At 32.4% G+C, this 144,179-nt stretch overlaps 4 protein-coding genes across 4 annotated transcripts; 2 read left to right on the top strand and 2 right to left on the bottom strand.

The window, feature by feature from the left end:
• Positions 1 to 40,095: 40,095 nt before the first annotated feature.
• Positions 40,096 to 79,096, bottom strand: LOC125063883 (rho GTPase-activating protein 100F). Its single transcript, XM_047670563.1, has 21 exons — positions 78,924 to 79,096; positions 51,537 to 51,656; positions 51,075 to 51,158; positions 50,737 to 50,835; positions 49,489 to 49,765; positions 49,203 to 49,332; positions 48,740 to 48,904; positions 48,487 to 48,624; positions 48,255 to 48,382; positions 47,707 to 48,172; positions 47,547 to 47,632; positions 47,084 to 47,235; positions 46,162 to 46,405; positions 45,814 to 46,073; positions 45,494 to 45,679; positions 45,148 to 45,370; positions 44,781 to 44,981; positions 44,314 to 44,595; positions 43,754 to 43,834; positions 43,331 to 43,443; positions 40,096 to 43,260 (listed from the first exon to the last, which is right to left on the bottom strand). The coding sequence occupies exons 1-21, from the start codon at positions 79,008 to 79,010 to the stop codon at positions 42,682 to 42,684; spliced, it is 4,101 nt and encodes a 1,366-aa protein (XP_047526519.1). The 5' UTR covers positions 79,011 to 79,096; the 3' UTR covers positions 40,096 to 42,681.
• Positions 79,097 to 84,851: 5,755 nt separating this feature from the next.
• LOC125063879 (dedicator of cytokinesis protein 3) lies at positions 84,852 to 135,941 on the top strand. Its single transcript, XM_047670554.1, has 35 exons — positions 84,852 to 85,017; positions 86,040 to 86,123; positions 88,892 to 89,085; positions 90,617 to 90,765; positions 114,502 to 114,616; positions 117,264 to 117,548; positions 118,850 to 119,056; positions 119,258 to 119,357; positions 119,435 to 119,670; positions 120,063 to 120,222; positions 121,183 to 121,306; positions 121,870 to 122,024; positions 122,176 to 122,344; positions 122,424 to 122,558; positions 123,031 to 123,277; positions 123,515 to 123,701; positions 123,910 to 124,157; positions 124,412 to 124,573; positions 125,408 to 125,536; positions 125,666 to 125,807; positions 125,971 to 126,199; positions 126,710 to 126,866; positions 127,214 to 127,327; positions 127,419 to 127,547; positions 127,900 to 128,094; positions 128,205 to 128,346; positions 129,098 to 129,258; positions 129,632 to 129,739; positions 129,841 to 130,154; positions 130,907 to 130,996; positions 131,072 to 131,171; positions 131,643 to 131,830; positions 132,002 to 132,096; positions 132,873 to 133,016; positions 134,097 to 135,941. Exons 1-35 carry the CDS (start codon positions 84,981 to 84,983, stop codon positions 134,261 to 134,263), a joined length of 5,598 nt encoding a protein of 1,865 aa, XP_047526510.1. The 5' UTR covers positions 84,852 to 84,980; the 3' UTR covers positions 134,264 to 135,941.
• LOC125063902 (innexin inx3) lies at positions 93,140 to 107,149 on the bottom strand. The gene is made up of 9 exons (XM_047670591.1): positions 106,907 to 107,149; positions 101,679 to 101,861; positions 97,100 to 97,296; positions 96,584 to 96,706; positions 96,045 to 96,140; positions 95,853 to 95,963; positions 95,377 to 95,513; positions 94,979 to 95,126; positions 93,140 to 94,868 (listed from the first exon to the last, which is right to left on the bottom strand). The coding sequence occupies exons 2-9, from the start codon at positions 101,839 to 101,841 to the stop codon at positions 94,683 to 94,685; spliced, it is 1,161 nt and encodes a 386-aa protein (XP_047526547.1). The 5' UTR covers positions 101,842 to 101,861; positions 106,907 to 107,149; the 3' UTR covers positions 93,140 to 94,682.
• A 4,726-nt stretch (positions 135,942 to 140,667) lies between the features above and the next one.
• LOC125063910 (ubiquitin carboxyl-terminal hydrolase-like) lies at positions 140,668 to 141,386 on the top strand. The gene has a single exon (XM_047670605.1). It carries the CDS (start codon positions 140,706 to 140,708, stop codon positions 141,384 to 141,386), a length of 681 nt encoding a protein of 226 aa, XP_047526561.1. The 5' UTR covers positions 140,668 to 140,705.
• The last annotated feature ends 2,793 nt before the right edge of the window (positions 141,387 to 144,179 follow it).

Below are 144,179 nucleotides of genomic sequence, written 5' to 3'. Positions count from 1 at the left end.
ACGGTGGTATTCGAGTAATTTACTTGCAACAGGGATTGTGCAGGTTCGTCTATATCTAGTTATATACTCAAGGGTTCGTACCCTAGGAAGAAATGGAGATTACCGCTGGTTTTTAGTGGGTATTCTGAATTTGCCGAGATCACGCTTTACAAGGGCGAAACGCGTGAATGCCTTTTTCCAGCGAGATCAAAAAAATAAAATATAAAAGGTCCGTCGGGATGAGCATCACCCAGTTTACCGCCGAGTACGATATGAATTATAAGCTCGCATTAAAACTCAGTGGTGCTTGACCGGGTATGACCTCGCAAACTTCGGTCTAAATTAGGCTTGTAAATTTAATTTAAATAAATTAAAAAAAAAAAAAAAAACTAGTGAATAAATATGCAAGGCCTGTTCGACGACGTATTAGCACAGCACGGATGAATAGATCAGTTAACGGATGTCCATATCTCATTAGAAAAAAAGCGTTGCTTAGGTATAGATATATTTATTAATATAAAGGAAGATGAAAGATAAAAATCGTTCGCCATTTGCGGTGTTTGCATATATACATAAGATATACGATTTCATTCGCCTCAATGCACTACAATCTCGCTGAAGAGATTATATGAAATTAATTTGAATGGTTTATTCAATACAAAAATACTTTGATCATAGTAGTTCGCTCTATTGATTTCGATATTATTGAGTAAAAAAAGCTGTTTAAAATTGAGACATCGATATAAATATACGAGTATGTATCACGATTGTAAGATGAAACTAAACACGAAAACTTTGTATAAATTGTAGACATTCTAAATCTTCACAGAAATGTCCACCTGAAGAACGACAAACTTAAAAGACAATATACTACTGTAGTAACATTTATAATGATAAAAAGATGTATTTAATTTATCCAATACAAATAAAAGATCATGTTAGACGGTCTTATAATATTTTTGATTTGGACGAACAGTTTTGACAGTTACTGGTATTTGAATAAATCCATGGAAAAATCACATAAGTTGTCCGATTGGATATTTAAGTAACTATGTATAAACATAGTAGGGGCGTTGACTAGAGACGAATTGTATTGTTACATGTGTGTAATATTTAGATAATGATAGTATTAAAGGTCGAATAAATAACATTTTGTGTCCTTTAAAGTAAAGCATAAAAACTTATTATTTCCTTATAAAATCAAAACATTCTTCATTCAAATAGCCTTTTATTAGCACTTTCGAATTGTCAATATAAATTATTAAATGGAACGTAAAGCTATAACCGCATAAGAATGTAGATTTTATGAAGAAGAACCGGTAGAATATTCAATAGTTACTATATTTCTTAAATGAAATACTTAGTACTGTTATAGACTTAATATAGACAATTAAATGTATATTAATTTATTGGATCAGAAGTCTCATCTTTTAACGATTTCCAATGAAATATTTTATGAATAAGTAAGTTTGTTGGTTGGTATAATGTACATCTAGTTGATTCAACGTACTACACTATAACAGTACAGATGTATACAGATACATCTGATTTCTTGAAGGCGTAGGTTAATAAGCTCACCGGCCTACTTTCCGTACATTCATGATTTCTTTACAACTCACAAAGAGGACGGTGGGTCGGTTACGAAATATTACTCTTTGGTAAATAATATATTTTCTAACGACGCTGAAACTGCACGATGTGATGAAAAAGGTTACATTTATAAGAGCTTTTATGATTTTTAAATTGAAGTCGATTCTTATCGTCACACGAATATAGTGTATTCTTTTAACAGATCAATCAATATCGTTATTTATATTTGAATAATATTTTATAGATATAAGGATAAATTAAGTTATTTTAATAGATCAATTTCAATAAGAACTGAAATCATAATAAAGTAGGGCTTTGAGCAAGTCCGTCTGGGTAGGTAGCACGCACTTATCATAATAATATTAATATATATATATATTTATATTCTAGCAATATTTAGTGTGGTTGTGTTCCGATTCGGAGGGTGAGTGATTCACTGATACTGCAGGCACAAGGGATTACCCTTAATACCCCTAAAATAGGAAGATGGATGAATAGGCCGCTTGATGTTATTTGGTCACCATTGTCCATAGACATTGGCGCTGTACGAAATTTTAAGCATTTCTTACATGGTCAATGTATCACCAACCTTCAGAACTAATATATTAATAGTAGAAATGCTTAAAATTTCGTATATATATATATATGTATATATATCATATCTGTTTTCCTAATTATTATATCTATTAGAAAGTTTCCCATACGTAGATACATACGTACGTATACCCATACGTTTACATTTAGGTTTATTTATATACATTAACTCATCATAGAAATCAAAACTTCTTACAAAATAAACAATTTAAATATACGGGGGAAACTAAGAATCTTCTTTGAAGTGGATTGAAAAATTTTATAATAAAAGTATTAAGAAAGATTTAGCCTGTTTTCTTCGCATTCGACTTCAGACAGACCATTATTCTTGATTGCATCCGTTCTTCATCTCTGACACTTTTTCTCTTGATTTATGATTAAACTCGAATATAAGTACTATATTTGTAATTTCGATCATAAAATATTATATCATATGATTATAATATAATACCCGGTTTCATATTAATAATAAAAATTTAAGTTAGTTTGTTTTTTTTCCAAATTCAATAAAATAAAAAAGTAATATTCCACTGACGTTCTATTTATCCGATACAATTATAAGTTTATAAACTAATTGTCACCCTCAGTTTCGCTAGTATTTTAGGAGTCGGTTGTTAGATGTTAAGCTTGGGGTATAAGCTCATTTCATACAAAATTTCATCAAATTCCATTCAGTGGTATATCAATATATATGTATGATACGCATAATTTCAGTAAAAATAGTAAGGCCGTAAATCCCGTAAAAACCTAAGGATTCTTTTCATTTTAAAGAAAATGTTTGGATCTCGTATTATCACTACCAAAGCGGCAATGCAAGTTGCTGGACAAAATTTCTTCCCACAGAATTTCTCACCATCGACCACGAGATGAATTATATACATAAATTAAGCACTGTTTAGGTTCACGTGCTCTATTCACGTGTCATCTTGAATCTGATATACATACCATACTCACGATAAATGTTTTATACAGAAAAAAGCGTTTTTCATCTGAAATTTATTAATAAATGTAAACACATAAATTCGCGACAACATATTTCTATGTAGATCTGAATGCACGGTCGCTTTATTTATAACACGCCATTATTTCTTATTCCGCTGTTACCGGATTACGAGTATGAACGCGGATCTGCTCTTGTATAACAGTGGTTGCAGGGAATATTTAGCAGCTATTCGGTATTCCTTTGTTTTGATATTTGAATATCAAATACTAAAATACTATTCGCATAATTAAATATTAGTAGTCAAAATTTATTTTCTTATAAAAAATATCTTTAAAAACATCGATTTGAATTGTTGACTGAAAACGACTTTAGTAACAGGATACGCCCAATATAAGTATGTTTAGATTTGTCATAGATAACCTAATTAGATCTATGAAAAATAAATTAAACTTTCTTTTTTTTTATTCCCAATTTATCCCTTTTACATATGGCACTGACAGTTAGTCTAGTGGCTGGATATAACTAGACTGCAGATTCCGAGGTTCTAGGTTAAAGACCCAGGTCGGGCTGATAAAAGGTTGTTTTTCAGTCGAAAAGTTCTCAGAGGCATCCTGGAGTCTGAAAGTTGAAACTGTGTGCGAACTCACACAAACACGTAAAGTACACACGTAAAGCAGTTGGACCTGTGCCTGAACTCATTCCGGCCGTATTGGATTTGCTGTTCCATATTTGTTTAGTATTATTAATTTCACCCAAGCGAAGCCGGGTTTTTATCTAGTACAATCATAATATATGATAAATGTCATTTCGAATTCACAAATTCCATAAGCTAGCTATATTTTTTTCAAATATTTATAGATTTGCCAATGGACCACCACATTATTGCATATTGCCATTTTCGCTTTAAGAAATATTAATCATTCCCTACAAGTCCAATGCGCCAACAACTTTTAGTTTACGTTTTTACACTGGCTCACTCACCTTGCAAACCGGAACAAATTAAACAAAATAAAGGAGGTCAGTTGAGTTGGAGTAATTTATACATTAAACATTAAAATTGACGAATACGGTTAATATTTAACACATACTTTCTTAACAAATGTATATATTCTACCGGATAGTATCCTTTATGTTCGTTATAAATCTGGCTAAGATTATAAGCTGCCTAAAAACTAATTCGTTTTAACACTGCCGGGCCAATTTTAGCCGAAATTATATAACCTAACCTAACCTAAAAGATTATAAGCTAACGGTGTTTAGACCTTACAATCTTACGGTAACTTATATAAACATGTCTTGAATAATATTTACCTTTTATTGTATTTATATTGTAATATATAATTTATTCGCATTTTATAATATAAGAAATCTATCTGTATCTTTTCATTGCAATAAAATAGAATTCCTAATTACTATAGCCAACGGGCTAAGTCTGCACATAATTAGTGATGATTAAACAGTATAGCTTTTAGAACAGGCAGCGATTAACCTCTCAGGTAGAGAATAATTTATTTCTTTAGTTATTTAGCAGCAGATAGCAGTTTCTCTCTGATACAAATTCATTTACTTCACTACTTATTCTAATAAAATTTAAAGAGTTATTATTACAAAAAATATATTATAGATACTTAGACGTCTGTATAAATGTATGTATGACGTAGGTATATACACAAAAAATTAATTCGATTTAAAACAAATTAAAAAAATAATATAACGGCTATAAGCTAACAGAGGTTCTGTTAGCTTATAGCCTCAGTTTGAAAAAAGGTTAGAGAGCTGATCAAAACCTTTTGCCTCAATGTGAATTCTTCACGAGTAATAGATTTTTATTCAACATTTACAGTTTTCCTTACAAAATTACCCTTCACAGCCGAGCAAGAGATATAACTTTTTATATATAACTAGTCGTACCTCATTGCTTTATTCAAGTTATACATGCATTTAACTTACCTATTCTATATATGTACTTGATGAGTATATATAGGTAGGTATTGGCTAGATTGACGCGTATGGTTTCTGCTCTGCTCGTTAAATTCGTAGCGCGAAGTTATATAGCCCCATAAACTTTTCAATAAACGGGCTATAACGGAAATTAATTTATCAAATCAAACTGTTGGTTCCTGAAATCAAAGAGACATTATAAAAAGTCTCCCGTTTTATCTTGTTAAGTGTGGATATACATTTTTAACAAACATATAATATAATTAACTTAGAATAGTAATTAATTCTTAAAATATTTGAAAGAACTTGGTGGTAGAGTTTTATGCTCAGAGTGGGTACCACCTATTCATCAGCTATTCTACCACCAAACAGCATACTTAATATTGTTATATTCCATTTTGGAGGGTTAGTGAGCCAGTATAACTATAGGCACAACTAACTAACCTAACCTAACATCTCAGCTCCCGAGGTCGATCGTACATTGACGATGTAAGGAATGGTAAATGGCATCTTATACGGCATCAAAGTCGTATACAGCAGTATAGTCGGTCGTAACTACTTATTATCAGATGCCCATTTGTCCGTCCGCCTAATGATACATTAATATATAGCTATGTCAAAGAAAGTTAATGTTAAGTATATATTATGTAATATGTGTGAAAAATATAATGTTGATTACATTTTAAATGCCATTTTTACAAAGAACAAGTTATTATTGTTTTGTTATATTAGTGTTTTGTTATAAATAAAACAACTGTTTATATATATTTTTAGTAGTATTATTATTGTTAGTAAATTGCTATATTTTATTGTAACTGCAAATCGTTGCGAATTTACTTCGTATCATACTTTAGATACGAAGTTCGTTCTTTTTAAAAAAAAATTCCTGGAGAACTATATTCATATTTCCAGAGTAAGTAAAAATTTTAATTTCAGTTGTTTTAATATCCTACAACATCCTAAATATTATCATATTTATAATACTAAAGCACGTCATTCATATTTTTAATCTTAAATCTTCCAAACTATATCAGATTATTACTAAACATGTATTAAAAATAAAAACAGTTCCTTCAATTTTAATAATAACAGCGTCACATTCCTTTTGTCCATATCCATTTAAAAAATTACGACATTGCAGTCCAAGAAAATTTCATTTTAAACTTAAGTAATAAGCTACAACTGGTAGAACGCCGCTAGATTTGTAGTTTTCAAAAGCTGCCAGTTCTAAGGAATTATTACACTTTATATTTCATTTTGTTCAAATAACTGCTGGCAGATTCTTAATACTTGCGTTTGACTTACCATGGAAATTTATTATACACACTTTCTTTGCTTTAAGCAGAACCATCTCGTTGTCAAAGAGCGAAAAAAAACTGTCATTTACAGTCTTAAGTTATAATTTTATCATTGAGAAATGTACACGAGTGTACAATAATTATGTTGTTATTTATTCTTAAAATAAACATATAATTATTTAAAATTATTTTGAATTGATGAAAGATGTAAATAATTCAATTCAATCAATTTACAATATAAAATTTAATGTCATTTACATCGCCAACACGCGACCTACCTTATGAACTAAGATGTTATGCCCCTTGTGCCTGTAGTTATTCAGGCACAAGTTATACTGAGTACTACTGTTTGGTCAGAATATCTGATGAGTAGGAAGTACCTACCCAGACGTGCTTGCACAACCCTACCACCGAATAAACCGACCTTTAACAATAATGATAATGATATGATGATGAAAATGATCGACTAGACTAACAAGGCAATAAATAAATTTACCCCTTTAATTTACATAGATCTATCAATCATATACAATTGATATAACCTGCATGAAAATCAAGGAATACCAACTCCATGCCTTTTATAACCTATAAATCTTGTACAATACTATGATTTTTATATTAATGTTTTTTTTTATTTTCCATAATCTTAAAATATATTATTTGGCAAATTTAGAAGTATTTTGGGATTTATTCTAGAATCGGAGTCAGAAATTTTATTTTATAATACATATATAGTTTAATTTTTTTTTTTGTGGTTTAAGAATAATAGTCGCTATTCTTACTTACTTTTATAATATCAAGGTAGTAGGGCTCTGTGAGGGCTCAAGAACGTCTAGGTAAGTACAACCTGCTCTTATGTAAAATAAGTGGACATCTATTTTATATATTATCGAAAGTAAGTATACACAATGTTCTGACGAAACTGTGAATATTATTTCCTTATCGAAAAACACGCCGAAGAAAGTCTTAAGTTCCAAGATTATATATGTTACCGTAAGATTACAAACATCGTTAGATAAATAAAATAAATATGATTGCAATTTAACGCATTATTTTTCACGGTTCACAATATTTCGACAGTTTACAATCTGACGAGATAGATTGTAATTTATCGATGTTTGTAATCTTACGGTGACATATACATATACATATAAAGAGCTCGAAAAACTGTTTTTTTAGACAATTAAAACAGCTTCAGTGTGTCAATAGTGTTTATCTAGACTTATAAACCATAAAACATTCTATGGAAATAATAAAATTATACTTATTGGGATATATATCAATCTCAATAAGATACTTAGCTCTTACCTTAACAAGTGATAACGGTACTTAAGGAAACAAATTAATTATCCCTAATAAGCGCAATTCAATTCAAAGGAAAACAATACAAAACTCTATTAAACGTGACTTTTCCTCAAATTAATTAAAAGAATATTGTTGAATTAATATTAGACGACGTACCTTTCAAGGTAAAATTGTAAATTATTAAAATCTGCGAAGTAAAACGCGAACATGAATTTTAAACACGCTATATTAAATTTTTAAAAATAGTAACTTATCCAGCTGGATTTAATAATACCATTATATAGCTCCCCTGTAAAAACTTTATTTCATTTACTTGGATATGCTGACCTTTGGTTTTGATCTTCGCGTGGCGATATGACGAAGCGGTCTCCGTAAGCCAGTATAGCATTTTACTAATAATAATCGCAATGCCTCAGAGGTTCGCCAGGAGATAGTATAGTCGCAGTCTAGTCTATCTGCCTATATATATGTGTGTATAAAAAAAAACAAATGAAATACATTGTCCTTCTGACAATAGAGCAAGTTAAAAGTCTTTCTTTGTTAAAGTTTAGATAAACACACATCTGCCCGCAACGCACATAAATATCACATTATTTTACTTATCTAAAACCTTTTACATTGTTACATAAAAATACCCTTTTTATGATTGTATTACATTACTTGTTGGGCTTTGTACAAGCCCATCTGGTTAGGTACTGTTTTGTTCCGATTTGAACCGTGAGTTAGCCAGTGTAGTTACAAGCATATCAAGATGTCCTATATTAATCCCCAAGATGCATTGGTGATATTAATACTGATTAATATTTCTTACACTATCAATGTTTCTGGTCAGTGGTGACCACTTACCATCAGGTGGCTCGTTTGCCAGTTCGACTGTCTGAGGTTAAAAATATATACAAAATTAAGTGTAAATAAAAAAATAAATTTTAAAATAAAAAAATGATAAGGATTTCTCTAACGATATTATATAATAAATAAAATAGAATTAAATAAATAACAACTTTACTAAAAACATAATTGAATAAGACGAATCTTTGAATACTGATAATTTAGGCCGGTAAGTATATAAGTTGAAGAAAACATCGCAATCAAGAGAAATGACCTGTCTGGGAATAGAAGCGGAAAAAAGACGACGATTTGTCACCGAGCTCTCTGTGTTTCCTTTTATTTTTATATCACTCTACGAAATCGCATTTTCTTTTGTTATTCGTCACAATTATGTCAGCTCGTTGATTTTTTAACCCATGATTGATCTAGTGACCGCTCTGTCTGGTTAACGGTCTTAAATTAAACTTTGCTTTTAATTTACCTCATGGTTTTTTAAGGAGACGAAATAGCCCATTGGTTAGAAAGCGTACATCTTAATCAATGATTGCAGGTTTATAAACAGACAAGCACCACTGAATTATCATGTGCTTAATTTGTGTTTATAATTAATCACGTGTTCGGCGGTGAAGGAAAACGTCGTAAGGAAACTTACAAGTGTTTAACTTCAACGAAATTCCGTCACATGTGAATCCACCAACACGCATTGGAGTAGCGTGGTGGAACATGCTCCTAACCTTCTCCTTGGAGGGAGAGGAGTCCTTAGCCTAGTAATGGGAAATTTACAGGCTTCGTTACAGGCATCGTTATTGAAATAGGTTTTATATATATATGAAATATTTTGAGATTATATTAATTTCTGTTATATAAATATTTTTTAGAAAAAAACAACGAACCGGTGAACTATTTATATTGAGAGCTATGCTATGAGTATCAGAGTTAGTGTACTATTCATATAATATACTATGAGTAGTACACTACTCGTAACCTCCTTATAAATTATAGGATTTTAGCAAACTTGTAAAGTGAAAATATTTATACAAGTGCAGAATTGTTTATGATTATAAGCGTACTAAAACATTTTAACTTACATGGATTATTTCATCACTCCAACGTTATTTCGTTGCCAACAATTAACTCATAAGCTTAGGCAGCTTCAACTCTCCCTATTCCTATCACCTAACGCAGTATCTTGTGATGATTACGAAATAAGGTATGATTTTTTAATTTAAAATAACTGCTACAAAAGTACACTGGCTTAAGTTTACCAGTTTTTACGCGTTACACTGTTTCTTTATATATACTTCCGTTGGAGTTACTTATAATTAACTAAATATATGCTTCAAGCAACTAACGCCCACAGTCAGTCAGTCTGGTGGGAAAACGTTCGGACACTTTTCAGCACGAATCCGAAAGTTAAAGTTGGAAGGTCAGTATGAATCTAGATAAACGATATATATGTACAAAACAATTTCAACAAATAATACTCATAAAAATACAACTTTTATTCTACATTAACAAATGAGAATTTATTTGTTTATATATTTTTGCACGAAAACATGACATCGTAAAGAAAGTCTTTTCGATATTTCTCAAGATATAAGAATTTACTTGTAATATTTTGGATGCAAGATAGTGAAATATAAAATAATTTCATTATCATTCTTTCGGAAGGCACTCGGTGGAAATTACACATCTTTATTGTGGGGGATGTCATCGTGATTTTCTCCTTCGTTTATCAACTGCGCAAATAAATGCTCCAACGACGTTCGCAAACAAAACTAACTTTTTGTTTCGCAAATAAAATGAACGATGCTATCTTTTGGATTTATTCATTGTCATTTTATCCAAAAATATACGAAAAATGGATTGAAATTTTTGATCACCTTTCCTGTCAAAAATTGTGATTTACAGTACTTTTCTAATCCGTATTGGACTACGTTTTCCATTTCTAAAAATAAGAATTATTTTTACTTACAGCATAACTTCTTTGTATTAACAGCATCAGCATTTAGTTGTTGGTGCAATTGAAGGTTATAAATAACAGAATTACTATTATTTTGGAAATAATTGTATATCTTATATTTATACAGTAAATATAAGATATACAATTATATCATATTAAAATAATATGACAACTTTATGTTATACGTGATAACGTAAAGTAACAGCCTGTGTCTTGCTGCTGGGCTAAGGATACATGATTGGAGTTTAATACCCAGTTTCGGTTCAATCACAGTTATTTCTGTCAATCTCTATCAATTTTTAACACAAATTAAATTAAAAGCCAATCTTGGATTTGTGCAAACAATCCACGGATAAGACTAAAGTGTTCTAACCATTTAACCATCTCCATCCATAAGTCATTATATAATTAAGTTATTCGTTATAGTTAAGGTGGTTGATTTTAATTTGAAGATTAATAAGTAGTTTAAGTAATAGTAAGTATAATGTCAAAGTCAAAGTCAAAGTCAAAAATCTTTATTCAATATAGAAGTGTTTGCACTTGCTTATTGATTGTCAAAAATCTACCACCGGTTCGGAATTTAGCACCTCGGACCTGAGAAGAACCGGCGAAAGAAACTCAGCGGGATATATTTTTTTATTTTTTTTAACCTTCTATAAATGGCTTCTATAAAATCAAAAATTCACAATTTAAATTCTTTATCCAAGCAGGCTCCTGAAAACACCTTTGAATGTCATGTTACAGTGTCGAATTTAATGTAAAGCCACCGGTTCGGAAAGCAGATTCTTTTGAAAAGAACCGGCAGTAAACTCAGTAGTTAGTCTTTTTCACCATTTTAAATACGGAGTATATCCGTAAAGAAAAATTAAACTTTTATATATCCTGTCTAGAATTAATCTAATTTATAGAATTAATTTAATATAATCTTGTATTGAGTAATACCTATGCCTTATTTATCAAGGCTTTCTTTTAAAATAAGCTCTAAATTTTTTTTTATGGCAAGTTATAAATAACTGGGATATCTTATTATAGAAACGAATACTCTGCCCCAGCAAGAATTTATTAACGTTTGCTAAATTGGTTTCTAGATGTTATTATTTTACCTTTCCTCCTGTCCTGTATATACAATGATATATACACATACATATCACAGGGCTGGTTCGTTTTTTGCCCAGAGGTTCGGAATTGCAATTCAACGAGGAAATTCTGCTAGCATTTTTGCCACCTTTCCACGTGGTCAATATTTATACAGTAATTATTTCTAATTCATATTTATTTATAAAAATATTAACATATTTAAGGACATAATGTTAATATTTTTTATGTAAATAAAATATAGGGTTTCGAATTAATTAGATTTTAATCAGTTTGAAGTACATTAATACGTATTGTTTGTTTATAGTAAATTCGACAAAACTCTTACAAGTTATTATGAACGGAGCATTTTTATTTACAATACATATAATAACTCAAATGACGTATACGTGTCAGGATATATATTTTAGATTATTCTCGTCAAGATTTGAATTTCCATTAATTTCTTCCGCAAAATAATAATCTCCTGAGAATTATTTTGCACAAAGAGAACATTTTTTCTCTCCTTGAGATTACGGAGATATAAATTTCGTGAAGCATATTAATAATATCGCCTTTCTGTCACAATTCAAATATTAAAAATGTATACAGATTTTGATATTTAATGCTAAATTATTATAGCTGTAAATAGTGCAAATACATTTTATCTGACAGATACTATAAGCGGAATTAACGTCTATTTAATTTAATAGCTTTATGAATTTGGATAAATTTAGATGATGATATTTAAATAATACATGTGCCTTGTGGGGTATGGGGGCAACCAAGTGCCGAAATATACCGAATCAATATAGGAGTTTATCACCATCCACTGTAGTGGGGGGGGCCTTGACCGTTGAATATGAGGGCCTCTGTTTTTGTGACAGAGACCAACCACTGTGAGCGACACTCTAACTTCCCCGGCTGTAAAGCCCCGGCCATTTGCCGTGATGAGGGTGTCATCCATGTAACACGTAACGTATTAAATAAATACTATTACAATGAATTTGTCCACCAAACTGTGACGACTATCGGTTACTGATTAGTACCTCTTAGTCCTAAGTTATTAACAAGGAGCCATCGTTTACGTTGCGATCTGCGGTCTGCGTCTAGCGTCATCTGGCGCGGAGTAGTTATGGTAGTACTGACATGAAGTCGGCAAGTAATACTTAGAGTCGAGAACTCACTAAGTTAGAACAAATAGTGCGTTTTCGTTCGTTACATATTAAATCTAGTTATCCATTACAAAAATAAAACAGTATAATTTGCCTAAGCACTCGAGGGAGGAATAAGATAGATGGAGCGCAATTAACAATACCGTGAAGACAAACGAAGCTGGTATTGTGTGCGTTCATATTTACAAGTTCGTCTAAGTCTGTGTGGAGAATGAAAAATACTCCCGACAAAAGTCTTGCGGAATAATATTTGTTGAACTGTTCAATAGATGTTGACGTGATTAATAAATATGAAAATATGAATCTTCATTATAAGATATTTTATAAGTAGAGTTAGGAGAATTTAATTGTAAAACATTTTGCTTTTTAGTGTTAGTGTGAACATTTTATTCTATCTTTTTTTCGGCGAAACTGTCGCTTGATCCCTGCTCTTCCAATGCTTTTATTATTGATTTTAATTCGTGGCATAAACTGTGTTATTGAACTTAAACAATTTCTATTTATCTTTTTTCAAACATGTCACAAAAAATATTTAAGTTTTCGAAAACATTCATACTACCTCGTAATCGTCTCTGACTATATTTCCACGATCGAAAGCACGTTTTTCCTCATAGCTCGAAATGCATGTACGCTCTAAATACATTATTCATAACTATTTATATGCAATATACTGAAGTACTTACAATTATAATATGTATATCGTGCACTCAGCGACCGACATTCCCTGTTTGTCCTACCAATTATTATGCTTTTAAGTCTTTCCTATAGATTTACAGACAGAGATGGATCAGTGGTTAGAATATGTGTTTTTTATTAATGTTCAAACTCAAACACGCACCGCCCAAATCAAATGTACCTCATTTGTGTTTATAATTAATTTTATACTTGCCGGGGATGGAAAACGGCGTGATACCAACATTTGAGTATCTACCAATCCGCATTGAGGCAGCGTGGCGGAATTAACTCCAAACCTTCCTTTCAATTCTTAATCTGAATTTAGTTAACGATATTTACCATTATTATATATGACATAATTATTTTCAGCTTCATTCAAATAGAGCAACCCCTAATTTTAATTATGAAAAAAAACCTTACAAATATTTTCATTACTTCAGCTTTTCATTTCTCAAATGTCTAATAATTTCACAGTTTACAGTCAATGACCTTACGAGTTATTAGGGTTGCCAGCACACAAAAGTAATAACGTAATAATTCACTTAAAATAACAGGCACGTATTATGTAATGCAAAGAAATATTGATCTTTTTAATTACTATTTTAGTCAATTTAAACGCTACACCATCATATTTGAAGAAATGCTTATTACAAAAATCCCTTCAACGTCCACGAAACACGGAGCCGTCTAGTCTTTCCCAGAACCATGGGGACATTGGATTGGTAAGTAATCTCTAAAGGTAAAAATAAATAAATAAAAAATGACAACCCTAAAATACAAGGTTAATAGAATGGCTTCGCTCATGGTAACCAAAATTACAAGCGATCGTAAGACTGGTCATCATCAAATATTCGTGAGCACATCCCTCGTATCTGGGTTAACTAATACAATTTTACGTTACAGTCAAGTTTACTTGTGTGTAAAAATGTTTTGCGCTACAATTGGTTCGTTCCATTTACAAAAAAATGGAATATATTTATTGAGTTTCAATTTTTTATTCAATAAATCTTTTTTCAAATTGTGTTACATGCCACGCGTTACTGAACATACGCAAAACAGATGCGGTATTTTTCTATGAGTAAAATTAAATATCTCATAATTATTATTAAGATTTTTTTTAGTTATTATTTATGTTTATTATATATTTATGTTACGATAGATAAGAGAGTTTGATATACTTAAAATGATTAATAAATATAGTCTAAGTAATGAGCATGTTTTTTATGGCATTGGTAGGCGGATGGAAAAATAGGCCACCTATTTCACCAATGTTCATAGACATTCGCGGAATAAAAAAATATACCATTCTATATAGTTTACTCGTACATCGCTAATACGTCACCAACTTTGGGATTGGCGATATTAGGCCCCTTCCGCCTGTATTTACACTGACTCATTCGCCCTTCCTATTAGAACACAATAATACTATGTATTTACTACTTGGCGGTTAAATCTATGATGTGTGGGTAATTATATTAAATAAAATTATTATGTTATCTATTGTTTTAGCAAAGAGTCTTTACGCGTTTTGCTTAAACATTTTTTAATAACAGTTTTAAGTACTTTGTGATGCATTCTCCAAATTATATGGCAAATTTTATAAGAATATATCAAAAGCTACCCGAGCGTGATTGAATAGCAAAAGAATTCAAGTCGAAAAGAAAACTCTACTTTTAAATACCTTTGGTTTGGGTGTATGGTCGTAGCGAAAGCTGCTTAATCTATTGTGAAAAGATCGCTTGTCGCAATACTGACGAAAGTATCACTGATTCAAGCCTTGATTCTGCAAGATATAAATTAGGCCGGTAATATATAGGTATGTAACAAAAAAAAATGACGTGAGTTATAAAACATTTTTCATAAAATTTATTTAAATATGGATTTAGTCTGCTTCATTTTAGTACAAGACGGACCAATGAAAGTTGCTGAGTTTTCCTGTCAAGAAATTAGTTTCAGTCCGGAGTTCAATCAACCCGGAGTTTGGAAGTTAGTAGTTTTGACAACTTGCAACGTGCCTCGATAAATAAGTAAAGCGTGGTCCTTCGCCTGAAATCGGAGAAAATCATCAAGACTTCAATACAAAACAATAATTTTATGCATATATTTCATTTTCATATCAGATATAATTATTTACTTTGAACCGAGAATCTCTACTAATACTCTGGTTAGACTCCTTGGTGCATAAAATTATAGATAACTGGTTGTGCCCTGCGGTTGTTACATATAGTTAGCCTTATTGGTTGAAATTTATGCTTTCTCAACATACAATAACAAAGAGTTTAAATTATTTTATTAAACCTTCTACTTTCTTCTCACATAAAACTATGACGGCGGCAGCGATGGCTGAGCGTTAAGATTGCCCTTTTCTGTGTTCGATGGTACGGAGTCCATTAGCAGCTTGTAAATTTCCCATTGCTGGACTAAGGCATCACCTCCCTTTCAGTAGAAGGTTTGGAGCATATTCCAGCATATGCGGGTTGGTGGAATACACATGTGGCAGAATTTCGTTGAAATTAGACACATGTAGGTTTCCTCACGATGTTTTCCTTCAACGCCGAGCACGAGATGAATTATAAACACAAATTAAGCACATGAAAATTCAGTGGTGCCTGCCTGGGCTTGAACCCGAAATCATCGGTTAAAATGCACGTGTTCTAACCACTGGGCCATCTTGGCTCACGGCAATTAGCGAGGATTTATTACTACGGATTACAAATTAGTTATAAATAGGTAAACAGACAGTTTCGCCTTGGAGGTGTGGGCTGAGCGGTTTCTTAAACGCAAGTGTCCGTTATACCGTCCCCTTACTCTCCAACACGACTCCGTCCACGTGACTTCAACAACAAATGACGTCACCGCGTTTACCCGTTACTACTAAAATCATGTCAGTGACTTTTAATTAAAATTATTGGTTTTCCACGACAACTATAAATACTATAATAATATAATTTGATATTCCTTAATTAAATGATGTTATGTATCCTTTATATGATGATGAATGTTAAATATACTTTGTAATGTATTTATTTAAACTATTTTACCTTCAAATAGACTTACATACATAATATGTATGACATATTATAATTTTTTAAACAATGTTATTAAAATTTAATAAAGCGGTTGATGAAATATTTACCGTTAAATTAAGCTCCCGAAGCCTTTGTAATTTATGGTTTGTTTCCAACGCGAGGAAGGATCGGCTTTTCGTTTTTGTTACCCCCGGAATTATGATAAATTTTATCGCACCAAGCTTGATAAATTAGGTACCTGCTGAGCAAAATAAAATTGTCATGCATTTTTTATATTACCTGTTTTTAATTAGAAACGCGTTTACATTGTTCGATAATTTTAATATAATATAGTTTGGTTTCCCTACAGTTCGGCATCGCGTAGATTGACAATGGTACTCAAATAAATATTAAAACACCTGCCTACCCTCTCACAAAGGGCGGGCGGAAACTAGCAATTATATTAGCATTTACGATTAAAGGCTGCGTGATTAGTAAGTAGTTTGTAGCTGGGCAAGTACAAAGTACCTACTCTCTTTTTGAGGAAGTTTTAGAGATTTTTCCATCACTGTGTTTCCTCGTGATTTATTCCTTCACCGTCAAGTCTGATATAAATTATAAACATTAATTTACCATTTAAGAAATCAGTCATACCTGGCTTACCTGTGTTTGAACCCAAAATCATCAGTTCAATAGACGATTTACCGATACAGAACTTTTGTAGTAAATAATTATTATTAAATATTCATTATAATGTTTTTAATTCATTCTATTATGAATAACTGATTGGAATAGGTTAAGAGCTGTTATAACTGCTTTCCAAAGATTATTTTATACACGCTTATAATTTGAAAAACATTACTCGCGTTTATTCCTTAATAAATTTCCTCACCAAACTCTAGAGTCTCCAAAATGTTGGAATTTATTACGTAAATATGATTACATACCTAATTATCATTCTCAACTTGAGAGGTTGAGAATTCTATACATTTTCAGCAAAACATTCATACCCCTTTTTAATCAACTGTGAATATATATTGTACAGTTATAACAGAGAAATGCGTGAGACTATTCACTGTTCGCTGTTATAGATATAATGCCTAAGGGTATTCTCTTCCAGTCAACCCTAAAAGAAACAGCAAACGATCCAAATAGAACCACAAAAATATAAATAGTAAAATAATAACCATGAGCAAATACACACACTAAACATACTTCAATGTAAATGTAACATAGGTCAAAATCTAAATCTGAATATTCTTTACTAGCCACCCGCCCCGGCGTCGCACGGGTGCAATGCTGATATACAAAGTTCATAGCTTTTTGTTATTAGACAATACAAACCGCTACTATGTCCCTGCGTTTTAAAACTGTAATGTCTTCGAGATATTATAGATATATTCATTTAAATTACACGCTGTATAGGGCCATATCGGTCTATATTAAATGCACAATGTATTTAATGTATTTAATGTACTTAATTGAATAAGGATTTATTCTGTAATGCTTCAAATCGCTTCGAAAATTATTTATCGTAAATAGTAAAAGATAAAAAATGGTTATTGTGGGTTATCCCTAAGAGACAGACATAAACTATTGCGGACTTTTTTGAAGACCTTTATAAGATGTACAATACTGTAGTACATTATTTTCTCGTAGGGTTCAGCCAGCGTTTGCAATGTAAGCGTAAAAAATGTATTTATTTACATCACTTTAGAAACTTTTAAAATTATCTTGAATCAATCTATCTGTTGTGGCGGTGACCGCTTACCATCAGATGACCCATATGCTCATCTGCCTACATATGCCATAAAAAAAAAGTATCAAAGCATCTTACAAGCATGTATAACATGTTTTATAATTTTTAATGATAGAATATAAGTGTTTATTTATGTAAAGAAATAATATATTTTGATTAGTTTTAGAATAAATAACTACTGCATGAAAACTGCTTCTCGACAAAGAGGTTTTCTGTTAAAGAGACAGCTGCACTTTTATCTTATCCTTAAACCATTTGATCAAACCAATTACGTAAAAGTGCTAAGATTCAGTAGATAAAACACGTAGATCTGTTCCCGGTATCAAATCAAGCAAATATCAAGCCATTTTTATTTAATCGTTATCTCATGTGAAAATGGAAGAAAATTGAACGTGCCCGATAGGGGCCTGCCAACCCGCAGTTAAACATCGTGAATGAATAAGCTCGAAATCCTTCTCATATTATCTTAAATATAAATTCAAACAGCTAATATACTGCTTAATTCATATATATATATATATATATAGATAAGCGTTGTTATTGTATTACTTAACCGAGTTTCATTGTTGTTCAAAGTTTGATGTATGGTTAAAGTTATTCTCAGCGCCAACCGAGGGTTGACAGCAAGTTTAATGAATTGAATATTAACTGAAATACCTACTAATTCCTTTATCCAAATAATCTATACTAATATTATAAATGCGAAAGTAACTTTGTCTGTCTGTTTGTTGCTCTTTCACGGTCAAACAATGGAACGGAATTTAATTTGTTATGAAGCAAGCTTGAACCCCCAATAAAGGACATAGGCGATTAGGGATAAATATAAGTTACTAAAAAGTCGAGATACAACACGCCAATCTTAACCGATAATTGCGGGTTCAAATCTGAGTAAGCACCGATTTATCACGTGTTCTATTTGGAGGATATGAATCCGAATAATCTCCGAAACGTTTCCACAAATGGAGAGGATTCCTCGGCCCAGCAGTGCAGCAGTAAAATTGCTTTTTAATAAAAGTTAGTTCAATATTAATTGTAAGCTCATTTTTAATTTAGACGAGTTAAATATTGTTATCAAAACAGAATTTCAATTTATTATTTTTTGGCATTCTCTCTTAACAAATATTTATATAATAAACATCATCATAATCTTGTCACATTCGTATTATAGACATTAATAATTTGTATACAAAGCATTTGTGCAAAAGTGTGTTTATAGTTTCTGTTTTTCTATATGTTCTTCAATGAGTTTCACCTATAATTTATAAGATACAGTTGTAATCGCATGTCGTATTTAAGCCTGCTTTTGGTAATAGGGTATATTTCTTTGGTGATTTAAATAAAAACAAACAAATTTGTATTTAAGCAGTTGTCGCTGAATTCGGATTCTGATCATCCTTTATAAAACAGTTGATATATGACATATAAAACAGTTGCAGCCGAAAATAGATTACGTTAGAAACATCAGCTTTATAAAAGAAATTTGGATCTACAATTTGAAAGATTAATTAAACGCAATTCCGCTCGTTCTAAATTTAGATCATTCCGAAAAGAACGGAAAATAAAACTTAGTAATTACTAATTTATACAGAATCTCACAGTTACTCGTACAATGTCGCTTATATATCTTGTTGGTATTTTGATAACTTTATACTAATCTTGGCTAGGATGCTTATAAAAACAAAATTGTCATAATATGTTTTACGTATTAAAGTAAATTAGGATAATTTTATTAGAACCCCACTGCTAGACACTATAAATTAATAGATACTACCACATTATATTTTTGTTGTTATTCATTTTAAAATTAATATATTTTATAATATTATGAATATTGTATTTGTACTTTTTGGTTTGTTATTCACAATTTATAAAAACGTTTAAAAAAGTAAATATATTTCAATTTAAAAATCGCATAATTAAGACGAGCATTTTTTTTGTTGATTTGGATTAACCTATTAGTGCTCTCTGCGATTCGAGCCGAAGATCTCCATCGCAATGGTTTAAAATGCTTACTGTTTGCCTTACCTAATGATAAAATGAAATGAAAGCAAAATTTCTAGTTATCTTTTAAGATTCAAAATTTCAGTGGAATCCTCATATATCGTCCCTGACAGGGACTGAGACCCACAACATACGCGGTTAGAAAAGTTAGACAACTAACTGATATTGTTACTGCTAGATTAGTGCACTTTGGTTAGTTTCATAGCGTTATGTCTTACGACATTTTGCTTTAGGGTAACGCGGCGGATATTGACACTATTTCCATACTGTAAAAAGGCCTGTCAGGTATATTTATAATCTTGGAGCTCAAGACTCCCTTCGGGATGTTTTTAATAGACTAAGTATACTTACATTTGCTTCACAATATGTTTACAACTGTGAATTCACAATAATATAGACCTTTGCGAAAGAAACGGTGACAATCATTGTGTAGACACGAGGAGGAAAGGTAAACTAATAACATCTAGTTTCCGACTTCGCAAAGTTAATACATCCTTCCTGAGGTACAGTATTATTTTCAATAATAAGACTCAACAGCTATTTATACCTTCGCCTTTTAAAAATTTTAAGCTAAAAAAAACTGATAAATAAGGTTTTATAACTGAATACAAGATTATATTATAGATAAAAAAGCGTGGACATAGTAAGACAGGATATATAAAAAAATATTCCTTACTGACATACTGTGTAATTAAAATAGTTTATAACACTGAGTGTCCTAGTTTGCCTACTGTTTGTATGCTGTTTTTATCTGAAATCTACTTTACAAACCGATTGTACCTTTACATTTAATTCATTCCCTGTAACATATTGATTCAATAGTGCTTATATGAGCCTACTAAAATAAAGAATATTTATACGAAAAAAGTCTACAACTTTATTTATAAATTCTAAGCTTTATTATCACAGAATGTGTTTAATGTGTACCGCTGCTTTAAAAATAAAATAACATAAACTTTTAAGCCATTAAGTGTCGTCTGTTATCACTTTATTGCAAACTTTTATTCATCGAGTATTAATAATATGCAAAAATTAAATCATGCAACTGCAACTCAAGACAGTCGCACTAAGTAAGTTGCTTGTTATTAAACAATAATTTTTCCGTTACGTATAACACGGATCAAATACAAATGACATATATTTAATATAAATACATTGAAAACGAACTACCATTTCTTTTTACATCCTTCATAACTTTTTATACTTCCAAACCGAGAATAAATTTAAAACCTTCCTACAAACGATCTAAGTCTTTTGTCATAAGTTTTATGTAAGTATATTGGTTTAGTAATCCTTTTAGTCAGGAATTACACATAAGTTTTATTTATATATTAGTATAGACGTCATCGTGTTATTTATTTATATATCAATTGTCTCGGATCTAGATGAGATTCAACAATATTTGTTTAGCAAACAGAGTAACTTAAAACCAAATCTCTTTATCTTCAAGGAATTTACTTTGAATTGTAGATGAGGCTTCGCACTTGCGTTTATCTTGAACATAGATAGAATTAACTTTATCGAATATTTTATCATGCAAAATTCAGTTAACAGAATTACAGTAATCCTGACTTCCCGAATTGACATATTAAAAAACAGTTAAAAATAATCTCATTATTCAAGATATTGATAAATTTATTGTGAACCTAATTTTTACAAATATTAGGAGGACAGTCCTTGCGGAACGCCTAAATAGCGTATACTATTTTCAAAATATCTTATAACTGGAGCATTGATTATGGATAAAAAAATACATTCAGTACCTAAATAGATATATCTCAAGTTTCACCGCATGATATTTATATAATATGTATCAATAACCTAGTAAATTCATCGTCAACTTCAATCCAAACATTGAAATCGACCTTTTCTATTAACATTTTTTAAGCTATTTGGCTGTTAGTTTACATATGTATTTTTGGTTAAATGGGGACACAAAAGTGTAAATAATAAATTCACCATATTCTATTTCTAAGTGCCTATGTGTGTGTTCAAAAATAAATTCTCACGCTTACAAACTACGCTCTTAATAATATATAGATCTCTTACATTCGAATTGGATAAGCCATGCGTCAGTGGTCAATTTATGACATAAGTAACTTTTTAATTCAAGATCTCATATGAATAATTAACTTTCAGAAATCACGTTCCTTTGCAGAACACGATGCGAATTGAAAACATTCGTTTTGTTTGACTGGTCTTAAACCTGCGACTCTCATTAAAACTATACTCACTAAGTCATTTTGACTCAAATTTTGTGACGTAACTTACGCCAAATGTAACTAAAAATAATATGATAAAATTGTAAATTTGTAGTTGAAGGTTGGGTTACCACGTAGTGGTGCAGCTTGTCAGATGATATTATGTAAAATGTAAAAATAATTAGTTATCAATTGTAATCAGATGCCAGACAATCTGTTCTACGTACAAAATGAAAAATATTTAATTAAAAATGTATTTTTTGTTATTTTAACCTAATCAATTTCGCATGATGAGTGAGGCTCTGAATAAATACAGTATATTATATAGATAAATAGTAGGTAGAGATTGTTTGGCTCTCGTTTAGAGAGACGACAGCCGTCAGGGGACTCTCGGTAAACAGCCGGCCGTCCATTTCCTGTCCGATTTAATTAACAAGATTAAATTTCGCCTCGACGTAAGAATTGTTAAAATGTAAAATAAACATATACTCGTACACATATATAAATGCGTAAATTAAATTAATTCTAGACTAAAAGTACCTGAATAATAAACTAATATTATTATTCAAATAAAATCTTTTTAGTAAGGAAACTTTTTAAATTTTAAAAGTTTAATTATTAGCAGAATTAGGATACTTCTTACTTCGACTTAGGATTAATTATTTCGAAATGTTTATTTTGTTTATACTAAAACATAAAAATAAAATTGAATGAACAATTTTAATTAAAAAAAAGTAAAGTGACAGTATTTAACTGTCTCTATGTTGGGATTAGGTCACGTTTCTCAGTTTGGTGGTTAAAATATGGCAGATGTTTATCCAACACATGTACGAAATAAATAATAAACAGAATTGTGCTTAAGCACATGAAAATTCAAAAGTTTGAATAATTAATTTCGACTTATATATTTTATTATTATGTAATATATCCTATATTATGAAAGAAATATTCAAAAATATATATACATAAAAGCGAAATACCACTATTCACGAAATATCAGAAACTATAACATTTAACTATAAAATTAGAAATTTGGCAGGTAGCTTATAGGTAAACGGGGGTTGAAAATTTGTGTTTTATAAATTTCGCACAGGTAACGCCGCAGGTTCATGTAGTATATAAAATCTAGTCCCATGATAGCAATATCGAACACTTGTAGAATTGTGAATACTGACATATCGGCTGTCAAACAATATTGAGCACGAAGGCGATACGAGTAGTTTTCGATAATTCAAGAACCAATGCTCTTGTTATAAATTTGAATTTCTATCTGAATAAAATCACTCTATTCATAAAAAAAAATAAGTGATATTCTTTATATGACTTACGTATGCATTTATGACTCTTCATAATACGTATTTTACTATTTTGTTTTGTCAACTGAAATTTTATTAAAATTCTATTGTTATAAATTAATAGGCACTCACGTCCTCCGTACAAACGTGCGTGCGTACGTCCTTGCGTTTGTTTCCGAGCTAATTATTTATTTAGATCAGTAGTATTCCTGAAAACGCGCGTCTACGGATAATTATCGACTTATTTATTTATGTCTATATTCTTACATTAGTATCACACGCACACACACATCGATCAGTGTAATATAAACTAAAATAATATGCAAGAATCATATCAATCGGATTATATTGTTTTCTCTTTATAATATTCGTATGATAAACAAAAACGGCAACATTCGATTTACAAATAGTTTTAATCAACCGATAATATAATAATTATTGACGGAACCATGTCTACCATACAAAAAAAAGTGCAAATGTCGTCAAAGATCGTCAAATATATTTATATTTTACTTGGTGCCAGGGCTTTGTGCAAGCCCGTCTGGGTAGGTACCACCCACTCATCAGATATTCTACCGCCAAATAACAGTACTCTGTATTGTTGTGTTCCGGTTAGAAGGGTGTGTGAGCCAGTGTAATCACAGGCACAAGGGACATAACATCTTGGTTCCCAAGGTTGGTGACGCATAGGTGATGTAAGGAATAGTAATTATTTCTTACAGCGCATTTGTCTATGGGCGGTGGTGACCACTTACCATGAGGTGGCCCTTGTGCTCGTCCGCCAACCGATGCCATAAAAAATATATATATATAAAATTTAAATAGGCAGAAATATATCAGACTACAATATATTACGTGACCCAATACCTTATACTCATATTAGTTTTACTTCAAGTCAAAATGTAAGACAGAATTTTTTTTTTTTTTTTTTATATTGGACAACATCACATACATTACTCTGATCCCAATGTAAGTAGCTAAAGCACTTGTGTTATGGAAAATCAGAAGTAACGACGGTACCACAAATACCCAGACCCAAGACAACATAGAAAATTAATGGACTTTTTCTACATCGACTCGGCCGGGAATCGAACCCGGGACCTCAGAGTAGCGTACCCATGAAAACCGGTGTACACACTACTCGACCACGGAGGTCGTCAAAATAAGACAAGAATATATTATATGAAACACTTGAAAACGGTAAGTACAAAATAACAAAGCGGTAAAGTGCTCTGATGTTTTCTCTAAACAGCATAACTTATGTTGCGTCAGTGTGAGCTAAAATAAATAACAGTGTTTTCTAGACACACCTTACCAGTGAAAATAATTTATCTTGAATAAAACTTCTAAGTGTTTTCTCGCTTCTTTTCGGAATCTGCATTCAAACCGACACGGTGGTGACTTGTGACTTAATTCTTTATATCACGGTTATTGAATAACCTTTTAAGATATTGATTTGAAGTAAAGAAAGTGTACTTTGATCATATCTAAAATTTTATATTAACTTTATTTGGCTGAAGTTTTTACAGCTTTCGTTTGACTGTCATTTAAAAAAAATAGAATATTAATTTTAAGAATTTAACTTTTATGTAGACTCTTGATCATAAAAGATCTCGTTTGAGATGAATTAAACGGATCACAAATCGTGTTTCATCTTCGTTAAGAACGAGATTAAGATAATGCGGGCTAAATCAGTTGTCCGATACGATATACCTGCTGCTGTATATTATATCTACCTACTTAAAACGTATATATAGTACTTGTGTCAGTATTATAGCTTATAAGGCATCTGACAATTTGGCGTTTCTTTCAAGAATTATTTGACATAACCCATACAATTAGAGTCAGCGACTAAGTTTTAATTTTAATTGAAGTAGATAGTTGCCAGATCTATGTCTGTTAGGCCATCAGATTATGACAATATAGGTAAAGAGATTATGTCTTGTGTTGTTGTGATTGTAATTTGTCGCTGAAAGTCGTCCCGATAGTTACATCAATAGGTAATTAATTGTTTAATTAATCTTTCTACATACATGTGAGCTTACTATCTTTCCGATTACATTTTACATGACTTAACGGAACTGAATGGATTTTTATGGTGATATGGATTTAGTTTGAACCCTGGGAAAGATAATGGCTACATTCCTCATAGCAAAGAAGGGGAAAGTAATCGAGAGATTATTTCTTCAATATTACCTAAGTATGGCATTAGAAATAAAACTAAGATTTCCTTTTTTATCTGTCAAAGCAATTTCAGCTTTAATTGTGTTCGTAATGCATAAAAATTTTCAAATACTCAAAGTATTGTTCAAATTCGACGGTTTACTACAAGCAGAAAAATATGCTTTTAGAAGATCAATTTATAATAATCAATCATGTGAACGTCTTATTTTATATAATTAATTTAATCCTTTATTACATATCATCTCATTTCTTAAAACAGCCACAATTTTAAAAGTTAGATTTGATATTGATTCTGACGGGAAAAATACTTTTAAAGTGCTAATTAATATTTTCTAAAATTCTCACAACCAAATGATAATTATATCGTCATACTTCACAATACAATATTCTCTTTTAATTTTAATAAGTAATTTATTCTCCCACATGGATTTCACTAAATTTAAGATTTTATCAGAAGTATACAAAAAAATTCTTAAACGCTACTACATTGTTACGGTAATATGCCCAAAGCATATGTATAAAATAAAAAAAGTCTCCTATCACATTTTTGATAAATTTGACTTTGTTTATCAAACCTTTTATTCTAATAATCATGCGTTTCGCTAATCTTGATATGTATGTTTAGTTTTGAGAGGAGGGAACACAGCTTCTGTTCTGTGGTATAAAAGTTATCTCATTAAGAACCCATCTAGCTCCGGTACTCGTCGTCTGTAAATGCTTTTAAAATTATATAATGCGATCTACTCGTTACTATTATTACTCATGTCGTCAGTTGCAGTGATTCATGAACTTTTAAAATTAATATGGCCCTGTGATTAGAATACGTATTTCTTAATTGATTGTAGAATAAACATTGTGGGTTAAAAACTAGGCAATGATCTTTAAATTTTTATATAATTAATTTGTAGTTATAGACCCTGAGGTGGGTGAAAATTCTGATGTTGTGAACGATCTCCTTAAAGGAAAAAATAAAAAGATAAAAGGAAAAATATAAAAAGAGAAAAAAAAAGATAAAAGGCTTTTAAGCCCATCAGTAGCACGTCTACAGGGTGATACTTAATTAATTCATAGTATTTAATTACAGTTAATGCCTTTAAAATAGGGAATGTTTGTAAAAGATAATTTATGAAGAGTAATTGTTTTAAAATTATTTAAATTTGACTAATAAATCGAGAAAAAACCTCTTCGGATCGCACAAGTGTTTTGTATGTATTTTCACAAATGTAATTTAATTAGCAGTGTCAGTACAAACAATAGTCGATAGAGAAATAAATAGTTACAGAAACGATAAATGACTTAAAAAAATCATGTATCAATGTCTGTATTTAGTAGAATAATTATACATACCTACATATATGTATAGTGAATTCATTAAGCATTTTTTGTGGGAAAGGATGGCTGTCACTAAACTAAGTCATTAATAAGAATTTAAAAATTAATAATTGAGATTTTGTGTTAAACAAAAAAACTTTCTATCTTTTTAAAATAAATAACACTTCACTCGGCTTCGAAATCAAGTGTCTACTGAAAGTCACATCAATGCTGGTTCGAGTGTTGTCGGTCATGACACTCCGATTTGTTCGACCTCATTTTCTTTTCAACGCTGTCTTAGCTCTCGCATTTGTTCAGCCCTGGACTTTTTAGGTTTTTTGAATTCCTTTTGACGAAAGTTATCTTCTGATTTGCGTTTCTTATAATTCCAAGCATAGAGTTGTTAACTCATATAAGAATCTTTAGGATCTGCAGTCTTATAAGCTTGCCAATAGATCAACGAGGCAGCAAATAAGTAAGTATCCTTACTAACGTGTCAATAAAGGCTTTAGAAATTAACATATGATTTTTCTTAAATAAAGAACGTGGCGAAAAAGTGTGCCCATAATGGTTTTATAATGATATGCAATGAACCAACTCGTAATAAGGCTCGAACCGCTTTTTAATACAGTAGGGTTTCCGTCCTACACCCTTGCCACGGAATAATAAATTATGTACCGTCTCTATTCAGTCATGCCTTAGAACTTTCTGTGGGAATTGATTTCGTTCGTTCATTCGTTCAATGATTCCGATTGAATGTGCCTGGCATTACTCTGAAATTTTCGATCACATTCAACGTTTATACAATGTATTTCAGACTTCAAATAAATATTTTTTAAGTCTGACATTCAATTTATTTTGTTTCAGATCGACGAAAAGTTTAATTTTTTTCGCAACTAAGTTCCTGCATTTTTTTTTTAATTTTTGTTTTCCATATAATTTGACAAATAATTAAGTCAATAATGTAATATTTTATATTGTTTTCCTAACGTTTAACAAGATCTACAATATTTCGTTGGTCGAACTCACCCGGTTTCGATTAGGAAACACAAACTAAGCACATGCAAATTCAGCGAAACGTGCCTGGGTTTGAACCCGCAATCATCGGTTAAGATGAACGCGCTCTAACCACTGGGAAGTCTCCACTATTATAAATAAATAAAAACAAAAAATTGACATGTTACGCTAAGTATGTCTAAGAAAGTAAAAACTATTATTATTTTTATAAAACTTTAATTACAACTAAACTCCATTAATTATATATTTCTACATTTAATTAAGGCGTGATATTATTAACTAGCAACACAGTTAAACTGATTGGATTTCTGGGATTGGCAAAACAATTTCTTAATATATTATGGTCTGGCATATTGTTATTGATAAAATTACAAGCTAAGCAATATATTTCAATTAAGAGATACATCAATCATTCAAACGAAATATTTGGTATATAGAGTTTTATATAATGTGATGTTATGCCAATAATTTTAGTAAAATATTCGCTTGTATTATTTTAAACTGCCACGTGGTATATCCAGTGCACTATGGTGCGTTCTCTAATTAGATTAGGTTTGCAATAGCGGTTCTTAATTACGCCACGATATAATATCACTTGTATAAATATTCTTAGTCGCTTAGTTTCGAGCACAATTTGTTAATTTCTGTATTTTGTAATTCTTATATTATATTCGTAGTATTTTTATTTAAATTAGCTCCTTGTTTCGAAAAATTAATTTTATTCATAAGAGCATATATGAACATATATCTATATATAAATACATGTTTTAAAAGTGTAGATTATAGTTCTTTACAAACAACGATGTAATCAGGTCACTGAATCACAAAATCCTAACTTGCCCTTAACTACGAACATGCAGGTATAATAGGATAGAACTATACCTTAACGCCTAGATTGTGATATGAAAATTAATTTGCATATTCTCCAGTCGCCTAAGTGCGTTCAACATGAATTTACACGTGACCTACATAGAGTGAGGGTCTCTCGCTAAGCGAGGTGTGACAGGTGCGCTGGGACCTCGCGCAAATACCGCCTTTCTCTTACCAACCCTTGTTTTAAGTAATTGAATTCATATATTGTGAGTTGATATTATTCGTAGATGTTATGATTGGCATTGACAGTTATCATTTAAAGAAAATAAATTATTTATTAAATGTTTTTTTTAGAATATAAGACTATTGTTATTTTGTAAAGATACAAAAAAAATGCCTACGTTCCATTTGAGGAGACTAGAGCTAATTCCACGACTCTGTTTTGGTTATACAAAGTCAGAAACATATCATTAGACACATGCAGATTTCCTCACGACGTTTTTATTCATCGCCGAGTACGAGATGAATTATAAAAACAAAAATTAAGCACGTGAAAATTCAGTGCTTGCCTGGGTTTGACCCCGAAATCATCGGTTAAAATGCACGCGCTCTAACCACTGAGCCATCTCGGCTCTCAATAATATTTACTGCACCAATATTATTGGGCAGTTTTAGTGACTACTTACCATCACGTGGCCTATTTACCAGTCTGCCTACTATAAGTTAAATAAAGGAAGTGCTCTTTCAAACATACAAAAGAAAGTCATTTTAATCTTGAAGAGACCTCTGTCTGTTTGTACTTGTGCATTGTCTTTCATTACATTATATCGCGACTGAGAGTGATTGTAACTTGTCGAAACTCGACGTGGAGTCCACTTGTCTTTCTCGAGCTGTATGCGTCTTGAACTTAATTCTTGATCTTTATTACAAGATACATAAGGTTTAAAATACAGTAAATTTTATTTTCGTTTTCGAATACTGTGCACGTGATCTTCTGAAGTTTCTCTAGTTTGAATACTAAAGGATGTTTTGAATGTTGTAAAGCTCGTATAACGTAGTTATCAATCGTTAGTAAGACTTTGAAATTTATTTTCAATTGTTTCTAGGACAAATTTAGAACTCATCACAAAATTGTAATAGAATGTGAATTCCGGTTATAACCTCAAATCATTTCTCTACAGAAATTAGAACTTAACCAAAACATAATATATATATGACATTTTTTTTTAGCATTAGCTGCCTGTAAATTTTCCCACTGCGGGGCTAAAGGCCTCCTCTCCCTTTGAGGAGAAAGTTTGGAGCATATTCCACCACGCTGCTCCAATGCGGGTTGGCGGAATACACATGTCGCAGAATTTCGTTGAAATTAGACACATGCAGGTTTCCTCACGATGTTTTCCTTCACCGCCGAGCACGAGATGAATTATAAACACAAATTAAGCCCATGAAAATTCAGTGGTGCCTGACTGGGTTTGCACCCGAAATCATCGGTTAAGGTGCACGCGTTCTAGCCACTGGGCCTTCTCGGCTCATATATGACATACACAAGATTAATTCATTTTCTATATACTACATCAGCAATCATAAAGTTAAATAAAAAATACAAAAACAATAATATCTATCTATATCAATATCAAACAATAATCTTTCATCGAAAAGACGGAGTGAGTAGCGCTGGCATTTTAGTGTAGAGGTCAACTAGGTATAAGTATGAGTATGTAATAAAAATCTATACGCTCTATTTCTACTATAAATAACTAAGATATACTCCTAAAAACATTTCCACAGAAATCAGATATCACAAACAGTAGAGTTCGTTCAGCAAAGCGACAAAGGAGTTCTAACAAAGCCGAAGTTTTTCATTTTCTAATATTTCTAACATAATAGCGTTCAAGTTTGAATTTGCTGTTGAAACGCGACATGAAAATTATGAAGAGCACTTAAATTTCTTACGACAGTCCGGACAATACCGGTTTTACCCAACTGCGATGGAACCAAAGAGGGTTAACCGTAGAGGGTAATCCACTTAGAGCCGTTTCAATCGATTTTAACAAACGAGGTTATATTCAATTTGCAGAAGCGTCGCTAGTGTTGGCTTTGTGACATCACTAAAAATATATTCCATAGTTTGCAATATTGGAAATTTTATTAAAAACGTATTTCAATAAAACTTCCATTTTGTGATGTAAAAGTAGACCATTAACAAAATATAATAATAAATAACATTATGATTTGATATATTAAAAATCCTTACAATATTTTAATTTTGGTTGTAATCAATTCGCCAAAGAATTTTGCGTATAAGTTTGTATACTGACAGTCGTAATCGTGACACATGGCATAGATATATAGACGATACTCGTTTACATTTACTGAAAATTATATACCTATATAGTATATACATTGATTTTTAGTACTCAAAAGATTATTAAGTCAATGTACATGAAAAGCATCTGAAGATTCGGCCTACACATTGTTTCAAAATTATAATGACGTCATCGTATAAACAATAATTAAATCAGAATTTCTTATTCCTTTTTTCTATCAGAACTAAGATTCCCAGCGAATATAACACGCTGGTTATAACCAAAGATTCCATATTTAAATTTGATCTGGATTTTAATGCGTTTGTTTTTTATTTGTAAACCATTTCGGTCTCGTTGGAAAAATAAAACATATAAAGGAAACGTGGATAAAGATCTGCCACATGTATACCCGCATTCGAGTAACACGAAATACTACAGCTCTTCTGTTTAATAGGATAGGAGGCATTTGTCCGGAAGTGATTTACTAGTTACTTTACTTTTTGTTTTCATCGTCGGATGGAAAATAAGCTTAACTTAACTTTTTTAATACGAAAAGGTCACTAATGGCTTTGAAAAAACGTTTCTTTCAGATCTGTAACATTTTTAACCCTTTCAGTCTGTATCTTACAAACCTGATTAAAATAATTTTAACGTGATTAAATTATACGCTTTTATCACTGAAGGTCATGAATAACTTTTTAGAACAAACATAACGTATAAATGTAAAAGTCATATAAATAATTCCTTCCTGGAAAACGTTTCGTTTCCAAAAACGTTTGAAATATTTAAGCCGACTGGAAGCATTGTAAAGCGATTTTTACTGCTTCTGTTTGTATTTTTATTTAATGTTTAATATTATTTCAAATGCATACAAGACTTCCCTGTTAATATAATAGACTGTGTATCTGTTATATAGGTCATTAATGTACTACTGAATTAGACTAATAGTACCTTATAATATTGAAGATTATGGGTTCGAATCTCGGGTCAGGCAACTAAAATGAATTAGAATTTTTTGTCAAAAAATTAGTCTCATTCTCACGGATTAGCCATCGCATTATGGGAGCCTAACTACAGCCCTAAAATTACTATTACGTAACAAAAAATCCATGTGATTATTGATTTCATATTGTGATATTTTTGAAAGGCTTTAAAGTGTTACAAAGCTAACCTTTTACTAAAGGCATATGAACATAACAACAAAAGACCTCTACCTTATTTATTTTTATTCTGTCATAAAATTAAATTGTGAATCACACGTCTAGATTTACGTCAGAAACGGTATTTGATGCTGAAAATCGCTACTTTATTGAGAACTTGTTCAGTGCAGTTTGAAATGCGCATTGTGGTGAAATTCAATTCCCCCCAAAGAAATTCAATTCTGTGTTCAAATTTCTCAACAATCTGGTCAGTATAAATTGTCAAACAGAATAGCTGCATACATATGTACATATATAAAAAGCCACTAAATATTATCACTTCATAAGTGATTTATACAAAATCGGCCGTACCAATAATCATTGGATAATTCTTCTATTCTTACTTCTTCTTTAATGAGTTCTAACATTTCTTGGGGAAGTAATTTATTTCTAACTATATATATATATACTTATGTTAAAGGGGGCAAACGAACAGGAGGCTCACCTGATGGAAAGTGATTACCACCGCCCATAGATATCTGCAAGACCAGGAAGGTTGCTGGTGCGTTGCTGCCCTTTTAGGAAGGAGTACGCTCTTTTTTAGAAGGTTCCCAAGTCGTATCGGTTCGGAAAAACCGCCGGTGAAAACTGGTTTCACAGAGTAGTTGTGCAAGGCAGAAAATGTATATATATGTATATTGTATATGACTATAGCTCGGTATTGGTCACCTAGTCTCTGTCTAGATGCCTGCGTCTGAGGCAAATTCGTAAGGTAGATGAACAAGGTATTATCTTATATTATATATTGTAATATCTTACTTGTGTTTAATTTTGTGGCAGATAAATTTATTTATGTCGTCTGACCATCTCTTATGCGCACAGTTTGTGCCAATGGCGGGTGCAGGTTCAATGGCATGTGCTTCCTGCATAACATCCAAAAATATAGGTCAAATTGTGTTTGATCTTGATGTAACCTGGTATGAAAGTGGAGATGAACTGGGTGATTCATATGAATTGAAGGGTGAAAGTGAAGCTAAAATTATTTCGTTAAGCATATCAGAGTACTTTTCATGTTCTTGGGTCATATGCTGGGGCGAGTCGAAGGAATATTTGTTTCGTCGCCTAAAGAGTCGGCTGTAGCTTCTACGTTGTGAGTCCGCCTGTTCAACTTACAGTGACCGGCTGTAACATTTTTACTGATGAGTGCCCGCCAGCTCAGCTCCTCACCACCGATGGTTCGCATGCTGTAACATCCATCATTAGTTCCAGATGCTCCCCGGCGAACCCCGGGAGGCGGCTGTAAATTATGCACTCTTTTACTCATCTCCATTTGGGATTTGGGTTTGGGACTGTTAGTTGAGAAGGGCGTAGCCAAAATATTAGCGGCTATTAAAATGTATGTATCTCCTATTTTTCATTAACGGGGTATATATCTATAAATCACTATCTCTATATACATCAGGGTCTAGACATTGGCGACCATTCATCCCCCTACCTGGCAAGGTGGTCTCCTGGGGGCTATTATTATTATTCTGGGCTAATATTTAATATTCCAATAGCACTTTTATTCTTATATTTTCAAATATAAATAAAAATCATTTATAGTCGTAAATCATTTTTAAGATATAATTTTTTATTGAAAATATTGAAAATTGAATTTTCTATAATATTCTATAATTTTGTGGAGTGAAGGACTTATTATAAAATTGAGCTTAATAAGAATTTACATTCGATTTTGTCACATCGAATTTTTCATTTTCATAAATAATTTGAATTTGAATGAAATTGAAAAGACCTAATGATATTTTCAAGATTTCCTCATGTTGCGCTAATGCTTTAATGGAACTCAAGTTATTTTAATGGACACGTCATTTTGTTATTCGCGCTTTAGTGCGTTATATTAATAAAACAAAGATATATTGTATATTGTTTTTAAAATTCTTAATATATATTTTTTTTTATGGCATTGGTTGGCGGAGCGCTGTAAGAAACCAACCTTGGGAACTAAGATGTTATGTCCCTTGTGCCTGTGATTACACTGGCTCACCCTTCTAACCGGAACACAACAATACAGTGTACTGTTATTTGGCGGTAGAATATCCGATGAGTGGGTGGTATCTACCCAGACGAGCTTACACAAAGCCCTACCACCAAGTAAATTGTCACAAATCAATTAGATTTCATGTTCTTTTTTTTAATTTAAGAAATCATATATTTTAAAATGTGAAAAAATAATTACATCTGGTATTTATAATTTTAACGATTAATTATTTTAAGTTTATTATTATTCAGGAGTCAAGAAGTGTTAAACATATTTAAAATATGTATACCAAAAATATAACCTTCTATTTATACATTATATCCTTCTATTTTATATAGTCCTTAAAATCTATACTCGTATAATATGGCCGATTTTTAATTTAAACGCTAATCTCTGAAACTGACATTAGAATTTTAATTTTTTTATGCAATATTTGACCCAATACTTTAGAAAAATAAAAGTCCAGAGCCAGGCCAGAGAAAATAGGTTTTTTAAAAAATTATATTCCATGAGCACTTTCTATTTAAGACATTGAAGCGATACTTTAATAGTTACGTAGCTGCTTATATTGATCCTAGTGAGACATCCACTTTATTTAGAAGCGTAAGTTGTATTAATCAAATTAATAACTGTCGCCTCTCACAAAGCGTCATCATCGCTCATACATCAATGCTAAGCCCCAGACAGGCTGACAATCGTGAGCGCCACGTTTATTGTAATTCATAAAGTATAAATTCAACACAATGTTTATTTGACTATATTTAGAAAAAAAAGAAATATTACGTAAATCAATGAATTTATGAAGATTGTTTTTATAAGCATTGTAATATGTAATATAATAAAACAAAAGAACCGTAATGAATTTATTATTTTATTTATTTTATATTGTTTAATTGGATTATTAACTTTTTAATGGTTTCAAGATCACGCCGGCGGTATTTACAGAATGTCATACACAATACGACGTTTCATGTGAAACATATTTTTAATAAAATGATTTAAAGACTTCACATTTTTTATTCACCAGTTTGAATCTCGAGTCAAGCCAATGTATTCAATTCTTCTGGCAAGTTATTCACAATAGCAGTCCGTAGATTTTATGTGATATATGTTTTTGCGCCTGATTTCTAGACCGAATGTCCGGAACTTGGGATCCGTAACTTCCGTACCCTAAACCCTGTTCGAGTTATGCATGACCCAGTTACATTTCCCAACTATTGAATAGATAACATACAAAACAGACAACTGTAATGCTTATTGAATATTACTAAATTGTTACAGGATTTCATATATCGGGAAGTTTTGATAATAAATGTCTGTAAATAATTGTCGATGTTTATTTATACTATGTTACTGATAATGCCAGTAATAACGTTATTTATTTAATCAAATATGTTGAATTTATAGTAATTAAGGTAATTACAGAAATTATATATTAATTGTACAGAAAATTACAGAATTTATTAGTGTTTAATAAAAGGTGCAGACAGTGTTAAGGCAAGGCTATGAGGCTATAATTTATGTAAGGATATTGTAGTTGAAATAAATTATATTTGGATACATAATACCGCTGATCGGCAACGCAGCGCAACGCCAGCCAGGTCTGCGACGGATGACTAGATGCTGAAGGTGGAGAACCTTAGCTCATCTTGGAAAAGGTGGAAAATTTTCTTCTTGAAAAAATAATAATAATGAAAATCTATGCTTCATCAACAAAGATAATAATAGTAATAAAGTTTTATTTCCCTTATTAGTTATATATAACAGTTTCATCGTTTATGTATTAGTATTTTAGTATGTTGCTTTTTTTTTAAATATGTTGGTACCTATATTTATTTACTTATTTTCTTTTTGTCTTTTTTTTTCTCCAATGTATATTTTCTATTCTATCTAAGAGACGTCTTTTGCGGTAAAAGCCTCCTTCAAATGTTGCCAGCTATCAGCAAAGATACCGCGTTATATAAATACGCATTTAAAACAACCAAACTAGGAACCTTCGCGGTATAAAGGAAAAGAAAATTAAAATTAGACAAGAGATGGTAAACCAAACGGTTATTTTATGATTAGTTTTAAGGTATATTTACGAAAATTCATGGTTCATATTATTTTGGATTTCTTGTAAAATAATTCTGTCATTTACATCAATTAGATATAAATGAATAGGCAATCATTTCAAACAATAAATGGCCTATGACCGATTTCCGATTCATTAAAGATTTGCAAAGGATTTCAGGGAAATGTAATTGACTGTTTTAACGAGCTGTTTACAATTAAAAATTGCTCTTTATTCGCTTCATTCCGACCCAGGAAATTGAAAATTATTTAAAATAGTTACGATTTCGAATTGATAATTTTACTCAATATGAAAAGTTATTCAGTAATGATGAAACCACACGGCGAGTGTATTTGTATAGGTACATGTTAATTTCATTAACAATATTTACATAAGCAATCAGATTTTCTGATGTACGAGAATTTTTTACATATACGTTTATTATCGTATATAATTAGAGATGTCATGCGTTGGTTTATATAATATTAAACAAATTTACATGTTTATTATTCACTAACCTTAAGGTTTCTCAGGCGACCACACAAATTCTGGTTCCCTTGTGTTGTTCGAAAATAAAATACCTACTTAAAATTTAAATCCTTTGTTCATTTTGTAAAACCGTTTCTTGGAACTCAATGAGTTAACTTTTTTCGTGAAATAATTTTTAGAATTCCAAAGCAATTTGGACGGAAATTCAAAACTTCGTATTGGATTATGATGAACTTTTTGAGGTAGCGGAATATGCCGAATTTTCAAAGACCGAGTCTAAACTCTCATTAATTTCTCTTTGAAAAATGTTTGACGAGTCGCAAAAATGCAAACATATAATTAAGTAAGTATACAATTTTTATTTATTTTTACAAAAAAATACTTTTAGATTTCCAATGATTAAAAAAACAACTTTTAAATAGAATAGAGCATAAGAGTTATGTAGGTTGAAAAAAAAGAGTATCCAACATCAACAAATTACAGCTGTTTATTAGTAAAATGATGATTTAAAAATGATTGCAGTACTGCTTAAAGTATAAACTATAATTGTTAATTTTATATGACGTAATTATAGCCTTACAATAATTAAAATTTCCTCCGCGTCACACCCATTTAGTCGACAAACGGAAGTTTTGTTAGGAATTTCCGGCGAGTCAATTTCTATAACGCTTATATATATTTGTAAGAATTTAAATTTTTTATGACTTTTCAAGAACTCGTAAGTTTTAAACCATTTTCTATTTATCACAAATATATTTTGACCGTCAAATATCTCAATCTTGATACAAAAAATTCCATTGTAAAAATGTAACAAAAACAAATTTATCAGACATTAATAAATCAATTAATAGTATTCCCAGTTATACTTCAGGGAGATCTCCCTGAAGGTGATCACTGAACACTGCAAATTCAATAAATCGTTTGGAAAGTTTCAAAGGGTTTTGTCAATACAGTAGAAATTTACATATTTTGACTTGTGACAAGGATAACTACTCCATTATTCGACTAAAAACAAACGATTGACGTTTTTAATTAATTCAAACGATAAACCGAATTGATTTTTACAAGAGACATAGAATAGTTCTGTCATAATGAATTTAATTAAAATTAAAAAAAAAAAACAAGTGAATGTAATATTATAAATATTTTTTTCGATTAATTTAGTGAATCTAATAATGAGATATTAAAGTTTAAATAATGAAAAATAGTCGCAAAAAATATAGGTTTATCTGAAGAAGGTGTGTTTTATAACATAATATATATCTATATAATAAAGTTGAAAAAAATTTTGAAAGCAATATCTGCAGCTACTGATACGGTTCAAAAAGCACCACTGAATTCCGCTATTGGATATCTCTATTGGAGTTCTCGGCGGTGAAGAACATATTGTGAGGAAACCTGCTTTTAATAGATAAAAAGATGTGCAAACTTACAACGCGCGTTGGATCAGCGTGGTGGAATCAGCTCGATAACCTTCTCCTAAGAAGGGAATGAGGTCACAGTCCAGTCGTTCATTATTATTTATTGGGGAAGGTTTTATATGGTGTTTGTTCGCGCTTCAAACATAAATAAAAATAACAAAATGCAACGGGGATGTGTTATTGATGTATTCCTATATTTAACAATAAATAATTACCTTTATATAATTTAGTAGATAAGTAACATTAGTTTTGCTTTTCTTTTAAATAAAATTTAGAAATCTTTTCTAATCTAAATGAAAAATAAATTTTTAAATAACGATGGCGTTGTAAATATATTGGTAAAGTTTATGCAAGTTGCTGTGTAAGGTGTAACAGGTGTTCATCTGTTCTACTAGCGAGAGGCAGATACAAGGTACAACCCTGATTGGCGGTGCAGTGTTGATCTTAGAAATGATTATCATATAAAAAAATTGCTATATTCAATAAAAAAAAATGTCAAAGTTGATAATTAATCATCATTAGGATTAAAAATAAAATTACATACTAATTATAAATAAAAAACTGTATTTTAATGTATGTATGTATATTGTTAATTCTTCGTCTCTCCTTATTATTTTGTAGTCATTTTTTGTAATATCAAAACGTTAATATTCCTGTATTTAATATAGAAAGAAGGGTCGAGGTAATTAAATATAAAACAATTCAAATAAAACACAGTTAACGTTGTATTATTTATTTTCGTTCGTGTTCCAGCCGCCCGGTACATCGAGCGGCGTATACTCGTTACGTTAAGTACACGTAGTAACGCTACTTTACCAAATTTTTGGAAATACTGATATTATCTGAGGGTCAATGCCCCGCAACGCAAACAAACCGCGGTCGCAACGTTGAGAGACGAACATATATGCCCACAGTACATACTCTATAACGAACATTTATTTACCATATAAACATTCATGACACAAATCATAAAAGAAACTATTTACACTATGCGATTAATTTTTACATATACATTGGTTATTGCTCTATTTCAGAAGAGATTTTGGTAGATGAGACTTCATTCGAAGCGACATTGATTTTTTTTTAATTTATCTAAATGAACACTGAAGGTAAAGGAAGGAATGCTTTGGCACCATCTGTCAATACTATTGTGTGATTAGAGATCTCGTAGGAATCTAATAATAATTAGTTCATTCATTTTAGTGCTACCCTAAACAATATTACCTATATATTTGCTAGACCCCGATCACTTTAATGAGAGCTCGTATCATTTTTATTAATATTTATAATTAATTCAAAATGTTGTTTGTTAAAATACAATTGACCGTGTACTATAAGTGAAGAGTATATTGAGAGAGTGACGTGTACAATTTGCAGCCCGGTTAAATGTTTAATTGACCAAAAGACGGTCATCGTAGATTAAGGACGGAACTCCTTGAATCGGATGTAAATTTCTTTGGTTACTGGATAAGGTCAATGGACTGCAATAATAATTTAAAAATTTATTACAAATGTATGCAACTACATTTTGCATAAAATATGCATTTAATCAGTGACGCTTTAAATTTTCTTCCCTTCGAATGACGATATGAATAATTATCATTCATTATGAAACAATATTTTTAATCGTATAATAATTTAAATAAAAAAAAAAAAACAATATGTAATAATAAAAACAATCATCGTATAATTTATTCGCATCTCATTAAAGCGATCGGGTATATTTACATAAATTCACAACATATATTTTTATCTACATAAATATGACAACAAGACGTCTCTCAATGTTGCCGCCGCGTCGAAGCCAACTGAAGCCGTGCGCCGTAGTCACTACACACTACTGCCGCTACTGCGGCTGGCTACACACTGTCGAGCGACACTTCAAGTTATATTTACATCTATGCTGTATGTACGGATCGTACTATTGAATATAACATTAGTTACATTAAATATAATTAAATTAGTTCACTTCATATCGTTAGTACTAAACGCCCGCGATACCGAACACATCGACTCGATTTTAAACACCGGGTCGTTGAAAGTCTTATAAAAGCCGTTTATAATATTATATTTTCTCTTAAAGACAAAACTCTTTCGACGTCACTATCAATACGGATTGCACCTATTTAATAGGCTATACACAAAACAAAAGCTAATATGAATGTATGTAAAAGCGATGTAGATATGTTATGTAAATTTTAAACGTTTTCAATAAATTATTATTATTATTCATTAATTACATATCATATAGAAAAGTTTAATATTAGTTCTCTTAATCGTTATGGCATATAAAGTTTTAAAAATCGTTGTTGCAGCTATATATTATTTGTTTAAAGTGTTTCCAATAATACGACCCGATATATTCATTCACGACGCCCCGAATGAAATTAGTGTATGCTTCTAATGATAATCTAAATTTAATTAATGTACGTATTGCAATATTTATACTGTTTCGTTTATGTTATATTTATAAGAGATTGGAAGATGAATGACTTAGCTGCGAATAGTAAAACACTAATTCCATTAGCGACATCCCTGTACATACGCGTAGGCTATACATCCACATAATGTGTTAGACTTTTATAAATTCACTTCTAAAATCATATTGTCATAGATTTTTCACCTTCAGAAAAGATTATTATTTAGAAATATCCGTGCATGAATTCTCTACCACGATCTACACGAGTCGCATACAAGTTGCGACGATCTAATAACTACGAATAAATTCTCTTTTTTCCATTTATTTAAGTTTAATCAATACATAAGCACATTAACAGGTCAATACAATAAAGTCCAACGTTTCTTATTTATTTTATTTAGAAATATATTACGTTAATATTAATTCAACAGACAGCCTGGTGAGAGATCTTCCCCATTGTAAATTAGTGAGAGTAGAATAAGAATTCATGAGCGAACATCCGGTTTATATAAAAGGCGAGGTTCCAACACAAGTCCTAGTATTATCACAAACAAGAAACAGGTAAAACGGTAAAGTATCAAAAACGTTGTGTCCCATATCAGTCGTGTTCTTTGTGCAATGCTATTTTTATAATAAACATTTATAACAAAACTTCTCTTGAAGTGTTGCTCAAAAGCCATTTGTAACCAAACAGCCTCCGACAGACATATAAATTAGTGTTATTAATACAATATGCTCTCTATATAAAATGGACCAATCATGGCAGTGACAAATTCAATCAGTGCTGTCATTGGTCGATTTCTACCACCCTTATATGTCTAGCAGATGCTAGTTTTAAGAACTGAGATATTATCTTCGAATTTCAAATTTAAGTGCTCTTTAGTACCAACTTAGCTTGCAACTCATTTTTGTCACAGAATAATATTAAAATTATCTTAATTAAATGAGATTTGAAATATAAGTTTTAATATATATTTTTATAAAATTAAAATTTAGCTTAACCTTTATTAGACAGTAGTAATATTAAATCCATTTGAAATTCGTAAATAATAACTCCGATCTTGAGATTGCGACCGATCTCATATGATAAAAAAAACCATTCCTTCATAGAATTAGCGACTCGTAAAAATGCTTTACTAAATTCTATGTTAGTTTAATATACCGTTATACATATATTTAAGTTAATAATGAACAAGGATTATTTTGAATATTCGAAATTTTCATAACAGCAACGCTAGACCTTCTAACTTGTCACGTAATCGCTCGTTCTACGACGGATGTCCATCGAGTGGTACCAACTACGAGCTACTGATATGGTCTCAGTCTCAAGACGGTCCGCGTCTGATCTATGATACTCTCCCTACTCGACCTACTGACTTGTGTCTACTGTCGACACTCACGAGTCACGGTATTACGAACCATTATCGTGGTATACTTTAATGAGTGAAATCTTTCGCATGATAGTGTTTCTCGTGAACCGATGGCGTGTCGATTGTGTACGCAAGCCTCTGATATGTGGGACGATGTGTGTAGCGCTTCGGGCCGTCCGCCGAGGCCCGCCGTATGGTACAAAATCGTAGCGTACCTACATATACGTATTCAATTATATACAATGTACAATATAATACGATAACACTATTGCGTCTAGGGGGCGGAGCACCGGCGGCCGGCGAGGCGTCGCCTCGCGCGTCAGAAGGTAAACATTCTCACAATAATATACATCGTAACTCGCTCTATATATAACAAACATTTCACGAGCGCGCAACACGCTCGTCGAACAACATAATATACAGCAGAATCGTAGCACTCTTTCGATTCAATAAAAAAATTGACTAGAAAATCTCAATTCGCTATGAGCACTATGTGTGCGTGGATGTCGAGGAGAAGATATCAGCGGCGCGCCACGCCTCCGCCTCCTCCTCCGCGTCGTACTGCTGCAGAAAAGGGTTGGTAGAACTGTAGCGCGGGCTCGGCGCGCCCGAATTCAGCGTCACCGCCAGCCCCGCCGACGTGCCCGGAATAGCAGAGCGCGGCGACTCGCGCGAGCTCCCCTCCCGTGGCGTGCCTTCGCGTGATGGTCCCTCGCGCGGTGTTCCCTCGCGCGACGTACCCTCGCGCATTTCCCTCGAAACGAACTCCCTTGGCGTTGTCGCCCTTGGAGTCGGGTCTCGTGGAGTACTGCGGGGCGACTCGCGTGGAGAGGCTCGAGGAGAGTGTCTCGGTGACGCACGAGGCGAGCTCGCCCGCTCCGGCTGCCGCAGTATCGACGAAACGGATCCGCCATGCTTGATAGTGTCAGCTGGACTGTGACTCCCGGAACTGCTACTGGGCGAACCGGGGGACGATACTGTCACCTGACGGGAGCGAGGAGGAGCGGGCAGAGGGCCTCGAAGAGGCGACTGCGGACGATATTGGCCGGCCCTGACTGATGAGAGAACCTGAAAGCGGAACGAATAATAAAATTATGGTAGCATTAATAAAATTAAAAAAGTCTTACGACATACATACATGTGCGGGCGGCGAGCGGTCGGCCACGGGCCGACCCGAGAGAGCTGGCGGCGGAGATGCTGCTGATGCTCCCGCTTGATGCCGATATGGACTGACTGAGGGCGGAACTCGGCCTAGTCAGATATAACAAGACAAATTATCTTATGTATTCACTTCATAAACACAAACAAAACTAAACTTCACAAATAAAAATAATAATCGAATGAATACAGTAAAGCATAAATAATGATTTTAAGCACAATAAGTAACTCATTAATTGATTGTGGCCAATAATAAAAATTATATATAATATAATAATATATAAAACTGAGTGATGTTTAAAGCTATGTATAATAAACAGTTCGACACGGGTCATCATCGTAGCAAAGAGTCACAATACCTAAAACCTAAACTAGCATTACAAATACTACTAAATATTTGAACCTGGGGGGAGGGTGGCTGAGGCCACTGGCGACGCACTGACTCTGTTTCCACGCGGCCCGGTTGCTGGCTCGCCGCGCCGAACTGTCTACAAACATACATGCGTTAAGGTACCGCTTAGTTTAATCACAACAACGACAACAACAACGACATGCAACAAATAACAAAATGCATAAGCATAGATAAACTATTAATATGAGTATAATTGTATTATATAATTTAAAAATATGACATATTATGTTGATCTACTTTGATAGTTATTGGTCATGGTACTGTATTAGTGGGATTTAAAAACAACGTCAACGTGATCGTGAAACTGAACATGAGAATTTGTGTTATGTTTAGTTTGTCATTCCTTGGTTGAATGAAAAAAAAAAATTGTCAATTGAAGTACGACAAAGAAGTGTAAGAAAAAAAGCAGCCGATTAAGACATTTAGAATCGATAATAGAAAAAAAGGACATTAATAGTGATATATTTTTTTAAGTTTAAATAAAATATCAAATATCGAAGCTAATTTATAAGAAAAGATGAAAAAAGCAGTGACACGGACGACGACATTACCTGAACGTTTCGGAGGTGGCCAAATCTGCAAGAGGCATTGGAGGACGTGAATCGGACGCTGATAGTCCATCTCCGCTGGTGGTTGTGATTGGAGCATTAGAGGTGGGGCCATCGCCACTGCCAAATGCTGAGGTGACATTTTATTGCGGTCCTGGGCAGCCACTACCAAGGCCAAATGGTCAAGAAGGAAGACCAAGGTAGCGCGAGCCGCACGAGGTAGGCATTCAACAATAGATGCCATTAAACGAGCATTGCCTTCTTTGTCATCTGGGAGACATACACCTGCGAAGAAACTCTTTGTTCAGAATGTATTCCCAAATTTACAGTATTAATCTCTAAATAAAAATTTTATAGATTTTCGGGCATACAAAATTATTGGTTACAATAGAATGGGATGACATTGTTTTAAAGGGCAAATCCACGCGAAACTGCAACAAACTTTTTAAAAATGCAGGTAGATAACGAACCTAAAGCATCCAAGGTCATTTGATATAAGCATCGGCTAAACAGTGGCTGGGGCAGCTCCGTTAAATAATCCTTCAATACGCCAGTGATAACATTGATATCAGGAACTGAGTCTGGAGTCAGTTCTACACCACGAGCGTTGCGCTCAAAAGCTTCTCTCAATATACGTTTTTTGTTTGCGGAACCGCACAATCGATAGAGACCTGTAATTAACGTTATTACATTTTGTGTATAAAAGATATACATATATTTTTAAGGGGGTATGTAGTATGAATTAAATATTACACAATTTATTTGGTAATAAAACTAGTTTTTATAACAAATATTATTCTTATACAAATTTTAAATGCCATGAGGAAAAAATCATACCGATAATATCCAAGCCACGTCTCTCTATCTCTTCCACACACCGTCTCACGACTAACGGCACTGGTGGTGCATGTGGTGGTCGTAATTCACGTGCCACCACCGTCTCAAGCTCTGCACCGAACAGTGGCGGTGGTGCTAGACGTGGTGCAGCAGGCCGGCGCCGAAACAGCTCGTGTGGCTCCGTATGACGAACCCGCATATAGAGAGTACCCCGGGGCTCCATCTAGTAAAAAAAAATTATGTAATACAAAAATAATGATACTTTTTATTTCAATAAAGACACATTTTCTTTTTAAAATCTGATTAAAACAATAACATATAACTAAATTCGGAAAAATTATCTTACTTTTATCGCAAGTTGGTGAGATGGAGAACGAGTTAGTAAATCTGGCAGTGTGACAGCTCCTCGGAAGCACAACTTGTGCCTGTGTTGTGGATCCCAGGAGTATACCAATACATCAAGCTGACGGTTGTCAACAAGTTCTAACTCGAATGACTCGTCCCAATCAAATTGAAGCTCACCAGTTCGAACCTAATTAAATAAAAAAAAATATTATATTTGTTCTGTGTGTGTATCTGCATAAATTCAATTGCCCAATTTTATATTAATTAATTTATTAAAATAAACAACAATTTATTACATCTTGTGTAGTATAAATAACATACCACTGTACGTGCTTTATGAACGCGATCGCACTCTAAGACACAATACAGATCACGGGGTGCTACTGGAGGTTGTGGTGGTGCGAGAGGTCCAGATGGCGGTGATCCAGGTGAAGATCCAGATGGTGCTGGACGCAACCCTCGACCAGCGAGCAGGTGAACCCACAGCATTCCAGATACACCTCCAGATATACGTGATAATCCGGTCATTGATGAAGAAAGGCCTCCTGTACCTGGTTTGTCTACTTTATATTTTAGGAACTCTGTAAAAACAGTTATAAATATATACATAATTTTTTTACTTGATTAGACATTATTGTAATAGCTTAATTATTATCATAATTTTATCACCATTGGGATTGATATCTAGGTGGCGCTGATGCCTTGAGCCTGGTGTCGGTACAGGGCTGGGATTAGGGCAGCTAAATTTAGACCCCAATTCGAGCAATTGTCTGACGCGTCGAGCTGATGGTGATCCACCGGCTGTAGGACCAAGCTGCTGGGATGAAAGTGAGCGCGCTGGTAAGTGACGAGGTCTTTCGATACGACGTGCGGCCAGACCGAGTGATGAACCAAAGCGGCTGCCGCTTTCCATCTGGAATTGGCATTTGAAAAAGGTTACAGCTCCATTTCAATTATTATGTTCCTTTGTATAGTAAAATTAAATAACTTTTAAGTCATATCAGAATGTTGCTTTAAATTAGAGAAATTAAAGCAACATTCTGATATTGATTGATTACCCTTGATCAATCATTTTATATCCCTTAGTGTATCAACTATAATAGAGCCGAGATGGCCCAGTGGTTGGAACGCGTGCATCTTAACCAATGATTGTTTGCTTAATTCATGTTTATAATTCATCTCGTGCTCGGTGGTGAAGGAAAACATCGTGAGGAAAATTGCCTGTGTCTTATTTCTGCCTCATGTGTATCCACCAACGCGTATTGGATCAGCGTGGTGGAATTTACTTCAAATCTTCTCCTCAAAAGGAGAGGAGGCCTTAGCCCAGCAGTGAGTAATTTACAAGCTGTTAATGTTGTATCAATTATAATCATAATAACTACTTATAAAAAGTAACTTCTGCATAAATTAAGAACTAAGAAATCTTAGGCACATAAAACTTCAATACTTTAATACAATAATATCTGTGTGATAGTGATTTGTGAATTTTATTCCTATATTATAATGATCTTTAACAAATCTTTTGTTAACCAGTAGATAGGGTGTGGTACAAATAAGTATTACTTTAATTTCAATATCATTATTATCTTACATTTTTAAGAGCATCATGTATGTTTTCAGCGGAGTAGTGAGTAGGTAGTCTTGGACGAAGCGTTTCATACAGCGCGCTTGTAGATGGGGCCCGAGATAACCACGCGCGATATTCATCAGAAGTGAACACTGAGGGAGAAGAAGGCAATCGACCTGCACATAATATTTGAAACATCGAAATTTTGAGAGAAAAATAAACGAAAACAACTCAACATTGATCTATGAGAAAATACATACTTAGTCAGTAATAATTCACTTTTTTATTAAATAATAACAATTTAATTCTTTTCAAATCATCACTACTGCCAATAACGTATTTATTTTAACATGACAAAAGCAAAAATAAACACATAGCTTATTCCATAATCGATTAAAAACAAAAACTGTATTCAAAATGAAAAATAATGGTACATAAACTAATAAAATTGGAAATAATATAAAAACAGTTCAATCAATAAAAGTACCTCTGGAAGAGCGTAAGTCTAATCTCGAAGATAATGGTTCAGGCTCATCTTGAAGAACGCTTCCTGCACGTCTTGACAGACCCAATCTAATTAAAAAATACAGATAATTATTTTTTTAAATTAATATGCATATATTAATTGTCTTAATATTGAACCTCACCGTTGACCGGTTCCTCTAACGTCTCTCGGTAATGAGTTGAACTTCGATCCAATGTCTCTTCCCAGAGTACTACTTCTGTACCCACTTAATCCAGAATAATATGGAGTTCTTGTTGGAGCAGTAGCTTCTGTATCAGATGAGTAATCCAAACTGCGATTTCTTCTAGTAGTTCCAAATTTACTCCCATAAGATGGTAGTCCCAATCCTGTAGTCCCATAACCTGCTCCAAGAGTTGAGCTCAATCCAGTTCCCGATAATCCAGTCCCCAGTCCTGAACCTGTCAAGCCTGAACCTACCAAGCTAGAACCTGTTAAACCACTTAGGCCAGTGGATGATAATCCAGATGGTAGACCAGGTCCTCCTAAGCCAGTTCCTCCTAGACCAGTACCTGTAAGACTAGACGGTAGACCAGTACCAGTCATGCCAACACCACCATAACGCTGTCCATATCTAGACAAACTGGAAGCTGTAAAAATAAAACCAAATTATGTTTGTGTATTATTTCTCTATTAACAAGCAAAGTATTCTTTTATTTCAATAACAAATACCAGGACCCGCAGCAGATGCCTTCAAACTAGATCGAAGTAACGAATGACGTCCAAAATCAGAATGTGTTTCCGCCCTTGGTAACTGTTGTTCAGAACCTGATCGCGGCACTCTGCCTCCGAAACGAGTACTATAATTCAAATATATTTGCAATATTATAATAATCGATATTTATATTATCTATTTAAAACTTATAGACCATCCAAAGTTATATGATAATAATTTAATATATACCTTCCACTTTCGGGATAGAAAGAGTGTACTTTTTCTGCTAGACTCTCTAATGTATTTGGATACGATCGTTCATATGGAACAAAGTGTGTTGCAGATGACTTCGGCTGTTCCGTTATAACAGGTGGCGGCGGACGATAACTGTTGACAATAAATATACAATAAAATAACAAATATATTTTAAAATAGCTATAATTTGCATTCACACGCTCAATCGTTTATCTTAAGTAAGCTTTATGATAAGAAAATGAGTTACCTCCACGTAGAGTGATCAGATGGTGGTCGTGAATTATAATAAAGATCTAGCGGAGTTGAATCAGGTGACAATGCTCCGAGCTGCATACGACTTCGCTCCTCTCTGCCATCTCCAACAGGTCGCACAGCACTTCCAGGCCCTCCCGTTGAACGCAGAGTACCGTGTCTAAATGATGAGGCAATTAATTGCACCCGTTATAGATAAGTTTTAATATTGTGTGTAGAATATAGCAAATGACTTAAATTTGTAAAAACAATAGTTTAATAGCCCCAAAACAGTGTTCTTAGTACTATTTACTTCTTATTAACGGATCATCCCTGATTATAAAAGTAATCGAATTTACAATATAATTTTGTTTATTTAAGTCGACATTAACGTAATAAAATCAGCTTACTACTCCGTCGGTCCATAATTGTGTAAGTAATAATATTAATTGCATTAACAGTTTTAAAAAGTAATTTACTGTGAGTAAAGTCCGTCGACCCTGTCTCGATCTCTGTCGTCATCATCCCGGCAGTCACGTTTCAACACCACTACTGGTGGTGGTTTGTGCTCAGGGCGCGGTAACGATGGCGATCCAGGACCTGATTTTCCTGGGAATAAAACATAACATTGATGTTTTACGTGTAATTTGAAACTTTCTTTCTTTGCAGTGTAGGTTTTTAATTTAATTATTTTTGATAGTTGTATAATTATTTTAGATAGAATTCAATTTTAAATATTTGATTTCTTATTAATGTGCAATATACCTTTTCTCTGTCTAGTACACAGCAACAGACGCCGTGGTATTGACATAATAATCACTACATCGTCTAGTGACATTCGCCTGACATCAACTAAGTTGACGGCCAGGATCTCATCCCCAACCTTCAGGCACCCACTATTATAAACTGCTGATTCCAAAGCTATTCTGGATATAAATACTCCATCTGTCCTTGCACCGCCATCTCCTTCTCTAATGTAAAGGCCCAAGGTTTGACCAGGGCGCTTGACGATCTCCACTAGTTGAACTATGTGGCGTGCGTCCTACAAAAACATCATATTTACAAAAAATACTTAAATAGACTATAACAGATAATTCTATACATATAGCATGTCTGTATAATTATAGAATTTTACTATTTGGACAAATTTAGAAAACTCGCGTGGATGGTGCATTTTGAAACCTTCTGTCATTACTCTTGAAAAGAAAGAAATAATGTTTCTTTTTTCCATACACTTACCGCTATTATTACTTACTCTATTTAAGTAAGAAATAAGTTAAAATTGATCCCATAGTTTAACACATAATTATATAAATATAAAATATATTTATTAACACTATCTATTTAAATCTCGTTTTTATACCCTTTGTTAATCAAATTAGTCTCATTAGTAGTCCTTAATATGACAAAATATTTGAACACCTCCGAATTACTTTCGTAGTGAAATAAACGTCAAAAGTAACCAATTGATCAGTAAAAGGTATCGTCGACACAAGTGACAAATATGTAAATCATCGTGTTCGAGTGATTTGGCCGTTTGTCCTAAACATTCTCCGCTAGGCAATGCAAAGCACAAATAGACGCAATAGTCGGAACGACCGCAGAATGCAGCAGGACTCCCACAATGCATAGCGAGGGACAAGAACTGAGAGTGCACATCCCAACAATGCTAGTCTAGATTGCGTTCGCATTCCCACCGATCTAGGCCAGGAACAATAGGGCTGTCTGGAGTGAGCTCTTCAACGTTCTGCTCGGTTACGAGCTGAGTATTCAGGTCAATGGAGCAGGCAAAATTACCTGTTTTAAAACGAAATTAAATAATAATCCAGAATATGTAAATATCGATGAATAATTTACCCTACAAAGGATATTAACTTGACGTCACGGTGATGTGAGCAGAACGTTGGACTACCTTTGGAAATAACACCATACATTCTCAAGTCAAATATGTGGTTACAATCGATAAAAACTTCTCAAGAGATACATCAAATATATAAATGTTTAGGCACATACTTGCAGAGAAAAGAACTTCTTAGCGGCTTCTATATTATTTCTGCCAACTTGTCTCAATTCAAGAATCCGTACTATCATCTCACCGCGTCGCTCCACTGCCTGTAAAATATTAAATGACATTAATATAAACCTGAGCAACATGAGATTTATAAAACAAATACTAGATACCAGTTTATTGAATAAATTTCATATAACTTGCTACGCGAGCAAAATACGTAACGGTGGAGGAAAAACGGGAGGAAAATCAATACGAAATAGAAATTCTAATCTTGAGAAGTCTGAGCCATCGTTTAAGGAGCAAATATACGTAATACGTATAATATATGTGTTATAAATACCTCGAGCGCCGCGGCCGTAGTGGCGTCGTGATCATTTTCAACCATTTCAATTTGCCTGAATATTTCATTGCTGACACCCGATACCTGAAATAGTTCATTGAACCTGATGATCGACAGATAAATAGATACGATTTATCTAACTCTACGCATATAAAAGTAATACAGGTATACTTATCGCAATTAGCGAGTTTTTTTTTTTCGGAATTTATTTTTTGTTTTCATATTTCATACTGTTAAGATCATAATATTTTAATTATATCATTTACTTTCATAACTAGCGATAATAAATAGCTGGTGGCATATCGTTTATATAGGTATCACCCATTCATAATATCTTACTTACTTACTCATCCATGCGTGCCTATTAGAATATCTTATATCTCATAGATGAATTATTTTTACATTAAAAAGAAAAAAAAAAAAAACAAAATGTAGAAAGAGGGGCATAAAAAGTGTTCAAACCTTTCTGAAGTCCGGCTGCAGCACGCAGGGCGGCGCGTGATTGGCGCGCGAGGGCTGCGCCGGGCCGGGCGGCGCGCGGCCCGGCGAAGCCGTCAGGTCCGGCGCCGCGCGGCCATTCTCCTATTACAAAGCAAACATAGTCGTTTTAAGGCAAGATTTATTAGCCGATATGTAAACATTATCGCTTTTTGTTTAATATCAAAGCACTCAACAAACGGGAAATCCTCGTACAATACATAACTAATGTGGAATAAAAAATATTTTTGTGTGATTAGGATAGTATTTTTTAATTTCACCTTATGTTGATACAGAGGATAGAACAAAATATAATACAGAAAACAGAAACACAGCATAAAAGAGACAATTTAGACAAAACAAAGCTGGCCACTGAAAGCTACCGGCCAAACAAAAAAAATCAGAAGCGCTCACGACATATGGAAAGCGTTTGTGATTTTTATTTTATTTTTTTCATATTCAAAATTAAAATACCACGTGTAATAGTTATATTCAACAATTATAAGATCCTTCATTAATATTTTAATTGCTAACGGCGGAAACGCGCTCAGGTCGACAGCGCACTTCATTATTTTAGTTTCATTTATTTCTCTTTATTCTAGTTCACTATTCGTTGCGAGATGCATGTAAATGGAAAACACAATGAACGCATGAAAGGATCGTTTTCCAGAACCGTAGCCCGAAACTGGGTTAGAGTTCAGAGATTAATTTTCATTACTTTCTTTTTCGTAACCTTCCCAATCGAAACTGCTATCACAAATATTATTTATTTTTATTTATCTAGTCCAAGACTTTTAAAAATAATCAAAACTAATATACCTATTCATTACATACATAATTAGATTTAAATGAATTAAAAGAGTCCGCCGAAAAATAATTAATTAAAATAATTAATAATAAAATTATTTACAAATCAATGCTTAATAAACTAGACATTATTAACGCAAAACAATTTTGTATATTCCCAACCCGTTAAGATCGTGTATCTGTGGAACATTATTCGGCGGTCGATCGAGGGAGGCGGGCGGTCCCTGACCTACTTCTCTCTCGTACGCACGAGGTCACTGTACTGCAGCTGCAAGATCCCGAATGCCGCAGAGGTGACTGGACGATCTCGAGCCACCGAGTGCTTTTATCTACCGACGCTCTACTTTCGTTAACTTATTGTTAAAATGCTTAAAGACACAAATATTCACAAAGATTATAGACATTTAAAAAATTAACACGAAATGCGAATAAATAAATAGTACTACTTTTCTAAATAAAAGAAAATATCTAATGTTCTTTTTTTAAAAAGAAAATTAAAGTGAGTACAGAATTAAATTTGATGCAGGATTATAACGCATTATTTTTAAATGAGATCAAAATCGAATTGAAAATTACATCGTCTTTACGCTAACACGATTATGTTCCGTTGTATTTAACGTCACGACAAAATATTCCTTATGACGCACTTTGAAATTCGTTCTAATTTCAAATAACGTTACATAAACTTGTATCTTGAATACAAGTTATGTATTTCAAAAATGGAATACATAATTTTCAATTACCTATATTATGATTAGATAAACGATAATTTTAAAATCATTTATGTATGTACTTCTGGTAATTCTTTTTCTGTTCTTTTTTAAATTTGGAATCAATTATTGTTAAATTATCCGTTGTTTGAGTGTAACATAAAACATTATCTATACTACGGCTAATATTAACTTGACATTTAACTAATTTGGTATCAGTAGTACTACTATTTATAAAGTTAGATCCAGTTAGTGTCAGACTCTCTAAATAAAGCAAGTTTTAGGTCAACTTTGGACTAAATTATACAATCAGACCAAATCTATTATCGGATGACTAAAAATATCTTCTGACCAGATCTATCGTTTCGCTTAAGTTTTAGTCTAGTTCTAGAATTTCAACACTGCTTAAAACCATTGTTTTTGGGTGAGACGAAAACCTTTCGTTAGAATTTAAGATTCAAGTATCATTTAATAAAAATGTATATCTATCTCTTTTTCTCTACATTACTTTCATACATAACTCTAAATTTGTTGACACTTTCTCTCTCTTTCTCTGTCTCTCCCTTTCACAAATGGGTCGATTATACTTACAAAGATATCGTTCCCAATTTAATTTTCAATTATTTTGTCTAAAATGAAGTTGTTTCATGAATCTTGCTTAATCAATGAAAAATACGAATAAATTACTCACTCCAAGACAATCTGAAGCAAACAATGGATATCAATAATGCTATAATTTAAAAATGCAAAGTCATGATTCGTATCGGTATTGTTGATTCATTCCATCCGAGAACAAAAAGAGGGTAACTGAAAAATGCGATTTCCTTACCATCAGACGTGACATTTCACCCACTTTTCCAACAATTACATACACGACAGAACCACTCTTTACCTGCGTCTAGGACATTCCTAAACGCTACATTATATTTCATTGTAAAATAATTTCTATCCCAACTGAATAAGATCTATATTAGATTGAATAATAATAATTAATATCTAGATGGAATCCACGTAGTGATCATTACAATGGCTAGGGTGAAGAATAATAAGCTGTCAAGCACCATATGATATTTCCGTTTTATTAGCATTAGCTCCATTTTTTAAAGATTGTCATTGTACTGGTTTTGTACGAATAAAATGTGATATGATTGATCAATAAATAAGTTAAGTCAGACTTCTATTAGTTCTATTATTTGTTAAAGCAGTAATAGTTTCAAAATTATGTTATCCATTTAAAAGTAAAGTGCATGCCATTGTAGTATTTAAAGTATACGGCGTAAAGGTCATAATTCAAATACAAATTTACAAGCTATCATTTGTTAGTATGATTTATGTACAGTGAAATAAACCAGCGCTATTTGCGGACCTTCAAAGAAATATATATCATTATACACCGCCACTATAATTTCTGTTAACTGTAAGCGATTTAAAAGAAACTAGTATAATTTACTTTTATGTTGAATTAAGAAAAAAAAAATTTTTTTTTTTCGTTTATAATTAGAATTAGTTGATTATTATATGTTGGTAATCAGTATTAATGTTGGTAATCATTATAAATGTGCTACTAAAAAAAGTTATGTCGTATGAAATCGGTAAGACATTAACAAGGCTTTCAAATTAAAAATACACGAGACAATTCAAGACAGGGCTGATAAAAAGACGCTCCGAGCTCGAATCGATGAGCGGCGTACGCCTGATCGATACGCCGTACTACTTGCCTGAATGGATTGCGCGCGCCGCCCGCCTTACGTAATGCGCAGCTAGCACCTGTTGCATTACTACCCAGTTATAACCCTGCTATACTAAAAAACCCCGCCCATCCACTACGACGTTTATTTAACACTCGCTCCGAATTTAGGCGGGTAACCAGTGTCAATGCACCGCGGCAACCTTCGGCGCTGCACTCAAGGGTGCATAGTAGTGGCTAGTGGAGGCATGATAATGATCTTCGTTACTGGTATTGAAAGGTCTATAATGAGGCATTTTTATTGATGTATGACATGATTTTAGTGTATGCTTTTAGACATCATGATACTAGTATTAATAATGTACATACTATATTCAGGTTGATTTTATATTTTATAAAATCACGTTTATATTTAACAGATAATTTATTCCATAAATAGTGTTTAAAGTATGTTTTATTTGGCTTTTACTTATTGAGTGTGGAATATTATAAAATGTATACAAAATAATATTCTAACCTCCAGATTCATCAGCGATCGTTATTCGCACGTAACATAATATTATACACCAAACCACATCGAAATAGCGTGATGGAATAATCTCTAAGCCTTTTCCAGTCTTAACCTAGAATTGGTATATGTACATGTTTCTTACGTAACATAGACCTGATGGTAAGTGGTAACCACTGCCCTTATTGATGCCGTTAGAAATTTTAACGATTGCTTACATCGCGAGTGCTCCACCAACCTTGGGAACTGAAATGTGATGTCTCTTGGGGCTGCAGTTATACCGGCTCATTCACCTTTCAAACTAGAACACAACAATCCGAAGTATTGCTGCTTGCCAGTAGAATATATGACGAGTGGGTGGTACCTAACCAGATGGGCGTAAAATGAAAAAATCATTATATTTAAATTATTTACGCCAAGTTCGCCTTAACGCGTAACAGAAGGGTTGGTTATTTTCATGCCAAGAGAATTAGGATTGCGACCCGAGAGTAAAATATCACCAGCGTTCTTGCACCATTTCACGCGCCATTTTAAAAGTATTTCTCATAACATGTGATCGAATCAAGGCTTTTAGTGAAATTACATACTAACATAGCAAATCGAGATACATTGTCTTCTTCAAGGGCATTAGATATATAGTTATACAATACCGTGAGTATGTAATTACGCTATCACAATTACCGTTCAAAAGGGAATAATAAAAGTATTTTGTTCTATCTGAGTACAGTTATTTATCAATTTTTTTTTTTATCAAAAGACGATCAAGAGATGTACTTTAAAATGAACTTCTCGTAGTTGTTTCAACTATAACACAATACACACACAAATCTTAAATATGACTACTTATTTTAATTGTAAAATTTTAGAGAAATAAATCGTTAAAGCACGTTTGTGTTAAGGATATTATAAAACTAATGATATTCTGAATGAAATGATCACTTCCAGGCTACATATATAAAATTCTTAATTTGAAATTAAAAAAACCTCCGTGTATTTCTTTCGCCGGTTCTTCTAACAAGTTTTACGCTTCTATATTAAATAATGATTTTCATCTTGACTCTTCTTTAATGTCTTATTGTACCCATTTAGTTATGTATGTTGAGCAGTCTCAACGGAGAGTAGCTAACTACCCATAGAATATAGTACAACACTTGATACAAATGCATTTTCTTTCTCATAGTTAAATGGAATAGCAATCTGACATGATCGAAAAGAAATCAAGCGTTAAGCTCTCGGCTTTTGGCATTTTTAGGCACGAGAATACTGCCAAATACCAAAATTCCGAATGTTACTGATAGAAATTCGAACCTCATTTATTGTTCATGATCGCCAGCCGAATTCACTGCCTACTAGAACCAAGGCAGTAAAATAAAGAAAAACGCTATTATACGTGCATGTAAGTTAAGTAATATAAAATTAATTCAACGGAATCTTAAAATTATATTAACCATATTAAATATAACCTCGTCCTTTTCGTTTTCTCTAAAAAGTGACGCAACGCAAGAAATTCTCTTAAGACGTCTCACGTCTTTCAATGGTCTTTTCTCGGGTACTTGTGTATGTTGCACAGTTGTATAGCGTGTGTATGAAATTATACGAAGGGGAACGAAGCCTCGTCAAGGCTACACCGTCTAGACGTGTGGCTCTAAGTCATTATTACTACATCTGCTGCATACATTTTATATTGACGACGAAATTGAAAACGGTAAAGACAAATAGGCAAGTGAGCTATATTTACCAACTCCTACGGCTATCATTTCGATCTTCGCTTTGAAGATGTCTTGTTTACGATCATATCATACACAAAGCGCCCTTTGATTCAAAGTTCCAGTGATTTTCGTGTAATGAAAATCGACATTATGCAATTCCAATTCTACCCAACAGAATAAAGTCAACCTTTGGAAACAATTTTGAAACCGGTAACCTCAGATTATAAAACAAAAGAGCCCGAGGCACATTCCGAACCTTCAAGAAAAGAGCGTACTCTTTCCTGAAAGGCCGGCAACGCACCTGCAAGCCCCCCGGTGTTGCAGATGTCCATGGGCGGTGGTAGTCACTTTTCATCAGGTGAGCCTCCTGCTCGTTTGCAACCTTATGACATAAAAAAAAAAAAGAAAAAAAAAAAAACATTATATTAGAGAATACAAATTCCCGTTACTAAGAAGCGACTCGTCTTTTATAGGTTAATAATAAATAATCATTAAACTTAAAATGACAGCTCTTTTGTCGTTTCACCTACCGAGAATGTATTTTAATCTGAACAGGTAACTATATACATACATACTTAAGTACATGGAATACCAAAAAAAGAATAAAGGAGTATCATAGCTATATGTTGCTTACTTCAAAACACTGTTTAATATTAATAAAGATTAGATTTGATAATGTCTGTATTTGTTACTTAACTTTTTTCATTTTAATATTCATACAACTCTCAACATCGTATCGCAAAAGGTATGAATTTTCATTAACTCCAATCAATAACCAATACATCGGGTCATTTTAATATTAACGATAACATAGCTGTCGTGTTCCACTTTTACTGAATAATTTGAAAAGATCATTTATTCAATGTAGGAGTGAAATGATGAAAAAGCAAAATGAATGGAGATTCCTTGACACAATAAACAAGGTTCCAGCCGTCTAGACAGGCGCCGGCACTAACCATTAGATGGCATCTAACACGTTGACGTACTGGATTGTCCTTCAATAAAGAACTTTTGAAGCGTAATCTGTTCTTTGGGTGACTTTGTACCCTATATTCATATAATCATTTATTATATTTATTACCTACTGTAAAACTACCACTCCTCATCCCCCCGTTATTTACTGTCATCCCATAAAAATCTTTTTATTACATTGTTGTTTGTGACATAGTTTCTACCATCGTAAATTGTAGAAGACATAGTTCGTTATCTTTTTGGGTACAACCTTCAACTATTTTTATTTAATTTAAGTTTAACCTATTTATATTACAAGCTCATTCAATAGCAGCTATTTATCGTGTCAGCACGACATCTCGTTTTTCTAAACCTAAAAACATATTTTACAATATTGCCATTATGCAATTAAAGATTAAAAAAGTGAATACACGACTTACGACGTTCCTTCCATAGTGTAGTGGTAGCATTCTTACGGCCGTGAGAACACTACCTTTTACATATTATCTAGGCATAACATAATCTGATATTAAATCATAATTACATCAGTGAAATCGATTACAATTCAATCTAATTATGTCATTTTTGATGGCGCGTTACAATATGAATATTCTTATTTTTAACCAACAGAAAAATCAATTATTAATTTTATTTCTAAGTTTGTATAATTTCTTTTAAGACTTAATGTTATTGTTACAATATATTAAATGGGAGTGTTTCAATAGAACTTCTTAATAAAATTCAATAAAATTATATAATATTATATTCATGATTGCGTGAACACATCGAATTTCCGTTGTAACTTGGCATCTTATGGCATGTTACGCTTTTCAAAGTAATTCGAGTGTAAAGCTTTTAGGATGGTATGTTAGTTTCGGTTATACTAACATTAATTTTAGGTCAATGTCAAGGTAACACGTTACCTTTGGTAAACAGGAAAATGGAGACGCTTATATAGACAATTCATGAAGACACAGATTATATTATGGTGGCAAGATCACATAATAAAGATCACATTTATAAAGCTTATTTTGTTTGATTGATCTTTATTTCTAAGCAGCACTTCGTTGGTATAATTGCATATTTTATTTTTATGAGGCAATTAAAACCGTAATCCTATTCCATGGCTAATGTTAAAATGGACGCCCTTATCAGTTCTTATAAAAAAAAATTGACAATCTCAAAATTAGAATCTTAAATTTTAAAGAATGGAACTCTTTTACGTGATGACTAGTTTTCGATAGATCCTTCGCTAGCGTTAGTAAATTGGTGTCGTTAGATATCCTATGGTTTCCTGTGTATCGTTAGGGGTTGGTATTCAAAACATTTATAATATTGGTAACGATTATAAAAATTGTAACATAATCAGCTTGCCGAGCTAGTTCGAAACTTACCTACACTTTCATTAAATCCGCTAAAGTGCAAGTTGAAATTTTGTACGAAAACTCGGAGCAGGGTTGATCTGACCTGTAACTTTGTCTGGGCTTCATATAGGCTTCATATAACAGTTTTAGTTGAAGATATATTTTTTATTTCATATATGTAGGTAGACATTCAAATGAGCCACCTGATGGTAAGTGGCACTGTGATAACTATTCCCTTCATCGTCAATGCGCCACCAACGTTGGGAATTAAGATGTTATGTCCCTTGTGTCTTGCACTGGCTCAGTCACACTTAACACCGAAACACAACAACACTTTCTGTTGCTGTTTGGTTGGTAGTACCTAACTAGAAAAACTTGCACGTAGTCCAAGCATCGAGTGATTCTTTAAAATTAATAATCTATAACTTAATACATTTGTAGGCAATCGTAAATATCTCATACACAATTAATGTATGAGGGGGTAACGATGCCATACACTCTAGCACCCTGCTTTGCCAGCCGAATATTCTATCATTCGGTAGGTTTCAATCGGATGCAGTAAATGTGTGTAATATAGGAGATTTAAATAGGATCAGAGCCAATTCGATTACAGTAACTCTATTTTATGCTTTAGAACACAGACGAACGAGCTTATATACCATCTGCTCAACTCAAGCCATAGACACTGGCAATGTAGGAAAAAGAACCACTCATTACACCTTCAATACTAATATAAAATCTAATATGTTATCACCCTTGTTCTTGAATACTCACCATCTATTGTAAAATATTATTGAGTTTAAAAAAAAAAACAAATGAAAAAAGACCGCAATATCTGTTCATAAACAATATATATATATATATATATTTGAAGTCGGTTATTAGAAACACTCTAAAGATGTATGAACGGTAATAAAACAAATATGGATTATTTTTGATTTTTTAATAGAAAATTTTGTAATACTATTTTAACTACAGTTTTATTGCCTAGCATGCAAAAGGAATGGAACGTTTTGGTATTTATTATATAATTCACTTTAAAGCAAGTTATGACTTTAGAGCTGATATAAACTGTTATAGCGGCATGAAACGGCTAGGTACAGTGCTGGCTGCCGGCCTAGCCTAGGTTGTTTTCTAAAGTAGCAGAGTTAATGTAGGTTACATTAGAGTTGAGATAAGCATTCGCTTTACCTACTCATTAGAGAGAACGCTTTGCTGTGAGAACTTTTTGTTTTACATTTGAAAATAAAAATGAACGAGATTCTTCTATTTTATGTAAAACTAGCGAAGGGTGCAATGACTCTTTAATTTTGTAAGCCATTATCCGATACGAGTCGCCTGCTGCCTGTTGTGCGTTGATGATGCTATGCTAAAAAGTTCACGCGTCCATAACAACTGTATGAATTTTTAACCCAGCTGGATTCGTGAACGCATAGAATATGAACAAAAATAATTCGTCTTTATACAATTTCGAGTGGTAAAATTTTCGTTTTAACCATGATATTTATTTATTTACAAAGGGTGGTCGGACTGGCGAAAGGGCCGCCTAATAATTGATCACCACCACATTGGCGCTGTAATAAATTTTAACCATCCCTTATATAGTGGTAGTCACCAATATTGGACCTAACAAGTGATGTATCTTGTGTCTGTAATTATACTGGCTTACTCACCCTTCAAACTTGCTATACTAAATAATACTGTTTTATGGCAAAATAAGTGATTTGGGATATTACCTACCCAGAGGAGCTTGCACAGATCCCTACAACCAATTTACATCCACACTGAGTGATATTATTTTAACTAATGGAGTCTAAACATATATAGGACAATCAATAACATGCCCAACGATCTATTTACCCACACTGGGCACATAAAAGTGTGCGATTCTCATACATAAGTGGTATACACTTATATATTATGATGCGTTGTATGTAATATATCTGTGTGTAATAATCTATTCTAGTACTTCTACTACTAGGTAAAAGTAAAAGGTCATTTGTTAGCAGAAACCGCTTGAAATTGTTTTGATATTTGCTTTGATAAGGATTTATGAAATGAAATAAAGTTCTTTGCAAAGTCGTAATTGTATTTTTCATCGTAAAACAAACGTAAAATAACCGCGCTATAATATTAACGAAGCAAAAACTACCTCGTTAATTATTAACAATAATCTACATATGTTTAGATCTTTGAATTGTTATAACTTAATTTGATTTCAAGCCAATTAATAAGATTCTTTGCTGTTATTTAATAGGATTTTGTACAAATTTGTTATTAGTACGAATTTTGTAGTTGGTATATTGTATTCTATTGTACATTATTCGGGCTTAGGAGGCGAATGGATGTGTCTTAAGTAACGTATCACAATCATAATTCGCTGATTCCCATGGCAGAAATCGAATAATTTAAAAAATATTATTTTTATATTTCCTTAATTTGTTTAGTTTTAGTAAACAAAAAGCTTGTGTGTGAAGTAATACGAATAAAACGATTCGGAATCAAACTGAAGAATATAAGGGTCACCCCTTAGAATTATTGATGACTATACAAATTTTCATTTTACTCTGCCACAATAACTTCTAATTTGACTCGAAATTTTGTGTGGCATTTTGCCTTAGGATGTTTTTTTGTATTTATAGTATTTTGGAAACCCTGACTTATCGGCCAGTGTATTCGCAGTAGTAGTTCAGAAATCTTTGGTATTTATTTTTTTACCCTCTTATTTTTAGTCGGTGTAATGTACGAAGATTTTCGTTTGACCTTTTAAATCTTAAAATTTTTAAATATAATTAAATATATCACTAGGGAAAAAATGCTGCCGAAATAATTAATTTTAATAAGTAAAATTATTTCCTCTTTAGATTTGAAATACGAATCGAATATTTAATATTTTAAATATTTCGGCCTCGGGTCTCATGCTCAAATTGCTCTGCCAAATAACGCTAGGCGTTCGAGAAACTGCCTCGACGAAGTTTCTAATACGATGCATACATTCGATCAATATCTGATCTCTAACATACGCGTAGAATACAGATACAGTTCCATTTATTAAACTATTTTGGGCATCATCATGTACCTAAATTTTAAAAATATAATCTGTTAATTTGGAACATCTCTCTGTTATACGTAGAGCTACAAAAGCAGCTAGTTTCTAAAGAAAACTTACAACTCGAATATTCTAATTTCAAATAATTTTGGATAATTATCTTAATCGTTAAGATGATTAGTTCTTAATCAAACGTATACCCAATTTTTTATCTTTACAAATAAGTAATACAGAATCACCATAGACTATGAACTCAAAATTAGCAGATTCTGGATTTTCCAAATATAAAAACTTCTCATATCTATAAAACCATATAACAAGGAGGATGTTTTTCTTGTAAAGATCAAAATTGAAGTTGAAAAATAATAACTCGATAATAAAATAACTTTTAATATACTGTACAACGTAAGCAAATTATAATTTCAAATCTATTTAAAATTCTACATCACAATTAAAAAAACATTAAAATATTTATATTGTAAACATTCTACGAACTTTACAATTTCAAACTAATAACTTTATTCTGGGAATACCACATTAGTTACACATCTAAAACCTTGTGAGTCAGCGAACAGCAATCGCAATTTCGCATTGTTTCTAGTTAAGAGATGAGTCAACCCTTTATGCAGGCTTAATTGAAAAATAATTTTCAAAGAATAATTGAAATGTGCATAGCACAAGCATCACTTTGTGACAAAGTTTATTTTTATAGCCTTCAATATCATATCAATACAACTTGTATGTTTTGTATTGTTTTCGATTTTATACAAACGCTTTGTGCAAGCCTGTCTGGTTAAGTACCACCCACTCATCTGATATTCAACCGCCAAGTAGCAGTACTGTTGTTGTGTTCCGGTTGTATGAGTAAGCCAATGTAACTACAGGCATAAGGGACATAACATCCTAGTTCCAAAGGTTGGTGAAGCATTAGCGATGTAAGGAATGATTCATATTTCTTACAGCTTTCTTATTTCATTGTCTATGGGCGGTGGCGACACTTACCATGAGGTGGCCTATTTGGTCGTCCGCCTACCAATACCATAAAAAAATTGTTTAAGTTTTCGTATTTTTTTGTAAAATATGAAAAATGATACGTAGTAGTATTTACTCTTATACAGTCTGCATGTATAGAGGCAGGTCAGATCTTTACAAAAACAGAACAAAGCTCAGTATAGGCGCAATTCTTAAAAACAGTTAGCTATTTATTTACTCCCACGATGTTTTTTAAATTAAAATTAAAAAAGTTACGAATATCTTGGTAACATTGATTTTGTACTTCACAATTTCAATTTTAACATACTCGTTTTACGGAAATTAAAAAAAAAAGTTATTTGTTATATAATGATACAAAAAAAATATACCTGCATGATTCTCATTCCGTAATGTAAGTTATTATATGTATATGACTTGTTTTCATATATAAAAGCGTCTGCAGTGCCTCTAGGTGTCGTATGAAGAAATATACAGAAGATATTAAATCGTTTTAGAGCGCTATAATAACTTCTATTAGGCCCAAGACTTTACGGTCAAAATCCTGCACCAAAAACTAGAGAATATTTACATGTGAGTTTGCCACGACCCAGATTAAGGTAGAGTTAGTCGGATACCATATAAAAGTCATTTTAGTAATACAAAAAAAAAGAATACATCTAGTGAAATTATCTATATCCAAAAAACACTCAGCGTAACTAGCATCGTCCCTATTATTTAAAAATATTCATATTTACTCTTGGTACTGAATGGTACGTTTACGTTTATTTTATTTCTCCTTTCGAGTCTAATGTAACGACGATCGTAGCTTGAGTTTTCTTTATCCAAAGGCAAATCTATTCGTCGAAAGTTTTAGGCATAAATTAATCTTATGGCGATATGAATGGCTTTATGTTGCGTGATTATGGTTATTGTATTACTACAAATGCTTATTGTAAAATACATATCAGAAAATATCACAAATTGGAGTACTATGGTTAATTATACTCGATTAATGAAACTTATTTCCTACAATAAAAATGTACAGAACGTAATAAAAGTACTTAATACGATCATTCATAAATGAAAATTCTACATCGTAGATATGCAATCCATAACTATGTATAGAAGCAATACTTACATACAACGACATTAGTTGCTTTTTTTTTAACAAAGCATAATTTAAAAAGAAATGATAAATTACACATATTCTATCATATACATCTTGATGAAGAACGTTACATGTCTTACAAGTTACGAACTAAAGTCATATCGCATTTAAGGCTGTCGCCAAAAAGCACTTTGGGTGCGTCACGTGACCGCCATTAAGAACTTCATACATTAATATTAGACTTAAGGTATTTCCTACCGGAAACGAGAAAGCCGCTACTTTTAAAGAGCTTTTCAAACGATTGAAAATTCTTTCCTTAAATAATAAATTAAAATATAAAATTGAAGATTTTTTAGCATTGAAGTGCAACTTGTAAGAATATTTTTGTTTTAGTAGTTTATTGAAATATATTAGTAACAATTAATGTCAAACGTGCAAATAGATTGTATAATATCTAAATATAAAACCTCAGCATACAAATAGTAAAAAGATAGGTGCTCGACATTTGTATTTTTAAAATTAAATTCCCATTTGCAAATGTTAATGTTCAATGCACTACGTTAGTGCGGTTTGAATAACGAATCTACACGTTTTGTGTCTGACACAATCTGGAAATCATATTCAAATGGCTAAATTTTTCAAAAATAATTTTTAATAAAATAATTGATAAATAAAGCAAACTCTATGTGTATAAAAATAATTGTATTTGGTTATGTTACTTATTTTATTTTATTGGTGGAATTATCTTATTACTGAGTTTCTTACCCGTTCTTCTCGTTTATCTACGCTCCAAATACCTCGTAAATTTACATTTAATATAATCTTGAAAATGACGGTTTAAAAGTGCATGTCTGCTACATGCACTTTTAAATTTGCTATTTGATTAAAGTATATTTTGAATAAATAATATTTTCATGGTTTCTTCTCTGAGTTATTTTAAAAGGTCTATAACCATATAATTAGTATATATCAAAAACTAACTTGACTCCGTAGTTAGTCTAGCGGCTACATTTAAAGATTCCGAGAGGTAGTATTCAAAACCCAGGTTGAGCAAATAAAAATATTTTTTGGGTTTTCTGTTGAAAATACTCAGTATCATTCTGGAGGCTAGAAGTTGCAATTTTGTACAATCACTTGCCTCAGAAAAATCGTGAAGTCATTGGTCCTGCGCCTGAACTGTCGTGTCGGTTTTGCCGTCCTAACGAATTATGAGACTACGGAAATAATTACATCTGCATTTGTGCACACATTAGTGTCCTGTATAGTTAGCCAAGGGAGACCCCATTGATTTCGGCCGCTATGGCCAAAGTCGGATTACATCTTGAACTAAATCTATACGACAAAAATGATCCTGTTTAATTCAGTAGCGGCTTATCTTTTTAATGTTTAAGGGGGTGATTTGTAAATCAATACTCTGTCTTTGTCTTTCGCATATTAAATCAATGAAAAAGAGATAAATTACTGTTTAACTATACACAACGTTCATAAGTAAGGCCGCAAACGCAGTGCTAAAAAGCATTTCGTAAGCAGCTCGAAGTAAAATCTTTATTTCTAACTGTGATGAAAATTTTCTAACTCCCCGATCTCCTAATAACTTCCTGTCAATCTCTGACATCCTCTCGGAAAATGGTTGTTCAAACAGATTTGCGATGCAAAATCAACTTAATTGTGTAGTAAATAAAGTACTATTTGCGTTGTAGGCTGTCGTAGCTCATTAGGGCCGCCTACAGCGTCGGTTCGAGACGTCAGCCCCGCCTACTTAAAGTTTCCTTGCCTTAATGAAAATCGCTGGTCCACGTCCAAAACACTTTTAATCGATTTTAAATTGACAGTGAGGAAAATATTTAAGCATCACATGACTGAAACTGTGACTATACAAAATTAAAATTTAAAACCTGCGTGTTATCAAAATTTGTTGGTGACAAAAAAATATAAAATTAGCCTTAATTGTTAACAAAAAATGATACTACATTTTCATATTTTTAGTGATTCTAAAGAATAACAAATATGACGATGACGACGACGATGACGTACTATTACGAATATCATCAATCATATCCATGGGAAATGCAAGGATTATGCATATTTAAGTTTATTTTTTTATTAAATGACAGGACAGACAAATGAGCAGTTTGAATTTAACTATTTAAACATTGGTATTGTAAGAAATATCGACTATTTTGGCCATCATTATCTACCTTTATTCTAAAATAAGACATACTAAACCTTCATAAGAAAAACAAATCAAATTTTACATGATGATGATTTTATTTATACTAATATATGTTTATTATTATATTTGAAATTGTTATTTAGAAAGGTGTTATATTTATATTAAATTATTGCTTCGAATACAAAGTTGAGTTCGTTTTAGTACACAATTTTTAAATTTAGTGTTAACATCGATATATAATACGTATTTTTTTATTGTAGTCTAAGCATTCGTTCTCTATAATTGGAATGATAAATCATGCTGGCGTAGGGCGCCATAAAATTATTACGTAATTTCAGGATAAACGAAATGCTGACATTTAGCGCTGTCATCTTCCTTATAAACTCTTAGTATCCTTATAAAATTGACCTCGAGACCCGCATTTATGTAACTTATATTGAATAATTAATATTTTTTATACTTTTTAAAAATAATCTCGAGAAGTAATCTAAGGAACTAATTTTTAACAAAATTGAATATTAAATAAAGTAAAATTTTAGTCAAATTTCTTTATTCAATATACAAACTAAATTTCGTTATACACTTATTTATAGTCAAAGTAACTACTAATTACGGTTTGAAAAAGAAGCAAATCATACCTTAAAATATCCGACTATAGAAACTCAGACATATTCTATACAAATGAATATGTAGTCAGAGATATCTATCTTTTACATGGTCATAATTTCTAAAGATTTATCGAATATTTGCAAATTAAAAACTTGCTTCAAATATGAACACTCCTTTCATCATACAACAACAAATATCTCCCTTATTAACATATTGTTTTATTATTATACAAGGGTTTTTTATTTCTATATTATTAAAGACTTTTAAAGATATCAAAAATCATAAACTTTGTAATAACTTGCCGTATTTTCCGTCCCATATTAACATACAATCTTATACAAATCTTATGCTACAACAAAATAAACAGGTTTAACATTGCTTTACTAAAAAAGTGACTAAATGTGACTTTATATAGATATCTATTATAGCTATTAAAAGAAAATAATGATACAGTAAACTATAATCTTTTGATAGACTGAAACTAAACAACGCAAGCTAGTTTTATCTAAGCTCGAGTGACGACAGGCCGCAAAGACCACAGAAAAGTTAATTAGTTCTTGCATAAAATACGAATACACTTACATAATTAGAAGGATATTCATAATTTACATGAATACAAATTTTATAATTATATTTACGAGTAGAGTTAAATGAGAAAAGAGTCACGAAAAACGTTTCAACTTCGAAACGAGATATTAAAAGATATTTCCGACTTAAGTGTTTATCTTCCGTTATGAGGGTAGAAGGAAAAACGATTGACGTCAGTTTGAATTTTTAAATACCCTTCAAAGCGATGTTTTGAGATTTTCCATTACCAGGATTGAGATGCAAATGCATTAATAATAATCTGAAGTTGAAACGAAATTTTCAAGGATTTCATCTTGTTCACTAAATATTTATTCAGTGATCCATTATTATTACAACCTATTATTTTTTTTAACGTGAAAAATGCGCCTACAACGTGGGCACAGATATATTACGAGCTTTATTTGTGTTTTTTATTTACCTCGTGTGAGACGGTGATGGAAAATATCGTAAGTATACCTGTGTGTATCTACCATAAGTGTTTTCAGAAAGCTACAATAAAGCAGTGTGGTGAATAAGTTTATCATCAAAGAGAGGAGGTTTTTGTACAGCCATGAGACATTTACAGACTGTGAGAGACCATAAGAGATTTTTGTAGTTTTTTTAAACGATCTATTAAGAATTGGAGCGTATTAACCTTTTCAAAATAATGATATCTCATTTCATTACGAATCTTCAAGCGATTGGTTTTAAAATCACGCACTGAGCGACTGTATGTTTTGAATTAAATAACATACTGAAATTTTAATCTGGTGTAAAGGTATTCATCAGACTTCAATTCTAAAATAAAAATAAAACATTAAGTTCTATTCAAAAATAAATTGAAACGATTGTCTAATAAAACTGGTTATGTTTGTAAGATAAATATTAATAGTTAAATTAAATATTCAAATCAGTTACGGAATGTTAATTTCACAAAGTGACACACCCAAACGCTCCAACGTTTGATAAAAGCTGAACAGGTACAGACTACGTACACAGCGAGATAAAACAAAACGCTCATCTTAGTATAGACGCACACCCCTCTCCCGATTGCCTCCTTTTGCTTTTCTCTGTGCAATGCCTAATGAGAAGCGTAGACCTAAAATTTGGCGCCAACTCGAACTCTAAAGAGCACTAGAGTGAAGAGCGAACGATTCAAAAGTGGAGCACCCGAACCTTCTAAGAATAAAACTCTATCATCAAAGCGATAAAGCGCTTAAAGCCATAAACATAATATAACATTTTAATACGGAGCTGAACTGCGCTATCGAATTTTCGTAGAACCTGTTTGAAAAAAAACTCTATTATTCTCTTACTTTAAAATGGAACTCCTTTGAATTCCATGTTAAATATAATTTGATTATGGAAATGTGATATTGCTACATGTAAATGTTAATAGCACTACGTCTATTTTTGATGCTAAAACCCATCAAGTCTTATCAATAAATCAAATCAGTGACCTTTAAGAACGTAAGAACAAATAAAATGATATGCAATTATTAGACCATTAGAATCGAATGACAAGCAATGTTCACAAAATTATTATTATGTTTATGAAATTGTATTTCGATCCATTACCTTTTTCTTTCGTTATTTTACTTTTATTTTTTATAAACACAATAACTTTTATCTTTTAGTACTGACATACTTATTATATTGAATATTAATTATTATGTCCTGCGACTATGTTGTCTCTACCCCAGTTAATCATTATATTAATAATTACAAACCAACCAGTTTTTTATCTAATGCATTAAAGTTATATTAATATACCAAACTATATACTTTGCTTAGAATGAATACATGAAATATTATTTTAAATTGGGATCTATCGCGTTCAGTTTAGATACCCTGAGTTCACATATACTAAGGTTAAATGTCACAAAAAACTAGTGCTATCGTCAAATAGCCATAAACACCATAAGCCAATTGGAACCACTTAATCTATTGTAAAAGTTGGAAAAAAGATTATAGATATTCAAACTTATAATGGATTTAATAGCAAAACGTTCATTTGTTTTAAAATTACCAATCAATGTTCGTAGCTCGCCGCTACGGTATTTACGTAGCTGTCTACGAAAATTGTAATACTTCGACGAAACCAGTTTACCATCGTACCATATTAAATTTTAATCCATTATTTGATTAACATATATGATAAATCGAAATAATAAAATGTATATAGGTATTTTAGTGATCGATATTTTGTACTTTTACTTAATATATACTTTGATTTCATATATTATATAGATTAATTTTAAGATTAATTTTAATTAATTATTTAACTATTCGTGTTCATTAATAATAATACATCACTACTAATCAAAACTGCATGAAGACATGAAAAGATATATTTTGCACTTTTTCATGTTTATTGACCACCAGGGTATCACCAGATCTAGGCTGTCTGGTATCAATGAATGGTGGATGTTTATTGAGTATATATTTATATGTTTGGACGTTTATTACTAAAACACAATCCAACAACTGGCCCGATTGTAATAATTATTCAGAAACTCAATATAATTAAAAATTAACATTTTTTAATTAGTAGCGTTATAAAAATTCAAATGATTATTATACTTTAATTTCAATCAAACGAATATGTCAAGAACATAAAAGTATATAAAAAATTAATGACAATGAAAATATAGTTATATTTATCACATAATTAACAATCAATTTAAATGTAGTTGCGTGCATAAACTAGTATGTACAACAAACTTGTAATGAGAATGGAAGTAAGTGCTCCGCGGCTCTGCGGTTTCTCTACATGTCTCAAAACTTAGACATGTAGTTTTCGTCAGCTTTAACTTAACCGCTAAACATTTAATATGCGTTTATTAAGACTTATATTATATACTTGTGTTTACATTGTTCGAATCAAGTTAGCATAGTGGACTGAACATTTAGTTTTAAACCGAAAGTCGCGATTTCAAATCACTTGAGAATTAATTTAACTTTTGAAATATTTACGATCACTTACAAGTTTTTAGCTCGATTATTATATGGGTTTCTAAACTGTTTACGCGGGGTGGAAAAAAAGTTGATATTATATAATTTTTTAATACCCAAAAAATACTTTTTTTCAATCGCATAATTTGATTTTATTAATTAATTACAAAAAAATATCTGTATATCTTATAGATATATTTTAATAGAAGCTAACATTCTACTTTCTATAAATAACTACTTGGAAAATTAAAAACTATACAGTGCTACTCTGCTGAGGCATCGATCGCGAATTATGAAAATCGGTTAAGATATCTGTAAAAGACATCTGTTATACTATTAATGAAAATTATCACGCAAGAGGATGAAACCGGGGATGAATGTTTGTTATATTTTTAGAAATATTTAAATTGATGTTTTGGCGTCTTTTTATAAGGAATTTCTTTTTCATCATATCATGTCTGTTTTAAAAATATCGATTTGATGTTTTGATATTTCCTCATGAGATAGACAGTCAGAAATTGTTAAGGTGAAATGAAATATCTTAATTGTGTGTACTTTGTATTATATTTTTCATCATTCGATGAACATGTTTTGCTATTAAAATAATATGTAAGTTTTATTTTAGCTTAACATTTTATTAAGTTTTTATGGCAGTTTCAATAAATTAATAACTCCCAATGGTTGACTCTCAAATATGGACACAAAATCAAGTATTCCATGTAATCTTATACTTGCAGAAATTGTAGATATTTTTTAGTAGGCCTTCTTAGATAGCTTACTGTAACAGAGGTTCAATATAGGGAAATGCAGATTATCAAAAAAAATTAAAAACTAAGAAAATTGGGTGGGTTTCTCAACGCTTCTGATGGAATATCGGGTAACCAATGTTCTATTGAATTTAACATTTTATTCATTCAGAAAAAAAAACAATATATATACGTTGCCGTGAGCCTTCTCGGCACCTTTTACATTTTGTTAAATATTTCATAAGAATATAAACCGACTAGACACAGATGTCATTGTTTAATAATACTGAATAGAAATGCTAGTAACTACGCAGTAGTTACCGCCTACACACGATTTATTATCGCTGAATGGCATACAATGCTCTGTTCCTAACGTGAAGAGTTGGAAAACCAGAAATCACTAGGCGCTAGGAACATAGCACCTTAGATCTCACTATAACGGTAAAGCATTGTCAATATGAAATTGTCAAACGAATTTAAATATTAAAACAAAATTTAAAGAATACTCGTAATTTAAAGCTGACTTGCCTTAAATGAATATCTATTCAACGATAACATTTTCATTAAAAAAAAAATATTATACGAATTTTACAAAGAAACAAGACCTTCTGACAATTTTTGTTGTAGAAGACCCTTTCATCTTTTGTATGGAACAAACAACTTTAACCTCCTTTGTTGATTTTAGTACCATGGAATAAAAAAAAACAAGTATTACGAATATATTTCAAATAATTCTATTGTAATTCGTTCTAAGCAAATTTATTTAAATAAGAATCTTTTGTGTTGTTAATATAAAAATATATTCGTAATTTGTTCGACATTTTCAATACTAGGTTTGATTTTCTTTAAAATAATGTAAATAGCAGTAAATATACAAGTCAATGTGCTCAGTTTTACAAACTCAGCGAGACGTCGCCACTCACCATCTTGAACTTCTTACTAGCCTTAGGAACATGTAAATCGTCACTTAAAGCACAATTTACGGCAAACTAGGTCGGCTGTAATATATAACCTTTTAGAATCGAGCTATAAATTTAAGTTTGTTCTAATACATGTACATTGTATATACAAATTCTGATTATAATTTTGATATTCGTGCATCAAAAAATGATTAATAATTTATTGGATGGTATATTCGAAATTTAAATTCCTCAGTATATCAAACTGCTGTCTAATCGATAAGATTGACGTCGGATTTATAAGTTAAATACAATTCCCATTAATACCTCCCCGTATCGACTTGTTTATGATATTACAACGATGCATAATGGCAGTACTTCACTGCGAAACCAGAGTATTTCTGTGACCATTAAACACCGACTACGACCTTTCAGTGCACTTTATTACATTTAAAAGTGTCTATCTGAACAAAATCTTTTATATGATGTTGTCATAGAGTACATTGAATGACGTCAGACGTGGGCGAAAGCGTGCGAGCTATCTGTGATGTAGAAAATCCATGGGTTCGTGTTTAATAAAGCGATTAACAAGTTTTATGTATGATACTCTTTTCAACTAATATTTAGTAGTAAGTTATGTTTGAGTTTATCTGCTGTACTGACGCGTTGGTTTTGTGGTTAGCTTGTACGGTTACAATGCAAAATAATCGAATTGAAATCCCTACTAATAGGTTCTATTTTGATTGGCTATAACGGATGAGTTTTGAGGTTAGTATTGCTACACTCCCTTGCCACGAAAAACAAATAAATCTGTTGCTTGTAAGCTTGATCTTTCTAGCTTATATATCTATGGTCACGTGAGATTGCCGTTAAAAAAGAGACTATAAACGTAAACATAAAAATCAAAATCAAAATATACTCTATTCAAGTAGGCTAGGTCATTTAACAAACTATAATAAGCGAGGCTACCACCGGTTCGGAATGCAGATTCTACCGAGAAGAACCGGCAAGAAACCCAGTAGTTACTCTTTTTCAATATTTAAAAATACAAAGTCAAGTTAAATACAATTATAAATGTATGTTATATATCCTGCCAGAAAGTCAACAAGTATTAGCTCCACGCTTTGTTATCATTTATACAATCTTGTATCGAATAATATGCCTTCTTTACCAATGTATTTTTTACAATTGACTTGAATCTATGAAACGGCAAAGTTAATTATATTAAATCTCCTGCGCAGTCGTTGATAACAGGCGCCGTTTTAGTCAAGAAAACATTATTATTATATTTAAAATTGGTAACCTTTAATGAAGTTTAACGTTGTGATCAAGCTGTATTAATTGTATGTTAAAAAAAATTATATGAAGTTCTTGAGTGGGAACAATTAAAGGTATGTGAACTAAGGACTGTTAAAATTTTTCACTTAAACTTAAATACTCTTACTTTACGTTTAAAAAATTATACTTATATTTTGTTTAACGACAAAGAATACACTTATTTACATAAGAATTATTTACACTTTACACTTAAATAAGTATAAACAAAATAAATTAAAAATAACTACTACTATATTAATCATGACTTTCAATTCAGTAATTTGTTCAATTAGTAAGTACTATAATTAAAATTGAACGGTTATATTTATACAGCATGCTTCAGTCGCGGTGAATACGTCCCTGTATAGGGGAGCCCTGTGTAGGGAAGGCCATTTCCCCTGGATTAAATCCATATGCAAGCAGTATTTCTAGTGTTTTTTAATTATTTTTTCAGTACTGTACCAACATTTAGATTTTAGGTGAATCACTGGTCAAATTTTTTTTTATTATGCTTTAACAACTCCCGAATGGTTAATGACTATTTATTAAACCTTAAAAAAAATCTGAAAAATACATTAGTTCGTTATTAATATATCTCTTCGAATTCTGTTTGTAAATATTAAAAAATAAAATAATATTTTATGAGGACGTGAAATTGCACTTTGCAGAATAGTTAAATCTTATTTGGCGACTCGAGTAAGCGTATTACACAATTTCTGTAATAAGTCCTTTCTTTCACTAAACAGTGAAGCCTTAGATCATAATCGACAGTTAATCTACTTAGATACTCAAGTGTCGGTTTTATTCAACCCTTTCATATATTGCTTTAATTTTTACTTGTACGCCATTTGGATAGATAGAAGAAGCGTTAGACGGGCAAAACTTAGAAAAATAAGTGGTTACTTACGCCCAGAGACATTGTAAGAAGGAAGAACGATCATATCGCCAATGCGTCACTCGCCACGCGTCTCCCCAATACAATTGTAAGCAAACGAATTGTAAATTCTACTAATTACAACGCGCATACTCAGTAGTTATTCTTTTTTATCAATCATATATGTATAATTATCAAATACAATTCATTATGTCCTGCATGAAAATTAACTCCAAGATTTTTATCATCTATTTAATCTTGTACGCTTTAAAAGTAAATTTAAACATATACGAAACTGGAAGCTTTACTTTAGTAGATACGAATGCGATTGATAAAAAAAATTCATGTAATCCATATAGATTATTTTATTAATAAACGCTTCTAGTAGTACTTACATATAAATGTTTAATATTTACATTTATATAACCGAAGAAATTGCTTCATAATTGTATATAAATTAGATCTTATAAATCTACTCCAAATATGTAACATATACTTATAACATTTATTAAAATGTAAAAACTATCATTTTATATGTGGCACGATGAATAATTTTGAAAAACGATCATAAAGATTTCATGTTGTCTTAGATTTTCGCGATTATTACACATTGAAATAACATCCCGACGTTAAAATAGTTAAAATAATTAATATACGCGATTAAATCCGTTAAAAACTAGTTTTATTTCAACATAAAGATATCGTTTACGTAAATAGAATTTGACAAATAAAGTTCATAACCCAGTCGATTGTTATTGCTTATTCTAAAAATTAGTAAGCAGACACACCATACTGTATAATATTGTTACCGATATTAAATTCCTAGTAACACATTCTTATTATCGTTAAAAAATTGAAGCCGCAAACATCGGGAACTACTACTACTCGCAGTTACCACTGCCATCATGGTGCTATCATGATAATTCTAGAAAGTTAAGCAATTTTCTCGAACAGTATGAATATTTTATAAACATACAAAAAACGCCTCTTTGAATTAAACAAAGTCCTACAATACTACCTCATTTTAAAAAAAGAACATAATTGTATACTTAAATTGTACAAAAAAAAAGTAATCCTTAATGTCGCAAAAAATCCCCATAAAAGTCATTTTGAGATTAATGAATAAGTAAAGTAAATAAACAAAACCATATATTTAATAAATAAGACGATAGAAAAAAGGGAAAAGTTCAAATCATGGGTCAATCATACGTTACTAATTCAACAAGCGGGGCCGTGATTACACTCCGATTTCCAGTCTCGACCCCACCCCCCTTTTCGTAACTAAGGCACTTTGTTCCGACACGAATGAATTATTACAGTTCAAGGTGTCACTTTTTAAGGTCCCTTACTCGGAAAGACTTTTATTTTAAGATTATCCTTATTTGTTAAATCGTATGTGATATATTTCACTTTGGTATTTGATTAGAAAATTGATGATACCACGTGAAAAAGTACATATCTATCAATCTATCTTTATACATATGTTACATTAAGGCATTACGAGATCTTCGAAACTAGGTATAGATCCGATTGAATTGATATTTAGCACGTATACACTTATTAATAAAGGTCTTTCGAAAATTACATCTTCAAGGGCCTTTGTACGAAATCGGGACCGACCGCAAGAATATTATACAGTCACAAGCTTTGAAAAAGATGAAAGCGAAAATGCAAATAAGTAAGCCGAATATGGGAATTATCAAATATTCTGTAAAAACAATTGCAGGTTGTATAATAACTAAAACTGTTTAAAAATAATGTTATCATTAATCGATAGCAATTCTTAAATCTTTTACACATATACCTAAAAGTGAGAATATAATCTTATTATTCGTAAGAAATCATTTTCACTTCACTTGCGACTGCTACATAAAGGGAAATTATTAAAAAGACAAATTATATCCAGATTTAAATTGATGTCTAACATTATAACCTTTAATTGCATCAAATCAAAAGAAATTTTCGTATATAAGATAATGAGTCGAATGAAGATGTTTTTCCATAACATAAACTTAAAATAATATTTGGGGCATACTATACTACTGACCAAAATACTACAAATTCTTGACCTTTGAGCAATCACTGAAAACTAAAAATATATTTTTAATTTAACATAATTAATTGTAGTATAATAGTGTAACGTTTGACACGTGTAGAGTTTTTTTTTTTTGTTTCATTAACTATCGAATATCTGGCCAAATGAGTAAATAATTAAATTATAAAAATATACATATAAATCTTCAATGCTTAATGAATCATTATTTTTATACCTTTAACAACCTCACAAATGGGATAATGACAAACAAATAATTATATAATTCCCTAGAGCTATCTAAGATTAACTTAAGATTAATAAATAATTTTACTAATAAACTAGTATAGAACAAATGAACATTTTTCGTCGTCGAACGTAGGTCTTATATAATTAATTATATTTTCAAAGACTTATAAAAAGATGTTGTTGTATTTTAGAAAACAATAGTATTCTTACAACATTTAAAATTATAAATGACTCTAACATTCCTCTACTATACAAATAGTAAAAGAATTTTTCATTCTTTTGAAATGAGTTGAATCGATTCAGTTTTTTCATCTTTTGTTGATATAAAAGAAATGAGGGCATATAACAGTCATTTAACCGTGACCTACTTTTGTAATAATAAAAAATCTGAATAAGTATACATTACAGTATATTATTTAATCACATATAAAGAAATTATTTAAAATAAAGCGACGGTATGGGTACCATTAATTGTGATATTCATAAAGAAAGATCACATGATAATTATAGGATAAAACATTAATTACAATGGATTTTTTATGTAACTTTATCTACTTTTTCATGGTCAAGACATTTTTTCATGTATTAATTTTTTTTTTCATTTTTGACAAATTTCATAACAAATTATAAAATAAAATATGTTTTCGTCTTTACATCGCATATAGCGATGATACTTTGTTTTATAATAAATGTAACATTAAAGTTTTATTCTAAAGCCTGTAATTATCAACAAAGCATTTTGGATGTTTCATACATTCATTATTTACTTCTAAATGAATAAAAATGATAAATCTCTCTGAGCAGAGTGTATTAAAATTATGGTTCATACGACAAAAACATTATTTAAATATAAAGGGTTCATAAAGTAGGTGAGAGGCCGAATGCGTTCAAAAATAGTTAGGTAAGTATTTCGATTACTATTCCCCTAATGCGATCCAATGACCTACATTATTGCCTATTATTAATAAAAATAATAATAAAACGCTTCAAAATACAAATTGTTTATATATATATATATATTAGAATTAAATATGTTTTTAATCTGTAGTTTCCAAAAAAATCTATAAAATAGGTTTGTCGCTAATTATATAACGGTAAATTTATGTTGACATGTGATCGTCGTAATAATACTGTGTGTATTTCATGTATAAACACAGTACTAGGCTCTGCACCCCCATATTACAATAGATAAAGTAAATTATGCTGTGTGCTATTATGTTATAAAATTATATTATCATGGCAACACATGCATACATTATTGTAACTGAAGAGATGGCAATACATAGTTAAGCGAATATCAACCGTATTGTCACATTAATAGATCTCTAATGTTGTTCAACTCTACTACATTGTAGCTGAAATCAAATTTTCTTCATTTTAAGAACCGTTTCCTTGGCGCATGTTAATATATCGACAAGATGGCGAAAGATAAGTTCTTTTGATATCGACAACCGCCCTTTCTCGATTAAGACTAATGAAATTATTTTTTATTATTATATTTAATTATTATTTTTTATAACTTTTCACAATGTATAGGTTCATTTAATATGACTAACCGTCGGTTTAATTTATTATATACCGTTTTCTGTGCATTCACTCGAAGTGTTAATCTGTTAAGGAAATACGAACCGCCTTGTAAGTTTATACCAAGTCGATAGCAACTCGTAGGTTTTCAGATAATAAACATGATACTACAATAAACATTTAAAGCAACTCAACAATGGTGTATGATTACAAGGGGAATATAATTTGCACTATGCTTATCGTACTTAGAACTACCGTGGCAGTGTGATAAGATAAATATAACCTATGTACCTATGGACATTGTACATATATGTTCGTATATACAATGACATAAAATCACCAGAATTTGAACAACTTTATATTTCAAAATAAAATGCCGTTATCACATAGATATATGATATACTATCGTAAATGGACAATATGGTGATAGGGAAAAGGTCCAGGATAATTCACAGACTCTAGGAGTTAGTGAGGCCTTAGCAAGCGGGGTCGTCGAACGGCGTCGGCGTCCGGGCCGGGAGGGGCGACGGTTTCGGCGCGCGTTATCGATCGAATCGCATACCTTCCTGCGGCCGCAGCAGAGCATCCTCCGAGCGCGCGACTGTCCGCCCGGCGAAGATTTCAACCTGGTTAGTTTTCGCCACTGCATCGGTACAGGTTAGCGCGGCGCTTGCGGGAGCGGCCGCGGTGACGGCAGCTCGCGCATCGCGGTCGCGGTCGCGCCTCGTACGCGGCCGGAGCGCGCGAGCCTTCCTCGCGGAGTGCCCGCCGCACGTCCGCGCCTGCGCCTTCCTACACCACCCGACACCCCCACACTTACTCCTCACGATTAATAATTCCGGCTACGCTGCCAGTGCGTATGTGGGTTAGTTTTTTGGCGATCGATGCGATTATTTGGTGCGAGCCGTTTCCGCTAGACCGCGATGCAACCAGACGACCTATTAATCGTTTTTAGACGTCCATTGATAAGAAACAAATTATATGAATAAATCTCTATTTGACTATGCATGTTTTAATACACATAAACAGGTGGTCAATTTAGTACGATTAATGTCGTTGACAATAAAGTAGCAATTGAATAGGTACGCAAGCTACTACGAACTACTACGAAAGCTAATTACTACGTACCTACGTAACTTTAAGTTAACGTGTCGTTTGCTTTTAATAAGGATCCAAATATTTTATGAAATTTCCACAAATATCATATTTTTCCCTTTGGTTTAGACATTGAGTAATTTATTAATATAATAAATGTTCTCTTTACTTTATTATTATAATTTCAACATAACTTCCAAAAGATTCGTAAAATATATTTTTTTATGTAGAAAGTAGTTGTAGGTACATAATTAAAAGGGCCAGAAGTTAATACATTGTTAGGATGATAATAAGCCACAGCCGGGAAGGTATAACTTCCGGCAACCACACAAAGAGCCGACAAAACCGCACAGGGAGGATCGCAAAGTCCTGGAACGCTTTTGCTCGTCCACTTTCCCGTTTTGGTAATTTAATGGAAATTCAACGACCCTTTTGGACGTACTTGCACGCGTCAAAATTGACACATCAGGCAATTGAGCCAATTAAAGGGGGAATACATAATGCATGTCAAGTTGCGTAGCCAATTATCGTAATTAACCCAACGAAATATTAATTTGAAAAACCCGCCTACATCATTACATTTTATCATATACGACATGAAGTTTAATTTCACTTTGAATATAATGTATTGCAGTAATTAGAAACTTACGTAGATGGTATACTATTGATGTTTCAGCACTTTCAAATATTCAAATATGCAGGACCTCTGAAAGTAGTTCTTAATTTCGAAATAGCGTGGAGTTCCCCGCAAGAATTGATTAGGGCAATTTAGTAAATTGTTTTTATTTTAGTTTCTTTAGTAGCGATGACTTGCTGAAAACGATTTGTGATAGCATAAGTCACAACAAACGTATCACGTAGGTATTAAATATATTTTGAATATATTTCATTCAATTAGATTAGGTATGTTAATTTGTCTCAAGTAGGCACTTTTCTTGTTTTCTATTAAGGTTATACTTGCATAGATTAATATGATGCCAAATTTATACTATGATACGCTTGTATGTCTAAAGATTTAGATGGAAATGTTATTAGATGTCCCACTGCCGAGCAGATGATTTACTGCTTACAGTATTTCGAACCCGCGAATACAATTTTCATTATTCTCAGTTTCTTTATTTTTATTGTCAGACAGATGATAATAAATGAGTAATTTTAAATTGATCACGGATGTGACATTAAAAACAATAACAAACATAAATTATTTACAGTAATACAAAATATTGATATAGGCCGGCATAATATACCTAATTGCTTTTAAGAAATAAGTTGGAAAATAGAAGTATACTAAGAATGCAATCCTACCTTCAAATTACATATACTGATATACATATCTCTAAGGGCTAAGTATTAGCCCTTCGTAAGTGATACCATTCAAAATAAATAACTGAATAACTTAAGATATCAATTACTATATTTTTTAATAAATTACAGCAAATATATATAACTTACCTTCCTTTATGCTTAAATAAGCCTTACATTAAACTGCCCTATATATTTTAGTCCTCACAAATTCGGTCATTGGAAACTATCCAAGTCTTTATCGGGTTCAAAAGAATCCTAAGGCTTTCTTTACAGATATTAGTGTCAAAAGATTCATATATATCAGACGGGTAAGACCTGAACGAATATTGTAAATTTTAAAATTATTCTACTCAAAAATGGACATCGGAATTGAAAATATCTTTGAATTCAATTATAAGTTTACAAAATGAAAAGTTTATTCATAATTGGGTAATTTTCATATTTGATCACATTGTCATCGAATAACTTCCGACTGTTACTTGATATACAAATATAAGTTTAGCGTAGCATAGAAACATAAGCGTTAAAACATGACTTTTAATTTCATTTTATTAGGTTATAGTCAAGATGTCCGGGATTGCTTCTTATCCACGATGGCTACAATTAACAACAATCTATACACTTATAAGTACACACTCCTGAGCAAAAGATCTTTTGAAAAATCTTGATTTTGAAGATTTCTCTCAAAGACATGCAAGTTAACTCATAATGTTACCTATAACTAACAAACACGAGAGAAGTTGAAAACAAATAATAATGAATCAATGGTACTTAACTAAACTATCTAACTACGTACATATCCATATTAATTATTTCAAACCCAAAGAACTCAAATCCTCAGTCATAGTACGAAACTATAAAATATTTAGTCATTTTGAATATTAGGCACTTGGTGACTGAAGTGTGGCAGTTGTAAAAAAAAAAAACAATATCATCAGTCTTTTATAATACTGGTTTCTACATTATACGTTTGCTACTTTTCGGATTTTAAATTTGAAATATATAAAAAAAATTTGTTACTTCATTGTGATTAAAAAGTCTGTTCAGAACATAAAAATAGCTAGATTTACAGTATAAAACTTTTGTGAAGATTGTATTTGTATCATACAAATATCCTGTTATACATATGTTTATCTCTTAAAGTTCATTCAAGATATATTATATTTGAAGAGGATTTATTATATAGAAATATGAATGAAAATGTATAACATGCACAGTTAATTTGAAAGTGGTCATAAAAATGATTAAAAATAACAAGGATTTTTTTATTTATTTAAGAACAAATGTTATAAACGACATTTCAACAATATTTAAACATTAAGTTTATTACATAACTTTTTTTTTTATTTGCAATGAGACTTATTAAAATGTTCTTAAAACATTTTTTTAAATGTCAATTTGATTTATTGAATTTTTCTTTAAAAGATAGTACCACTATGCAAAATAATTCTCACTCGTGCTATTTAATACTATTTTTGAATATAAAAACATAATTTGTTTATTTACCATAACACCATTTGTGTCATATTTTAAATATAACCTTTCTTTTTGTGGATATCCAAATAAATGACTGACGCCTGACCTGCCTATAAAGGTATTATAAAAAAATTACATAATATATTATACCAAATATTAGACAATGAGTGCAACAAAAAAAGTGTGTTATTAATATGAATTTGAACACATTAATTTAATCTAAATGAATTTACTTAGCGACTACTGAATAAGGTACCAATTATATCAAGTCAATAAAATTATTTATAATATAATAATAAATGTTTAGGTTGGGTTTAGGGTTATGCTATATATTTCTTTCATAAACTATTAAAAGCAATTAAAAAGAATTTTGTAGATGTAAAAATTATATTGTCTGTCATTTACATTTGGGCTCAATTTTTATTTTACAACAATAATTACAATATCAATTACACTTAAATCAATCGGTTGATGATTGATATTATGTTAGAGAATATCAATATTATCATTCTTCCTGTCACTGTGTCCTCTGTCTCAAGTGCGCCCAAGGATCTTTTAACATAGAAGGATGTAAATAGGCATCAATACTAGTTTTGTTTTCTCTACCATAGCTGCCATTGCAGTCACTCTAGAAAAAAATAAAAACAAAAATATTAATGATTATTATTAAGAATTAGTATTTATTATTATTAACAAATATATTATAATTATTACCCATATTCTATAAATCTAAGTAACTATAAGATGTACAAATTGGCATCACTAACACAATTACATTTACTTTTCATTCACAGCCTGTAAATTTCCCACTGCTGGGCTAAGGCCTCCTCTCCCTTTGAAGAGAAGGTTTGGAGCATATTCCACCATGCTGTTCCAATGCGAGTTGGTGGATACACATGTGACAGAATTTCGTTGAAATTAGACACATGCAGGTTTCCTCACAATGTTTTCCTTCACCACCGAGCACAAGATGAATTATAACATATCAAGCACATGAAAATTCAGTGGTGCTTGCCTCGGTTTCAACCCAAAACCATTGGTTAAGATGCATGCGTTCTATATATATATTATTCTATATTTATATTCACTGGGCCATACCAACACAATGTTTGTGTAATAATGTTTAAGGCTAAAAAAAATTTTTTGTTCCACCAACTTTAATGAACATTATGTTATAATTAAGCATACAATTGTATATAAACTATAAACATGAATTCTTCTAGTAAAGAAACCTATAACATGTTTCTTAAAATTCAGAATCAATGCAATGATCAGGACAGAAGCAATTGTACAAATTTTATATAATCGTTCATTAATATTTAAAACCATCCAAATTCTTCAAACATTTCAATACATTAAACAAGTTTTTGAAAATCTTCATTTCAACTTACCCCAAAACTACTACTGTGTTGAGAATTATGTGACCATTGTTTTTGATTGTGACCACGACGTCTATGATTCTTTTGTTGCCAATTATTTTGATAACCACTATGCTGTTGATTCCTATCTTGCCATTTGTTTTGAACTGGAGTGCTTTGATTTAAAGGAATAAAATCGTCCGACATATTTTTTTTTAGTTACACGTTTTGTAGCATTTAGTTGATTTATTTTGGTACTTTTTATATGTTAGAAATAATTATGTAGGTTTAGGTTTGCATAAGTTCTTAAATAATTAAATATAAACATTAAACAACTACAACGACAACAAGTCACAGCGCACGGGAATTGACAAATTTCACGTCAAATTTAAATTTTGTCTTATTTAATGGGGCTGCCATACACAATTTATAAATAAATAATGTTGTTTTTGTTGAGTGATGTTTTTATTAATTACTATTTATAAAATTTTTACTCACAATTAATGATAAAACATAGATTGCAATTAGGAATAATGGATTATATTATGAACTGATTCAGGTAATTTGAACGGCAGAAGTTTATAATTTATAATTTAATCACTTAAATTATTATTCCTTTTTTTATGCACATGAATAATAACATTGATCAGAACAAATTTTGTCACGCGGAGGAACAAAGTACTACTAGGCTTAAAAAAAAAACACCATAAAGAACAGAATCACGTGAAATTCTTAATTTTATTGTTATATAATTAAATTAAAAAAAGAAGAACATTTTTATATTAATAATCAAACTTTCAAAGAAAAATATCGACTAATCCCAATATTCGAAAGTTCTGAAAAGTTTTTATTTAATAAATAAAAATATCATATTCTAAACCTCTCAAGTCTTTTATTGTATAATTTTTTCATGAATAAATGAAGAAGAGATTTTTATTTGTTAGTAATTATTACATACAGCGTGTTTTAAATATTATTTTTATATACAGCGTGTTTTAAATATTATTTTTATATACAGCGTGTTTTAAATCCATCTCAATATTTTGAAAATAAATTTTATTGAATTATAAAGGAAAATAAAAAATGATTTGATATTGTTATTGAGATCGTTTTTTAAAAGTCCTTGAAGTATTTTTATTAATCATGACAGGATTAAAGCTTTACAAATATTTGATTACATAATATATTATCGTACAGCAACATTGCAAGCAAACTTAAAACCTATGATTCCAAGCCAGTTTAAATCTGTACGCAGGCTAAAAACAAAAGTTATTTGGTCGCAGATTCATAATGAAAATTGTGGTTTATTTTTATTCAAGATAATATGATGGTTTAGTGATAATTTAACAACCGATTTCGTATATTCGGTAAGATAACATTGTAAAATGTGGATTCCTACGAAATCTCCGAAATTGGCTGTCGGTAAGTTTGACGTTTAGATTCAATTCAATCATCAATACATCCTGCACAATTACAGGAAACGTAAATACATGTTATGAATTTTTAATAAATTATTTCCGATGCTAATATTCTCAAAAAATAAATCAATATCCATATAATGTTTTAGATATATGTCTAAATATGTCTCTGCTAATAAAAAATATTAAATAAACTTGCATGTATACCGTGTACTTCCTTATATTATTATGTATACATATAAACAAATACATAGTATATAGAACATGTAATTAATATGAATATGCACTTACAGTTAAAGTGTATAGGTTTTTCTCTTTATTTTATTTATTTATTAAGTGTTAGAAATATATATTTTATTGAATTTAGTTAATAATAAATTTTACACTTTCATTTTATTAAAAAAAAAAACTTAACATAAAACGTAATATTTAAAAATTAAATTTAATGTCTTCAATATTAAACTATGGCTGTGTATATATCATTTAAAGATAAAATATTTGTATTATTAAATATAAAAAAAATCAAGTTTGCTATATTAAAAGTTTCTTGTTTGTCAATTTTATAGTAATATCTTTAATTATAATGCGATTAATGTGATAGTAAGATTTCATATATTCCATAACATTGAATTCCAACATAATTTAAATTTGATTTTTTACTCATTTTGGTTGTTTATCTAATATGTACTGTAGTTAAATTTGCTAGTGCAGATTCATGAGATAAATGTGTTATGTATAATATAGAACATAAAGTTAGATAAATACTACTTACATCACTTGCATTATGTTAAAAAATTATCAATATATATCTTTATCTCTTTTCCACTTAATGTCATATTATATATTAGGATTTCAATAAGAATTTACTTAATTATATGTAAGTGTACATATTCTATTTAGTTAAGATCAATGCCTTCTGAATCACAGGTTCTTATATAATTATAGTCTTCTGATATTGTAAATGACTCATGTGTTCTCTAAATAAATGTAACACACTGTTTATTTTTATTGGTTGCTTTGTTTAAGCTGTTTACAACTGGAAGGGAGATGTTCGTTCGGGGTTGCCACTTGAGATCGGAGAAACAGTGCAAATATTGGAAGAGCATGGAGGTAAAATAGACCATAAATTTCTTGTAAAAAATTATAACTACAACTAAATAATAAATTATGATATTTTAGTCCAGTTTTAGGACTGTAGCTAGCCAATAAAAACCTTAAAAAAGTAGGTATTTATATATATTTTTTCTAAGTTAAGAGTTGAGATGTACCGCATCTCCTACAAAGAGTGGCTAGCAACACTTGTTGCTATGCCACTCTTATGCTGTAACACTTCCATTGAGACAACTAAATTATCTAACTAAATATCTGCCAGGTGGCTAGTCAATTTATTAATTTTTTTCTTGTTTTAAAATAGACCAGTGAAGATACTCATTAGATGAGACAGACTAGACATACAGGGTAGAATACTTTAAGGACAGGAGAAGGATTTTAACATTGTTGTATTTAACATGATTATCAGACTTTTTATGTTCAAGCTGCATTTTGTTATACATAATACTATTAATTTCTTAGTTAAATAATAACACAGATATTAAGTTCTGCTTCCAAAGCTGATTTGTGTAACTCATGGTAATTAAAAACAATGTTATGGCACTGTTCAGTTCAATAATGAGTTTACTCATACTATCATCAATCATTCAAACAAATATACAAATACTATTTAACCGATCATCCTCAAGACTTAATTTCGTATTAAATATTTAGACTTAGACCAATAATACACCGTTAATTCAATGTCAAAGTTGTTTATTAGTCTTTCCTCCTTCTATGGCTGGAATAGTGAATGGTTAAAGAATTAAATAAATTGTTAATGTTACTGTTGAATGTCTCTATTGCAACATGTATCTGTATGCTTAATAATATATTAAATATGGCTGCGGACTGTATAGGGAATGTGTGTTCTGAATGTAAATTATTAAAACACAGATTGCTTTAATAATCATTAAATTTTATTACATATATTAAATATATCATAATCCTTTAATAAAATGGAGTTAATTATGGATTGCAAAAAGTGTGAGTGCTAAAGTTCACATTTCTTGACTGTGTCCAAATATTGTTACCAAACTTATCAATTTAGATTGGACTGTTGCAATGGTTCTTGAAGTTATTTTATAACTAAATTACTTACTTCCTCTGTGACCGCCGCCGAGTCGTTCCCTAAAAGTAATATCGAAGATTTTGATATTTTGATTTTAATTATATTTTAAAATACAATAAAATATTTAAAGTTCTTTTTATTTCTCATAAATGTGGTTATTTGTACATTGTGTGGCAGATCTAAATTTAGAGGTTCGATTTAATAGACTCGATATGATGGATGGAATGGCAAGTGACTCCATTTTTTTTTTATATTTATTCCAATTCTAGAATTAACTAAGATCATTGATATATAATGAAATACAATAATATAACGAAAATAGAATGTAAGAAATCAAAGATTAGGTAATTTGATAGCCAAATAAGAGACAAATTCAATGAAAGGTCACTGAACGTAAAAATAAGTCAATATAATTACTTGTCTTGTTTTTCATTGCGTGCAACGGAAAACATTGATTAGTTAGCCTTTATGACGGTAACTACTGCCCCTTATATTTTATTTATTTCGTACCGAACTAAGTCATCTAACTTCTCACTCGTCACTAAACATGACAAACTATAATAGGGTTTATTAAAAGATTGGCATGATGATTTAGCAAAGTCGCTTTGCGGTGTCTACGTTAAGGCTGTTAATAATTGATAACAGCTTACCTAGTCTATTGTAGTATGTCGTATAAATTAGGGTAATGCACATACATTATATATACCTAAACCTTCGCTATAGATTACTCCATCCATTGGTAAAAAGTTAGTAGTTGGTGGTAGTTTTTTTAGTTTATCGCGTTCAGAAGCGGCGGGGGTCTTTGTATTAGTAATAACGATGAGTTTCTTTATGTGGTTATATTCAAAAATATTTTAAATTTTTGGTACCGGGATTGAATAGTTAATTATAGTAAGTTATTATTGAATGCTGTTGAATAAAGTTTTTGTTGACAGAATTGTCATGAAAACGCTCTATTTATTATCTATTTTACCAAGAAAAGTTACATCGTTTACATTAGACTGACATTCATTAGACTATTGTAACTTTTTTTGGAAATTGTCTCAGGATCAATCATTTTTGTTTAATTGTGAATTAACTGTGAACCACTCTACATGTCAGATAGGGCCGCGATCAGAGCAGCACGAGGTAAGGGCCGGCTGACAAACGCCACCTCGATTATATGGACAGTACGACATTGCGGACGTTTAACTCTTGTCTGATTTCTCTGTATTCCTGTTAGATTTCCGTCCCATTGGACTATGATTGCACACACTTTTAACCGTAATGTTTTCTACGCAGTTGGTAAGTCCTCGTTGAGAATGGTTGTCGTGGCCGAAATTAGGATAATATCATATTTTACAACATACAACATTAACAGCCTGTAAATTTCCCACTGGGCCTCCTCTCCTTTTGAGAAGAAAACTTAGACCACTAACACGCTACTCCAATGCGGGCTTGTGGATACATTTGTGGCAGAATTTCGTTGAAATTAGACACATGCATGCAGGTTTCCTCACGGTATTTACCTTCACCGTCGAGCTCGAAATGTATTATAAACACAAATTAAGCACATGAAATTTCAGTGGTGCTTACCTGGGTTTTAACCCGCAATCTTAAGATGCACGCACTCTAACCACTGGAACAACTCCGCTCGATATCATATTTAATATCGGTTTAATTTTAAAATAATCATAATAAGCAATTACATATAACACTTTGTTTTACATTCTTGCAGCTTGGTTTCGTGGCTTCAGCACAAAAAATAGATCAGCCTGGGGTATATTTCCGGCATGTGTTGTTTCGATTCGACCATGCACCGAAAAAGGAACCGGTGCTTCAGCGATCGCAGAATTCAAAGATGATCCTCTAGTCCGTGAAATCGCATGCGTATTGAGAGAATGGGCTCGACTTTGGAAGAAGTTGTATGTGGTTAGTATCGAATTGTATTTTATAGTATATTAATAGTGTTTTTAATTGAATCACTTGGTGTTAAATGACTTATACTAATTACACTCAGCTGAGTAATTTCTTTGTTCATTAGCGTCTGAATCATACTATGACGTTCTAGTAATGCAGGTTGAAATAACTGTTTGACCTGTTTTACTGTCTGTCACTTACGTTGATCTTTATCTTACAGTACATTATTTGTCTGAGGATAAGGAAGTAACAATTTCGTTGTTTTTGTGTGCAGTAGAAGGTCATGAACATTTTAAAAGTAATTATTTTGTATGAAAAAAGATAATGAATATGAATGGAAAATTTTAAATATTGATAAATACAAAGGTTCTAAATTGAACAAACTGACAAAAAGTCAGCAGTCATAATAATTTAGAGGGTATTAATGTGTTTACTCTGTTGCGGTAATTAATGTTCAGTTAATAAGAAGTCTAGACATGAGATTCGAGTAAAACTATTTTAACATATCTTGTATCTGTTTCGCGTAAATCAATGAACCATGTATAAACACGTCTAACAAAAGATTAGTGTAACAGACGATATGCTTAATAAAAAGTCCGGATTAGTAGATCGTAAGCGCCTTTGCTGACGACGTTACAAAACATTTATGTCGAGGATTGCATGTCATGATATTCGGTACTTTTTTCCTTATAATTCTTACGTATATTTTTAAAAGCATTATCCTTTATTTTTATAGAATATTCTTTTTAGTCAAGTGTCCTTACCTCTTAAGAGAGAGAAGGTTTTTATCCTTTTCCCTTAACGAATCAAATATTATTTAAATAAGATTCTGCGGGATAATTCTACTAACTTATAAAGGCAATTATACTTTCCCGATTTTATTCTGATCCAGCATAGACTATTCCTCACAAAAATTAAATTAATTAATTATCTTAACTGAGGACCAATTCCACCTATTTATATCAGCTACGATACGGTCCCGATTATAGTCCGATCCAACTTTAAATTAACTATATCTTTGCGTTTGTAGTTTTTTTTCTATGATATAGGTTGGCGGACGGGCAAATGGGCCACCTGACGGTAAGTGGACACCATCGCCCATAGACAATGACGCCATAAGAAATATCAGTCATGGGAACTAATATGTTATGTCCCTCGTGTCTGTAGTTACACTGACTCACTCACCCTGCAAATCGGAATACAAAAATACTGAGTACTGCTGTTTGTGCATTAGAATATCTGATGAGTGGGTGGTACCTACCCAGACGGACTTCTACACCAAGTGAATATGAAAATGGCTGAACAGCAACTATTATCTTTCGATTCGATTGCTATAAACTGACATTTTTTTAGTAGAATTCCGACCCTGTATTATATGATGTTATATAATCAAAAAAATATATATTACTTTTTTTACTTATCTCAATTCTTTGTAAACGTCTAGTAGTCAGTAGTAACGAAAATGATTAGAAATTGGAAAATACACACAATTTACTATTAGTATTTATTATAAAAAATCTATATATTTTTGCAACATTTGTAGGAGCGGGAAACGTACAGATTCAGTGCGGTGGCGAAGGTGATGCGTGAACTCCTCAGTGGTCGTCGGGCTCTCCTCGCTGGCACCTTGACCCAAGATCAGACAAGAGCCTTGCGTCTGAAACTGGTCACTAAGCTAGACTGGGGTAACAGGTCAGTGCGGATTTCATTACAACATATCAATTATATATTCATATATCACAAACTTTACACATAAGATCTATTTGATATTCAACCTAGATAAATGTATCGTAAGATCTACCTAATTGTACGTTCTCATATTACTTGGTGGTGGGCCTATTCTACCGCCAAACAGCAATACTTAGTATTGTTGTATTTGAAGGGCGAGTGAGCCAGTGGACAATGCATAATATCTTAGCTCCAAAGGTTGGTGGTGCATTGGCTATGTCAAGAATGGTTAATATTTCTTACGGCGCCAGTGTCTATGGATGTTGTGACGACTTACCATCAGGTGACCCATAAGCTCGTCCGCTTAAATATATTATAAAAAATTACTTTTGGCTTTAAGTTGTTTAAAGATAACGACTAAACTATTTTGTCGTTTTAAAGTTAGTTTAATTCTAAATGTAAGATAAATTTTATCGTACTTTAGGATTATAAGATCAAGGCTAGAACAAAGACACGATCCAAACGTATAAATCCTATTACCATGATAATCTTCAGTTCTATAGCTGGTTCTCTTTCAGTCTAGGTGTTATCTTTTCTGAAATGGTGGTAGTTTTTTGCTTTTACTATAAATAAAAATTATAAATCTATACTTATGTATAAAATTTAAGAACTTGTTTGTATGACTGTGCCTATTTCAGATTATATTTTCTATTTAAAAAAAAATTAATAATGAAGTACATAAAATATAGATTAATCTAACATAACACTATTACCTATGGTGGTGGAGCGGTAATGTTTATCGCGGTGGAACCAAGCTTTACATCTAGTATTTAATATAGATATTTGATTTAAATCAATTTGTAAATAGCAGCCTTGTGGTGGCTACTAGAATTTCAATTAAATATAAATCTAGAAACTTCTAAAGCTAACTAGGGGTTTATTTTTATGACAGAATACTAATAAGAAATATTGGAGTTAATGTTATATCTCTATGCATATCATAAACATACTGATTTTTTAATCGAGATGTTTGTATTTATTTAGGTTTTTATTTTGCCATAAATTTCAGTTTAATTGCAATGATATAACTCAGTTATGATTTTTTTTTTTTAATTATTTTATGCTTAAGGAATTAAATACTCGTATTTATTTTCTGTTCTATAGTTTGTTGATACTTAGAAAATAAAATAATTGAATACTGGTATATTGATTACATAGTCTATTTTTGTTTTGATATCTTGTGGTTATGGTTATATTGTGGTGGCTGTTGTACGTATATTGGTTTTGTGTTATTGGTATACGTCCCGTTGATCCAGTGGTTTACTCATGAGGTTGTAGGTTCTGTATTACTGGAATTTTATCCCAGTCAAATAAAAGGTGTTAGACTTCTTTCTCTAGGAGTTCTCGTTCGCAGCCTGAAGTTAGAAATTTAGCATGTTGCGCATATGTGCACAGACATAACGGGTTCAGGTTCTTTTTTTTAACTTAGGAGGGAAGAAATAAATAATTGTAACACGTACGATTTTTGTTCTCTCTGCGGATTTGATGGATGTATACATAATACTCCGACATACATTCGTTGTTTTTTTTTTATTATTTAAAATAAGTTTCCTGCAACGGCAAGTTAATTTACGCTTATTTTATAGTTGCTTTTATTTCATGTATAAAAAATACTTTTTAAATTATTTTGCAGTTTTGTTACTCTAATTGCTTTAACAAAAATTTAAAGCAGAAGACCATTTTAAAAACGTGATAATTAACACATTGAAGAGAATACAGTTTATTTATTAAAATACTATATGGTATTAGAAAAAATATTAGAAATGGTTAATATTTCTGACAGTTCTTGTGTCTACGGGTGTTGGTCATCAGGTGGCCCGTGTTTTCGTCCGCTTAAATATATTGTACAAAAAAAAAATTGGATTTTAGTTGTTTAAAGATAACGACTAAACTATTTTGTAGTTTTAAATGAGTCGTCGTGTCGTTATCGTACTCAAGGATTATAAGATTGAAGCTGGAACACAGACAATAAAATTTTTTATTACTATTCAAGATTGTATTGTCACCAGTAAATCCATTCATAGAATATTTATTTGTATATTTACGAATAGAATTATAGTTTTATCCGTTTCTATAGCAAAATACTAACAGGTAGACACACGACCAACTTATATAAGGATTCGTTATCTCAATATATGTAACACAGAAATAATAACGATTTAATGGTAAGGCGTGCACTAAGCCCGCCTCTTAAATTGTGTTACATGTGTCTTTCACCTCACCTTATCTCTTAAAATTATAACACGCTAATAAAAGAGCAAACATTTTTTTAGTTATATAACTTTATTACATTAAAAATCGATGATTTCAAAACCATAGATTAATAAAAAAGAACGAAAATGTTTTGCGATTTGTTTAATTCAAATGTAATAACCAAAAATACAATTAAAATAGTCGGGCAAGTTCGTACAAGTCTTGATATCGGAATGATAAAATGTAACAGCGTTTATTAACCGTTTGAAACTTTATGTATTAACGAGGATCATATGACATATTGAACCGACGTTACAAATTTTCCTATAAACTAGTAATAATTTCAATGGGCTAAAGAAATCGGTTAAATAACGCTAATAAACACCGATGCGAAAAATAAAGCTGTTTTTAAAATAATATGTACTATTAATTACTTGCGAAGACATACGTAAATGGTTTATTTCTAATCATAATCGTAATACTTAGTATAGAAAAATATTATAATATCAATATATCGGGAACTTATTATGCTATTTGATGTACGATATACGAGATTCATGGAAGTCCAGTAATATAAGATCATAATATCTTAACGTATATGGCTTAATTGACTGCAATAACCACTTAAACCTAACCTAAATAATTATATAAAAAAAGGAATACAATGCATACGGAATGATGATCTGTAGTTTTAAAGATATTTATTCAAAATGCATATATGACGAATGAAACCCGAAAAGTATCAGTTAAATGGCACTAATGTTTGAGTGATATAGTTGAGTATAATCCACTATAGAATAAACACCTTTTCTTTTGCACCAAATATCTTTAACCTACTAGTACTAAAATAAAACGAAAATATCAAAAGCCATGTCGAATGTCAAAACTTATCTTTACCAAAGGAACCGTTTGTACTTTACTTTATTTGCCTTTTATATATATTGTCTTTTAATTAAAAGGAATATCTAATAAAAGTTTTTTTTTAATATACATAATAATCAAAGTAAAATGTATTCGTTTTGTCATTCTTTATTTTATATGACAAAGAGAATGTTGAGCTGGTGATATGTATGCCATTCTTTTCATAAATGATATAACTTCATTTTTTAAACTTATCACAAATAATTATTATATACCTATTATAATAAAATGTTTGACACACTCTGTATACAGTCAATATTTCGTATACGTACCGTATAACTATACATATTTTCAAATACCCCCAGAAATGTTTAACCAATTAAAACTACGCAAACAGTCTTAGCGTTTTGAAATTAGTACAATAAATTCATTTTTAAAATCAAACATTCAACTAATGTTGGTCAAAACATGTCTTAAAATTTATTGAGACCTCAAGTTTATGCTTAACTAAGGCAAATACGGCTGCTCGCAAATAGTAATATTGCCTACGTTAAAACAAAGGAATGTCATGAACGTTAATAATTTGCATAGTCAATGTACACAACTCACTACTGAAATAGCATCCGTTTAATACAAATTCATTTTTAAGCTATATATCCTCGTTATATCGACCAATATATTTCGAACACAAGATTTGAGAAACAGACATCAGATTGAAATAATATCAGAATTAGCAGATATTTCTCAAACGATGTGTTGGAACAATCTATTTCATTAGTTTTAATTTAGCTGAGAGGAATATATTGCAAGTAAGCATCGTCACTACCTTACGTCTCAGTCTCCTTTGAGAATTTGTCGATGTCGGGATAAATCGGCGCCATTTCGAGCGTAGAAGGCGCCGACGGTGGATTAGAGCCGAGGTGGAGTCGACGAGCTAGCTCGTCCAACACCTCGCCGAAAACACGTAGTGAAATGTTCTGTCCGAGAAGATGCAGAAGAAGGAAGTCCCCAACCTAAAATTTTAATTACCTTTTCAGTCCATATTTTACATAAAAAATGATTTTGATTCTTCTTTGTTACATTTATTCTAAACTCATTAATAAATTATAGAGAGCCAACAAACCTGTGTCTTTCTAACAAGAGCCTCAACTCCATTGGGAGATCCAAAACGGAATCGTCGTTTAAGAATAGTCTCGCGGGTACTCGGCAAAAGAATAACGGCCGCTGAGTAAACGAGAGCCAAGCCGGAAACAACGGAGAGTATAATAAACCTGGAAATCATAAAAGATTATACATTATTAACATGACGTAACTGGATTTTTTGTTGTATAAGATAAAACTAAATACGAAACAAGCCTTGAATAACAATAAAACGATAATTTAGTCCGCGTTAGGTTCGTTCACCGAATCAAGGTTGTTTATAATTACGATTAGGTGATATAAACGTTTGAGGTTCTCTTATTTTGAAGTGCATCGAGTTAAGGTCAAATAAATTAAATTTAGTTATAAACGCTTACTCACCAGAACCAAAGGAAAATGAATATCTTCTCATTTAGGATGTTCAGAGCGAGAACGCACAGGGCGTCGTGTTTCTGGATCGTTCCAGAAGCTCCGTATTTGTGGAAAGTACACTTCGTAATCCTGGGAAATACTTCGATCTGAAACGACAAAATATTTGAATATATTAGGGATAACGGTCGCACTTCTAGGTTTAAATATGTATAATTTACGTAAGAGCTTACGATGGACCAGTGGTTAGAACAAGTTCATCTTAACCGACTATTTGCGGATTTGAACATTGGCAAGCTGCACATGGTAATCCAGTGTTCGGCGGTGAAGGAAAAACATCGAGAAGATTATGTATGTATCGGATAAAAATCTGCCTTATGGGTATCTACTAGTGGATAATTACAGCAGCGTCGTGGAATAAATACCAAATCTTGTAGCAGTAGGACATAAGCAGGCAGCAGACTTAACTTTTTTTATGATTGACTTACCATAGGGTCAGTACGTTGCTCCTGGTTCATGTTGGAGAATTTAACCACGTCAGTTCCGTAAGCTAAAAATGCACCACCGAGGAATGTGTCCAAAAAGAAGATGTTGCCAACCTAAGAATATTTATTATATTAGTTATGTACCTTATTGTGCAAAACATATAATTTTAGTACTTATTATTATGTAATACTTACAACATTGACGAAGTTAAGAACCTCACAGAAGAAATAACCGAAAGAGTAAGTGTTATGCATATGAAGTGTATCAAGTAGGTATTGGACCAGGCGATTCTGAAACGAGATATTAAATTAATACCATTTTTAAATATGTTTATTTGAAACATAAATAATTAATGTCATGATCATACAAAATATAAATACCTAATAAATCGTTTACTGAAATTGAGAAGGAATTCTTCGATCACATTATGAAACAAAGATCGGGGGTCAATTATTAGGAACATCGAGTTTTATTACTACGTCTTGTCTTAATTGTACCAATTGATGGAGCTGGTCACTGTGCTCATGATAAAAGATACGACAATACATTAACACAGAAATCGTGCATGTAAAATACAGTTGCTTATTAGATATAGGAAATACATACGAAACAATATCCATGTCTCGTGACATTATTAAATCTATTTAAATAATCTTGAACCGTATATAAATGTGAATAAGGTTTAATTTGAATGAGTGACGAAATGATTATGTATATTAATTATTTTGTTTACCTGACTCTTCGTTTTGTCGTCGGCAATTGTACCTAAAGTTCCGCGCATTCCATCAGATATCATGCGTACTTTTCCTTCTTCCCAGTTCTTCCAGATCCAATGAGGGATATAGAACAGGAGACCCTGAAAATAAAAATAAGTTATTGCTTAGCTTGAGATGTGCAAGTTGATAGTTTTGCTGAAGATCGCAAGTTCAAATCGGTACAAGCACAGCTCAAATTCGCCGGTGAAAAAAAAATCGTTAGGATGCAGGTTACATGTATCGAATAATCTTTTCTAAGAGCAGGCCTTGTCCAGAAGTATTTACGGTCTCTCACTTTAAATTACATATATGTTTAATTACATTGTTAATTAAATACTGCGTAATTCTCGTCAGTAAAAATGTATTATTTTTTTTCATTCTAATATAAAAACAGATGCTAATGTACATCCGTTCTTAACAAAATCCTTTGTTAGATGTGTTTATTGTAAGGAAATCAGGTAAGTTATCTTTTTTTTTTCTTATAATGTATTTACCTGGAAGAACAGCATGAATGGCACCCATTGGTAGTATGAATGGATACGTTTCTCTTCTTCATAATCGTTACCGAGACCTGGGTGGGCAATCCCTTTAGATCCGCTGTAGGGCAGGGTGAACGTGTAAGTGATCCAGCAATAAGTGTTAAGTATGTGTGTTGGAACAGCTCCATCACTGATGCAAGAAATCGGGTCACCTAAAAAAAAAGATTGATCTAAGTGTTATTTACTCTGCCTACGCTACGAAATTAACAATTATACCTCAAGTTATAATATTTAATTATTCCTTATTTAATAAAAAAAAAAACTGCAGATACCATCACAGTGAGAAAGTTAGTAAAATCGTTTTCGAAATTCGACCTTAATACCAAAATATTGATGTTGTGAATGAATAGAATGCCCATGGATATGTTTCCATGTTCTGAAATCTTTCTTACATGTTATATCATATGCGGAACGCGAATGCTATCTACGAAGTATGAAGTAGGATGTATTACAGATTTCTCACGCGTCCTCGACATTGTATCGCATATTGCGGATGACACTAATGTTGAGTTTAATAGTGCAGCTGTCCCCACCTGCCGTAATTGTCGGTCGTGACTTGATCACCTTGTCCGTATTGAGGGTTATACTATCCATAATTTAAATAATTGGAAATAGTATAAGTATCTCTAGGATTTGGTATCGTATATTTTTGTAACTTATACAGATATACATATATTATTAGGCATTTCGTTTTGTATCCATTTTGCCTCGTATTTAATATATTACGATATAATCATATTATGCAGTTCTGCGAAGTTTGACAATGAAATCATGTTTGCAAATTCCCAGTAACATGAATATTACTCCAAGAGGCAAACGAAATTAACTGCATGTTATTTTTAATTAACCTATCAAAGTAATGTAGAAGGCTATAATAATAATTAAACGTTAAGTATCGTTATATAACTTTTTTACCGAAGCTTGTTTTGAAAAGTCTACATAAACGGCCCTTTATTGTTATTTGTTACATGACATTGAACTAGATGTGATTTGTCAGTGTGTTCATTTTATCTAAACGTTATTTATGACATTACAATGCGTGTTGTTAACATGGAGTCACAGATACCGTATCTCAAAACTTTGATAGTTTAACTTTAAAATCAATTAGAAACTTGACGGCAAAGGTACAAAGTATTCAGCCTACTTAAAAAAAATTACTGACCTATCTGTATATATTAGATTGTCTATGGTATTCAGTAAGATGTAAATAATATTAAGTTGAACTGAATAAATAGTTAGAAGATTAGTGCCAATTGAAGCAGTCGCATGGTTGCTAATTGCCCTATAACGAGCACTTAGCTCTAACTATTAGAACGTTTATCATCAAATTGCCTTAAAATATACCATCATAGATCTGTAAATTCGACCGAAGAAAGTCGTTACGGTATTACTTAACAGTTTACATATTTCGTTTTTAGTAATGCTTAATTTAGATTTTTTTTTCTTATTTTTTTTATTTTGTTTGTGATACGATAAAGGTAATTTCAAAATATGATATTATATGTGTATTTAGAATAATAAAAATTTGGAATAAGAACTTCTTTCGTAATTTAAAAAATATATATGTATGTATATCAACTCTGTCGTGTCATGTTAATTCCTAAAGCAGTGATTCTATGAAATGCACGCCACACGCTAATCGTTATAACAAAGATAAACATTAAGATGCAAATGACATAAATAAACTGCACATTGCACATATGCGAAGGCAGTAAATTAAATTAGGTCATCTTCGTTGGTAATTGATGAGAATACAGGTACCAACTAATGCGGGCGACTCGTGATAAGGTTAATTGCTAACATTGATTGCTGTTGCTCAATGCAACGGTTATAGATCAACCATCCGATGTATAATGTCAAATGTCAATGGTATGGCTTTGTGCATACAGCAATACTTAGTATTGTTGTGTTCCAGTCTGAACGGTGAATGAGCCGTCGAAACTACAAGGTTATATCATCTGAGTTCTTATAGTTGGTGGAGTGCATTGGCGATGTAAGAAATAGTTACTATTTCTTTCAGCGCCAACGTTTATGGGTAGTGGTGACCAATTATTACTCCAACTGACTTAGGTTGAATTTGAAAATACAATAACGATTTTGTTCTAGATATTAGTTTTTTTTTTATAAAAATTTCAACATATGTTGCATTATTTCTAGCGATCTAGGCCTCTAGTCCTATTCTAGGTCACGGTAAACTTCAGGTCTAGTAAAGACTAGTGACACCTATTTCAATTTATTATTATGAACAGAACATTCGAGAATATCAGTGAGGTATCTAATCGTAAAACAGATTCTATGGTCATGAAACACTAAGTAATTATCATTAAATTCATAATAATATTTGTATAAGATAGAAATTTAAATTATCAACTCGGTTATATAATATATGGAATGTGAATATCGATATTATTCAAGGGTTAGAGTTTATTATTATAAAGAGGCGCAAGTTCATCGCTAATCGATATAACATATCGATATTTATAATCACTAGCATCGTTATAAAATTAAACTAAATTATATGACATTAATAGTTTTGGGAAATATTTGAAATTGTTTAAATAATCCAATCGTGTATTCGTTCGTACATTTAAATAGTTTGCATAGCAACCGCCTTGAATAGGTTTTATCGCTAACGTGTAGTTTTGATAACTTACACCTGGTCTGCAGATGTGGTCCCATAATACTAAACATCACAGCTTGCAACATTGCTGTGATTGTAAAACGCAGACTCCTAATATTAACCCTTTTACACACTTGGATGTGATTATGTAACTACATAACTTATTTTAGTTGGTTTATAGTTATAAAACTTAATAAATACGAAGTTTAACTTTAATATTTAATAATACACTTTACATTGATTCACATTTAATAAATTACGATAAGTTAGTAAGACTAGCTAGACATCGTCAAGCATTTTAAATGACGCAAAAGCAATGATGAAATCCTAAACAACCAAATTTATCTGTAACTATTTAATATTTAATTATGCAATAACTGTACCCAGCTCCGGTTTTTAAATAAATTGTATAAGTGAAATACTCTCAAGATTTCATAAATGAAGAAGATTTCATATGTTGAAGAATACTATAAATGTGTACCTACCTTTATACCTCACAATAATTAATGTTTATGATTTGAAACGTGACCTAGTGCAATATATGGTTTGTAAATGTTAGCTCTTTAGATAAGATGAATTATATTAGAAGTTCTAGCATGGAAACTTCATCTAGAAACTATAAAGTTAATTATAAAAAATGAAGGAAACTAGAATTTTATTACATGTTTGAAACACGCCATTTATAATAAGGGTATGGGTACGATAATGTGTCTTTTTACATGTACTTAGAAAATAAATGTATCATTATGAAGCGGAACTAAATTATCTGACTCATAATAATTACTATGAAAGGTTAAGTTTAATAAGGAAAATTGTTGAAAATCTAATTACTATTCAAGGATAGATGTGAAAGGATGGTTATTCCTAATATAATTTTACAGACGTAACGAATATTCAATTTGGTTGGGAAGTTCAAAACCATAGAGGGGATTGTAGTTGTTTGATTCTTCACTACGTGATTAAGTGGCTGCTTATATTGGTTGTATTATAAACAAGGGGCACGTGATAACGCAATCGTAAACAATATGCGATGTTCGTTCATACAGTTTTGTTGCCACTCGAGGTCTACTCATCTCGGTAGCATAATTTGTAATTAAATATTGTTTGAAATCTCAAAACGACGAAAACAGGAAAAATATATATGCTTGCTGTTTTATATTAACATGAAGCATCGTTTTTTTTTACAGGAATCACTTTGTGGTTATTTATTTAACGAATTTTCCATTTATTAACGCTATTTAATAAAATTATTTCAAGTTACGTAAGCTTTTACTTCATTATAATTGATACAGTGATTAATACGTCATATATTTATATGAAAATAATTTTAATGATAAACAAACTAAATATGCATTATAAATTTTAATACTAATTACGTGAATGTTTTTAAAGGATTCATTGTTTTTATATATGTACGTAATAGTCCAGTGGCCCAATTTGTTCAATGACTTCAACCTTATCAGCTTCCCAGACGCCTCAGTATTTGTGTGTACAATCAATTTACACGTGACGTCTTAATTTGGGTAACTGTTACATTACTTCCAGGTGGCTTGTTCAACAATGGACAAATATGACTCATTTTCCCCGTTCTGAGATGACTGACCAGACGGACGCTTATTTTCACCTATGTTCAGGTTAATAGTCCACTATTTCCGGGTCAAGACTTTGATGTTAATTAACATGGATAATATTTCATGAACAATTAGTAACTTTATAGTGTTCTCGATTAACTTACTTTCTCTTTGTTTATTTAAAAACTTTCACAATGGTTTGAGCAAAAGTATATTTAAATGCGTGCGTATTTGTTATTATTCATGATCTATTGTCGGAACGATAATTTATTCTAAAATATTTAAATTTCAAATGACAGACAATTTTTTATTGAAAAATAAAAAGTGTTTAAGGATATCTCACCAATTAGATTATTAGCTGTAACGAGGATGCAAGACAGGAACATAATAGCCGAAGTGATTCTATAATGCATCCTGAAGACCATGTTGTCGATGACCGCCTTGTCGATGAGATAGCGGACTTTGACAAAGCCCGCTACGGCGGATGCCAATCCGAACACGGCCATCTCTAATCAGTCTCGTCTGTCTGTAACAAAAAAAAATATCGTGTTATATAGTATCAAAATATATCCTCCCCGCGTTCAATATTTAGAAAAGTCTATATTTAAACACAATAGTCACCATAAGGAGTGGCTATAAACAAATAGAATACAAACAGTGTCTGTTATTCATAGGACATTAACTTAAATGGCAACTTTATTGCCCTCATTTTAAATTCTATAAATACTTTTAAATAAACCGAAGGAAGGCCAATACCGCTATCAACAATATATTAATTTGTCACACTTATTTTGATATGAGAATTTAATTAGTGTTCGGGATATAGCACATTGCGTTGTTTGTCAGAAGTTCAGAATCCCGTTAAGCGACAATTATAGCTGCCATATTTGGTTACATATCATTATTCGAGTTGTTTCTTAAATCAATGACCTCTCATAATTTGAATACTTGTTCACTCACACGCATTATTTTACGTATTTTTTAGATATATAATTTTGTTTTTGTAGAGTTCTTGACATTCAGGTGCCCAATTGACGACAAACTTAGTTTTCAATATTAAATTGACTTGAATGAGCGGTAGGAATATAGCACATAAATGGGTACCAACTATCATAAGTGGCAATTCATCACAAATGGATCCAACCTTGAAGACTTCTTGATCCCGTTCCTACGCGGTGTCGTGTGTCTAAGATAAATTTTACTAAAGTCGTAAGGGGAACAAAAATTAATAACTTTGTCAGTGTCGTCTTCAATTGTCTTGAGAATGTAGGCGTCGTATCTATTTTATCATACAATATTGTTTTGCTCATATAATTGTATGACTTATAAATCTATAATTTTAACTTCTAAATTGGATGTATATTGTATACATATTCGTCAATACTGCAGTCATATTGCTTAACATTCCATCATAATCTCATTATTCTCTTGGCTTGAATCGGCTCTGGTTGCGGTAAGGCGAATGGTGCGCAAGCGCAGGGCCTGAGGCGGGTCGTCGACCGCTGATCGCCTCCTGCGTTTTCAACCTCCCCTCCTCTTCTCCCATTGCCTTACCGCCCTCGGGCCAGAGTGATGCATTGCGTGGCAAAGCGAATTTTACGCGGAAACCAGTTTACCAGTCCGAGTAGCGACAACCTTTGCCCGTTTGGTGTGTCGAAGTCTACGATTGACTTAATTTCACAAATACCATTATTAATAACCAACTAAAACGGATACGGTATTTTATAATTTTGTTTGTTTATAAGAAATAGAACATTATTGAAAAATCAAAATATTCTGTATTCAATTAGGCTCATAAAGCCACTTTTGAATCGTCATGTTACAATGTTGAATTAAATGTTAAGCTACCACCGGTTCGGAAAGTAGATTTTTCAGAACATATTTTCTTTTTTTCTCATAATATTCATTGCCTATTTAAGGCACCTGTTAACTGATAAAAAGCTAAGCGTAGGGAGTTAAGTAGTTGAGTGAACGTACCTACACACAGTCCAAGATTTATGAAATGTAAGGGCGTATGATTGGTCATGTTCGAGGAAGTTTCGTGTTAAGTATTAAAGTTTGTTAGATCTGAATAGAAGAATACAAAAAACTGATGCCAATTGTTTCTAATCGAAAAAAAAAACGGTTGCCAAAAAAAAGGAAGATGTCTGATATACAATCATCTGATATACTATCACGCATTTTTTTTTGTTCTTTCGGTTCAATAACCATTTAATTTTCGAGCACCAAAACAGTTTGGTTCGGTTTTTTTTGTTTGACTGACTTGGATAGCGTAATGTTATCGGCTGTAACGATTTCGGCTTGTTAACAGCTGCCGGCACGCGTCGGTCCTCTAATACTAAATATGGCAGACGGACGCGAGCCTCAGTACGTACAACTTCCATAATGCAAGCAATACGATCGTGGGAAAGAATCTAAGTTCATATTAGTCTCGGTAACAATTTTACGCTCATGTGTGAAGATTAATGCATCGTTACACTCGAAAAGTTATCAATAACAAGTCTTAAGCTATTTGTCATTTCTACCACGCAGGAAATAATTTATACTTTTATATGTTGAGATTTGTGAGATGTATTAGAATTCGAGTGAATGGTGAATTGTCATCTGGCGTTATCTACGTGATCTAGCTATGCCGCGGTGTTCGCCGGACGATGACGTCTAGTCCGATATAATTAACTCCATTGACTATTGCATCGTTCCACGTTGTTTACCTCGTAGATATTATGGGAAAACACATGATTGGAAAACATTGAGCTAATTTTTTTTTTATTGTTATAAGAAATAATTAGTTATATATTTCTTTAAATAAATTATGTACCTGAACATAATGTGGGACTGAAGTAATAAGATGCATTGGTTATTACAAAAAATAATGCTCAGTAATATTCTATGAATGGGCGTGAGTAAGATAAGACTTTAGGTAATATCGGTCATCGCATCCGCCGTCCTTTACCAGTCACCAATATAATATCATAATACGGAAATGCGCTCCAAACCTACATTGTGGTTGCAATGTAGGTTTAAGTTTCATATAACATGAGTTGAGGTGATAGATTATTATATGTTTATGAATTTATGATATATTTCAATATAAGTACTCAATAGCGACTGTTCTTATAATAGGTTTTTCAATTGTGCGATGTAATTATGTTTGTTTTTAATTCTAAAAGTAATCATCATAAACTTTTATTTCGACATCGTAAAACGTCAGACTATATTCATTAAATTCTTTAAAACACTTTTCGATAGTTATAATAAAACAATACAAGTTTCAAGCGATGGCTTTTAAATAAAACACGAAGTAGTGATAATTGTATGCCCTCGTTATATAAATGTAGTGACATCTGTCTGTCTTAGCAATATTAAGATCCGCAGATGTACTCTTATCACAAAGGTCAAAGTTGCGAGTTAATCAAGATACAAGTCGCGTATAGAAAAACTTGTCCGACTAATTGTTATCGCGTGTTTGTAATACACAATGCACTGTTTTAAACTACATAATGCATCAATGATACACACATAGATATTTGACAAAGAGCTGACTCGATAAAAGTAAAGAAATGATACGAAGCGTAAGACATGACACAATTTGGTAACTTTCTTGCGAAAAATGTAATTACTGACTCTGCTTTTACTTTACGCGTTAGTCATTTTATAGTCAAGTCAGTCATGTTCTTGTAAGATATTACTGTTTTATTTTTTGTACGTTCCGAAGCGTTGGAATCCTATTTGTTCGGTCGTCGTTTTGTTTAAAACACACGTGCACAGCAACGTATGCCTCAATATGGATTTGTAAACCCGTTTATCAGTATGACTTTGCTTATTGAGTTCGACATAAATAGCAAAAGATATATTGAACTAGCAAATCGCAGGGACTCTAATTTATATTTCGTTATCCAATTTCATTTGTGATGAGGGAAATTGACCTGTTTGGTGGTATTTAATTTTGTACATATACACTTTTTTTTATTTTAACCTCGCTGGTCGCAAACATAGTAGCGTTCATAATATAAGTAAGATTCATAAATCGAGATTTAAAAAAAGTTTGGTCTCTTAAATATATCCAGATTCAAATAGAAGCATATAAACGGGGATAGAGGTTATCATGTGTTCAGGATCACTATGCAGGTGGCGGGCATCGTCCGTGACAAGAATTCCTTGTTTGTGACCTGTTAAAGATATGCTCATTGCCCGTGCAATGAACTACATGCTGAATGTATTACACTTTGTATTCATTTCGACTACGAAATTTAAACGTTCTGCTTAACGGTCCATTTTAGTTACTAATTTTTTTGATGTATTTCATAACTCCATCAAAGATAAGCTTAAATATTTATCATTGGTTACTCGTATTCAAAGCAAATAGAAGATACCGTAACGTTAAATCACACGATTCGAGGAATCGATGAACTCTAACCGTTTTTTTTTTACTCTTTCAAGTGTATCGAGCTATTTTTTCTTATATTTTTCATTTCAAATCCTAATACGTACTATAATTATGATCATGGGAAAGGTTCTTCAAACCATCTCATAATTTTCTAGTCGCGTCGAGCGCATTGTAATTTGTTATTCAAATATGTTTCGAGAATTCGTGTTTTTTACTTGGATGGAATTTAGAGTCTTTTTGAAATATTTTAAAATTAGAATTCGAGTAAAGCGATATATATATATATTAACTATATTAGTACAAACAAAAGTTAAGGTTTCATATTTTATGTAATTATAAATCTTTGAATGTATTTTTAATACACATTATGTAAATAGATATTTTTATAAAGAATAAAAAATCGTTAAGCATTACAAACCTTGTACTGGCTATATTTGTGGATGCTGGTTTGTAAACAAAATAGTTTGAACTTCACTAAGTCAAACTAATTCACACTGACAGGCACAGTCTAAATATTTTATAGTTGTTATTGCCGTGGTTGATAACACTAAACTAAATCGAAACATCAGTGGTCTTTGTCAGTAGGTAATTAAAATTTGTCCTCGATAGAACATTTTAAATAAAATTAATTAAGGATTTAAAGAAGTTAGTAATCGGCAAATTAAATAATTATGTAATTACCTATTTAATAATTGAACGATCGTCGTTATAGTAGTATTAATGAGTAATTCAATGATGACAATAATTTACTTCGTAATTGTTATTCAAGTGACTGTTAAAATTTAAATGTACGTGGCAATATTAGGTCAGATTTACAAACAAACCATTAATAATAATAAAACGTAACTCGTCTCTTTTGTTCTATTCATAAAATTCCCAGTAAACGGCACAGCGTCCCTTCCCCTTTTTTCAGGTAAATAAGAGCATAGTCGCTACCTGTGGAAGACTTTACACCTCGTAACTGGTTTGATTCATAACCTGCACATTTTACGTCACCTTCATCTGTCATGTTTAACGAACCGCCCTTACAAGAAAGCGGAGCAAATAAAAAAAGATTCGATGGCTATGCAAGAGGCTTTTGTTCCTGCACATGCTCATATGTATGCCGTCAAACTGCATTCCACCGTCGTCGATAGCCGCTAAGCGTGTCTCAATACATTCTGAGCTTTTGTAACATAGCTTACCTTTTCAAAAGTAACTGTTATTTTACCCGCCGAGATTTTGTAAAATCGCGCACGTCTCTTCGTATCACAACACAACAAACACTAGCGCGTTCGATTGCACGTAGTCACGTCAGTTTTACGTCATATTATTTGGGATACGTAGGTTAGTGAAGCAAAATTATTGGAGTAAAACGAGTGGCATTAACGCCGCCACGCCGCACGCCAGCTGCTCATGGGTTGGGAACGCGAACTGGAAAGCGCACTCGACTCGATCGGCTCGAGCGTCGACTCGCGCGTGTATCACTACCGAACAGCAGCGTATGCGCATCAATGTCCGTCTCTTTCTCGCGCACGTTGGTGGTGCTACTAACTTAAACCGTCTCGCTTCCCCCAAATCTGAGTAAATGCACAGTAGTCAAGTCTCGAGAATCCATCGGGGAACGAGTTCTGTCTATCTCGACTTCTTGCGTTTTCTCCGTGGCGGATGCTTCAAAGTTTTGTACGCCAATTTAAAGCGGTTATGAACATGATTACTGATTGTAACGGGTGAAAATTGCTCGCGGATTTTAATTAAATACATTGGTCACTCCTATTATTATGTAAGCTTTAAATATTAGTTCTACTCATTGTTTGTTTGTACCAACTTTATACATATTCCATATAAAAATGTATCAACTTGAAACGTACACAAATACACATTTTGACATATCTTAAACAACGAGCTAGCTTTAGTATGATAATTATAGATATGAAAATTTGTAGTCTAATGATATGTATTTATTAATTAACGAGATGAATTTAACGATATTGTAGATACTTTTATTGAGTAACTTTTTTATAATGGCCGTAAGTTTTAAAATAAGTCTATATACCTACATTTGCTTATATTTTTACGTAAAGTAATTATGCATTTTTTGCTTTAAATAGCTTCATGGCAAGCAATTATTCTTTATTAACGCACGTGTAATATGAGTATCACAATAATTTATCATTCTTAATCATTAAAGTAGAATTCATTAAACTTTATGAATACTACATGTCTGCATTCTCGCCTCTCGCGAATGTGAACGGGCCATCACAATTAATAATAATCTATCCAAAGAGGTCTGGTCTGGAGCTGAGGTCAGCTGCTCTGTCATTGGCTAGGCATTTTGACCGTTCTACCTGTGCTCCGATCGTTTCTTTTATTTTTTATACATAAAGCAAATTGCATGGCTCATGCTCCTTGAGAATTCACTATATCATGACATTAAAGAGAATATAATTTTTTTACCGTTTTTTTTATAGCTTCACTAAATTTAATCATTCTACTTTCATCGTTAAACATATTATATTTTTTTTCATACAGTAATTCTACATAAATATATCATAACATTAACGATATGAATCTATAGTTTATAAACTACTAATATTTTTTTTTACTTGTTTTTAGTTGAAAACTCGTGACTGCTTGACGTGGTTTAACTTACCGATGGTTAACTAAACGTTTCATTTACGATTATTCGATGACATATTTTTGATTATTAATTAACATATTTTTGATTTTATTTAATTAATCTAAATAAAATATATGATTTTTTATAAAAAAATAAATAAAAACTTTCAATAATAAATCACTTATACTAGATTTTAAAACGTAATTTTAATTTTTTGTCTTTTGCGGGTTCTTACTCAAAATTTTTGATTATATTGCAGTAAAACTTTCAGAATAACATATTAGATAAATAGAGGTATTTAATACAAGAGAGTCAAACAAGCAGTCATAAATATTAATGTATTTATAATCTTTGCTGGCGGTTTGTTGTATATTATGTTAAATAGTAGAGAAAATCGTCGGTCTGACGTTTATTTGCGAATGCTTGAAGAAATGTCTGGACGTGTACATATACATTGTTTGTTTCAAATGTATTCACAGCAAGCAATAGCGCGCGAAAAAATATTCGTGACAGCATATGATGTATAAGTATATGAGTCACTGATTTAAAATCACTTATAAAAAATGTAAAGCCAAAAAATTGTGCTTCATTTGTTTAAACATTTAAACGGCACGGTATTTTCTTATATATATGTATATAATAAATTACATACTCATTATACCAAATGATGTAATTAATTGGGTGCCGTTTTGCTTGACACTACTGTGAGTCGTTTTTGAGTTATTATAAGCTTACAATTAAAGATTAAAAGAATGCATGACAAAAAAAAATTGACCGGAGGCCTTATATTATGAATCAGCACTGGGTAGGTCGGATGGGTACGCAGATTGAGATTGCTTGGCGCAATATTGAAACTTATTATGTTATTTGCTATATCATTAAATTATTTATAAATATATAACTTAGAATAATAATTAACTACATGGTAGCTAAGCTGTCAAACATAGCTAGTGATCATTTGAACGATAAAGTTGATGTGCAGCAGTGCCATCTAGCGAGTGATAAAAAAGTAGATAGTATAAAAATCTTTTCTTGACTAAGTACAAAAAAATATGCCAATCCTCATGGTGATCGGGCAAACGATGTCTAAGTGCATTAATTTCAAACAAATATACTTACCAACATTTGTATATATATGATTAAGTGACTGATTATCTAAACTATAAAACATAGAGAATAATGACATGATAAGTTAATATGGTCTTATCAATTTTATGATTTAGACAAAATTATTGCTCTAAAAAAAAAAAATATTACCAACTATATTGATACTATACTGAATTAGCGGCCTTACCCGCGCGAAATTTATTAAACACAAACTCCCGACCCCCGTTTTACCCCCTTAGGGGTGAAGTTTCATAAATTCTTCCGTTCTTCGTTCTTATGCGGATGTCTACACCTATAATGTGATCTACCTGCCAAGTTTCAAGTCAAGAGATTTCGTGATTAATCAGTTTATGGTATTTCGCTTTTTAAATATATATAGATATTTGGGCCGGTGAAACCGCATCGCAGTAGTCCTAGTTATTAGTATGAACACTGTATACAATGTTATGTGGAAAATTATATGTCATTTGTTTTAAAGTACATTTAAAAAACATAAAACTGTTGCAAATTATTGTTCGGTAAAAACAACTATTAAAATAGACTTGTAAAATGTTTTGTATGTGAAGCTACCTCATATTTTAATGTATAGTATAGGATATCACTATGTAACTAACTCCAATTAATAATTTGCTTCGATATATGTCTATAGAACTGATAGGAATATACGTCTAAAGTTCAATGCGCTAAAAACGCTACCAAAACTTGATATACCAGTTCGACGACTGTCATGCGAGATCTAGACGTCTAACTAATTTCGTATCTGATGTAAGATTACAGATATATCCGCAACCTCAATTTATTATTCACGTAACGTTAAGGAGTTTGATGGTAAGTATGTTGTAATATGCAATAAAGCATGGTTAAACTATGTTTAGGTAGTGTAGTCTGAGATCTAAACTATTCAATGTTTTTGTTATAAGTTTATATATTAAAATATTTTTTCACATTTTTTGGATGTGATATAGTTGTATATAAAATATTTTTTCAGTAGTTAAGTGTGTGTATTCACATCAAATTTGAAAGTTAATGTAATGAGTCCTTTTTTTTAATCTGGATTTAATTATATATAGAGAAAGAATAAAGAGTGCACCTGTGTTGGTATACACACTTATGAACTGGCGATTTTCCAGCCATTGCCCATCCTAAAATTTATTGTGTTCTATAAGCCGAGTTCAAAGAAGAAGTTACTTAGTACAAACTCTGGAAAACAGAGTAGGTTTTCTAGTTGTCTGAAGGATGTTTCCCGGATGACAGCCCCAGTAACTTAAACTTTATGTTCAGGGTACACATTTTTGACAAAACATGACACTTGTTAATTGGTTCGTAGTACAATGCGTTCGTTATAGATGCTTATTTTCCATATATTAGATTATTAATTTATTATATTTTCCTCGAAGTTATCTTCTTATTTTAGCTTCATTCAGTCAATAGTATAAATAAAATATAGATTTATCATTTTCAAAATCTACATTCTGTTCTTCATTCTTCATACTTAAAAATCGACACAGAAAACATACAGTGCCAAGTATTATTACGCCTTTTGAATTAGCTGAACGTATTCCATTTTTCTTATGTTCGTTTATAGAGATGTTTGTGAAGAGAACTTTGGAACGGTGATCTTAACGCTGTTTAGTTTTGATGCATTTTCTTTTTTGACTCCTTAATTAAAACCTATTTGTGTGATTTCTTCACGCCAATACGGATCAAATATATTATTTTAAGATTTTAAAAATCTAGCAATAAATGCAAAGTTGGCAATGAGAACTGTGGCATTAATTAAACTTGTCTGGATCAATTACGTATTACGTCATTGGTGATAAGTGCTGTCATACCGGACATACAACTACAAAATATTCTACCAATAACAAAACGTATTTCGTTCCATGCTGAGATTTACTGAAAATGTCTTCGTGTAAGAGTACTACGTCTTTGAATAGTTTTCTGCGTGACCAGTAACATTAGTCGTAGTCCTTCCACTAAGCTCATACATAGATGTCTTTCCATCCCTTTATATTGTCATTTCCGTCGCCAGAGTTCGTCAAAATTTACAATCATACATAGTTACTCTTACATTTGTAAGGATTATATTTTTTGTGTCAATATTATTCTTGATTACTGATCTGTGAAATCAATATCTTTTAAATGTTACAATTGAAAAACCACGTGGCGTGTTAACTTGCAAATTCTTATTTCTTTGTTTATATAATAAAATTTGAAACATGTCGTGCATCGGGATTCTGGAGACGGTTGGTATCGACGTCAGTGAGTGTCGCTCGTTTAACTGGTTTAGCAACCTTCTTGCACCACACCGAAAGAAATATGTATGTGTTTTTGTTCGATATTCGAACTTATTATACAATTTACCACATTTTTGTTTTATTTTTATATAGCAAGCGTATATAGTTACAAACGTGTGACAAAATATTAATACAACATTCCATTTTGATGTTTACGTAGGCCTATACTTGATAAGTACTGTTTCATTCCTTGACGTCACGAATTTAATTTTTAATTCGCTAATAAGTTGAAAAAATATAATTATCGAATAATTGGTTCATGCCTACTGAAGAACTAGGCTCGTTTCGAAATGTCAACCAATTGCAAGTTTTTGCTTTATATAACTTTGTAAATTTGTTTCGTTGGAAATAAAAAATAATACCATAGCATATTCGAATTTCTTTAAGAATTCTCGGTATGGCTTGCATTAAACTTGTTTTGGTTACATCATTTTTAAAATCTTGACATGCAGTGATATTTTGTACGTTGCTACGTGAGTTGCAAAAGCAAAATGTCATTTTTAAACGTTTTTTTTTTTTTTTCTTAGACAAGAGTGTTGATGTATCTTTACATACATATAATAAAACTGGAGTGCCTGTTTGTAATATTAAAATAACCGCTTCTTACTAAATACTTATGTATGTATACACGGTGCATATACCAAAATATCATTTTATAAATTTTTGTCTGTCTGTCTATTTGTTGCGGCTAATCTCTGGAACGGCTGGACCGATTTTGATGGGTCTTTCACTGGTAGATAGCTGATGAAATAAGTAGTTATTTAGGCTAAAACAATAACTTTTTTGTTTTGCTTTGTAATTGTGAATATGCTTAAAAATTATAGTATGAAATAAAACTTCTAATTTCGTAATGGGTATGTGATCAATAATGCTGTTTCGTTTACTTGTTCAAATTCAGTTCTGATATGTAACTAGTGACTTCCCTTGACTTAGCACGGGTGCAATTTATTAACAAAGAAAATGAGAAGCAATGTTAGCAATTGAACAATAAATAGATAGATATTGTATATTTATTTATTAGTTTATATTAATATCTCATAAATGAGAAAAAAAAACTATAGTTTTTAACTAATTTGTAATAGATAAAATAATTAATATGACCCGTTGTCCTTTCTTTTAAGACGTACAATTTTTTAGTTCGTTGTCTTGATGTATATTACCAGGCTTTCCCAACGTTATCAGTGTAATCTTTTAAATATTTATTTGTATAAAAATCCTCCTTTTTGAACAAGCCAGCTCAGCCATTTTGAAAAATATATTTATAAAGATAATACTTAAAAATTTAACTTTTACCGTTTATTAATTTAAAAAATATGAAAGCGTATGGGTAAAACCGCATCAAAATCCGTTAAGTAGCTGAAAAGAATTTGGCGAAAATACAGACAGAAACCGAAAACGACTTTCTGCATGTTTAGATTCTGAGCGTGTAATTATGTGTGACTCAAAAAATTTGTTATAGGCGTTATTTATCGGTGGTCAATAATGCTAGGTTGATTCTAGTTTTCAACGTATTATTTAAGTTAGATGCTCAGCGACATGTTATGTAGTATCGCAATCATCATGAATATTACAAACTTTAACGATTAATAATGTTATGTGCTTTATTCTAATTTAAAGGCTTAAAATAGGATATACCTATTGGTAGTCAATATTGCCTGCTGGGTACCAGTTCTCAGTATCAGTTCGGTGATTCACAATAAAATATTCACGGCGTGTTTTTAGGTATACATTTGCATGTTTTTTTTACTCGGAATCATGTCTTGCACGAGCCTTCGAAAGAACGTGTTACTAGTCAGCTCTTTAAACTTATGAGGATAATAAGTTTTATAATAATAATTTCATGTCATCGTACCTAATTGCGGTTTTCCCGATATTTGGAAATGGGACTTCACGAAATGCGTAATGTTAATTATTATTAATTAACTATTATAATTAATAAATAATTTTATTATAGTAATTGTATATACATTAATGTACAGCTATGGTCAATTATGTAATGTATCTTTTATAATAATAATTATATAGTTAACTATTGGGCTTTTAGGTACCTACGATAACGAATTAAGATGAAAGATCTTTATGTTTTGGTATCAACTGTGTCGTGCATTGCTTGGACTTTGTTGGTGCTAATAACCTTTAGCCAAAGTTTTTTTTTTCTATGTTTTAACTTGTTAACTTACTTACTGAGAGCCGAGATGGCCCCAGTGGTTAGAACGCGTACCGATTAACCGATGATTTCAGGTTTAAACCCAGGCAAGCACCACTTTTCATGTGCTTAATTTGTGTTTATAATTCATCTCGTGCTCGGCGGTGAAGGAAAACATCGTGAGGAAACCTGCATGTGTCTAATTTCAAAAAAAATCTGCTACATGTGTATTTCACCAACCCGCATTGGAGTAGCGTGGTGGAATATGCTCCAAACCTTCTCCTCAAAAGAAGAGGAGTCCTTAGCCCAGCAGTGGGAAATTTACAGGCTGTTAATGTAATGTAAAATGTAACTTACTTCTTTCTTAATACTATACAACCTATTCAATTATTATTAATGTATAAATGTATATTTTGACTGGATGTTTATAGTTTAAATTAGGATATAATATGTAATTTTAAAAATATATTAAAATTAATAAATAGTATATAACTAAACTAATAAATGTAGCGCTGTATATCTTGGCAACCCGTATTTCAAACATCTTCTACATAATTAGTATTATCGTAGTTACATATTCAAATTAAGCGTATCTGAATGATGTTAACGGTTTTTTATATCTTGTTGCAGAAAGCTCGGACTCGAGCTGGTGCCTCGTCGCGGCGCTGAAGCCGTTGACCCGGAGGACATAAGCTTAGTCGAGCTTTATAGAGTACACGCCGAGAGTGCTGAACGAGCTGCAGCAGTAAGCAACTCATTATTACTATTTTAACGATATCCATCTTACTATATAAATACAAAATAGTTTGTCTTCTTCTAACGAATGTCAAATAATATACCAGAAAGAGAGAACACGATTCATAACTTTTCACTCTAATACCATAGACGTAAAATTTGCTTAACGAAAGATTAATTAAATATAATGTGTACGAAGTTGCCGCGTGACAACATTGACTTGTCTTGTTTAAATAGTATTTGAGATGATTTGAGACGATTTGTCACGATTTGTTTTTCTTAAAATTTCTTGGAAAATTATTGATTTATAATTGATAGATATACGACTATTCTATTTGATATAGAACTTGAAATAATAACGTAATCTTTCTATTATTTGCTTGATATGTTTTATGGTTTGTAAACATTTTTAAGTAATATGAAATACTTAGCTTAAAATTAAATTTAAAATAAGTATATGGGAAACAGTTGGGGTTTCTTTATTAGTCATATTAGTTTTTATTTGTGACCTCATAATCGGACCATATTTTATGCTCATCAAGCGAATCCCCGCGGGCGATGCCACTTATATGCAGATGACGAAATCTTTATATGATTTTTGTAGTTTATTTACATACTTATAAAGCACCGCTCTTCGTTTTTAGTTAGAAATAAAATATTTTATACAGCACTGGTCTAACTGATGATATTATTAATATTTAAAATGAAAGATGAGATAAGATAATAATTCATTGTTATTTAGTTAATATTATGAAACCGCCTGCTCAAAACATCGCCTCAAAATCGATACAATGTTTTAAACAATAGAGTTCGTATTGCACGGCTTGCCTATTACTTAAACTACGTATTATGGTTATTTTTTGTCTTTTGTACTGAAAAATTAAATCAAAATTTTTTATATTACTGTTTTAAGGAAAGCAAATATCATATATTACATATATCTATCTATACACTTCATATTGAATATAAAACAAACTAGACTGTAAATACGTTAATGTATAATTATATAGGTGAGGTATTTCGTACTTTTATCATTATCAATATGGGAGGGTTCTCATGGTTTTATATTTATTATTTAAATAATTACCGTTACAAAAGAGAACGAGCAACTCGTGCACGTGACAGAAATAAAACATTTTTTTCGTTTTACTAAAACGTTTCGATCATGAATGGTTACTCTCACTACGTCCAAATTTTACAATCAAATTTACATTTTCGAAAATTACACATTACTGTTCGAGCCATTGACTCACTTAGTGATAAATCAGTCATTTTAAATAACTCATATCTTAACTGTATGTCTTTGTATGCGTAATTGACAATATCCTTTTACATTGACGCGGCAAATCTTGAGCATACACAGCATTAAGCCTCTTATAGATCTCTGCTTGTACCTGTTACAGATATAATCGCTCATATTTCTTAATAGTAGGTATAACACTCGCTTGTATGCACGATAATGCATCAACAATATACGTCGATGTTTTAGATGTAATGCTTTAAGGTAGGTATCGAAGCTAAGCTGAGAGGAAATAATTTAAACTATAGGGAAGAAATTGAATTAAATATCGAAATATTTTATTGGTACAGCAGTGCGATTCTGTGAAAATCTCACTCGTAAAATATTTACAACCGACTTACTGTGACTCGCCATTTTGATACGTATATCCTGTAAATTTGATAATTCTTATAGTCTATGTCGTTTATAACATTCTGACATTTTAAGTGTTCTGCGGTGACTTTCGAGTTTCCTGTTACAGAATAGCCTAACATCTTACTCCTAGTTTTGAATAACATTGTTAGTATTCTCAAATATTTTTAGTGTTCTAAGGTTTTAAACTAAAAAGAAAAAAGAAGGTGTGTGTATAATGTAAGCGTGTGAGAAGTTCTACTTCTTCGGCGTTATTAAGTTAGTAGTAGTAGTTAATAGTTTTTAATAAATAAAGCTCTTACACACTTTTTAAATTTCATATATACATATGCCGATGTTTCCAATAGCAGTTTGTGTAAAGATAAAGAAACCTTAGATTAAATTTTTTTTTTTTTTTGGTTTTTTTTTTTTGCTATTGTCCTATTTTGGGTTACAAATTATATTTCGCACTACAAAAGAGTTCAACATTATTCCAAAAACACTAGTCCAGTTAACTAATTATTTATTATTTAATTTTGCTCCCAAAGTTCCGGTATATTTATAGCCGACATTCAAAACGCTCAATTAAAACTCTTTTTTTATGAATCTCTAATGAATACCATTATAATATTATGATATTGAAATTATATATTATGGTATACAAATAAGAATTAAAAATTGTTACTGTAATCATGACCGCGTGGAATGGTACGCAAGAATGCTAGCAGAATTTCCCCGTTGCATCGCAATTCCTATCCTCTGGGCAAAAAAAAATAACCAGCCGTGTCACCGGAGGTTTTAAAGCGAGGTGTTACACTTTAAATGAAGATTTTTGCACTCTAACTCTTATTATATTACGATTATTTTTAATCTCGACCAACTGTTCCATCTTCTCGACCATTCTCGATCATAATTCAAAGTCAAAGTTGTATTTGTTTGTCTCGTCACTGAAAAAGACAATACCAAAACCATAATAGCCGAACATAATAAGGTTTTATTTATAATTTTTATTTTTATGTGTTTTCAGTGGCGTGGAACCTTGCGTCGCGCTGGTGGTTCAGGGAGCAGCTTCAATTCCGGAACACTCACCAACAATTCAAACATAACGGCTCCCCCAGTTCAGTCACACTATCTGATATGCAGTATGCGCGACTTTGGTCATACAGCTGGGGGTGATGAGGCGGAATTATTGTTGTGGCTCCACGACGCGAGAAGAGCTCAGCCCTTGTCAGAGAGATTTAGAGTGCGGATCGCGAGAGATGGCTTTTCCAACTATGTAGACAGGCTGCACGCAAATAGTACACTTTTTGCAGTAAGTATTTCTTACAATAATTATGTTCTAAGTGTAATATGTCCTAGCTTTACTATGAGCTGGGTCGTCTTTTTATTTGTCAACTCTTGGTTATTTGTTTTATTTTTACTGTGGTTACTAGCAGCCGGTATAAGGTCCATACTGTGGCGACCGAATTTTTTAATACAATATTTAGTAAGACATCCCGTGTCAAATAAATCTTTCACGATCAAATACATCTTTAAATCGAAATATTATGTATTAGATTTTATATATTTTTTTTAAAACATACAAGTAATAATATCTTGAGATTCATGTTTTCTATTAAAGGTTGCAATATAACGTGCAATTTGCAGAATAGTTGTAATACCTTGCAACATAATTGCTTAGAATCTCCGTCTTTGATTACCTTAGTATTATCTGTACGATTGTGTTGGAATAGTATTGGTAACTGTAAATAGGATTTGTATTTCGAACTTGTCATTATATATACAAAGAGGTTTATTAATAATATTATTATTATGCTTAATTGGTGCTTCAAGCTTTTAACAAGCCACTCATCACATATTCTTCCACCAACAGCACCTATACTCGTATTGTTGTGTTCCGGTTTGGAGTCGAGTTAGCCAGTGTAACTACAGATAGGGACGTAATATCGTAATTCTCATAGTTGGTGGCGTATTGGTATTGTAAGGAATAGTTATATATGGTCTATTGGCGATGGAGGCGTATTGGTACGTACACCATTTTACACAAAAAAAAATTGCCATCTTATATCAAGATACGATTACGACGTCTCCTGTGCTGTGTAATTCGTCAACTTGTAAATGAAAACACATTCCTGCGTCGCATTGTATGTGTATTGGCCCTAGACCAGTCAACGACGTCATCACTATAATTAATTATTTATTATTTCGTCATCAACAAGCGGAAAACATTTATATTTCAATTTGAATATGCACGGATAAATATTGCTGCGACACCATTTTTATATGATCTTTCAAATTAAATAGTCATCAAATTAGTATCGTATTAGTCGCATTAAATTAAATTATATAAATTTCACGGTATTCCCGTCAATTTTTATTTATTTAATATTTATATTGATTTCCCGCTTTGGTTAAGGCAAAGGTACATAACTAAAAGTGTAGTCTTGTAACGATTTTATTAAGAAAACCATATTCAAAGCGAATACATATGACAAATAAGAAAAAAATCTGCTTGGCGGTAGAATATATGATGAGTGGATGGTACCTACCCAGATGGGTAAGTTGCACAAAAACCATCAAGTAAACATATGTTACATAACAATATTATTTCAGGACCTTTCCAGTACTGACCTATCTCGTGAGCTGTGGCTCGTGGCGTGGGTCATCCGTGTGGGGCGATGGGCGGGGGCAGGAGGTAGTGGTACGGGTGAAAGACGAGGCCCTGTGGCTAGAAGACCCCTCGGGGCTGGGGTGTTGCCACTGTCGGAATTCCTTAGACAGCCTGAACCGCAAACTATTGAAAAAGAGTACACATTCAAGGTAAATGGATCTTAGCTGTTTCAATAAATGTCTAAATTATTTAATTCAATTCAGTGTTCAATATGTTATCAAAATGTAAATCTTAAAGAAATTATAAGATTTTCTCACATTGATCAAATTTTTGTGTTAAATCAAACATGGTACATGTGTGATATAAATATTGTAGTATTAGTTCCTCAAAATTCTTTTTATATTCTTCAGGTGTATCAATGTGAAGAGAAGGATTTCCACCAGTTACATGATATGCTCATTAGGAAGCAGACTAACAAGTGCAATATTTTACCTGGTCAACCAAATTATGGTAAATATTCAACAAACTAATATTCAAGTTAAAGATTCCTTGAAGGCCGTATGATTGTATTAAAAATATTTTTTCAGGTATAGTGGTAGCTCTTAGACTAATAACAAACAATGGCAGTATCTCGGAAGCGGTTGCCTCGGGTGCTACGGTGACAGCTAAACGGGGATTCCCTGACGTCATAATGCCGGGCGATGTCCGCAACGACCTGTACCTCACGTTGGAGAGAGCGGAGTTTGAGAGAGGCGGTAAAAGTACGGCGAAGAACGTCCTAGCCACTGTCAGCGTTCATGACAGCACTGGACAAGTTATCAACGTAAGTTTGAAGAATAATTAAAATATATATATATGTATATAAAAACAATAGTATAAACTATATAGTATGAAATAATTAAACAACACATAGCCTAATCAACCATACAGCGTTGACGTCAGACTAGTCTACATTTTGAAATTAATAAGAAAGGAAGTCATCGTCTTCTTATTTGTCTGTATTGACGCAGTCTCTTCGATAATTCTAAATCTATTTCGATGACCTATTTTTATTGAATATGCTTATACGTCAAGGTATTATTCTAAATTTATAGAAAAGTTCGATCAATAAATTTTAAATAATAGAAACATAGTCAAAAAGCGTCTTGTTTTTTCCAAAAACGATATCCTTGATCAAGGTGAATAAAGTATAGCAAAATATTAATTGGATTATAGGATTGCGTGTGGGGTGCTAGCGGAGTCGGTGCCACATCTTACGAGTCGCTGGTGCTGTACCACAACAACGGGCCCGCGTGGGGGGAGCAGCTGCGCCTCACGGTGCCGCTGGAGACCTTCACACACGCGCACGTGCGCATCGAGTACAGGCACTGCTCCAGTGAGTGCACACGACTTATAACCTATACAATATTATTTGCTTAGATTTTATGTATATGTCTAGATAATTAAATATTATGTTTCATATATATATTGGAAATTACAAAAAGTTGGAATTTTAATTTGGTATCAAACAAAAAAATATCGACGATATTATGAAAACTGCTACATGTCGCTAATTGTCTCTGCGTTCGTTGAATGACTATACTCTTCAGACCATTGCTCCGCCCATTTTCTTTATGTATCCTATTAATTATAATATAATGTATTTGTTTTAATAATTTTTATAATGTTTAAATGTCTGTCTGTGTTTTTATACATTGATGTTTGTAATACTTATTTTGGTGGAAAATGTGCGGCGACATTCACTTAAATAAGCAATAATTGCATATCTCTCAGATACTATATAATAGTTCAAACTAATTATTCTATTGTAGATGCTAACTGTGATTTCTAACACACACAAGCACAATAAAATGTATTTAGTAAAAGCTTTATACAGAAATACTATTAAATAACACATAGAATTATTATTTTTTACACTATATAGTGTGATTGAGGTGATTTTTTCTTGTTTGAGTTGAAAACGATTGTGTGCTCTAAAAAAATCTAAGAAATATATGACGCATTTAAACTGCTGCTGCAAAATTTAATATGATCACATGGATTTCATCATGGGTGTTAGTTAGCATACCTTGAGAACGACTATTATCTTTTTTGTAAAAAATGTTTTTGAATTTCAAGTTGTAAACTGTTATAAAGATTTTCAAAAAGTCCTACTAAGTTTCTCTCGCTGGTCATTCTCAGAGCAGAGTTATTTTTCGTTTCCAAACCGGTGGTAGTTTTAACTTGGACTATTTTTTGATAGTCGAGTATAGTCACGGCTCCACATTGAATAAACGTTTTGGTACTGCTTAGTGCATACGTAGCTCCCTAATGTGTGTGTGTGTGCGTGTTGCAGCGCGCGACAAGAACGAGCGCAAGCTGTTCGGGTTCTCGTTCGCGCGGCTCATGGAGGCGAGCGGCGCCACGCTGCGGGACGGCGCGCACGACCTCTACGTGTACAAGTGCGACGACCCCTCCAAGTGAGCCCCGCCACTCTACCTAGAGCTCCCGTTCTTTACACCATTGTTGCTACGGAATGAACCTCGAGCGATCATCGTGATGTTGTTATTAACTGTTCCGGTATCATTGACGTTATTATGGAGGGGTACTCCCCGTGATTTGGCATGACTATGGTCGAAATCACGTCGCCTACGTTGGTGGAATCGGAATCAGTAAATAATAATATCCCATACACCGTCAATGCTCCGCTATGGCACCGTGGGATTGATTATTTGATTTTCCTTGTGTCTGTTATTACACTGGCTCTCACACATTTCGAACATTACACAAAAGTACAAAGTATTAATGTATAGCGAAAGATTTACTGATTAGTAGGTAGTACCTACACAGGCGGACTTGCACAAAGCCTCATCACCGAAATTTCATCTCGAATCAGTAGTAGAGTTTATTTGAATTATTTTCAGTGTGTTAGTTGTGGAAAGTAAGTACACATATTGCATACAATAAATTGCACTACATTTTCTAGTTATTCTAGATAAGTAGTAATAATAGTTATGTTTTTAACCTAGATGTTCTTTAACAGGTTACTTTCAGGCAGTTACCTATCCCTACCCTCCTGTGCTAATGACACTGCTCGCTCTCCAGCTACGAACGGTGTGCTCGCAACATTCCAACGGAGTACAAAAGAAAACTGTATTATTAGCACTTTACTTTGTTCCACGAAGTTGACGCAAAATGGTAAATAAAATCTGTTATCGTTTTAACATATCTTCAACGATCAAGACTGATTTATTGATATTTAACCTTTTGAAGTAAACTTTTACAATTTTTTTATTTTAATATTTCCATTGATAGTTCCTACAACCAATTTAATAAATAATATCCACAGAGGACTTACTAGCGCTGTTACAATGGCGTGCGAGACCAGAGAAAGTACAAGAAACATTATTGCGTGTCTTGCGGTTGGGAGACGGCTTGAGCTGTGAAGAACTGATCAAGTTCCTAAGAGACGTGCTAGATGCTTTATTTGCTTTGTTCTCCACTGAGGATGGCAATAGGTAAGACTTACAAAGTTTTTAGTGCATCAAATATTTATTAGTTTTAAAACTTAAATTGTTCATATAATTGAATTTTCAGCACACCACATTCGGGCACAGTTTTCCTTGTCCTGGTGTCAATCTGTAGTTTGCTTGACGAAACTCGATTTCAACACTTCCGACCAGTTCTGGACGTTTATATTGAGGAGCATTTTTCGGCTGCTCTCGTCTACAAGTAAGTGACACATTGATATATTTCTTTTACTTTGTTCAAATAATGGGCCGGGGCTCTAAAACTTTTTAAAGTTATTCTGTCAAGAATTTCCCAGTAGCAGCATGGAATATAGAATTTAATAGTGTTTACAGTCCTTTGCTTTGGAAAGTACGCAACGACTTTTTGAGCATCTCGTGTCGAAGTGTCGTCACTTCGGACTATGTGAGTGGGAATTGACAATGCCCCTTCCTTGCTCACTCACTTCTACACTCTAATAACTCTCTCACAGTTAGCTCGTCTGTTGTGAGTGGCTGCTGTGACATAAAACGGTCAGGATTCATCATCATCTTGGAAGGCGGGAAATTTTTACAACATTTAAAGTTACTCATTCAACTATAACGCCAGATTTTTTAATGAAAAATTCAACCAACGTAATTTTCGATTACAATAAAGATGTGCGGTTCTAATTTACTAACAATAAATACGTTCCCAGAGGGCTGCTGTCGTCGGTCCAGCACTGCGCGGAGTGGGCGGCGGGCGCGGAGGGGCAGGAGCCCATCCGCAAGTGCCTGCGCTCGCTGGGCGCCGTGTTCCGGCTGGCGGTGCGCTCGCGCTGCCTGTTCGCGCGCGCCACGGGCGGCCAGTACGAGGACAGCTTCCGCCGCGACGTGCGCGCCGCGCTGCACGCGCTCAAGGCGCTCGCGCAGCACCCGCACCGCGACCACCTGGCGCCCGCGCAGGTGCGCGCGCCTTACCTTACATATAGGATACATTTTTGATATGCTTTAACCTCCTCATTATGTTTTTGATTTCCCGCAAAAAAACAGACTGTCAATTCGACAATTTATGTCATTCGAATGGTTCGAAAATGTAATAATTAATTATTTATTTACATTTAAAATATTATATTATCTATGTTATCTAATGTGAATCAGAGTGGACATTTCATTCTAAAGTAAGAATTAATATTTTATCAGATCGCTCTTATGACATCTTGGGCGAGCGTAGCGAAGGAAGTGGCGTCAGCTTTAGGACCCGTCGAGGCCGGACGCATCACTGCGGCCATGTTGGACGCCCCCGCAGCCAACGCGCCGCCGGCGCTGGCCAAAGCACGACTTTCTGCTGCCCAGGACATATTGAAAGGGCCACTCGGACAAGATCCTGGTATTTATTAAACTGTTTAAAGTGGCGCACTTTTTTATTTCGTTTAATTAATTAAATAAAGTATAGGTTATATAATATTAAAGTAGGAGACAGTAAAATTACATGAATTATCTTCAGTTTTAATTTATTTATTTATTGTGCAAACAAATAAATGTCTTATCCATCAACACTAATATACTTCTAAATAACAAATTACCCACAATTTCAGAGGCACGGAACATCGTTTTAACAACTGCCTGTCATCATTTACGCGTACATCTCGCAAGACGTGACGAATTATCTCAATGCGCTAATATGCTTGGAGAATTAGTCACCTTACTGTGGAAGAAGGAAGACCCCGACCAACCCGTAGACGAGGACGAATTAGACCCAGACGTAGACGTATTGTGCTTGAACACTTTGGATGTATTAGTTGAAACAGTGCTACATTTGATTGGTGGCAATTCACCTGTATTGGTAAGTCTTTATTTAAATACTTGGCTAATTTTAGCCAACTCAATTAAAATACGTTACGTTACGTTAAGTTATTTTTACTAAATAAATGCGTTTAGTTTTTTGATGAAGCATTATATATTTTATAATTAGTAGATATTTGTATAAATCTGTTTAATAATTTTCGTTTATTAACTTGTTCGTTTAGTTGTTTATTAGTTATTTAAAGATAAAACATAGAATAAATAAAATATTTTGTTATTGTTTTTCTATTTCAGGGTCCGATGGTGGCCGGCCTGCTGGGCGTGATGGAGCTACTAAAGCCAGCGCACTACCAACGTCTTTGGAGTCACCTAGCGCCTCACCCACACGACCGGAAACCGCTTAAAGACTTTCTTATGCGGGCTTTTCTGGTCTTCAGGCATCTGATCGAGCAAGATGTGCGTATAACATTTTACGTTTCAAGCGTTTACCTAATGTTGTCAATTTCTTAATATTACCAATGAGTCAGATTATTTCTCATTCTATAGGCGAGTTTCATATAATTTTGTAGAAAAATAGTCAACATCGAACATACTTGACTTCAACATATATTTTTTATATAATTAATGCTTATAATTCCAAAAAAATATTAGGTTAATAACGAAACGTTAGCATACAAACGTGAGCCGAGATGGCCCAGTGGTTAGAACGCGTGCATCTTAACCGATGATTTCGGGTTCAAACCCAGGCAGGCACCACTGAAATTTCACGTGCTTAATTAGTGTTTATAATTCATCTCGTGCTCGGCGGTGAAGGAAAACATCGTGAGGAAACCTGCATGTGTCTAATTTCAACGAAATTCTGCCACATGTGTATTCCGCCAACCCGCATTGGAGCAGCGTGGTGGAATATGCTCCAAACCTTCTCCTCAAAGGGATAGGAGGCCTTTATCCCAGCAGTGGGACATTTACGGGCTGCTAGTGCTAGTGCTAACGAAACGTTAACATACAGCACTAAAAAAGGGATTTTTCAAAATTAATCATAATAATAAACCTGTAGGGTATCCTATGAGGTACTCGACGAGTACTTAATGAAATAAATGCTTAAAAAACGTTACAAATTTATTGAACCCACATTAAACAAATTATATTCTTTTTATCGTTTAATTTATGCACCCGTCTAAAAATAGGTATTGATAAATAGTAACCGTGACACTATTAATTGTTTTACTATAATCATTATTTTTTATTTAGTATAAAGTTTGACTGATTTCAAATACTTGGCATTTTTAGGTTTTTCCATCAGACTGGATGGTATTACGAGTCCAGAGCTGCAAAGTGTTGCTGTCCGCTTTACAAGATTTGGCGAAGCCGCTACTCGAGAGATTCTTAGGAGACGAACCGCCGCAGTTCGATTCTCAGGTGCAAAATTTTGTTCGGTATTCGCTTCTAATTTTATTTTAAAAGTTTATCGACACTGTGGTTCCATAAAATTGGATATAAATATAAAATGAGCCAAGGATCATCAGTAAGATGAGCGTGTTTGCGCAGCTGTGGTCGGGCTACCTGGAGCTGGGCGTGTCACTGGTGACGGCGAGCGCGCTGCAGGCCGAGCAGTGGGCGCGCGGCCCGCAGCGCGCCGCCATGCGCGCCGCCGCCGCGCTGCACCTGCTCGCCGTCTGGACCAGGCTCGGTGGGTACACGACACGCCGTACCGCGACTGCTCGCATCATCCCTCGCCTATGCAAGCTAATCGACCGTCTCATAGGAGGAGGTTCCTCGTTTTTCTTTGGAAATACGTGGGACCCAGACGCACGAGCCGGGCTAGTATAGTGAGGAGTCCGGGCGGTTCGCAGGCTCGGCGCAGCTGCAGCTGATCGGGCCGGCGGTGGGCGCGCTGCTGGAGGTGACGCTGGTGGGCTCTCTGCGGCGCGCGGCGCTGGGCGCGCTGGTGGCGCTGATGGCGGCCGAGCGCGCCGCCACGGGCTCCGCGCGCCGCACCGAGGCCGCTCTCGTCGACAAGCTCGACTCGCTCGTCGCCGACAACAAGGCCGACGACCACTACCGCCGCCTCTTCGACACTGTGTTAGTCGGATTCCGTTTCGTTCTCTCTCAGATAATATTTTCATAGGAATTAATTCAAAGTGGAAAGTACTTACTACTTCAATAATGTGTCAATCATTGATAAGTAGTTGCCGTAATTGTAGAAGGTTATTTTTTTTTTTTGCTATTCAAATGGTACATGTACCTACTTTTTCAGTATTATAAATATTTTAAAAATAATTAAACAATTTATCTTATTGTGATGTTCATGCAAACGACAGGGAGCACTTGAGTTCTGTGTAAGTATTTAATATGCCATTGTTATATTGATGTCGTGGAAAAAAAAATTGCATTGTCGATCTTCTTATAAAATTTGTGTTTGGAATATATTTAGTGCAAAGAATTTAAGACTGCGCAAGTTCACTATTTTGAGAGCAAAACACTAAAATGATTGCAAGCTCGACGTAATCAAAATTATAGCAAATTTATAGCAAAATCAAGCTCCTAGAAAACTGCTTTTTACTACTCATACGCATATCGCTGGGGCCGCAGGCTGATGGAGCGCGTGTCGACGGAGGGCTGGCGCGAGGCGGGCGCCGCCTTCGTGGGCTGCGTGACGCGCCTGCTGGAGCGCCTGCTGGACTACCGCGCCGTCATGCAGGGCGCCGAGCACCGCGACAAGCGCATGGCCGCCACCGTCAACCTGCTCGTGAGTGCCGCCCCCGCCCCACCGCGGCACGCTACCCACGACACTGTCTTATTATTCGGACTATGCCGCTCGATTCACGCCAATTTAATTAGCACCTTTCATTTGTATTAATATTATAAAACTAGATCGTATATGTTTGAATGAAAAAGATGTTAACTACATCACGATTTTTTGATTATAAAATATAATATTCTTTGCGTTAGATATAAGAGAATGTACAAACATTGAATGTATGATTGTATCAATGTCAGCTTTGACGATAAGAAATTGAACCTACAATTCTAATGTCTTAAATATTTACTATAGTATTTTTTTATTCAATATTAATGTAACTGTAATCTCTACAGAACTTCTACAAAAACGAAATTGACCGCAAAGAAATGTATTTGCGTTACGTTTACAAACTACACGATCTTCACATAGCTTCCGATAACTGGGTTGAAGCTGGTTGTACGCTTTTGGTAAGATATAAGAACTTAATTCTGATTATGGTTTTATAATTTCTATGAAATTCAAAATTCTTATCCAAATACATGTTTAAAATATTTACAGCTTTATGCGGAAACATTGAATTGGGATAGTGATCAAATTGGTGTAGATCCAGAACATCCTGAAACACCCGAGTGGAAACGTAAGGAGGCGTTGTATAACCAAGTGCTGCAGTATTTCGATCGGGGAAAGGTAGGAACATAGCATTCTATATAATACGTGGCTTACACATTGTCATTCTTGATTTTGATTGGTCAAATTGGTTGCTTTTTTTTATATGTTAAGAGTGGTCAAATGATTTATGGTAAGTAGTCAACACCGCCAATAGACCTTGGCGCTCTAAGAAATATCCCTTACGTCGCAAATGCGCCACCAACCTGAGGTAATAAGATATTATATGCTATGTGCCTGTAGTTACACTGGCTCAGTCACCGTTCCAATATTTAGCTAGGTAGAATATCTAGCAATTGCTATGCTATTAGCCGTACCGTTGTACTTTAAATGGTGGTTAATCAATAAAATATTTACTACAACGTAAATCCAGTGCTGGGAGAAGGGCCTGCCGCTGCTGCGCGAGCTGGCCACGCTGTACGAGTCCCGGCTGTGCGACTACGCGCGCCTGGCGCACTGCCTGCGCACGCACGCCACCTTCCTCGACTGCGTGCTCGACCAGCTCCGACCCGAGCCCGAGTACTTCCGAGTCGGCTTCTACGGGAAGGGATGCCCCTTATTTGTTAGGGTGAGTCTTGTGATATGAAATATTAGATGGTATTGGGTTTTGTTACTAAAAATATATATATACTGAATTAGGAAAAACGTTTAATCATCCAATCTTTGTTTTATATACAGAATAAGCAGTTCGTATATCGTGGGCTGGACTACGAGCGTATCGGTGCGTTCACTCAACGGCTGCAGTCTGAATACGTGTCTGCGCATATCCTTATGCGGAATACGCCTCCAGATGACTCGGTCATCGCATCTGACGGTCAATGTAAGCTATTAGGCATCCATTTATGTTGAAGAAAATGGACGAACAAATATCTAACCTTATTGCCTCTGACCATAAAAAATACAGTGCATGTTTAAGTTAAATGTCAACCTTCAATGGCTTGACAAATTGCGGACATGTAAATCGAACCGTATATTTTTGGTAACGTGACTTTAAATATTTCTGCCATTTCTCTAGTGAGAAGCATAAATAGATATTGATTTCTATTGATTTCTATATACCACCAACTCATCATATATTCTACCACCAAGCAACAGTACTCAGTATTGTTGTGTTCCGATTTGGGTGTGTAAGCCAGTGTGACTACAGGGACAAGGGATATAACATCCTAGTTCATAAGGTTGGTGGCGCATTGGCGATGTAAGGAATGGTTAATATTGCTTACAGTGCCATTGTCAATGAGCGGTGGTGACCACTTTCCATCAGGCGGCCCATATGCTTGTTCGCCAAACTATGGCATAAAAAAATAGATATATATTTTCATTTCATCGTCTGTCGATGGTCTGCTGATGGTTGATTGTAAATTATTTGAAATTCACTGGAGACAGTGTTGAAAATAAATAGATAATTTGAATGGTTCGATGATTTGTTAGAAAGAGTTAATGTTAAATATGGTTTTAGTTTGATGCGTAACACATGAATTATATCACCAATTCATGATATAATTAAGCAAAACAAGTTAGTCGTCGGAATATATGAAAGGCAACAAGTGTAGAATGTAAGTTGGGTCCAGATATCCAGATCTGCAACGTGAAGCCGGTGTCGTCGCGGCGCTCGTGGCCGGGCGGCGCGCCCGAGCCCGTCAAGCGCTTCTACGCCTGCAACGACGTCGACACCTTCCTGTGCGACCGCCCGCTGCACAAGCCGCCCATTGACAAGGACAACGAGTTCAAGGTACACGCCCTGATGCTCTCGAATTCTCGTACGAATTCCGACCACCGTGGCCTCAGAGAATCGCCCTGATGAGATTCTTATAAAATTATTTTTTTCTTAACTGAAAAACATTATCTTCTTCAAATTATTAAAAATATATTTTTGTTATCAATCTTCTCTTCCAATCTATGTATTATCTATCTAATGAGTTATCTGGATTCGACAAGTTTTTAAAAAATATAATATACATAACTTACTTAGTTACGTGAACTGGAATTAAACATATCACTCGGGATCTGCAATTAGCTTATATAATTGGCTAGTCACTCGACTAACAATGCCGATGGGTATATTCTTAATATACTGATTTTTTATTTTTTATTTTGCACTGTAGAGTCTATGGATCGAACGTACAACACTCGTGACGGAAAACACGCTTCCTGGAATACTGAGGTGGTCTGAAGTTATATCTCGTTCAGTCGAAGAAATACCTCCAGTCGAAGTGAGCTTCCCACTTTTATATAACACATACATAAAAAACATATAATAGATTTATTCAAATTTTAAATGTGTTTGTTTTAATATATTCGAACATGATTTCAGTTCGCCTGTGAAACAATGGAGGCAACGGAGCGAGAACTGCGTAGCCTCATATCCCAATACACGGCTGATCCCACACAGAACATCAATCCGTTCTCAATGAGGCTACAAGGCACCATCGATGCGAACGTACAAGGCGGTATCACGAAGTACGAACAAGCCTTCCTCACTGCGGACTTCAGTAGGAATGCTTCCACGAGGGAAGCAGCCGCTGCGGCTAAGTTGAGGAGGCTCATTTCTTCGCAGCTTGCTGTAGTGGAAGCGGGGCTCACTTTACATGGTCGGTTAGCGCCCGAGGAAGTCAAGCCTTTACATAGGTAAGTAGTTTTATTTTACATTTTCCAATACAACACTGTTCACATATTGTAAAACCGCAGATTATTTGCGTTGCTACTATTTCTGTTAGTAATGTAATAATAATATAGATTTTTTTCAAAAGAAATGTAGACAGTCGTTCACCTAGTTTTCGACTTCAAATTTACAATACATCCTTCCTGGGGTACGGTATTCGTTTCTATAATAAGATTCCAAAGCTTGGCCTCTTAAAAAAATTACCGCTCATATAAAAAAAGAAAAACATTGACAAATAAGGTTTTACTCAATACAGGATTATATTAAAGGTAAAAAAGCGTGGACTTACTTTATATATTGATTTCTAGGCAGAATATATCAAAATTATTTGATCTTTATTGACATACTTGGTGATTAAAATGGTGTAAAAGAGTCACTACTGAGTTTCTTGCTTTTTCTTTTCTTAGGTAGAATCTACTTTCCGAACCGGTGGTAGCTTTACATTTGATTCAAATTCTTGAATAAAATAGTATAATAAATAACATATAAATTTTTAACATATGATTTTTAGTAATTAATTGCAATAATATTTCCCTTAATAAGATAATACTATTATTTTAAAAGATAATGTTTTAGGACTTAAATAACCATAATGATCCATTACCAACTGTGTTATTAAGAACCAAATAAAACAAGCGTGAAAACCCGCCACCTAGAGTTAAAATACATGTGTCTATGTCCACTGTAAATTGAATCAAAAATATTTCCCTCCACTCAGGCGATTAGTAGAGCGGTTTACACAGTTGAGGCAGAACTTGGGACCAGGATTAGCACGTGCTAGAAGACAGCTATCCGAAAGTATAGTAAAGTAAGTACAATTAACTTATATCATGTTACTGTTATTGAATCTAAACTTATTACAATGTTTTCTTTTTTTTTTTAGCACGCCATTGCCCCCGGTACCAGCATTGGATAAAAGATCGCATAGTATTCAACAGAATGACAGCTATTATGAGGATGGACATCTATATAACAAACCGATTGTAAGTATAATACTAAGCGACCCGCCACAATAGACAGGGAAATTTGTTAAAAATGTGTTATTGTAATGTCAAAAAGTATTTATAAATACAACAAGTATTTTTCAACGACAATACTTACACGAACTCGCTCACGTCACTACTCATCTAAGTGTAAGTCTGTGTCTGTGCACAAGGGACATAACATCTTAGTTGCCAAGGTCGGTGGCGCATTAGCGATGTAAGGAACGGTTAATATTTCTTACAGCGCCAATGTCTTTGGGCGATGGTAAGCATTTAACATCAAGTGGCCCATTAGGCTGTCTGCCTACTTAAAACTTAAAAAAGATCATATCAAATATACAACGTGAAATATAAATTCATATTTAACGATCTTTACAATAAATTTATGAATTTGAACTTCACTTACAATACAATAGAATTAAATAATAAGTGTAGTTTTTAATCTGTTAAACTATATTTTTTTATTTCCAGTATTCGCTTGAAGATTCAATCGATCAGCAGAGTGGTATAATGTCAAACAGTCTTCCGGTGTCTGACAACAGAGACAATAGGGATTGTAACGACGATAATTCCATGGTCAAGTCGGCACCTCCTTTGCCGTCTAGACCTAAATCGGGAGACCCAAGAAGCCCAACTAGACCACCCTTAGAAAAATATAGGTAAGTTAAAGAATATTAGAACATATATAATATGTATAAATAAATATTTTTTAGGCTTATTTTCTGATTTCAAATACTCAACTTATTGGTAAAAGCTTATTAGTCGCCTATGGCGTCACCGAATTATTTTCATAGCCCACATAAATTACAATTCTATACATATTATTTCAGAGATGTCGTAGACGAAGAGGTAGAAACTCGTCGTCACAGCCGCACGTCGTGGAGTGAGCCCGGGGACGCTCCGCCCTTGCCTCCGAGGGTATCTGGTAAGTATTTTCTTTCAAACATGTATGCCAAATTTTTTTATGGATATAAAACGCTGCCTAGCTTCCACTGTTTCACTACTCGTAGCTACGGCGGCAGTCGTTATGATAATCGAACAAGTCGTTCACTTGAATCCCCGGGTGACGATAAAATCCTCTAACTTTCTGATCTTAAATTTAATGGCGGTACAATATGACGCTTGAAGAACTTTCTACTTTATATATAAACTGCTTAAATAAAAGGTCCTTTTCGAAAGAACTTCAAAGGCGAGAAAGACTTTAATTATCTCGCGCGTTTTTAAAATGGGAGAATAACCCTTTCAAGATATATCTTCTTTTCGCTGGTACTCAAATGTGACCACAAAAATGACAGGACGTTATGTCCTCGTAATGGCTTTATAGCGTATTGCAAGGTATCTTTAAGATGATAGAGTAGCAAAGGCGGAGATGAACATGATATAGAGAGTACATTAGTGGGTGTATTTATGTGTATTCACATTCCAGAGAATGCTTATTTCCTCATGCAAAATTCAATTCAATTGAAGTGGTTTGAAGTTCGAAATCAAAATCAGAAATTAAATGATTCGACAGAAAAATTTGGCTCTCTCTTTAGAACCAGCTTCGTTTGTATTTTATACTAAATTTGTATATAAAGTATCTCGATAGCACCTTTCTTATAGATGATATTCGGCTTTATTACATTTTATAAATAGCATAAGTGTAACATAAATGAAATATATTACGATCTGCCGAACAATATAAAGCATGTGACTCGTCAGGCGACAAGCGCTCGTGGGGCGAAGCGCCCGCGGTGCCGCGGCGCGCGCGCTGCTCCGAGGAGCGCGACTCCGGCGTCAGCGTCGACGCGCACCTCTACACCAACGCGCCCGAGCGACACGAGCGCCACGAGCGACACGATCACGGTAATGAGCAGTACAGGCCGCTGGCGATGTCAGCCAACTACACAGGGCATGTACATAAGGCTGTGCACAAACACAGGTGTACTCTCAAAATCCGATGGGACGGCTGATCCGACGCGACTGGAGAGAGTTCAGACGCAAGACCGACGGGTTTACGTGCTTTCCGAGGCTCGGGAGTATTCACACTTCTAACCTCCAGACTTTTTATCGGCCTGACCTGGTGTGTCAACCCAAAATAAGGATCTGTGACCTTTTATCAAGCCACTAGATCAAAAAGACATCGACATCAAAGCCACTAGAGTGTATTCCAACCACAAGAGGACAAAAGCCAAATAAACAATATTTGACATCGAATTGACGCGATATCATTCGTCGGTCGGAGAGCTTAAGTAATCTATGACATTCATTATTTGCGGTAAAATGGTGTTTTTAACGTCAACGAAACTGTTGTCTGAATTTTGGAAGTGAAATTAAAGCGGATATAAGTAGTTCACGATAATCTTTTTGTTAATTATAAATAAAGATATATTATTCGAGAACTGTAGTAGTAATAGTGAAAAATATAGCTGAGCTATTACCAAATCGCGTGGCATAAGAAAATATAAAATGTGTTTATCTTGTTTTCGTCTTCGATTGGAATAGACTATATCTAGAAACGTGACAGTGGAAGTTCGATCCCTGGGACTTGGCTAATCCTAGTTACTCATACAGTCGAATTTCGCAAGGTGTTCTTATCCGTGCTGGGATAGAATAGCACTCCTCTATCACACAGTAAAAAACGACTTGAAATGCGCTCAAGTGATAGGAAGCAGCCTTATTTACAAGTGACCAATGCATTACAATCAAAGCGAACATTATATAACCTCCCAGTTTAAAAAAGGGCAGATGATATAAACTTACGCCTTTTTACTTCAAGTTCATTGACTAACTGTAATTAGTATTCAGCGAGTTCATATTAACATTTTAAATAAACTGTTTATATTTTAATAAAAGCACTTAAATATGATATAGCTTGGCTTATTATAATATAGATAAACATACATCATTTTATACGTAAAATTAACATTAAATAATTTTCTTCAGATATCGACATTGTTGAATCGCTTCGTTATGAAGAAATAATCTCAATGATGTCTGAACCTTTACACGTCGATGAGGGCGAGACTCCGCCCCCTATTCCACCGAAGGGTCTTGGACATCTCAGCAGCTTCGACTCGGGTCACCACGAAAACGGCGAGTCGCATTGCTAACAATTACCACCGACGCGTTATTTCAGAGACGATTGGATTAAGGGCACACTGACACAATACTTTGTATTGGACTTTTGAGTTTGATTTGCGACTTTTTTTAATATCATAATGCCATCTTGTCTAAATATATAATAAAAGAGCAAGACGAAATTATCCAATCACCTTTATACGAATCTAATTACACGTATGAATACATGAACTACGTACAGCATGTTATCAAAATATACTATCGGAATTTAGAGAAAAAAATAAACAAAAATAAAAATATTTGACCCAAAAAATACCGTATGTCAGATGAAAAGGCATTTTATACACATATGTAAGGTTCTATATACTGCGAGAAACGTATAAGCCAATTTCAGATATATTTTTTTAAGTACTAATTTGTGTCATTCCTTATCCAGAATGATCTGAAGTAATGGATATTCAGTAACAGATAATATTTTAAATGACGTGATTAATTCAATGTATGATCGTTGTATATTTGACAGCAATATGTACTTTGAATAAGTTGAAAAGTAGGTATATTTAATAATAATAAATAATTATTATTCTTATAGTGACAAATCAAGTAGATTCATATCTGACAAATATATTCAATAAAAAGTTTTTTGATTTGAATGTGTTATAAAGTAATTTAACTAAGCATAAGAAATCGATACTGCGTATTTTAACGAAAATAAACTATCTTCGTTACTATATGTTCATAGACGCCAGTTTTAACTATGACCAAAATATTATATTATTGAAAAACAATACCTAAAAATCTACTTGTGTATATTCTGTTTCTAGATACTTTTTTTTTAAATATTAATTGTATAGCGAATTGCTAAAGGGTTGTTTCAGTGTGCCATATATCGAAAATATTTTTATTTACAAAGCAACACTTGTGTATTTTATTTTTAGTTTCAATTTTTTAAACGAATAATTTATTATTATTAAGTACACGAAAGTACGAAAATAGGATCTATATTTTTATAGCCTTAGATATTTTATGTTAGAAGTGCATGTGTAATCTTACAAACATAATATTTTTACATTAAAAAAAGAAATACTTAGATGTATAAAGACGCGCTTAAAATTTGGTAAATTATAATGCATTTTATTGCTAAAAAAAGATGATAAATCAAAATGCATGATGAAAAAATTGGTACAATAAATTAGCGCCTGTTTAATGCTTATAGCAATATTAGATTCTGAATAAATGCTGCTAATATTTAGCGTCTCAATACTTTCAGTTTTAAAGACGTGTAAAGAGTCTGAAGCTTTTTTCATATTGATGTGCATATCATTTTTAGGGAGTAGTTTATCATTAGCTTAATGTTATCGAATGGACGTTGAAATAGTTATTCAATCATTTCGTTTTTCATCGGGGCCATATGACAGGTGATAAATAATTTATTCTTGTAGTAAGCAGGTCGCGTTATCTCGTAATAGCTAAAGGAACGAGCTTGTCAAGCTTTTCATTGTTCACGTTTACGTGTGAATTTGGTGTTTTTAATTACATTTCTATTGTTGTAGAAGCTATTGTTGAGCTTCATAATAATTTCAATTTTTTTAACCAAATATATTGATATTTTAGTTTAATAGTATTTAAATAAGTACATGTTAACGGTGATAATTATGTGTCAAATTAAATGGGATATTTATTTATTTTCTTAAAAACTCATTAGTATTTTTTTTTTGTCATTTTATTTCGTGCCTCTGCGTCGGTTATCTTAAGTTTTTTTTATTATCAATTAATTTTAATATATCCAAAGTATGCATGAAATCGTCCTTATTATTAAGATTTTTAATAGTATTAAATTTTTGTAATTCATTTATAAAATAATTTGAAAATTTTGAATTCAATATTTTATCAATTTAAGTAAAAATTTATTAAGTATATTTTTTTATCGACACAAGCTTTTTTGGCAAGTGATTTTTTCGACGAATTTCCTATTTCATTGCTCAAAACATCAATTTTTAATAAACTCGATATGTTAAATTAAACTTATTAGCATCATTTTATGTGAATTTTAATTTATATTATTGAATTTAGAAATGAATATATTAATGAGAATTATTATGTATTAATTTTATCAATTTCAATTAAAAAAAAAAACAATCTTGTATCATTTACATGTTTATAAATTTCATAATAGTTCTGTTCGCTATGTCCAATGGAACAATGAAACATTTTTTTTATAAATAATGCAATTTACTCTTTTAATATTGTAATACTTGTTACTAAAATAATTGAATACTATAGTAATTTATATAAATATTAAACGTTTCTTTTTTTCACGGCTGAATCATTATTCTGTTGGATAAATGATATGTTTCTTGTTTATTAATAATAACTTTTTACTACTTGATATTTTTAAGAAAAATGTTTGTAATAGAATTGTCTTTTATACGGATTACACTAAATTCAGAACTGGTTTAAACTGGATGCATTATATGTCCAATAACTCCTTATTACTATTAACAGTGGAATTTAAGAGATTTTTTATTAATTTATTATCTTTGATACAGATTTTAAAGGTTTTATTCCTAATTGTAGTACTATGAACATTCTATATTTTATTTGGCTTTAATTCTATGATCTCTTAGATTAACAAAAATTTCATAAATCTTTTTTAAAATAATACGATTTTGAATTGAATTTTTATATAACTATTAAAATTACATAAGGATTTTTTCGTATAAACTACATGATAATTATTGATCAATTACTCCGGAAACTGTCTTTCATACAAGTCTTTCCAATAAACAAGTGATATTTTAAAATTATATACATGATCTTTTTTAAATATAGCTCTTAAGTCGTTGACATTAAAGTCACATTTCCAACGAACAATATATATAGCGTTATAACTATTATACTAATGTGTTTAATCGTATTTATCTTCTATAGTTGTCATTAGGACTTGTTTATATTTGTATTTTAATCGTATAGTTACATATTTGTTATTTAAGTCACTATTTTAAATAATTCAACACACTTATATTTCTCAAGAGTTAAACTTAGAATTTCGTTTCAGTTTCAAAGACAATATTTTGGTTCAGCGAATAAACTGTCGAAATATTGATGTGTTTAAAACTCGAAATATAAATAAATATAATATAGTCCTAGGAAAATGAACTAGGTGTGTGAAGAACGAAGGGCCGTTCTTCAGTGAGTCATTCTTGTTTAATTCATGTCTGATTACTAATAAATATAAATAAAAACTGATAAACTATGAGACAGATCATAAAAATTATAAATATCTAACAAAATCAATCTTTCCTAATAAAAAAATTTTTTTTCTTTACGCATACAAGTAACAGAAATTCATTAGACACGTGCAGTCTTCTAACGAATTATGATTTAAGTATATGAAAACTCAATGTCCTCGTTTGAACCATCGTTCATCAGTTAAAACACACGTACTTTATTAACGGTACCATCTCGCGTTTAAATAAAAAGTAATATAATATTATAGTTGATTCCAAAATAGTGACTGAAATAACAAACGAATTGAGTTACCTAAGTATCTATGATTTTGACTGATATTATTCTATAATTAATTAGTGAATTTATTGTCATTATATCTTCGTTTGTTACATAAATATTTCTCAGTAGTCGTAGTCGTAAATAATAAAGTTTCGTACGATTTCTGTAATTTGTAATCTTACCAAAAACGTCGGCTATTTTTATATCGTATTATCTCAAACGGATTTGTATCATCGTTTATTTCGTCATTTTATTGAGGTAATTGCAATCACTTTGTACTTTGCTATTATTAAAAGTTTAAAAAATATTGTCAGTGGACAAAATTTTTAAAGAAATAAAATTAATGTTGCCATTATTTAAATTGGATTTATTTCTTCATGAATTAGAATATAGTTTTTGATATCAGAATGTAAGTAATGTAATTATTATTACAAAAGAGTAGTAGTAGATAAATGGGACATAAAATATTTATATCAGAAAAATATTATTCGGACAGGAATTTTTAAACTCTTTTAAAATATATAAAACGAGACGTCGCTAATTAACAATACTACCTATATTCATATGACTTTTATTTATGTTGTATTTATGCAATCTACGGTACTATTTTGGAAACTTTAATTTGTCCACTGGCAATACTTAAATGAATGAAGATCGCCAAAAATCGTCAAGTACAAATGATAATGTTTAATGTTATGAAGAATTTGCTGAATATAAAACGTAACCGTATGCAGTTTAAATCGAAATGTTTATGCAAATGGGCGAAATAAATATTTAGATGGAAATTTGTTGTTTTTTTATTTATATCCTTCGACCTAGAATTTATGTGTACTTTGTTCCGCCTAATTAACATTTAATGGTTGACTCTAGTTAATAGAAATACATTCGTACTTTACTTTAATATATTTTTATTAAAAAAAGACCTTAATTCCAATATTGTTCTTTTTTTCATCGCTGTTTTCAAAATAATTATACAAAGACTGAAATATCTAATATCAAAGACAAATCATCTTATTGAAATATTTTGTTTTCGGCATTCAGGTGCAATTAATGAATTTAAGAATTTTAAAGCAGTTATTTTTTTTAACATCATACAATAAAGTCCTTTTAGAAATGTATAACATTAAAACAAATCATTCAAATGTATTATTTAATTTTTAATCCATTAATTTGAGCATATTATTTGACTAAATTCTAATAAACCAACCATGGTGAGCTAAGAAAAGGAAAGTGTTTTTAAACTCCACCTACTTGCGCACGCGCATTGCCGACGGCGCGTTGTCATGGCGAGGCGATTATTGTATTTATCGACTGCATTTCGAAATAATAACTGCTCTTACACTGTAATTGAGCGCAGCCAGCGTATTGGACACACCTATTGGTCTAAAATCTCTCTCATCTCGAGATCTATCCGAAGATATATGTATGATTTTAAGTTATACATTTTTTTAGTGTGTTAAAAATATTATACAGCTAATATTTTTTTATAGAATGAGTTTATTACTCTTATCACAAAAAGTATGTATTTAAAAAAATAACAATGCTAATGGATTTTATACATTTTTAGTTCATCGAAATTATTCAAGTCTGAATGTAATGAGCTTAAGTCAAGCACTTTTGTAGTGTCTCGTTTGTTTAGCTGATATTTTATGTTTGGATTTTCATTTATAACCCTGGCACTAAAAATAGTCTTAGGACCATCACCTCATGTGTATCATTGAACTTATAAGAAGTTTCCAAAGACTCCGCCTACCCGCTGTTCTTAATGGACACGAAGAATGTTTGACAAAATTTGACACCTTAATGAGAGAGGAACGTCTTGGATTCATTATACGTTACAATATATGCGATATGACTGTAATTACAAAATTATTGACAATATTACGACCATTTTTCATTGAGTAGATTATAAATTCGACAGAAAAGTTATACATCACCTCTTCTTAAAACTTCCTACCATAACTTGTACTTATATTTTACATTTAAATTATTTAATATGTAAGCTTTATTTATATTAAGACGAGTTATCAATAGACATCTTTAACGCCTTTTGGTTCGTTATCTAGTGACATATTTCCAGAGCTCCTTAATATACTTTTATCGGGTATATAGTTACAAACTGTAGTCAAAAATAGACTTTAATAAATAAATCAGCCGATTGAATTGTAAAATAAACATTAATCTATATTATTAATATTTATTTTACATAATCTACGAAATTAAATTAATAAATATATTTCAAAGTAACTTTAATACATACTTTCTTTTATTTTTCACCTTATTATTTTTATTTTGTACATAGGACAATTTTATCTTCAAATAAAAGCTTAGTAATAAATGCTAACTAAAACTTAACGTACGATTTACCTATAAATGTTGAATGGTTAAAAGTTAGTTGTCTTATTCTTTCTAATGTCACATTGGTGAACATATGTATAAAGAGGAAATTTAAGGTTCAACTAAGAACCCCCTAAATAATGTATATAACTAAAGCCATCAGCTTTTTCAAAAAAAACAACATTTAGTATCGACTTGACGTATTGAAGTATATTTGTAATGTTGTTTCACTATTATTGTCCAAACCCGTTTATTTTCCTAATTCTTAAAAAAAATAAATAGTTTTAACTTATTATTATATAAGGCATTTGAGACGCTTAAACATTACTAATTATAATCTAAAAACTTAACTATTAAACATAGTCAAAATGGGTACATATCTGTGAAAATTATCAAAGAATACCAGAAGTGATTTTTTTTTTTTGAAAATTTGTTATTCGAACTAATAATGAAGTTTATAAAATATTTTTAAATTATCTTTTATGGCTATCAGTTAGGCTATTCACTTCTGTTATTTAGAAAAATATTTGTGACATTCTTTGATTTGACAGACTAAGGCCTTTCAATTATTGTAGTTCACAAATACGATTCTTTAAATTTCAAATTAATTTATTTTAATCGAACATAATGGCTGCAGCTTTACCAATGGAGTCCAATCCAGAGACAATGAATAAGTATCTACAGAAATTGGGAGTACCTAAAGAATGGCAGATGGTAGATGTTATTGGACTGGAAGGAGATGCTTTAAACTGGGTACCTAGACCCGTTCTGGCTGTTATTCTCCTATTTCCACTATCCGATAACTATGAGCGACATCGAGCGCAGCAGGAGAACGAACTTTTAAGCAAGGATCAGCAACCGCCAAAAGATGTTTTCCATTTAAAACAGGTGCTCAGTAACATTTGCGGTACAATTGCATTAGTACATGGCGTCGCAAACAATATTCATCAAATTAATCTAGAAGATGGTCTTCTGAAAAACTATTTAAATGATTCGAAGGGATTAGACGCGGCCGCTAAAGGCGCGCTCTTAGAGAACTCTGCTAATATTTTGGAAGCATATAAGGATGTTATTGATACGGGAGCAAGTACTGAAGACAATGAAACTGTAAATAATCATTTCATAACATTTATCCATAAGAACGGTTGTCTATATGAGTTAGATGGACGTAAAACTTTGCCTATAAATCACGGGCCAACGACTGCAGATAATTTTCTAGAAGATGCTGCAAAAATCTGTCGTCAATTCATTGAACGCGAACCAGATCACATCGGATTTAATGTTGTCGCTCTTGTCCCTGCTCAATAATTATTGTTCAAACGCATACATGTTTGATTCAATGTTCTTTTCTTTTATTAAAATAAAAAATAGTTTAATTTGAAAAATCTTTAATTAATTTACGATTAATGAAAAACAAACAATATGTTAAAAGACCTATGTCTTTAAAAATAAAAAAAAATAATTGAGCAAAACATAAAGGGCTTTTTTCTTAATCTAATGAAATTCAAAAGACAATTTAAATATTACCGTCTTCCGTCTTTTCGCATATTCTCACAATTTACAAATCGAATTCGATGAAGCACTGCGTCGACGTCTCAATTTAAAATCTGCACACTCGTAACACGGCTCCTGCATTCCTCCTTAAAATTCTCTATCTTCGGAAACTAATTAAAAATTCGCCTCGCCTCCGTAGCCCTGTGTTCAATTCAACGATATAACTTCATTTATAAACGAGCAATCTTGTCCAAGATAAGGGCTGGCGAGAAAACAACGAAGAGCGCAACTTGCCACACGCGTATGCGACGCGACCGGACAAAAAGTAAATTCAGACAAACAACCTCAAAGTTTTAAATGGAACGCGAGTGAATTCACCGCGTTAACTATGGCGATACTGGGAAGGACGCGACATCGGTAAGTCACGTCACCTAATAAATGACGCCGGCCCTGAAATAAATATATAATATTGTATTTGTGTAAATAAACAAAATAATGCGACGGGAACCCGAAATGCTTTAAATATTCAAATGAAGCGAGCCGAGGTGAAATACGAAGGTGCGCTCGCTCGAGTTGAGCCCAATTAAATCGGTGCCACTGAGGTAGAAATTAAAAACAAAAGGATGACGGGGTCCAGCGCGCATTTTTCTCATGAGTATTATTAGCGCGATGTCAACCCACAAAAAATGGACTTAGAGACTTGTCGTGCCCGTGATCATTATCGATAACATCCCGCATTTTGTATTGTTTTGATAAGTGTGATGCTGTTTCATTTGGACGTTTTGTTGACGTTTTACATTCACTACACAGATGATCGATACGAGGGTAAATAAGTTAGAATGCATTTTAAATTAAATTGCTTTTTAACGCGGGCATTTTTTCAATTCATTATATAGTCATGTAATGCACTGTCAATCACAACCAACGATTGGTTACAAAACCTCGAACACTCAAACAGCATTGGCCACGGTCATTACTCACAGCGGGGCCTGGTGAGAACAGATTTAATATTTGCCTATAAATCAATTACGAACGTGTGGCGAGTCCGCTTAACGCTCTATTAATGGGTCTTTCTTTAAAGTTATGATAAATTATCTACAAAGATTCACACTGTGTTAATACAATACGTACTTACATTCACCGTATGTACAAATAGTTCGTAAACGATATTCCTGTTAAAGCGTTTGCTTCCTATACGGTTCCAAGGGCTTTTGATTTAGCTAAATCTAACGTTAATACCGTACGTTCTTTAACAACTGAGAAAGTCTAAGGTTATTAAATGTTTATGTTAATTTGTAAAAGCATTGCCTGTCATAGTTTGGTAACTGTTAATTATGAGTCACCCTATATATATATATATACAATAGATACCTAACTGTTCGTTCAAGTACAGAAACAACGCGTTGACCAAAAGGTATGACGCAATGAACTTCATTAAATAATATTTTATCTAAGATGACGTTTTTTAAAAGTGGTTATACTGTTATTTATATGTTTAGAATACGCCAATCTTAGCCGAAGATTAGACCTAATATTGACTTTTAATTTTATTTGTGTTCAAAATGTGTCTCATGCTCCGTGACTATTATTGTGCTATTAATTTTGAAGAAAGCGTCATGTATCGGATTCAAGTCTGCCACGTAAGTATTTACCAAACAATATAAGAGAAACATAATAAGCTTTTAGCCTCCTAAAATGGAGTCCAGCTATGGCTGTTACAGATAAAGTTCGAAGGAAATTTTATTACAAGTGTAATATAAGTATAAAAATTTAATACATTCAGTTTATTTATATGCATACATACATACATATATGTATGAATGCACACACACACAATTTAGTGTTGTATATATATATGTACATACACTAAATTAAAAATAATATTTTCCGTTCCATTACCATACTATTCATTCATTAACACCCAACACGACCTCTCTCCAACCGCTCGATATATTCAAATAAAATACATTTATTTTAGACAATGAGGATCTAAGTGCTTATTGGAAGATTGCCTCTTACCACTGACAACAAAATATTTGTTATATGAAAGTTAGTCTACATTGCTCGTTATGTATGCTATTTTATTTTAGAATGTGGGAGTTGCAGTAATGGATGTTATCAAATGAATATACTTTCAGACTTTACATCGTGTGTTCGCTGGTCGGTTGTGAGGATCACGACGGGGGTCCCGCGGCGGCCTACCGACGCTCATCACTATTCAATAAGTTCCATTTATTGAAATTACATAATTTGTGTGTGAATAATGACGATTGTGATGGATCTTCGTGGGCGATGCGAGCGACTTAAACCCGATTAACTTTTGACCGGCGGACGATATTAATAATCTGTCTATTCAACACTGTATTGCTTGCACTCACGTTACATATTTTCCACTTGTATCTAAGAAATACTCAATACTTATAAATAATAAAACTCGAGTATTATTTTTATAAGTATTTATAAAATTTTATAATTTATTTAAACATCAGTAGTTCGAATCTCAAATACTACGTATATAAGATAAATTATAGTGCACTCACTTGTGCGCACACACAGTGGAACTCTTATAGTCCGATAGTACGACACACCGACCGGACAGATCAGGCG

This window comes from Vanessa atalanta, chromosome 5 (genome assembly GCF_905147765.1).
Source record: "Vanessa atalanta chromosome 5, ilVanAtal1.2, whole genome shotgun sequence".
Lineage (NCBI taxonomy): Eukaryota > Metazoa > Arthropoda > Insecta > Lepidoptera > Nymphalidae > Vanessa > Vanessa atalanta.
Note: the sequence above shows the minus strand (reverse complement) of the source record. Positions and strands in the feature narration are given on the sequence as shown.

Bases quoted from the DNA above. Each gene is read 5' to 3' on its own strand.
- LOC125063910 (XM_047670605.1), top strand. From the start codon at position 140,706: ATGGCTGCAGCTTTACCAATGGAGTCCAATCCAGAGACAATGAATAAG.
- LOC125063879 (XM_047670554.1), top strand. From the start codon at position 84,981: ATGTGGATTCCTACGAAATCTCCGAAATTGGCTGTCG. The intron at 89,086-90,616 runs GTTAGTATCGAA...CAACATTTGTAG, and splicing joins TTTGGAAGAAGTTGTATGTG to GAGCGGGAAACGTACAGATT. The intron at 130,997-131,071 runs GTAAGTACAATT...TTTTTTTTTTAG, and splicing joins CTATCCGAAAGTATAGTAAA to CACGCCATTGCCCCCGGTAC.
- LOC125063883 (XM_047670563.1), bottom strand. From the start codon at position 79,010: ATGCAGTGGCGAAAACTAACCAGGTTGAAATCTTCGCCGGGCGGACAG. The intron at 44,596-44,780 runs GTTCGTTATCTA...GTTTCTTCGCAG, and splicing joins AATGACCTTGGATGCTTTAG to GTGTATGTCTCCCAGATGAC. The intron at 43,835-44,313 runs GTAATGTCGTCG...GTTTGTAGACAG, and splicing joins GCCACCTCCGAAACGTTCAG to TTCGGCGCGGCGAGCCAGCA.
- LOC125063902 (XM_047670591.1), bottom strand. From the start codon at position 101,841: ATGGCCGTGTTCGGATTGGCATCCGCCGTAGCGGGCTTTGTCAAAGTC. The intron at 96,707-97,099 runs GTAAATACATTA...TTTTATTTTCAG, and splicing joins CATTCATGCTGTTCTTCCAG to GGTCTCCTGTTCTATATCCC. The intron at 95,964-96,044 runs GTAAGTATTACA...AAATATTCTTAG, and splicing joins TTCTTAACTTCGTCAATGTT to GTTGGCAACATCTTCTTTTT.